This window comes from Callospermophilus lateralis, chromosome X, assembly GCF_048772815.1.
Source record: "Callospermophilus lateralis isolate mCalLat2 chromosome X, mCalLat2.hap1, whole genome shotgun sequence".
Classification (NCBI taxonomy): domain Eukaryota; kingdom Metazoa; phylum Chordata; class Mammalia; order Rodentia; family Sciuridae; genus Callospermophilus; species Callospermophilus lateralis.
In genome coordinates, this window is record NC_135325.1 from 85561564 (window position 1) to 85705742 (window position 144179).

Sequence of the window (144179 nt, forward strand, 5' to 3'; positions counted from 1 at the left end):
GGTGATGGGTGTAATAGGCCATGGAGTTCCTGGGAAACTGGTGGTAGGGCCAAGGCCAGGTCTGGGACAGGCACCACAGCAGCAGGAGCAGCAGGGTCCATCCTTAGGACACCAAGGTCAGGCAGACAGTGGGCTCTCCTACTTCTCAGAACTTTCTACACACTATTGGTCTTTCTCTAGAGACCCTTTTATAAGCCCTGCCTAGACTTATAAATTATTCAGGGAGTGCAGGGCTGGGGGCTTGGGAGGGGGATGAAGATTTGGGAAAGGAGCTCAGAGAGGGGAACTGGGTTCCTGGGTGTTAAATCTCTCCCAGTTGAATAAACAATATGTCAGTGGGGGTTGAGGGGTTTGCTTTAGCTCCAAGTCAGAAAGGAAAACCCAGAAGGGACAAATTGCACACCATTTGTGTGAATTCCCCAGCCCATAGCAAGGCCCAAGCAGGGAGGGAGGAGAGCTCATTAGCAACCAAAACCACAGAGAGCTGTTGGGGACAGAGGGCAGGATAGACAGGCCTTTTTAGCAAAGCTGGTTCCCAGTACAAACAGCTGACCCTCTAAGGAAAGGGAGGGACTCACCTGCTATTTCAGCTTAAACCCCAAATAGATTTGCCAGATGGACCTTACATAGGATGACTGCCACTAAGCCTATCACCTGGGTTAGAGAAAAAAAGGGGGGATTCTGGGTGGAGCAGGCCCAGTTGCCTGTGGGGTAGCCCTCCAATCTTCTTTCAACACCCTCCACCCCCTTGCTGCTCAGTTCATTTGCAAAAGTGCCTGAGTCCTCTCGCTCCAGCCTTAGCAGTAAATGGTCCAGTGAAGGACAGCAGGCAGGAGTTCCTGGGGCCTCTGGGGCAGATTCCAAATCTGAAAGCAGATCACAGCTTTCCATTCAGGAGCCAGGGGCTGGGGTGAAGCAGAGTTCTGCCCAGTGCTAAGCTGTCAAAGGACCAGCCCAGGCCTCCGTTCTCTCACGTGTGAGATAAGGCTGCCAGCCCAGTGGTCCCCAAGGTCCCTGCCAACATGAACACTATGTGATGGGAGCTGGGTAATGGGTACTGACCTCAGGCAAGCCCAGAGGCTTGACCATAGTCCTTGGCCTTAGCCAGCCTTCTGGGTCTTGCCAAAAAGCTTCCAGTTACAACTACTGGCAGGCACCTTATTCTTTAGAGGTCTTGAAAATATCCCTACTGACCTCAGTGTCCAGCACCAGCACAGATTTAGCTTCTTGGATATTCATCACAGCCTGGTTTGTAATCATCAAAAATTAGAAACTGTCTCAGTATCCAATAATAGGAAACCAGTTATATTAATTTGGGTAAATCTTTGCAACCAAATACTAAGCAGGCATTCGTGGTCGTGTTCTAGGAAGTATAATTATAAACATTGAAAATGGAAAAAAATCAGATGCTAAAGTCATATGACTAATTGATTCAAGGGCTCCTCTTTCTGCATTCACCTACTCCCTACCCCATCCCACTTCAAATTCCAGTGTTCTTTGTTGTAAAGAAAAATTGAAAACTACCTAAGTGTCTTGCCTGACAAAGTAAGTTAAATCAACTATTAAACAGTTAAAGAATTTCATATAAAAATTAGCCTAGTAGAAGAATGAGGGAAAAGTTAATACATTCAAGAGTGAAAAACATAATCTTCTAAAATATTATGTAGAAAATGATTCCATTTTGGTTGGAAAACAGTGTAGAATGCACAGTATGCAGAGGAAAAAAGACTGGTTACAAGAAAGAATGTTACAGTTGTTGTTTCTGAGAGGAAGAATATGGAAGATTTCTACTTCCTTATATATGCATTCCTGGATTTTCAAGAAAGATACACAACCAAACTGCTATTAAAAGTAAAGACAGGTGGGCACAGTAGTGTATACCTATAATCCCAGTAGCTCAGAAAGCCTAGGCAGGAGGATTGCAAGTTCAAAGCCAGCCTCAGCCTAAGCAACTTAGGGAGACCCTGTCTCAAAATTTTAAAAAAAGGAGGCGGGGATGTGGCTCAGTGGTTAGGCTTCCCTGGGTTTAGTCCCTGGTATCAAAAAAAAAAAAAAAAAAGTAATGTCAAAAAACAATTGAAAGAAAAAAATGCTTATCTGTGGCAGAAAGAATATTCTTGGGGGAAACAACAGCCATTTTCAAATATTTGAATGAGTTTACATGTGTTCTATGTGAATTAAAAGGACAAGGCTGCGGCCCAAGGATAGAAGCTACAGGGAGACACATTTTGGCTCAACTGAAGGGAAACTTTCTAACAGCTCAGTCACTACCTAACCCAAGGCCCTGGCACTGTACCAGCCCTTAACAATTTTATTCTATGAGATGAAATGAGTGCACTGCCTAGGGCTGGGGGGAGAGCTCTCTATTCCTGAAAGTGTATGCTAGACCCTGGATTCTGAAGAGGGGAATCCTGGAGGGGAAGGAAGGGCTACTGGGGAGCTCCAGCTTCTACTGGTCTCTGAAAATTCTGGCTGAATTAACTTCCGAGAGATGGAAATTTGCTTGTACTGCATCACTGGCTGAAACGAGAAGTGAGGCCTAAAGAAGTGACACTAAAGAGATTGAGCACTGTGAAGATAGCATGTGCAGGAGAAAGAAGCTCAAGAAATATTGTAACACCCTAGAATTTTTTTGACCTCTAGGTGGCCTCTGACAACAGGCAGGAGGAACACATAAACATTTCTCCTGAGCCCTGTAATACTGATGAACTAGACTTAGTTGTGCAACACATGCCACCTTCCACCTTGAACTTGTGTTCCTTCCGCCACTCCTTTCACTTCCCTGAGCAGGAGGCCTCAGGGTTCCCTTTACGTCTTACTCCCAGCATGCTCTCCCAGAGTCCAGGGAACCTTCAGTTCTGTTTTCATGGCTGTTTATTCTCCTTACACAACTGCTATGTCTCGCTGCCTCCTAAGAATTGCCATAGTCTCATTCAGGTGTGGGACATGAAGCCACTGAACCCTCTTATTGGCTTCTCCCCAGCTTGTAGGATTAAAGGTCTGTTGCTAGGCAAAAATGGGAGCCAGGCCATTCTCTTTCACATTTAGCAGAGAACAAAATTAAGGTGGTCAGCAGGGTAGCAGGAAATAACTTCCTATCAGGGCAATTAAGATCTTGCTTCTTGTTTTCTCTAACAGCCTTATAGTTATTCTGGGCTTTGTCAGGCCTTTCTGAGAGGACTGGGTGCCTCCTTGGGGCCACTTTGCTGGATATTGCTTAACAAGGGGATGGACTGGAAAGAGAAAGGTGCTGTGTACCCTGCCTCACAGCCTAGAGAGGTAGACCAATGCAGCTTGGAGAAGACAAAACGTGGCCTGCCTATGCATGGCTGATACCTCTCAGCCAATCCTCAAGCATGTTCCCTTGTCAACTCCCCTGCTCCACCCTCCACATTTCCCTGGGCCACATTCCAAACTTTTTCAGTTCCCTACCATGTTCTTACCCCACACCTCTCCCTGCTAGGAACAACCTCTGCTCATACTTCCCTGAGAAAACAGAGCCCTTCAAGCATGAATCACCTCAGTGCCCTGCCCCCCCCCAACCTGCAATTGGCCTGTCTCTCCAACTTCCTTCCCCTCCAGCCCTCTCTTCTTAGAGGACAAGGTGCCCCTTTCGTTAAAGGCTAATCCCTTCACCTGGGCCTTGGCTCATCCACCCTCCTTTTCTGGGCCCTTCCTCAGACATTATGCTCTTTCCCTTCAGGAAAGTTCAGCTGCCCTATACCACCACTTTCTCTTCTGAGTATAAAATACCTGACTCTCTTACCTCCAAAATCAAGCGCCCTCCTCTCCCCACATGTGTTCTCTTGCTTCCCTAAATTTCTTTTTCTCTCAAACTTTGTTTTTCTCTCCCTCCTGCCTTCTCTCTCTTACCTTTCCTTCACCCTCAAGTTTGTTTAAAGTAGACTGTACAGCCTAGACTTCAACATTCTCCAGCTTCCCATTCACACTTCAACCAGTTTGGCCCCAGTCCCATCATCCCAGTGAAAGAGCACTGCCAAAGGTCACCAATAGCCTCCTAATTGCCAAATCCAATGACCTTTTTGAACTCTGGATAGCAAAAGACATTGTTGGTCGAGCACTCTCATTTCTGAAATTCTCCTTCCTCTTTTGGCTTCCATGATCACACTCTGCTTGTTTTCCTCCTATCTCTGGAACCATTCCTTGAACTAAATATTCTTTCATTCTCAGTCATATTCTCTCCCCCCCCTCTCTCTCCCTCCCCCTCCTCCTCCCCTCCCCTTCTCCCTCCCCCTTTCTCTCCCTCCCACCTCTCTTCCCCCTTCTGTCCCCTGCTTTTGGTGCTGGAGATTGAACCTTATAGTCTTGACCTCTCTTTCTCTGCTCATTTCTCAAATCAGTGTTTCTGAAATGGCTGTTTCCAGATCAGATTGAAACACAGTGACACTTTAAATGGGTCATAGTGAAATGAGAAAAGTTTGCCTAAGAGGGTGTTTCAACAATCTAAATCTATTCAATTATAAACAACTGTCCTTCATTCTGAGATTATGCCCTTCCTATTTTTTCTTTCCTCTCTCTCTTTCTCTCTCTGTCTCTCTCTCTCTCTCTCTCTCTCTCTCTTGTTTTTGGTACTGGGGGTTGAACCCAGGCGTGTTCTACCACTGAGCTATATCCCTAACCACCACCCTCACTTTTTGGTACTGAGGATTTAACCCCAAGCATGCTTAACCAGTGAGCCACATCCCCAGCCCTTTTTATATTTCAATTAGAGACAGGGTTTCCCTAAGTTGCTTAGGGCCTCAGTAAATTGCACCCTACACCATCCCCAATACTTGTTATTTTTTTAAAATTTTAAGACAGGGTCTTGCTGAGTTGCCCAGGCTAGTCTCAAACTTGCCATACTCTTGCCTCAGACTCCTGAGTAACTGGGATTACAGGCATGCACCACTATACCTAGCTGCCCTTCCAACTTTTGGTGATAAAATTTATCTTTTTCAAAATTTTAGTGATAGTGAATGTTAGTTTATTTCTCTAATGTTTCCATTTGGCAAAATGTTTCTCTATGTCAGTCTCACAAATATTTATTGAATAAATGAAAGAATGACAGTTACATTTCCAGCCTGAAATTTTCCACATAGCCATCTCAAATTCATTCCAAAGGCGAACAATTTTTCCCCAACAAACCTCTTCTGTACTTACCTCGGTAACCAGCATCATATTGACCTAGTCACTTGAGCTAAAAACCTGAGCCCGTGAGTCCTATTGATTTATTCTTCAATGTTCCTTGTGTTTGTCTTCTCTATGCCCCCTACTCTCTTGGTTATTTCTTTAATGATGGCTTCCTTTATCGTCTCTCACCCAGTATGCCCCAAACAGCTTCCTGATTCTCCTTAACTTAGCCTTGCCTATGTATTCTCACTGGTGCCCCAGATATCTTTATAAAACACCACTGAGTGTGCTCTTCCTCATCTTAAAAACATCCAGTGAGCTGGGTGAGGTGATACACACCTATAATCCAAGACTCAGAAGGCTGAGGCAAGAGGATTTCAAGTTTGAGGTCATCCTCAGCAACTTAGCAAGACTTTGTCTCAAAATTAAAAATAAAAAGGCTGTGGTTGTAGCTCAGTGGTAAAGTGCCCCTGGGTTCAATTCCCTTGCCCAAACACACACACAAAAACCACATTCCAGTGATTCTGGATACCTATAAGAATAATCCAACTCCTCTGTGTGGCAGCCCTCCATCATTTCAACCCATCCTGCCTCTCCAGGCTTCTGCTTCCCCTGGTCCTTCACACACTGTCCACAGCAGCTTCCTATTGACTCTATTTCCATTCTATAAGCAGGCCATTTATCTGTTATCTTTTCAGGGTTTAAGGTCTCTGAACATCTTAATCCCACCCTGAATAGAGTTTATCACAGAGGAGGGGAGATTCAGGGTCAATATTGAGGCAGTGTTTTACAAACTGTGTCACAATCAATCTAGTGGTTGAAACCAGAATTTAACAAAATGAATAGAAAATATAAGAGTGGTAATGGTATATATTATTCTGTGAAACTTTTGTTTCGCTCCTGAATATATCTCTATGTATAGATATGCAAATACACTAGATCCTGCTGTAAAATATATTTCTTAACTCTGGGTCACAGTTAAAAAACCTGACAGCACTAAAGGGCTTCATGTGAATATTATTCTGTGATTCATTTGTTGGTGGCTTTCATGTCATAGTCTTTCACTTCCATAAAGGTCCTGGTCTCCTTGGGGAGTATAACAGACTTAAGTAGAATTGATGAGGGAGAAATTGAGTTGAGCTGGGTTTAAGGAGGCAGAAAGAAGGGAGAAATGTAATCTTGGCAGAGAGAACTGGCACAGAAGCAGATAGTAAGAGTAAAGAACATTTGTTAAACATTTATGTGCAGGCATTGTTCTCAGCACTTTGCATGGGTTAATTTTAGCCTCACAAACAACCTTATGAGAAAGATACTACTAAAATCTTCATTCTATTGATTAGATTAATGAACTTGCCCAAGGTCACTGAGCTTAACTGACAAAACTGGGATTTGGGTTCAGCTAGTGGCTGTGCTCTTAACCACTGCACCACACTGCTGTCACTGGAGATCATTGAGGAGAGTGAACTGCCCAGGGAACAGGGAGAGCTTAGGCCCGCGGACTCTGGTGAAGTAGAATCTTGCAGGCTGGGCAGAAAGTACCAGAAACAGGCTCTTTTCTCCCTTCAGAAGATCTTCCTCTTTCCCTCTAATCTCTGCATTTTGAGCCAGGGCCTTGGGTTGGTGGCAGAAGGCCTAAACACCCAATGAGGGTGCCAACTGGAGACAAGGCATGAGGTAGCAGCTGCTCAGAGCAAGAAGGAAAGGAGAAAGTCCTCTCTCCCAAACCAAATATAGCAAATGGTGCCTGGGGCCTCTGTCCTCAAGTCCAAATGTCCCAAATGTGCCAAGTTTTGAAACCAGCCCCTCGGGTCCTGGGATAGGCAGTCCCCTCTGGAGAGCAGTTTGTTGCTAGATCAGCTCTCCGTCTGCACCCTCTGCCTCTTGTCCCGCCATTTGAGTCAGGGCTGGGCCATGTGGTGTGGGCTCTCTTGGCAGAGTCTCTCGCAGCTCCCCATTTGCTCCTCATTTGGAGTGCAGAGGCTTAGAAAAACAAAATTCTGAGGAAGGAGGAGGGAGGGAGGGAGGGTGCTCAGAAAGGTCACTCCCAACTTAGCTCCTTCCCTTCACCATTCAGTCAGCCCAGAGCCAGCCCTGGGTCCTCCCACCAACCTCTCCAACCCCTCTTCTCTGAGACTGCCTGCTTTCCCAGTCTCACATTAGCTTTGAGAAGATAGAGAAATACTGAATTCTCAGCAGTGTAGTCCTTTGTCTTTACTGTTGGTGTCTTTATGATCTTGGCTAAAAGCAAAAGGTGGCAGATACTTTCCTGGGAGGTGGACCCTGACTAGCAATAATGACAACAATAACATTAAAATAGCTAACAATTATTTAGCACTTACTATGTGCCTGGTACTGTGTTGAACACTTTATTGCTTTACTTCATTTATTCCTTACAAAAATCCTATAAGGTGTTATTTCTTCCATTTAAAGATGAACAGAATCCGGGCATGGTGGCTCACACCTATATTCCCAGCAGCTTGGGAGGCTGAGGCAGGAGAATCACAAGTTCAAACCCAGCCTCACCAAAAGTGAGGCACTAAACAACTCAGTGAGACCATGTCTCTAAATAAAATAAAAAATAAAGCTGGGGATGTGGCTCAATGGTCAAGTGCCTCTGGGTTCAATTCCCAGTACCCCCCCCCCCCAAAAAAAATAAAAGATGAGCAGAAAAGTGAGACACAGAGAGATTATATGGTTTCAGGAAGAATCAAATTGCTATAAAGTGGCATGGCTGCCTCTCTACCTCAAGCCCTTATTATCTAATGCCTGTGTTTCTGCAGAAGCCCTTAAAGTGGAAAATCCTGGACTCTAGACTGGGCTTTGTGGAATAATAATGGGTTTTACCTAAGAGGGTTGTAGTGAAGATTGGAATGAAATAGTTTTTAGATTTTGATTAAAGCCTAACATATATTTAGCACTCAGTATATGTTGGCTTTTATCATTATTATAGTTATCCCCCCGACTTTTGAGTATGTTGTGCTGATTCAGGGCATAAACTTTGGAAGCAGGCCTAAGTTGAAATCCCTCCTCAGTTGTCATCTACCATCCAGGTGAACTTGAGTATAAGTTTATATAAGTCTCAAATACCTCAGAATGAAAATAGTAGTACCTATCGTGCAGCGCTGAAGTGAGGATGAAATAAAACATTGAAGGTAAATTGGTGTTAGTCCTTTTTGTCATCTATATTAATGGGTTTAAATTATTTAGTTGTAGTTGGACAGAATACCTTTATTTTTATTTATTTTCACGTGGTGCTAAGGATCAAACCCAGTGCCTCACACGTGCTAGGCAAGTGCTCTACCATTGAGTCACATCCCCAGCCTCCTAATGGGTGTTTTCTGCATATTAGACCAGATTTGGCTTCCTAAACAGTTTCCATCCTTCTCAAATCCCTGCATTGGCAACCCGTGATTGATGGAAATCAATCAGACATTCACCTATTTTCCTTATATTTTCAGCCTCACCTCCAACTCCACCCAGTTCTCCTGTCACTTCCAGCAGGCTTGTCACTACACTGTGCCTACATGTGACTGTCTTCACCCCCTGCTCTAGATTGCTTTCTGTCTCTCTTATAGAACACGAATTCTACCCCCCTTTCATGTCCTCTTTGAACCCAAACTAATTCCACAGAGCCTCCAAACAGTGCTAACATTTGCCTCCTACTACACGTCTCTCATCTGAACTCCCCTTCCATGAAGAGATGCTAGCCTTTTTTTTTCCCAGTTACCTTTTCAGATGCCAAACAAGCCTCACCATTGAAGTGATCCAGGAAGGGGTTGGGGTTTTGTCATGTCTCCTTCCTCCCATTAGCACCTGGCACAGTACTGGGTACACAGCAGGTGTTCATTTCATGAATAGAATGAATAGAATTTGACAATTTGACATAGGGTGCTAGGTAGAAGACAAAGAGATTTAGTCTAGCAGGGTAGGGTGTGAGTCTCCAGTGTAGAGTGACAAACAGCCATGACAGGTACCTGGGCCAGGAGAGGATTGTTGATATTTTGGCCTTTTAAGAAAAAAAACATCCTCCAAGATCTCAGAATGAGGGCAGTTTCAGAGGGTACCTCAGTGACAAGGCAGATCAGGAGCCAGATGGGGCTAGCACAGGTCCTTGGGAAAGGATCCTCCACCTTCTCTCCCTTTCTTCATTCCCAGCTGCCTCCACTGCTGACAGGACATATCTAAGCACGATTAAAATTTCATCTCCAGGAGCTCAGGAGGCTGAGGCAGGAGGATTGCAAGTTCAAAGCCAGCCTCAGAACTTAACCAGGCCTTAAGCAATATGAGACAATGTCTGAAACTAAAATATAAAACGGGCTGGGGATAGAACTCAGTGGGTTCCGTCCCTGATACCAAAAATAAAATAAAATAAAATAAAATAAAATCTACACCCTCTTTAAGCCTTTTTCCTACCCTTCCTTAAAAGTGTGACCCAGAGAATTCAGGAGGCTCCTAAGATTCAGGGGGGTTCCATCTATTTTCATAATTTTTTTTGAAAACTTTATCTGCCACTGTGAGCTTTAGAGATTCCCAAACACTTAATGACCTTCTGATAAGATTAGTAATGATATAAATGAACATGATTTTTAAATAGTGTATAATCAGGAAATGAGTCAATAATTGGAAGATCTGCATAACTGGAAGGATTGATATTTTGCACATGACTAATTCATGATGTTTCAAAATCATTTATGGATAATGGATCTATTCAAAGTGCAAGATAAACTGATGGATTTTAACATAACAGAGTACAAAAGGTTCATTGATATGGTGTACTTTCAACACTGCAAATAAATATTAAGAAACTACCACTGTGGAGTTTAGGTATAGTTATCAAGAAGAGTCACACAGTTTATTAGTCTTCTATTGCTGCCATAACAAATTACTGCAAACTTAACAACTTAATCCAATACTCACTATCTTACAGTTGTGTAGGTCAGAAGTCCAGGTGGGTTCACCTGTGTTCTTTGTGTAGGGGCCCACAAGGGTGAAGTAAAGTTGTCAGCTGGGCTGAGCTGTTATCTGGAGGCTCTGAGGAAAAATCCCTTTCTGAGCCTGCTCAAGTTCCTTCTGGTTCTGGGTCCGAGGTCCCCATTTCCTTTCTTCCTCTCTGCTCTGAGGGACTGTCCATATTCCTTCTCACATGGTATCCTCAATTTCCAAACCATTAGTAGCATATCAAGTATTTCTCACTGGGGGGGGTAAAAAGTATTCCTCCCATCTGATTCTGACTTCTACCACTAGAAATCTTCTTTTGAAAGGCTCATGATTATATTAGGCCCACCTGGATAATTTCTAAATAACATAATCATATCTCATTATAAACACTCATTCTCAAAGGGTAGATTTATATACAAGTGAGACTCACTTGGGGGTCAATCTTAGATTTCTGTCCACAAAGGCTACTAACTGCCCCTTTTCTCCAACTATCTTTGTGAGGCTGCAGTTTCTTTATATACTTCAAAATAACATATAGCAACAGCTTACATGCAAGAGTTAATATAAGAATCCATCTGCCTTTTACTCAGCCAGATATTAAAGAGATTTTTTAAAAATGCAGCAATGCCACTTTTCTCGTCATTTTTTCTTTGTTTTGGAAAATATAGTCATTTTAAAAATACATATTATTTATTTTATCATGTAATAGATTTATGATTATGATTTCAAATTAATAAGGTATTAGTTTTAAATGCATTTATTTTAATTTCTACTATGTTAAATATGATATATGCCATACAAATGAAAGCCCTTTGGAGTCATCAATAATTTTTTACTAATGTCTTTTTTTTTCTTTTTAAATTTACATATGTTTTTATATTTGTGTGACAAAATATAGAAGGGTGGGGGCTGAGGTTGTAGCTCAGTGGTAGAGTGCTTGCCTAGCATGTATGAGGCCCTGGGTTCAATCCTTAGCATTGCATAAAAAAAAATAAAGGTAAACATAAAGGTAACATAGGACGTTGTCTCTTCCTCTGGAGATAGCCTGCATTCTAAAAACCAAAAGAACTGTGCAAGAAGTTCAATAATTTTTGTTGTGCAGCTCTATGAATTTGGACAAATACATAATGATTGACCAATGCTAAAAATAATCATTATGGGCAACCTCTTCCCCTACTCCAGCCCCATGCAACCACTAATCTAGTCTCCTTCCCTACAGTTTTGTCATTTTGACAATGTCATATAAATACAATCATATTATAAGTAGCCTTTTAAGTCTGGCTTCTTTTTACTTCTTTCACCCAGCATAATACATTCATTTCACTCATATAGTTGTGAATATGGTTAGTACTTTCCTTTCTATTACCAACCAGTATTCCATTGTACAGATGTAGCACAGCTTGTTTACCCATTCGGGAGCTGAAAAGATATTTGGGTCATTTCCTAATTTTTTGTTTGTTTGTTTTGTTTTTGGTACTAGGAATTGAATTCAGAGGCACTTTACCATTGAGCTATATCCCCAGATTTTTTTTATTTTTAATTTTGAGCAGGGTCTCACTAAAGTTACCCAGGCCAGCCTCAAACTTGCTCTCCTCCTGCCTCAGCCTCCTGAGTCTTTGGGATACAGGCATTTGTCATAATGCCTGGCCATTTCCTAAATGACTTTTTCTTTTGGTACTGGGAATTGAACTCAGGGGGCACTCAACCATTGAGCCACATCCCGAGTCCTGTTATATTTTGAGACAGGACCTTGCTGAATTGCTTAGGGCCTCACTAAGTTGCTGAGGTTGGCTTTGAACTGTTGATCCTCCAGCCTCAGCCTCCTGAGTCAATGGGATTACAGGCATATACTACTGCACCTGGCCTAAATGATTTTAAGATTGCACAGTGGTCCTGAGACCAAAAATTTTGAGACCCATTAACAGAATGTTTTCCTCCCAGAATTTTCCCCTCTTTGGGATTTCATGGTTGGTATAGTCTCAAAATTTTAGAAATGAGGGGGAATTAACAGGTAGTTGCCAACATTCTGATTTTCTAGTTGGGGGCATTATAAAATACTACTACTAACTACTTTTTATTTTCAAAAGAAACTTTTAAAATGCCAACTATTTGAAGAATAAGCATGGAATTACAACTAGTTTTTTTAATTGAATAAGCTTTATATAATTTAAAATCTCTCTGCACTGGCCTTTGTTTTCACCGATTGGTGATTCCTTCACTGCTCTCCTCCTTACTTTTTTTTTTTTTTTTTTTATTTAACCCAATGGGCTTTTTTTTAAAAAAAAAAAAAAAAAAAAACAATTCAGCCACATTCCCAGCCCTTTTAAAATATTTTATTTAGAGACAGGGTCTTGCTGAGTTGCTTAGGGCCTTGCTAAGTTACTGAGGCTGGCTGTGAACTTGTGATCTTCCTGCCTCAGTCTCCCGAATCACTGGGATTACAGGGGTGCACCACCATGCCCAGCTCTTCCTTAGTTCTTAAAAGTCTGTGCATCAGTGCTTAGGAACCACTTACTTCTTACCTTTCCTCCTACTAGATCTTTGCATGTATTTATTTTCTTCTTTCTTTCTTTCTTTCTTTCTTTCTTTCTTTCTTTCTTTCTTTCTTTCTTTTCTTTTCTTTTCTTTTCTTTTTTTTTCTTGGTACCAGGGATTGAACTCAGGGACACTTGACCACTGAACCACATCCCTAGCCCTATAGTGAATTTTATTTAAACAGGGCCTCTCTGAGCTGCTTAGCATCTCGCTTTTGCTGAGTCTGGCCTTGAACTTGCAAGCCTTCCCAGCTGCTGCGATTTACAGGCATAAGCCATTGCACCCCACTTGTATCCATTTCTTCTCAAACCATTAGTCTCTGTCCTCACAGTCTTCATCTTCGAGGTTTCTTCTCTGACCTTCCCTACCAGAACTCCTCTTCTTCACCTACCTTTCCCATATAGAACTATTTTGACTCTCCTTTCTATTCCCCCAGAATCTTCCCTTCTCTAGCTGATCTACTATTTCTCTTCTCACCACATGCTCTTCTCAGTCCATTTCCATCAATCCTCTGGCGCACCTGCCATACGCTAATCACTGTAGTTGCCTAGAATAGAGTGATGGAAATGACAAATAAAAACCAAGCTCTCCAGGCATTCACAGTACAGTGGGGGAAAAGAAACATCAATGACAATCCAGGAGGATTGGTGAGGGGGGCATAACAAAGATAACAAGGTGTTTGGGGATCACAGAGGAGAGATATTCATCTAAGGCTTATCAGGAATCAAGGAAGCAATGCTTAAGCAGAGAGCTGAGTGTTAAGGAAGTTTCTAGCAGAAGGTGGGGCCATGGTGCATAAAGAGTTCAAGGTGAAATGAATCTGACATGTAAAGGTCCAAGGATGAAGGGATGCATGACAAGGTTAAGAAACAGGAAGACAATGAGGAGTATGGATGAGGAGGAGAGTAGTACAAAATCAGTTTGGAAAGCTATATAGGGGTCAGGTCATACATGGCTACTGTGTGGAGAATAAACTACAGAAACCAAGAATAAATGGAAGCAGAAAAATCAGAAGGCTATTAACAGTGTCTGGCTAAGAGATGATGATAATGGAGGTTGCATTTGAGATACCTTTGAGCTATCTAATTGGAGATGTCCAGTACATACAGCCCTGAAGCTCAAAGAAGTCTGGGCCGAAAATGACATCTTGAAAGTGATCAGATTATAGGTAGCAATTGAAACCATGTTGCATACAGGTAAGCAAAGTTAAGGACTGGAGAATGGCCATTGAATTTGGTGATATGGGGTCATTAATGACCAAGACAAGAACTTCTTTTTTTAAAAAAAAAAAAATTGTGGTTGTAGATGGACAGAATGTCTTTATTTTATTTATTTTTATGTGGTACTAAGAATCTAACCCAGTGCCTCACGCATGCTAGGCAAGCGCTCTGCCACTGAGCTACAGCCACAACCCCAAGAACTTCTTCATTTGGTAGAATAGTCAGGCTGAAATTTCCCTCTATCCTAGACCCTAACTCCTTCTTCCAGAGTCCTTTCATCTCTACTCTTTTTTCCCTTCGAATTGCTCTTGTTTCTCCATCTAGACTTTTTTCATAGCACCAACTTATCTCTATCCTTCAAAACTTTACTTCATACAGACCCCTTAGATTTTCTTCCTTAAAGAACCCTCTTCCCATCTCTTCTGCTCTATTCCTTAAACTGTTACTTCCCAGACCCTTATCCCCCTTTTCACTCCCACTATTCACTTCTCTTTTTAACCAGATACTGCTTTTCTGAGACTACTATCCTTTCCCCTCTTCTTCCAGATCCCTCCCCATCCTGCACCTTTCTAGGCTTCCTCCATCTCAGCAGGGGGTCTTAGTAGAATGATTACCCAGGCTCCACACTAAGGACTCATATACTTTGGCATGATTCCACAAGGATCTGACAGTGCCGACCTGTATAAAACAGTGTTAGAACCTAGTCCTTGAGTGCTTGCCAATATGATAACCACATCCTGCCAGCACTGTGCCCTCATCCGCCCTGGCACCTGACCCTGAGATTCTGCATTTTCCTATCCTCAATTACATAGAATCACCGCAGACCGGTAAAGAGCCCCTCAACTACAAATTCTAATATTTTGCATTTAACCATCAATTTCTACTGTCAAAATACTTTCAGACTCATTATTCCAAACCTCGGGAAGTCTCCTGGGCAAAAACTGGATAAAGAAGATGGAAAGACTTGCCTAAGGTCACAAAGCTGGTTACAGGATTAGCCTGGTATTCCTCTAGCCCCTTCAGCCTAGCTTGTTTTCATGCCCAGACACTCCCTGTGCCTAAATTCAGTCCTGGCTGTCCTTTAGGCTGTTCCAGACTGCCAAGGGGGAACATGCCAGAGAGACCCCTGTTCTGGAGCACTGCCAAGGGATCAGTGCCCTATTCATACCTGCAAGACAGGGATGGGCCACCTTAGGAAGGAGAATGATTTCTGATTTGCTTCACTGAATTCACCCTAGGCAACAAATCTGTTTGTTTTAATATTGCTTGAGGAAGGGAAATCCAGCATAATGATTCAAACTCCAGAGTTGGCCAGGTTTAGTGCTCATGTCTGCCTCTGCTCTGCACTAGCTCAGTGAGACAATGTATGTGAAACTCTCTACACAGTGCTTGGCACCGCAAAGTGTTCAATGATTAGCGTCCACTAGCCTTATGATTTTTACATGAGATCCTGTGAAAAGAGTCATTGTGGTTCACTGGAAAGTTTACTGACCTAGACATCTGGATTCCAGGTCTAAATTTTTTTGGGGGGATACCGGGGATTGAACTCAGGAGCACTCATCCATTCAGCCACATCCCCAGCCCTGTTTTGTATTTTATTTAGAGACAGGGTCTCACTGAGTTGCTTAGGGCCTCACTTTTGCTGAGGTTGGATTTGAACTTGCTATCTTCCTGCCTCAGCCTCCCAAGCTGCTGGGATTACAGGCATGTGCCACCTCTCCTGGCCAGATCTAAATATTAATGCTCAACTTGAGATGTTTGGTAAAATATTCTTTCATCTAATTGGGATTTAGATTTCTCACCTGGGAATACTAAAAACTGCCTAATTTTTATAATATATTGTATTAACCTTTAAAGAATGCATACTTTCAGACCTAGCAATTGTATGCCTAGGAATTTGGCAGTATTATGTGTAAAGATGTGAGGTTTTAATGGTAAAAAATGGAAATAACAAAAATGTCTGTTGATGGTTAAAGAAATCATGTTTTTATATAGAATGCAATGAAGCCATAAAAGAATGATGTAGCTCTATTCTTTATTGGCATGGGAACAGGTCCATGATACAAGTTCTAGAAACTATAGAAAGTTACAGAATTGTAGTTACAGCATGACAAAATTTTGTAAAAAGTAATTCTATTAATATTTTGTATAGTACATCAAAATGTTAGCAATGATGATCTCTGGCTCATGGCATTATGAGGACCTCTATTTCTTCTTTCTCTTCTGAATTCTTTTCAATACCATCTAGTAATTTCCTATTCAGAAAAAAAAAAGGAAAACATTTTTTCCACTTGGAAAAGAAACCCAATGTGCACTACGCAGAACTTTTTGAGTAGCTTAAATGGCATAGTGTATGATATTGGTGTGTGTGGTGAAAAATGGTAAGCCTGCCATTATGATAGCCACCTCAGTCCTCACTTGGTAGGTCCTGCTCTTTGAACTTGCAGAAACCGAATCTACAGCACATGTTTGACCTTGAGCCTTGAGGTCAACCTTAGGGGTAGAGTAGAGTTGGGAGCTTGCTGAAGAACCAAAATGGGTAGAAGAATCCGTGGAGCTATAGGCAGCACAGGGCCACAGTGCAGGGCTGCTTGGGCACTAGCTCTCCAGGGCTGTGTTTATGAGGCTTACTTCCTGCTGGGCCTCAGGGCTGCTAGCCAGGGACACCTAATGGGCAACAGAGCCCCCTTTTCTCCCCCCAAAGCTGGAATGTTCTAAATTCTTCCTTGGGCCAAACCCCCCTCCCACAAGGTTTCTTCTGGGCTCACAGAGGTCACCACACAAAGGCCCAGCTGGAGTTTTTGACAGGAAAAACACAAAACCCACCAAACCTTTTTTTTTCTTTTTTAAGTACCTCAATCCTTCCCAGTCTCCAGGGGTTTAATTCTCATCTGTAATAAGGCTCAGATTTGCAGATGGATTTTGCAAAGCTGTGGTTAACAATTAGAAATCCTTTATCACCTCAGCCTGTGGCCCCTTGGACCTTGTTCCCCTTTCTCAGGACCCCTTCCTTCCTCTCCTGGGGTATCTCCTCCTCTGTGGCTCTACAAAAGAATTGTTCTGTAAGTATCTCAATCCTGATTTAGTCACTGCCTTTGCTAATCACCTAAGTGCGTGTTTTTCCTTCCTGGTTGTTGTTAGTTTAACTCCTGGTAGAGTCAGGCTGGGCTACCTTGACTTTCTGAATGAAGGATATGGGAGGAAAAATTCCTCTGGCACTTGGGTTGGTGGTATTTTTTTCTTCAAAGATGTCACAAAGGTTCCAGTCTTTGACGGTACAGAACCAGAAGAAGCACTCTTCAAATCAAATAATTTCTAACTGGAGCTTTGAGGATAAAAGGAGCATGGTAAATACAAGAGGAGAGGAGCTGCGTTTAACCTCTCTGCCTATTTGTGGGGGTGCTGAGGAGGGCTGGAATCTCGGGAGTCCTCCTTAGCATAAAGGCTCAGGGAGGCAGCAGAAGGTAGATTCCTGAGAGAAGTCATAAAGCCTTCCCCTTAAGACCTTAAATAACTCTCCTAGTGGTCTGCATGTCTACCATTAGAAATTCCTTATTTGGAATGAAGCATTATTCTTATCAAGTATCTTCCATGAAAATGAAGTTGTAGCCAAAACATTCACAGCACTTCTAGTTAGGGGATTTTAGGTAGTTTTTGTTTTCTAAATTCTGTCTTTCTGTGTTTTCCAGCACGTTTTGCTTCAATAATAAGGACAAAACTGAACTTATTTTTAAAGCAATTAGAAAGTTTCTCAATCTGTTTGCAGTTCCTTCCTGAACTGTCATCAATCAACTGATGCAGAAGGAAAGATTAACTGATCCAAGGACAAACTTTCCAAAAATATGGCCTTAAGGAATGGCTTTAACACCTACTAGAGCCATTGGAAGCTAGAAGTGAGGTGCAGAGGAGGGAGCAAGTGTCTGCAATTCCTCTGAGGGGCTGTGTGATTAATGGATAGAAAAGTGAGGCTGATTTACAGATGAAGGCAGTGGTGGCTTCTATCAGATGTCAAAGGCTGCTTCAGATCATTTCTTAAGCCCAAGGACACCATGTCACACTCAGTCTTTTGAAAGCACCTTAAAAAGAGGAGTACTGTGCACTAGATCCTTGGAGCAAAAGGTGGGAAAAATATCAGGGCAAGTACCCAGGTGAGAAAGGGTTAAGTCAGGAGCTGCTGTCAGTCTTGACCCTCCTAATCCTCTCCTGCAGTTCCAATCCCTCCCCTAAGGAAGATTAGGTAAGGATCCTAAGTGAAACTTTCTTACACAGCCCTTGGGCCATGGAGTATGTTGGCCTCCTGCCCAGAAGACAAATTCTGCTGGCAGGGCCTAGATTTCTCTGTACCTCCAGAGTAGATGGTGGTTGGCCTCTAGGAGGATCGCTCAAAGGGAGGTATCTTTTAAAGGTACTTGCTTCTAATAGCAGCTCTTCAGTCTTTTGTATTTGTTAAAATGGACTTCCTGTCCCCATTACCTTATTTGAGATGCAAAACCTTAGAGATGAGCAAATAGGGCCTAGAGAAGATAGGGAACTTCCTGGACAGGTTTCAGGCAGAACTGAGACAAAAAAAAAAAAAAAAAACAAAAAAAAAAACAACTAGATCTTTTGACACTCAGGTCAAGACCCTTTATCTAAATCCTATCTGCCCTCACTTCCTACTGCTCATCAAACAAATAAAAGCAGACTGTAGCCTGGATCACCGCCCAACCATTTGTAATTTTTCTACCTTGTCTTCCTGACCCTGACCGAAAAGTGAATCCCCATGGGGCCATTGTGGAATAAGCTCTAATGACTTGTTCTTCCTCTTGCCCAGCTATGCCAAATGGACTCTGGAGATTCTAAACCTCAGTGATGACATTTTCTTTACTTTCCCCCCCAAATACTTTCTTACTTTAACTGAGTCAGGACTGGCTCTGATGAAAAGCACTCCTCATGGGAAATGCTGTTGATTCTCATGGGAAACCCAAGCATGGCTGCTCTTCTGGTGCCATCTCAGGAAGGTTGAGGTGAAAACTACTTCTCTGGGAGGTAGAAGGTCTTCTCCAGCAAAGCATCAAGTTTTTTCACTAACTTTGACTGAAAGCACAGATGTAGATAGAAGGAAGGAGGGAAAAGGATTTAACTCATCCTGGGTGGGAAAGGGAAGAGGACCAGGGACAGTTTCAAGGAGAGGATGAGTCCTGGAGGTTGACTAGCAACTAGCCATACAAGTAGTAGAAGGTAGAACAGCAGGCTTAAGGGTTTGGAGACAAAATAAACGTAAATTCTGAGAAATATAAGTGTTCAAGCATGATTGGGTCATGTGTGTGTGCGCGCATGTGCATGCATGGGAGCATAATCCATGGTATTGGAGGTTAATGGTGAGATATGAGGTTGGGAAGAAAAGCAGGGGCCAGACAATGAAGGGGTTTTCTGATTTCCTGCAATAAGGAGACTGAACTTCATCCTGAATGGAATTAAAGACTTCTGGGTGAGGTGACAGTCCTTATTTCATTTCATTTCCACTTCAGAAAGGTCTTTGACTACTGGATAGATAATTGATTGCAGGGGCAGTTGAGAAGTGGAATTAGACCAATTTGAGGTACCTGTGTGATTTCCAAATGAATAAAAGATGATGGTTGCAAGGCCTAAACTAAGGTATCAGTAGTAGAGATGGAGAGAAGTGAATGGATTCATGATTTATTTGGAAGTAGATCTGATAGGACTTCATAATGATTATATATCAAGGAAAGGTGAGGAAACAAGGGTGACTGGCTTGGATTATTTGATGGCTGATGACTCCATTGAAATAGGAACTGAGATAGGAAATACTCTATGAGGAATAGTTTGAGGGTATGGAGAGAAAAGGGAAAATGATTTCAGGTTTGCAGAAGTTGAATCTGAGGTACTGTTAACACATTCAGGTGGGGCCATTCCAAATGTAGTTGACAACACAAAGAACTCAAGAGAGAGATCTAGGGCTGGGGTTGTATCTCAGTGGGTAGAATGCTTGGCTAGCACATGTGAGGCACTGGGTTTGATCCTCAGAATCACATAAAAATAAATAAAATAAAGGTATTGTGTCCATCAACAACTGATACAAAAAGAAATAGTGTAACTACAGAAACTACAACCTAAAGAGAGAGAGAGAGAGAGATGGTAGTTAGTCATTGGCACAGAGAGAGAGAGAGTAAATGAGATCACCCATGGAGAATGTGAAGAATAAACAGACCATAGGAAATCTAGGGGAATAGTTAGATTTAAATAGTGGGCAACGGAAGAGGAATTTTTTGTTGTACTTGGGATTGAACCCAGGCCCTCATGCATGACAGTCAAGTGTTCTATCACTGAGTACATCCCCAGCCACAAAGAAGAACTTATGAAGAAAACATAGGAGAATCTTTCTTCCTCTTCTCCATACTAGAGATCAAACCTAGGAGTGATTTACCACAGAGCTGTATCCTCAGCCTTTTTATTTTTATTTTTTGTTTGTTTGTTTGTTTTGAGACAGAGTCTCACTAAATTGCCCAGGTTGGCCTCAAACTTGGAAGACTCCCACTTTGGCCTCTTCAGTAGCCAGGATATAGGTATTTACTACCATGCATAGAAGAATCATTTTGAGGGGTGGGGAGATCTGGGAATGGTGCTATAGATGACAAGGGAGAAGGCATTTTATGAAGGAGAGGGAGAAGGAAAGATGATAGAACCATTGGATGTTGGAACAAGGAAGTAATTGATAACCTTGGTGAGAACATAGTCAGTGGATGACTAATGGCAAAAAATCAGACTGCAGAGAACTGAGAAGTGATTGGGAGGGTGAAGAAGTAGGGACATCAGTATTAAATGGCTTGTTCAGGGATCTGGACTGCAAAGAGATTGATCAAGAAAGAAGGTAATAGCTTCATGGGGAGAAGGCAGAGTAGGGAGCCTTAAAAAGAGTGGTAAATATTTGAAGTAGAATGCATACCAGGGAAAATTAGGATCACCAAGCACCACTGAAAGCCTCACTGTTATGCTCATCATGATTGGGATAAATGCAACTCAATGCAAGTTAACAATAACCATGCCAGAGCGCTGGGGATATAGTTCAGTGGTAGAGTACTTGTCCAGCAAGTACAAGGTCCTGGGTTCAATCCCCAGTACAAAAAAACAAAACAAAACAAAAACCACTAATGTCTTCAAGAAAATAAGTGCCAGGAAAGAAATTGCTCAGTGTCACAACCGAAAGTGACAAAGTTCATCAAATTATTGGTTCCTGTTCTGCACTGCTTTGTATCAACACTGGCAACATAATATCGGACACTGATGAATTGTATTGACTATCAACTATGTGGCCAATGCTGCAGAGGCACAAGAGAAGTTTTTTTTTCACCCTCAAATTGTTTATAATTTAATTGAAATAAGATATTCAACAAACGAGTTTGCACATTCATGCATATGTATATAGGTGTGTGTGCATGTGTATATGAAACTGATTTTGCCCCTGTTTCCCCATCTCCCCCTATTGTATTTACTCCTTTCTTCCTTTGATATCCTTAATCTCAATCTTTTTTCCCAACATTGGGGAGCACTTTGTAACCATTATAGTTCAATGTCATTGACTCATTTTGAAAATCTGTCTTTTATAGTCATATGGACCTTCCCAAACCTCTTTACCACTCTTATTCTTTCATTAAGAAGATATTTTTTGGGCCTGGGATTGTAGTTTAATGGTAGAGCACTTGCCTAGCATGCATGAGGTGGTGGATTTGATTCTCAGCACCACATGTAACTAAATAAATAAAATAAAGGTCTAGCAACAACTAAAACAAATTAAAAAAGAAGATATTTTTGAACATCTGCATTAAGTACTGTGTAAGATATATGAGATAGAGATACGTCAAATGTAGTCTCTGCTGTCAAGTTGCTTGCAGACTAGCAAAGAGAATAAGAGTTTAAATACGAAATTACAATATAGTGTGCAAAGTACTATCCTTATTTTGGTTTCCTCAGTAGGTATTATTGGTACCTATCACAAAAAGATTGTGATGATTAAATGAGCTAACACATGTAAAATGTTTATTAATCATTACATGAGAAACACTAAAGTATTATTATTATTGCTATGAGGATGGTGATAATTGAAGTAAAGAAATACAGGATAATATAAGAATATAGAGAAGGAGTACTTGACCAAGCGTAGAATAAGAGACATCTGAGCTAATTCCTAAAGGATGAGAAAGAACTAAACAGAGAAGGAAAATGCATGACATTCTACATACAACAGCCTGTACTAAAACTTTTAAGCTAAAGATCATTTGACATGATTGAGGAGCTGAGAAAAATTTAGTCTAACAAGGTAATAGCAAGAGGTGAAGTTTGGGAGGTCATGGAGTACAAATGACTTTGGACTTCATCTTTTAACCAGTAGGGAGCCATTGGAATGTCTTATGTGGAGTAGTGACTTGATCATATTAATGTGTTGAAAGATCACCTTGGCAACAATGTGGGGAATGAATTGGAAGAGGCAAGATTGTAAGTAAGACCAGTTAGGGAGCTGTTGCTTCCAGGTGAGATAGAATTATGAAACCCTATACTAGGAAGTAGCAGTGAAAATGAAAATAAAGGTGGTGGGGGGAGTCATGGATTCAAGAGATATTCAAGAGAGAGAATTGGTGGACATAGTAACTATTAGATGCAGAGGATAAGAATAAGAAAGTTATCAAGGATCACTTCTAGGATTTTGTTCTGGTATAAGGAGATGGACAGAGGTATTATTCAATGACCACAGGAGATCCAGAGAACTATTTGAAGAAACATGCAACAGGGGAGGTAATGCGTTTTCTTTTGGACATGCCAGATTTGAGGTGCCTATGAAATTCTCCTGTGGAAATTTTGAATAGAGGATTCCTCTGCCAGTTTTGCAGGTCAAGAGTGTCTGTATTAGAAAATCAGATTTGGGAGTCCCAATGGATAGGTAATAGATTGTCATAGGGGTAGATGTGTTTGCTCAGTGGTAGAATGTTGACTGAGAAAAGAATGAACTTCGCAGAAATACACTTAAGAAATGAGTAGGGAAGGAGAAAATTTGAAGAAGGCTAAAATGGAACAGCCATATTGTAGTGAGTTGAAGAATTAGTGCACTGAAGGGTCTTGTAGAGGATGGAAAAGGATGTTCCCTTCATCCTTAGTGTCCTGAACCTTGGAAAGAGTGGGGACTCCCTGAACACTGCAAAATCCTGTGAAGCTCTGAGGGTCCAAAGGATTGGTTCAGATGCCTGCCTCTTAAAAAGCCCTCTATTTTAAAGCAGCTTCCCTTTCCTCTATCCTATAGCCCCTAACAGATAGTTCAGGGAACTTTAGGGATCCACCTAGGATCTGGAACAATCTTTCTCTAGAGTCCTCCCACATCATCTGAGAGACTGATGATGGGGGCGTCTAATAGGAGAACAGACAGGATATATCTGGTGTGTTATACTTGCAGGGGCTTAAGGCCAGCCTCACAGAGAGGACTTTGGGAAAAGCTGGGAAGACCTGAACTCTCAGAGTATAGGCGAAAGCTCTGTTTCCTGTCCCAATCTGCCCTGGAGTAGATTTTTGCTGTGGGCAGGATGATTCAGGCCACTACTCTCTAAATCTTTAGAGATTCAAGCAACCTCTGACAAGCTGGAGTCCAAGGCTACATTTCTAGGACCTCTTCGTCCTGATCCAGTCCCCTGGAATTTGGCCTCAGTCTGTAATTGTGGGGCCGTTTGGCACTGTTGCTTGGCAATGCATTAAACAGCAGTCCTTGGAGACTAGCAGTGGAGTTAATGCAACCACCATAACCGCCACTGCCATCACTACCTTCTCGGAAATAGCCACCTGTCTGGCCCCTGCCTTTGTCCAACTGCCAACCTAAGGCATGTGCCTACGCAGGAGGTGATGACATTTTGGCTCCAGTTTCAAAGTTTTTTTTTTTCCTTTCTCATGTGTTATTTCTAAAGATAACAAAGGTCAAAAGGCATTCAGCATTTTCTGGTTTCTCATAAGCTTCTGGTCAATATTTAATCTGGTTTATGGATTTTTTTTAGGTTTTCTAGATGCCTTCTTGAGCCTGCTTGTGGCCGCCCACAGACACTTGTAAGGAGGAGAGAAGTCAGCCTGAGAGAGACACCTTGAAATGAAGGATTAGAGGCCAGGATTCAAGGATCGAGTTCTGCAGCCAGAAGACGAAGGAATAGGCCCTGAAGACATTTCTGCTGAGAGGTCTGCCATGGCCTCTCTTAGCGTCCAACTTGTGGGCTACGTCCTAGGCCTTCTGGGGCTGCTGGGCACATTAATTGCCATGCTGCTTCCTAGCTGGCGTACAAGTTCTTATGTTGGTGCCAGCATTGTGACAGCAGTCGGCTTCTCCAAGGGTCTCTGGATGGAGTGTGCCACACACAGCACAGGCATTACCCAGTGTGACATCTACAGCACTCTTCTAGGCCTGCCTGCTGACATCCAGGCTGCCCAGGCCATGATGGTGACATCTAGTGCAATCTCTTCATTGGCCTGCATTATCTCTGTGGTGGGCATGAGATGCACAGTCTTCTGCCAGGAATCCCGAGCTAAAGACAGAGTGGCAGTAGTGGGTGGAGTCTTCTTCATTCTTGGAGGCCTCCTGGGTTTCATCCCTGTTGCCTGGAATCTTCATGGGATCCTGCGGGACTTCTACTCACCACTGGTGCCTGACAGCATGAAATTTGAGATTGGAGAGGCCCTTTACTTGGGCATTATTTCCTCCCTGTTCTCCCTGATAGCTGGAATCATCCTCTGCTTTTCCTGCTCATCCCAGGAAAATCATGCCAACTATTATGATGGCTACCAGGCCCAGCCTCTTGCCACAAGGAGCTCCCCAAGGCCTAATCAACCGCCCAAAGCCAAGAGTGAGTTCAACTCCTACAGCCTGACAGGGTATGTCTGAAGAACCTGGGGCCAGGGGGTGGCTGGGTCTGTGAAACCAGGGGACAGTGCCCCTAGGGGCACAGGAGAGGGACATTGCCACTGGATCATGTCAGAAGGTGCTGCTGAGGATAGACTGACTTTGGCTATTGGATGGAGCAAAAGGCAGACATGGGAGCTGGTATGGCAGCATGCAGGTTGAATTGCCAAGTATACTCGCCAAGCCAGCCTATATCCTTCTCCCCCCACCCCAAGTCCTCAACCTCAAACTCCAAATCCCACTCCCTACCTTTGACCAGGCCCCAGAGGCTCCTTCCTACATTTTGGTTTACGTGGAAATCCATCCCCAAACCTACTAATCACATCCCACTGACTGACCCTCTCTGTGATCAAAGATGTCTCTCTGGCTGGCTTTTAGCTCATTGCTGGGGGATAGAGGGAAGAAGGAATGGTGGCTTATATGGGCATCGCTCTAACCTCCTTCTCAAACCTCCTTCCAAAGAAACTGATTGGTCAGCAATGAGCCCTGGAGCCTCCAACCCACTCTTGTTATGACTCCAGAGTATCCAGGCTGGTTTGTGCATGAACTGAAAGAAGGCCATCCTATGGTGTCCAGGGAATGGAAAGCAATTGGGTGCAGGATGGGAGGAAAGGAAAGCAGCCTGGAACCAAAAGCCAGAACCATTTTCCCAGGGTACTTCCCAGAATTCCTTCACATATGTGTGTTAAGGATCAAGCCCATAGCTAGAGGGAAGGACAAGGAAAAAAGATATGGTAGAAAGTTCAAAGCAGCTGCTAACTCTGACTCCACTGAGGAACTGCTTCAGAAACTGCAGTTTCAACTTTCACCAAAGACTCTGCCTCCCTCTGGGGCACCTGACCTGGCTTCCTGTCTAAACCACAAGGCTAAGGGCCATAGACAATGGTTTCCTGAGGAACAATAAACCAGTTTTTCAAGAACTGGTCCTTGGCTGGGAGATGACAACAGGAAAGCTGTGGGAGACTGAGCAAGATACTACTTCTTGACCCTGGCCAAAAAAGAATAAGAATTTTGGTATCTAAGAAATTGGTTTGACATGTGTGGTAACTCCACTGGGTATTTCTACTGTGCCAAAAAGAGGCAGCCTCCCAGAAAGTCTTCAGACCTAACGGAAAATCAGCCCAAAGGGCTGAGACCAGCGCCCTGCATGGGGTCTGCTCACAGAGCACTATAGAGCCTCTGAAAGAACCCAACACTAGGTGGGTCCTTTGTCACCCTTCCTATCCTCCTCACCATCCATCAGAAGATAATCCCAAAAGGAACTCAAACGCTGCAGTGTGGAACATACATGTCCAAGGTGTTGTGACCATGATCTGAATGAGAAATGAGCTGTTGCCTGGGATTGCAGTTGAGTCACAAGTGTAGAAAATGGTTCCCAGGCAGACAATTCCACATCCAAGGTCTGAGAATGCTCCAATTCTCCTGGAGTTGGAGTTGGCGGGGGGTCATAAACTGGAGACATTTTTCCTCACCACTTTGCTATGACCACCTTTGGAAGAAATCCAGTACAACTCCCCAAATCTCAGTGCCAGCAAAAGGAGCCCATTAATGGTCTGTAAAATGCTTTCATGTTTCCACCTTCTTACTATGTTCAAGTTGTTCACTGACCTGGAAGCCCTCTTCTGATAGCCAAGTCCTCCCCATACTTGGAGAACTTGCTCAGCACCACCTCTTTCATTGAGCCTTCTCTGACCACTCCATCCCTCTCTTTCCCCTCCTTCCTTCAACCCCCAATGTACAAATTGCTTTTTGATGCTCATCATTCACAATTTCTGGTTGTTAGTTTCGTGTGTGTGTGTGTGTGTGTGTGTGTGTGTGTGTGTGTGTATCTGATCTCAAAAGCACATTGTAAACACTTGGGGCTATATCTTAGACTTCTTTGTACACCCCAGACTATATGTAACAGTGCTGGGCACACAATAGGTGATCAATAAACACTTTTTGATTGAGTAACTGTTTTATTGATTAAAAGGGATCCAAACTGGGTACATGTGACTAGAAGAAATTGGGGCAAGGGGTGGGGAGGGTGGAAGCTGGACTTTGTCCCTGAGGTTAGATAGAAAATTCCATATTTTTACTGGAAATAATTAGAAAACATGACAATGCCCCTCACCAAGGAAACTAACCATCTTGGCCAGAGCTGCTGCCTTTTTGGAACAGTTATTTCATTTAAATTATCTACTAAATGGCTATGTGCTTATTCCTTTCATTCTTTTTAAAAGTATTATTTAGTTTTTGATGGACTTTTATCTTATTCATTTATTTATATGCAGTGCTGAGAATTGAACCCAGTGTGTCACACATGTGAGGCACGCACTCTACCATTGAGCCATAATCCCAGCCCCTTCCTTTCATTCTTTTAACCACCATTATGAAGAGGATGAAATAGATCTCACAATCTCCATCTGGCAGAGGGGAAAAATAAGGCTGATACAGGTATAAAAATTTTCCCAGGTCCACACAGCTGGTGTTAGTGCCCCAGTCTCCTAATTCCCAAAATAAGACCCTGATGATCCAACAGTATTCAGAGCCAATAGAAAGAGCCTAACAACTGTCTCCAAGGAGCCTGAAGAAAATAACTTAAAGCTAGCAAGGTAACAATGGGGGTATGAATGCTCTCTTAGTCTCCCATGAGGGTGATCTTGAAAAGCAGAACTTCATCAGGTATGGAAATTCCCCTCCTGCCATGCTGGCCAACTGGCCAAGCTGAGCTCAACTAATTGTCCCACCAAGGAAATGCCAGGTTTATGTTTCAATAAGACACAGCATCTCAGTTCCAATTACCCTAAATATGGGAAGTATGGGAATCTAGGAGGCCATTCAGCCTCTTTGGGAATTAACCAAGCCTAATTCATAAGGGTGTTGTTAACTAGGACAACACTGATAATAATGGGGCCCTTGAGATTTAAGCTTAACTAGACCCTGAACCTAGGGGTCCTCAGCTCATAGGAGCCTATTATGGCACTACCCTTGCACTTCTTAAGTGGGCCTTTTTGTTGAAAAGGCTAGAACCACAACATTCAAGCCTATTTAGAGGGAATGGCAGCAAGTGGGAATACGGGAGAGGGAGAGATCTTTGGAGAAAAGCTTAAGAAGTCATGCTTTTGGTCTGGCACCAGGAATCCCAAAGTACATGATTAGGGTTCATAAGAGGTTGAAAGAAGGGGTTGCCTTATTGACTCTGCTGAGCTGTGTGGGCAGCAGTCTGGTAAGGGGCTCTAATGACCCTTCACTGGCAACCAAAGCACCTTCAGAGCTACCAACTTCACTGCATCCTTCAAATACCTCAGCAAAGTAGATCTCTCACAGGAGACAAAATGGAGGTCTAGAGAGTGAATAAAATCCCTCAAGCTACAGAATGGTGTTAGTGCCCCATCTGTATATAAGCTTGGAAACTCCTTCCATGGCATTAGGATCTGAGATTCCAGTCTCAGAAGGTGTTTGAGGGCCTTTTGCTCTTCAAATTCTTGCAGATTTCCAGTACCTGTCCACTTCTGGAATAGAAGGGTTTGTGAGGGAAAAAGGACATAGAGCTTCCCTTTGTCTTAGTGTGGGGTTGGATTGGGGGTTCCTATGACCTTTCTTAATCTGGGAAATTTCAATAGAAGAAAATAGAATTTCATCATCAACTAGAAAAACCAGGGCAGACCTGACAGAGCCACTGATCCCCTTGGCTGGTTGAATAAGAAAAGCCTTGCTCTAAATAGTTTCCTAGAAATCTTCCCAAGTCTGGGCCCAAGTTGACCATCTATCAGCTAACACCATTACCTTTCATCATAAAGTAATTTAGATAAACCATAGACCTAGGGGCATAGTGAAGGTCATTGTGTTTATTCCCCTACCTCATGGCTCAACCCTTGCACAAGGACAGATGTTTCTGCCTTCCATTCCTCTGATAATAGTGTGACTCATTTTTTCTCTCCCTTGGGGCCCTAGTGACCCACAGCTACGTGATCATTAATGGAGCTGGGGAGACTGAAACTGGATTCCTAGTGGAAAGGCAAGCTCCAACTTTTTGAGAGACCTTCGGCCAGCCAAATAGCCACTCAGTCAGCCCTTTAGCCAGACAGTCAGCCAGCCCACACAAACTGAACTCTTCCTTTGTGTTAGGCAATGTGCTAAGAGCTGTGAGGGTAATAAACGATGCAAATTCTGCCTTGTGTACATGTACAAACATATAACAAAAATCTCACCATTATATATAATTATAGTGCACCAATACATAATATGGTAAAAAAAAAAAGTCTGCCTTAGAGGATTTGACAGCTAATCTAGGGGAGAAAAGTCATGCACATCTGACTACTAAAGGCAGAATTAACATACCAATCTGATTTTTGTTGGTGTGTGTGTGTGTGTGTGTGTGTGTGTGTGTGTGTGTGTGTTTTGTGGTGTTGGAGATTGAACCCAGGGCCTCAAGCATGCTAGGCAAGTGTTGTACCACTGAGTTACATCCCCAGTCCTACAAGGCTGGATATAGATGCTCTTAGGAGAGATAGGAACAAAGTGATTCAAAATAGAGGTGTCAGGGGCTAAGAAAAATATTTACGTATGTTTCCTTAAATTCCAATCCATATGAAATGAGTGCCTGGCATTAATTGAGCTTTGGGGGGAAGGCTGATTAGAAGAAACTGCTTCCTGCAGCTGAAGAACTATGGGAAATTGACAAATAGGGTGAATAGGAGTGCTAAGGAGCTAACAGGGATATATCACACAAATAAGCTGTTAATTGCCCTTTTGGAGTTATAAGACCCCTAAAGGACTTTAAGAAAGGGAGTGATTCTGAGGCTCAGCTTCACCTTCCTCATATCCTTTCCATGGGAAGTTCTGTGAAAACTGGTGGGGCAGCAGAAGCAGTGCCCAACCAAGTAGCTTGGGGCCTTTTGGCTCTGAACCAGAGGAGAAACATGGGTATAGGAGAAGGAGGAGAGGAGAGAGTAGGGGCCCAGTGCTAAAGGCAGGCTAACGAGGTCTAACAGGGTCAAATGTTCCTTCCCACTCAGCCCTGGGCCTATGCACAGGGGAGTCTTTCATGCCTGTAGCTGCCCACTCCAGGACACAGAGGCCCCAGGCTGGGAAGTGCATGTGCTCCTCCTCAGGTGGCTGAAGCCTGGCCTTGGCCCAGCCTGATCTCCCTGCCTAAGCGGCTACTGGCTTTGATGAGACATTCTGTTATCTCAACAGCAGAAAGGAACCACAAACAGGAAGTCCAGCAGTTATCACTCTCTTCTTCCCTATGTAGAGGCTCACTGTATGTGATATGATCAGTGATACAAGATTAACAAGCTGTTATCAGGTACAGTGATATAGAGACTGTAATCTGACCACCCACCTCCTACCCACAACCCACCACTTTCCTGGGAATTGTACTTAGGAATTCCTAGCTAACTCTCACCTATAATTCTATTCTATAGACTTCATTGCTCCAGAAGACAAGCAACAGTGTCTTAGGGCTTGACAAAACTGGAGGCCAACATGTAAGGGCACATCATCAGGTCCCTTTTAGGAGAAAGCTACTGATTTCCTGTCATTCCTTAAGTCTTATTCCTCCAAAAAGACACCCATTTCACAAGTCATGTCCTAGGAGGGCTTTGAAAACTTTCAGTTTGCAAACACTCATATGGACTGTGTGGAGATAACACTGAGAATACTCACATGCTTTAAAAAAGATAATAAGGAGTATGATGTGATGTGAAATTAGATGTCAGATGAGTACTGATATTATGGTAGGCAATCCCGCATTTCAGTGGTAGCTCCTGTTGTCCAATAGCACTTTCAGACTTTTTCCAGACTTTGTGGTGGTTGTTTGGGAGAAAGGCTAGTCACACAAAAAGAACAAAGAGAAGATGCTCATTGCAGCTTCCTCTAAGCCTGTTTATTCTGGAATTACCCAGTGGGATGCAAGAGAATTGATCTACATCCCCACATGGGATGATACTGTGAAGACTTCCTTGGTTTAAAAGCACTAAAGGACTCAGTTTAAACTCAAGTGTATTTACTGGGAAAAGAAAAACAATCAGCCACATACCTGAATTTGTATTAGTTTATCATTTTAGCCTTAAAAGGAATCAGAAAAGATGAGTCTAGTGAGTTTAAAAACTAGAACAGCAATTCAGCTACAACACACACTGGAATTTGGAGAAGGAGGGAATTTTTCTAAGTTACATATGCATCCTTCAACTAAATAATTCAACAGTTTCAAAGATGGGGGAAGTAAAAATCAAGAAAAAGGCAGACAGGATGAGAAGATGGTGACATCCTCCTGTTTGCAATTCCAGAGGCATCTCATGGTTAATTTTACTCCTCTGTGTGTAATAATAAACCAATATGTTCTCAAGTGTCACTTTCTCACTCCCCAAGAGACTTACCCAACTCAGCACTGTCTGGGGAGGGGGGTTCAAAGGAGCCAGTGAGAACACCCACAGGCAGAGGCCAACAAGTCCAAGACCTCCTGGAGTGTAAGAATAGGATCTTGATGACTGTTTTGATATCAGGAAAGCTGCCAAGCAACGGCCCAGAGTGAAAAACCCAGTCAAGAGGAAATGAATTTCCACGTTGTTTGGAGGAATATTCGTTACATAAGTGAACAATTTCCTGATCATGAGGGCAGTTAAACATTGTGTGGGATTATGGAATGCTCTTCCTTGGAAATTCCTATCAGTGTGGGCTGGCTTTAGCATTTTCCTATCAAAAAGAATAGGAGACTCATTGTATGGTGTAATTGGCAAAGAGCTTGGACTCTGGAATCAGACAAACCTGGATTTTACCTTAACACTATGGGAAAGCTACTTCAATTCTCTACACTTCAGTTTCCTCATCTGTAAAATGGGAATAATACCTGCCTCTTGATATGGTAATGGGAAATGGTTAACTGTTATTATCTAAGCATACTGGGAACCTAAAGGGGATAGTGCCAATCATATCAAATTGCGTTTATCTTGGATGTGGGGGCAGATGGTAAAGTGTATTTTTTACCATGGTTCTGAATCTACATTTAGTATGGAAAGTCTTTCCCAGGCCAAAATGTCTCAAGATTCTTCTCTGAAGTCTGAATACCCTAAAGACCTTGGATAGGTTTCTACTGTTAAGATTCTATTAACAGAAGCCAGGGGGAAAAGCAGACTTGAGAAGTTGGAGGGAAAACAGCCTGTGATGGCTCTTTTACCCTCATCAAAATCTATTAAGAATCTGGGGTGGAACAGAATCATGATTCACCATACCTTAGAGCTAGAGAAAACTTCAGTTCAAAGGAACTGCAGAGTGGGGTTAATTTTCTAAACTTAAGGACAACTGGAGAGATTCCAACAGTCACTTTCTTAATTTTTAGCCTCCAAAACATCCATTATTAGGCAGATTCAGCATACCCTACCTCTTGCCAGCATTGCCAAGTCCTTGGTTCATTCCGTTACTTATCCTCTAAATTGGATAATTCACTCTTTCTCAACTACTTATGAGGGCTCCCTGTGTTTACCTGTCATCTCGTGACTTTGTTTATACTTTTCTTATCCCTTATGGGGATAACTGGGAAACCCTCACCCAATGCCACTACCTTCCCAATTCTTCTGGATTTTCTGGGCCCATCTTGAAGACCAAACCTTTAGAGAACACTTTCCTCAGCTCCTGCCTAAAGTTATCTTGTCTGCCCCTAAGAACACAGTGGGCAGATGTATGGAAGGCATTTGGCATGTAGAAAGCATCCAAAATATTTGTCCTATTTTATCTGAAAGTAGTTTGGGAATTTCTGGTGATTCACATAAAAACTTTGGGTTTATGGATGGAGGCAAGGAACAAAACGAATTTCATCTGCAGATGTTATTTTCCATTAGAAAATGGGGTTGGGGTCAGGCACGGTGGTGCATGCCTGTAATCCCAGTGACTCAGGAGGCTAATACAGGAGGATTGCAAATTCAAGGCCACTCTCAGCAACTTAGTGAGGCCCTGAGCAACTTAGTGAGACCCTTTCTCAAAATAAAAAATAAAAGGTGCTAGGGATGTAGCTTGGTGGCAATGCACCCTTGGGTTCAATCACCAGTGCCAAAAAAATAAAAATAAAATAAAATAAAATAAAAAAATGGGGCTGGAGGCATAGCTCAGTGATACCACATGTATTTAGCATTTACAAGGCCTGTTCAATCTCTGGCACTGAAAAAGAAAATGAATAATATTTATGTCTTACTTAATGACTGAAGTTTTCCTATGCCTAAGACTATCTCAGTTCTTCTTTCAATTACCTTGTTTATTATCCAAGCATGTGCTCTCACTTTTGATTCAGAATGTATGGTTCTCAAATATCCTGTCAGCCTAATATAAATCATGATTTAGGGATGTCCTTGTCATGAAACATAAGTCGTTTTTTGAGGCAATCACTTTTGGCTTAGCCTGAGCTCATATCCAGCATTCCTGAGCAGACCTCCATGCTTCACTCCTAATATAGTATTACAGAAAGGGGTTTTAATTCATAGTATGGAATCCTGAAAGACATTTTGTCTTGATATTGCCCTTGGGACTAAGAACCTGACAATTATGCCTCAGCCTCTAAATTGTTAGCCCAGATAATTTACAATTACTGACCATGGGCAGCAAATCTTGCTGCCTCCTTGTGCCACAAAGTCTCTGGTCTAGGTCCCTTTCATCCAAAAAATATATACTGACCTCTTAACATGTCCCTGGAACTTGTTTCCTTGAGACCTCTTCTGTCTGTTCTTTGCTTTTGTATAGCTCTTCTTTCTTCACTTGAAATAAACTAAGACAACTCTTGAAAATACTGAAGCCTCAGATTTTTTTTTTTTTTTTTCTCTTTTCGGTTCTTAGTCTCAAGATCTGGTCTCTATAGCCTTCTCCAGGGTTTATTCTATAATCCTTAGCATTAAAAAATTGCCCAACAGAGAACATCTTTTAGATAATATTCAGAATGTTTGTAGTAAAGAACACCCATATTCCTTTCCTCCTTTGGCAGCCTTTCTAATTATTCACGTCATAGATTAGCTAAAGAGAAACACTAGGCCACTCTGATCACTGCCCGCCCCAATAACCTGAGCAATGCATTGTCTCAGTCTTTCAGAGTTTATTGCCCAGGATTGTTATCTACCTCACTCATGCTGTATTTATCCAACCCTGTCTATGAATGGGACACTGTTTTACATCCTTGGGGGACAGGGAGATATGAACAAAACACAGTTCCAATCAAAAACTCATTTGTTAGCAATCATTTATTGATTACTATATCCCAGGTACTAAGATAAGAAGTAGAATACAGTGGTTGACAAAAACAGGCATAGCCCTGCCCATCATGCAACTTATCATTGAGGGAGTCATATAGGGATCATGTGTGTTGTGTTCACCACTGCATATCTTGCAGCACACAGTGGGTACTCAATAAATATTTGTTGAATCAAGGTATGTGACCAGATATATAATTATAAATTGTGAGCAATGATATGAGTTGGGGGAAAAAAACAGGAAAAAAATGAGAGAATAATAGAGAAAAAGGAAGGCCTGTCTGAGGAAGTGACATATCAAGACCTGAAGGATAAGGAATAGATAGCCTTGCCATGAATGGAGATACAAGTATTCTAGAAGGAACAGTAGGGGTAAAACATGTCTCAGGAGATGGAACAGTAAGGGTACAAGCTCTAAGGTATGAAAGAGCTTGACATGCTTCAGTGGAAAGACCACAGTGAGCCAGGGTAAAAGTGGTGTAGGATAAAAGGATTCATGAAACAAAGTAAAAGAAGCAGACAATGGTCTTAAAGGATGTTGTAAGGGGTTTGGATTTTATTCTAAGTGCAATGAGAAGTTGTTTAATGGTTTTAAACATGGAAGTCATAAGATTTAATTTGCATTTTTTTAAAATCACATCTCTAGTGAAAATACAATTGTGGGAATAAGAGTGGACATAAGAACTCCTGTTATGAGCTGTTATAATCCATTGGAGATGGACTAAGTTAGCTATGGTAAAATGAATAGTCAATATATACTTTGGAATAGAACTGACAGACTTGACAGACTGGATGTAGAGGATGAGAGAAGAAAACTAAGGATGACTTCCAGTTTTCCAGTTTAAGCAACTGGGTGGGAGGAGGTGCCATTTTCTAAGACAAAAACTGTGGAGGAAAGAACAGTCCTGGGGTATATCACTGTTCATTTTTAACATGTTTTATTTGAAGTGTCTATGAGATATGTAAGTATAAATGTCAAATAGGCAGTTTAATATTTGAATCTGGAGCTATCTAATATGAAGACTAGACAAGGAAATTTGTGGTAAGAGCCTAATAAGTGACATAAAACTTAAATATTCAAAGAGAAATGTCATGTCTAACTTGGTTAATCAAAGCAATTTGTAGAAAAATATGGCATTTGAGCCAAAATAAAGATGATGAGGAAGAACACTCTAGGTAAAAGGGAATGGAATAGCAAAGGTAGAAAAGGAGAGAATCTTAAGGCATGTTTAGAAACTGAAAGAGTTCAGTTTGGATGGAATATAGTGTGTGTTCGGAATGTTGGAAAATAAGTCTAGAGAGAGTGGTTGAAGCCAGGTCACAAATGGTTTTGAGCACCATGCTAAGGAATTGGTATTGCATTCAGTGGGCAACTGTCAGCACTAGCAAATCTTTGAACAGAGGCATGACATGATAAAATTGTTAAAAGCCATTTAGTAATATTGAATAGGATGGACTAAGTGAGAACAGGAAGCAAGGTAGGCCAGTTAAGAATCTATTTAAATTATCAAGGCATGAGATAATAAAGGCCTAAATGTTAACATGGAAATGGAAAGTTCAAAGGCAAATGTGAGAGATATTTGAAAGAAAGATTATGATCATGTTAACCTAACCTTTTCAATGTCTTTGCTTCCACACTAGATAATGGACTCTAGAGTAAGTTTGTAAAACAAGTTTCAATTTCTCCACAGTGGTATTTAGAACTCATACTGGTATGGTTTCATAGTAAACAGGAAACACTTCATATTGTTGAAGTGAATGGACTCACACAGATAACTGTTGCCAGGAAAAAAAAAAACAATGTTGTGGGGTCAAGACCATGGGCTTTCAGGGAATGGGCCAGGGAGTAAACTGAAAGCAAGTACTAGTAAAGATGAGTTAAATTTTCCATCATTTTCCTTTTAAAGCTCAATTGCCGGTCCTCCTTCCTACTCTGCCCCTCACTTGTCCAATGAACACAAAGTCTGAACCTTCAACAATCTGAACTTCTCCTTCTACCAGATTCCCATTCATATTATTCATATCTGTACAAAGTCTTATGCCCTCTCAGCCCCCAAATGACAAGCAAATATCACTGAAAAAATGGCTTAATATGCTCCCTATCCCCTCAGTAATATTTACACTTAGATAAAATGAGACCTTGACTATCATGATCCAAATATCCAACATGAAAACTAATCATGTGGCAAGCTAAGGTGAGGTGAGGTGATGTGGCAGTGGCCAGGGATATCTTTAAGTACTTGTTCTAATGGTGAAGCCTGGTTCTGGCCTCCTCCTTTCCCCTGCAATCTCACAGGACTATCTATGATGGGCTTCCTTTCAAATGAGGTAAAATATGTTTGTAAAAGTCTTCTGAAGTAACTCTGCAGAAGAGAAACAGAATGAGTATCCAAAGCATTTTGTCTAGCTAATCCTTTTTGCCACTGCTTGAGCCTACCTTGCTTTTATATTTCTATACTTCCTATTTTTCACTGTTGATATATATTTTTGATGCTGGGGATCAAACCCAGGGCCTCAAGCATGCTAGGCAAGCACTCTACCACTGAGCCACAACCCTACTCCTTGATGTTTTTATATGTTCTTTGTTCAATGTCTTTTGATGAGCACCTGGAACTCTTTGGAGAGTATGCACTATATAAATATAATAAAGCAATGAATGAATAAAACATTTCAATTTACATGAGTATAAGCTTTACTATTTCTGATACTATGAGGTCTATCCCTCACTCAGGATACCCTGAAGGATATATAGGTATATTCTGAGAGACATCAGATAGATCTCCCTACTGTAAAATACTTCTCCCTATAACTGAAAATCTTCAAGTTGGTGATATATATTTAAAATTGATGAATGTTGAAGATTTGTTTTTTAATATTCCTAATTAAAAAGCAAATACCATAGTGGATGGGAAAATAGGTAGGTAGATAGGTCATGATTTAATCTCAGTTCCCTTTACATTAACCTACCACTCCTACCTAAAACACTTTTCCCATTCTGAATTTTCTGTGTCTTTGTTCATGCATGCTGTTCTTCCAAAGGTAATGCTAAATTTAACCTAAGTAATAAATGGAATATTACATATAGTTTCACAGTCTCTCATTTGATACCCAAATCCAAGTCTAATTATTCTTTAAAAAATAATTCATTTTTTCAAATGTAAGAATATCAAGTTTATTATAGAAAATTTGAAAAAGGAAGATAGGAAGAAGAAAAAATTATCAACCATAATCCTACCACCTAAAGAACAACACATGTTAACAGTATGGCCATGCTCATTCTTTAAACCTTAGTTTAGGTCCCATTTCTGGTGTGATGCTTTTCTTGAGCTCCCTTCCTCTATTTCTATGTTATTTTTTTACCACTAACTTATATAAACCATATAATTCTGTGGATAATTAGGTAACTTGGTATCTTGTATTTTCAACTAGATTGTTAGAACCTTAGTAGGCTGAAACCATGAGTACTTCATAATTCATCAAGAAACACCAGGTATGTTGGACCTAGTATTTACTGACTGACCAAAACAAGTATGAACCATTTCAGAAAGGGTATAAAATAGGCCAAGTAAAAAAGCTTTTTGATCACCTAACTTGGTGACTCTTGCTTTTCTGTTCCTGGAATCTTGAAAGTCTATTTAATTGGTTTCTCTGTCTACACCATAACTGAGTAAGCAGCAGACTGATTAAGATCCAGGATTTACTCAAAGATTCTCTGCATATGGCATAAAAGAGACAGAGAGAGAGAGAGAGAGAAGTTTTCTGTGTGTGTGTTTGGGAGGAAGGGAAAAAGAGAAGAGAGGAAAGGCAAGAGAAGAATAGAGAAGTATAGAAAAGAGTATATATAGTACACAGGCTGAAAAGAAAAGAATATATATAGTCTGGTGCTCAATCCAGTATGTGATTTGCCTCCAGCACTGTGTACAGGATCCCATCCACTTGTTCTGAGTCATACCCGATCTCACGAAGCTCCAAGTGAGGGAGGACAGAAGTAAGAAGATAGCTGACGTGGATACGCAGTCGCGTAAGCTTTGCCAAAGCCCTGTATGATAGAGTGAGGGGGCAGGAGAAGAGATGACATGAAGTCATTAGCCAACATAATAAAATGAAGTCCCTTCAAAATGGGCCTACATTCTCAACAATTTATGTTTCCACTAGCTAAAAAGAAAGAAGAAAGCACAATGCCACCAAACACATGGAAATTGGGGCTGAGGCTTTCTAAGAAGTAATTATCCAATCCTTGGTGGCCTATGAATTAAGGCTTCCTCCCTTGTCTATGACCATTAACTGGGGGTCCTAAGAGATGCTTCCCATTAGCACTCACAAGCTCATAACTAAACCCTAGTAATTAACCTTTCTAGGTCATCTCCCTCTGGGGTCCGGTAGGAGACCTGAGCCTTCCGTAGCACTTCCAGGTGTGTCTCTGTCTCCTTCAATTTCTCTTGTAATTCTTGCTTTTCCTCTTTGGTTCTTTCTAGTTCAGCTTTCAGAATCTGGAATTCAGCTTGGCGATAACCCATGTGTTTCTTGCTCCAGTATAACCCTTCTGTCTCCTGGGTACTATAGGTCACCAATTCATGTTGAACTTTCTTGAATTCAGAATGCCAGTGATTCCTCTCCTGTTCCAGCTCCTCCACCTGAAGTCCAAGAAAAAAAATTCAATGAGCCCACATACTACTGAAACCTTAATAGAGTGCCCAAAATTGTTCTTACTATCTTTACCCTGTGATTCCATTATACATATTCCTCTAATTATAGAAATTTCTTTTCAACCCTAAAATATGGAAGGGAAGCCCATTAGGGCTCACTCAATCTGAAACATACCACAGAATGGTTCATTGACATATTTTGTTTAAAGGCCTCAGAATGTGAAACCATCAGAGCACCAACACCCCATACCCTTGATTACAATGAGTTCTAATTCCTAGTGGTAAGATGTTGCCCAAACCTTTTGCTGGAACAAATTTCTTTCAGCCAAAACACGTTCCAATTTTTCTGTGGTTCTTTTCAATTCTTCCAGTTCTCTCTGGTTCTTCATCTTTGGTGTATTACGACCTCCACTCTCCTCATAGCCTCTTCCTTTCTCCCCAATGGCTGCAGCAGAGGCCACAGAAGAATACGGCACTGGGTTCCAGGATTCAACAGTTTTTCTTCTCTCAGCAAGCTCCTCTCTGTTAAAAGGGATTAGCTGAATGGGGGCCCCTGAATCTCTAACACCTTTTGCAACACCAACAACAGCTACAAAAGGTCCCTTGTTCACTTCTTCTTTGTTTATGTTTGTGCTACCTCTATTGGATTCTCCTCTATTGGATTCTTCTGCTACCAATCTTGGCATCTGATCTTCTAATTCTTCAGGAAGCAGGGACTCTTGGCGTTGGTCTTGGGCCCCTGGATATAGAACTGATGCTTCCCTATTCTGTCCTGTATTCTTGTTTGCTTCTGGGTATTCTGGGAAAAGGCACGGTGGTGTACTTCTCTCAGAACTTGATTTATCATGGCTGTTCTCCCCTTCTGCGTAGGCAACAGCTGCCTCTACCCTCCTATAAGATCCAGGCATGGAATAATCAAGAGGAGATGTTGGCATCTCATTCTGGAGCCTTCTTCGTTTTTCCACAGGTTCCTCACCTAGAATCCATTTGTACTTACTGCAAGAAGAGAAAATTAAATTGTAAGTGGTCACAATATATGTTAAGTATATTCTTATGCTATGGAGCCCCTCCTCAAATTTTCCATATTAAAACTGCCTTTAGATGTCACTCACTGATTCTTTCATAAGAGAAATATATCTGGTAAACTATGGTTAAATCATTAAACTATGGGTTAGCAGTTATATTCCCCTTTTCTTTATAAAATCACCCAGCCTCATGTATGTCATTAGAGTAACAAAAAAACAAAAACAGACCAGTATAGCAACTTCACCTACAAGCCTCAATCCCTTCATTCATGCAAACAGCTGAGTTAGTAACTGGTTTTAAGGGAGAGGTGAAGTTGAAAGGTTTAAAAGGTTAGCATCTGAATAAAACAGGACTAGGATGAACTTGGTAAAAATTCTAAAAATTGATTTGAAACCAGTCTGACTTAGAAGTTTCCTAAATGCAAGTAAAGGAAGACAAACAAAAAATATACACACAAGATACCCTAACAGAAGAATGGACTGAAAAGGTCATAAAAATCTACTGGTATATGCAGAGAATAAAACAAGCTTGTTAATTTTAAAGTGCCACAAAACCTTCCAGTATCAAAGACTTACGCACATTTTTTATATTGCAATAGAACACTATACGATTGTTTTGCTAGCCAAGGGAATTGTGGCTATTGCCCATTATTCACTTGTAAAAGTTAATTAAAACACAAGGCATTAGTCAGAAACAAAGAAAGTGAATTATCCAGTTCTAGTCATTTCCCCATTGTGACAAAAAAAATCCCCTTGGTCAGGCACAAACAGGCACTCCCTTAGTTTTTCAGAGAAGCCCAGGATGACAGCCTCAAATCGCCTTTCATTTTTGACTGCCATAAGCACTATTGGTTGAAGCAAAACAACTGGTGCTAGAGAAATCCACAGGCAATTTTATATCATTCAGCAGGATGGGAACCCCATTGTCGTCCTTATAATTATCTTCTTTCCAATAAACAAAAAAAATTCAAGGTAAAATCAACTTTCAAACTTCTTTTTTTTTTTAAATTTTTTGGTACCAGGAATTGAACTCAGGGGCACTCAACCACTGAGTCATCCATCCCCAGCCCTATTTTGTATTTTATTTAGAGACAGGTCTCACTGAGTTGCTTAGCACCTCGCTGTTGCTGAGGCTGGCTTTAAACTTGTGATCCTCCTGTCTCAGCCTCCCAAGCCACTGGGATTACAGGAGTGTGCCACTGCACCTGGCCTTCAATTTTCAAACTTCTAATGAGAAAGAATCAGGCATATTATTTGCCACATCATAGTACTTCAAGTTTGCCCACATATCTGTAATTTCTTAGAACATTTGTAAGACATCCTAAATCTTAGCTTCTTTTGATGCCCTGTATGTTCTTCAGAAATAAAAACTGGCTTGCCATCTCAATAGACCTGTGTTGGTCTTAAAGGAAGAGCAAAAAATTTAGGGGCTATGTAAGAACAAATGCACCCATATTTAAATATGTATAAGGGCCACTAGAGATGGTCCATTTAGCTCTGGTACTGAGTAAGACAATAAAACGATCAGTTGGCATGAAAGAAGGAAATGCATATATAATAGCAGATAGCATTAACTAAGTTTTATGAAAGGCAATAAAAGTCATATTATTTGCCTTATCTTCATTTTTCCACCTTTAAGGGTTCTGTCCTTAACTATCGTTTCTTCTGACCCTATATTCCTTCTTGGTAACCCCATACAACCCCTGGGCAATAACTTCAACCTTCTCTCAAGTTTTGAGATCTAGTATTGGATTTTCAACTGCCCATCCCATATTTTTTTTTTCCTGGATGTTCCATAGGTATCTTAGTATATATAAAATTGACTTTTCATGTTCACCTTCAAATCTGCTCCTTCTCCTGTTTCCTATTTGTGTTACCACCATCAGATTGTAATTTTTACAGAATTTTATAGTCATTTATTTATTTATTAGAGAGAGAGAGAGAGAGAGAGAGAGAGAGAGAGAGAGAGAATGAATTTTTCAACATTTATTTTTTAGTTTTCGGCGGACACAACATCTTTGTTTGTATGTGGTGCTGAGGATCGAACCTGGGCCGCATGCATGCCATGCCAGCGCGCCACCGCTTGAGCCACATCCCCAGCCCCTTTATAGTCATGTATAAACTATCAAGCTCTCATTGCTTCTCCTGGTCTATTGCAATAACTTCCTCTGGTCTTGGTTTCCCTTTCTTTCACTTCTAGATCACCTACTGCCATGTTAATCTTCCTAAAGCATTGCTCTGATTATGTCACCTCTCTATTTAAAACCCTTATTTTTGGCTTTCTACAACATAAATGCTCTAAAGTCTTAGCTTGGCATTGGCCTCTGTGACAAATAATAGGAAACATTATTCAGCACTTTGTGCCAGACAGCGTGATAACTGTTCAACTTGTATATTCTCATCTAAATCATCTCCCAATAACCTTGAGGTAAATGGTATTACTATCTCAATTGTTTTTTTTTTAAGCAAATCTATTGGAAGAGGTCAAATAATTTTCTGAAGTTAGCTAGTAAGTAATAGAGCTAGAACACAATTTGGCCCTAACTTCATCTCCAATTACCCACTTTACAAACACCTGCCAAAATGAAAGCCCATGGTTTTTCTTAAGCTGCTCCTTTTGATAAGAATGCCTTTGTCCTTCCTAACAGTGCATATCTAAAAGCAGTTCAAATGCTACTTCTGAATTCCTATAAAACTTTTTAGTGCTCTCTTATAATATGTATTGATCACTGTATAATGTGTATGTGTGCATGTATGTATGTCTTTTAGGTACCCTACTAAAATATCAAAGCATAACACCCTTGACTAAGGGAAATTAACGAAGTATGCCAGACACAGACAAGGAGAATAAAACATTTCATGTAAGTGGCCAACAAGAAAGAACTGTTACATAAATTAAAGAAAAATAATTGGATTTTACTTATTGCTTCTATACTTGTCTGGAAAGTCTGGCTCTTCCCACTAAGAATTTATTCTCATTCTAGACTTATATTCACTCATTTAGGAAAGATTAATTAGAGGTTTTATATCCTAGGAATTCTTCTGCAACTGTGTGGTTTCTTCTCATTTTATTTCTTATTTTTGTCATATTCAACAATGTCACTTCATATATACATTTTAGTAATTTACTCTTTGAAGCATTTTACATTTTTTGACAAAAATATACATATACTATGCTTCTACTCCTTTAAAATGTTTTCTGAGAGGTTTCTATATTTGACCACTATCATTTTAGTATTTCACTAACCAAGAGAGAGTTGATAAATTCACATTAGGATATTTTATTTTTAAAATTCACTCATTCCACATTTCCTACTATGCTTAAGGCACAATGATAGTTAAGAATAAGGACCAAAAACATGTCTCCTTTATAGTGCATATACTTATACTCAAGATTAAACATTTTTAACCTCTTTATTGAGATATAAAGGCCATAAATCCACCCATTTAAAGTGTACAATTCAATGGCTTTAGTATATTCAGAGTTGTATAATCATCATACAATCTAAGTTTAGAAAATTTATATCATCCCAAGAGAAACCTCCATGCATTAGCAGTCACTCTCCATACTTCCACCTACTTCTCAGCAACCACTAATCTAATTTCGGTCTCTATATATCTGGAATAGAAAACTGATTCTAGGGCACTTCATATAAATATTGTTTTGAGATTGGCTATTTCTATATTGCCCAGGTTGGCCTTGAAATTGTGAGCTCAACTGATCCTACTGTATCAGCTTCCCGAGTAGTTGAGACTACGATTATGCATCACCATACCCAGCTTCTTGTGGTCTTTGGTTCATTTTTATTTTCATTTTTTTTATAATGCTGGGATTCAAACCTAGGGCCTTGCATGTTAGGCAAACACTCATACTGAGCTACATCTCCAGCCCCTTTTATGGTTTTTGCAATTGTCTTCTTTCACTTGTGTTTTCAAGGTTCATATATGTTGCAGCTAGTATCAATATTTCATTGCTGCTATGTTGTGGATAACGTTTGAATGGGTCTCCTAAAGGTACACATGCTGAAATTTAATCTCCACTGTGAGATATTAAGAGGATGAAAACATAATTCAACTATAGTATTTAGAGGTAGAGTTTTAGGGAGCTGATTAGGATTAGAAAAGATAATTAGGGCCAAGCCCCCAGGATTAAATACAAGTGGTACACAAGAGAGAGAGAGATCAGAGAATACAGATGTAGACAGACATGGGCACTAACCTGTCTCTTGCCATGTGAGAGCTTATAACACATCAGGACTCTGTCAGAAAGATGGCCTTTACTAGAGCTGGTGTCATACTATTTCAATTTACAGCCTCTAAAACTGAGTTAAATAAATCCATTTTCTTTATAAAGTTACCCAGCCTCAGGTGTTTCATTCATTATAATAACCAAAAAACTATTATAATTCTTTTTATGGCTGAGTGATATTCTATTGTTTGGATATTAATCAATTCATCAGTTGATAGACATTTAAGTGGCTTCCTTTTTTTTTTTTTTTTTTGGTACTGGGGACTGAACCCAGGTGAGGGTCTCATGGTAGAAAGTGGAAGATCAAGCAGGCAAGGGCAAAGGGATTACATGGGTAAGAACTATATCCCCAGTCCTATTTAAAAAAAAATATTTATTTTTTAGTTATAGGTGGGGACAATATTTTATTATTTTATTTCTGTGTAGTGCTGAGGATTGAATCCAGTGCCTCACACATGCTAGGTGAATGCTCTACCACTGAGCCACAGACAGCCCCAGCCCACATGCCCAGTCCTTTTTATTATTATTATTATTTTTTATTTTGAGACATGGTCTCACCAAGTTTCCCAGGTTGGCCTTGAACTTCTGATCTTCCTGGCTCAACCTCCAACAGGGTCTCACTGAGTTGCACAGTGCCTCACTTCTGCTGAAGCTAGTTTTGAACTCATGATCCTCCTGCCTCAGCCTCCCAAGCCATTCAGATTATAGGCGTGAGTCACTATATCCAGCTTAGCTTTTTGTTTTCTATGTGTCATGTCTTCTTTGTTCTTCTGATCCTCCTTTATTGGTTCTCTTTTTATATTTTATGGATGTTTTCTACTATAATATTTATAAATCCAACAATAGTATATTATTATTATTTTAGACAATGTTATATTTTTTGGAGAAAACCCAAAGAAGTAAGCAGAGCAAGTATATTAGCCTTCTTTTTTTTTAGGTTCTAGGAATTAAACCCAGGAATGTTCTACCATGAGCTATATTCCCAGCCATTTTTATTTCATTTCATTTTTATTTTGAGACAGGGTCTTGCTAAATTGCTATGCTGGGCTTTAACTTATTATCCTCTTGCCTTGGTCTCCCATGTTGCTGAGATTACAGGCATGTGTCCCCACAGCTGGCTGTACCAGCATTTTTATTTATCACTTTTTTGTTCTTTGATTTCTGACTATGGATATGAATCAATATTTCATATTATTTTCTTATTCCAGTATAGCTTTGTTCCCATCCAACTCCTTCATATTGTCATGGTCAAATATATTATATTTGTGTACCTTATAAGCCCAATGACAAAATGATACCTGCAATTATATAAAAACATGTATTGTTTAATATAGTTATTCTTTAAACTAGTTAAGAATAGAAAGAGGAGAAATATGCCATTATAATGCCCTTTATAATTAATAATTTATAAATAACTTTTTTAAAAAAGTTACCTTTACCAGTACTCTTTGCTTTTTCATATGAATTCAGATTACAGTCTGGCATCAGTTTGCTTTCACCTTGGATAACTTCCTTTAGTATTTCTTATAAGAAAAGTCTTCTAGTAACAAATTTCTTTCAGTTTTTGTTTACCTTGGACTACATTTATTTTATCTTCATTTCCTAATGCAAATTTTACTGGAATAAAAATTCTTGGTTGACAAGTCTTTTTTTTTAGTACTTGAATATGTCATCTTTCTTAGTCTGTTTTTTGTTGTTATAACAGAATACCTGATATTGGATGACTTATAAATAAAAGGTTTATTTTTGTTCAGTTCTGAAGGTTGCCAAGTGGTGGCCACATTTGGCTAGCTTCTGGGGAGGGTCTCATGGTAAAAAGTGGAAGAGCAAGCAGGCAAGGGCAAAGAGATTACAGGGGTAAGATAGAAAGCAAGAAAAAACTTGAGGAAGCTGAACTCACTTTATAAATATCCACTTTGGTGGCAGCCAAACCATTCTCAAAAGAACTACATTAGGGCTGGGGCTGTAGCTCAATCTTGCCTAGCATGTGTGAGGCACTGGGTTCAATCTTTAGCACCACATAAAAATAAACAAATAAAATAAAGGTATTCTGTCCATCTACAACTACAAAAAATATTTTAAAAAACCCATTAAGTTGTAAGAATTATATATTTTAAAAAAGAGAACTACATTAATCCCTTCATGAATGCATTAACCCCATGACCACAAACATCTCTTAAAGGCTCCCAACCTCTAAATACCGTTACATTGGCAATTAAATATCAACATGAGTTTAGATGGGGATGAACAATTTCCAAACTATAGCAGCAACTCACTGCTTTCTCTCCATTGTTTCTGATGAGAAGTCAGCTCTTATTAAGGTTCTCTTGTATATGATGAATCATTTCATCTTTCTACTTTAGAGATTGTTTTTGCCTTTGCCTTTCAATATACTATGATGTGTCTATCTGTTAATCTCTTTGCACTTATCCTGTTTCAAATTTGTTGACCTTATATGTTATAGGTTAATGTTATTCATAAAATTTGGGGAGTTTTCAGCACTTTTGAAATGTTTTTCAACTTCTTTTCTCTTTGTACTATTATGCACCTTTGATGCACATTTCTCTGAGGCTTTCTTCATTTTTTTCCTCTGTGTTCTTTAGATTGCATAGTTTATAACTGATCTCTTTAAACGTATTGATTCTGTCTTCTTCCTACTCTAATGTACTTTGGAGAATTTTTCATTTCAGTTATTGTACTTTCCATTTCCATGTCCAGAATTTTCATTTGGTTCTTTAAAAATAATTTCTGTCCCTTTACTGATATTATTTGATGAGACACTGCCATTATACCCTCATTGTTTAGATACTGTCTCCCTTAGTTCTTTGAACATATTTTAATGGCTGCTTTGAAGTGTTTGTCTGCTAAATTCAACATCTGGGTCTCTTCAAGAGCAGTTTTTATTGCCTGCTTTTCTTCCTATGTTCAGGTTATACTTTCCTGTTTCTTTGCATGTTTCATAAGTTTTGTTGATAACTGGACATTTTAGATAATATATCATAGCAATTGTGGACTCTGATTCCTCCCTCCCACGGGGATTTCCATTGTTGCTGTTTGCCTGGTTTTTAATTTGGTAACTTGGTAGAACTGACTCCAAGAATTCTATCCTTTCAGTATAAAACCTCTGATATCCTTGATTTTATTCTTTAAAAAATACATTTATTTATTTCTATGTGGTGCTGAGGATCGAACCCAGCACCTCATATATGCTAGGCAAGTGCTCTACCACTGAGCCCCAGCCCCAGCACCTTGGTTTTATTCTTTTATCTGGAAATCTAGGGTTCATCCCTGGTCCTGCATAGGCTACTTATTGATCAAATGCTGTGTTTTTGTCCCCTTAACCAGTTAGATTTTTACCCTTTGCTATTGAATATGTGTGTGACTTGGAAGCTGCTATCAAAGTTCAATGAGTTCATGTTTCTGCACCACATTCACACAGATACTAGTAGTTTAGATTTTCCTTGTTCAGTCACACCTGAGAGAATATCGCCTTGAGCATATATAGTCTTTCAGGTTACCAGGGATGTATGTGATTTTATTTTTAAGCTTGGCTTCCTAGAAGTTGCCTCTGGGTCAGAGTTATTATTTTAATCATTGGTTGGTCCCAGGTAGTACTTAAGCTCCTATGCCAGTGAGGTTGTTTGATCTGTACACAGCTTGGGGACTAGTTTCAAGTCCACCTTATGTCCTGCTCTGATTGCTATCTTAGTGGATGCCAACTTGTGCTTATGAACAGCTTTCCTGACGTATAGGATTGACTATGATCCCAGGAGAGCTCTTCTTGACTATCTTTCCCTGATTTTCTGTTACCTATTTTCTGATTATTTGGCCACTTTTTGTTTTTAACTTGTATCATGGACTTATGTGTGCCCACTTAATTGTTCTGAACCATGGTTTTTCAGTTTTGACAATACTGTCGTAAAATTACAAAGTCAAATCCTTCAGGTAGAATTGTGGAGTTCATCCTGAAGGCCTGTTTCTCTTTAAGCAGAACCCCTGCAACACTATATAAGAGCTTGAGGCAGGCAGTGGCTTTTCCAGAGTGCAATTCCTTCTTTATGAATGGGCATTGGGTGGTGTTTTTGCTAGCTCTTAACAGTATGAACCTCTGATCAAAGAGTAAGCTTGTGCTTGAGCTGTGGGGGGCCTAATATTATCATCCTTTTGTTCCCCTGTGACTGTCTTCACCCTACCAATGGGGGCTGAGTGAGGAAGAAAACGCTGAGTGGGAAAAGAAAGGTTAGTACTTCAGGTCTACCTGTAATAGAGATTTTATAATACAGAACTGAGGAAGATGAAAAAAGTAAGAGGCCTGCCCCTCCCAGTTTAAACCATAGATTTAAACAGGGAGCTAAGGAAAGAGGGAGTCCCCATCTTTTATATCACACCCACCTGGATTAAAGCTCCCTTGAGTAGTTTCCATAAAGCTGAACTTGAAGGGGTTGGGGATGGGAGCAGGTCGTGGTTCAAATGCCATTGAATCTTGCTGTTCTTCCTGAGATTTGGTAGATTTTCTTGAATTAACATTTCTCTATTTGCTGTGTACCCCTGAACAATTTCCAGGAACTCTGAATTTTTGAAATAATTTTTACAAGTTAAAAAACTATTTGTTGGTGAGAGGATTCATTGTGCTCCTTACTTCTCCATTCTAGAAGTTGTTCTCCCAGATTATATTTTATATGGCCTTTGAATCTTATTCATTTGACAAATTGTTCTTCTATTTATTTTTAAACCTTGTTATTTTTTCAAATATTTCTTTAAACATATTAGAATGCCTTTCCTCCTTTCCCTCCACCATTAATTGCAGTATAACTGAGATACTTTTTGGTTATCCTTTAAAAATAAGAGCTAAATTTTGGTTATTCTTTAAAAATATAAACTAGCTTTTGACATAGTTTACCCAAAATGACTACAAAAGTTACAGCCATTAATTCTTATCCTGTATATAAATGTAGGGACAAAAACTATTTTAGACATTAGTTTGTTCCACTCATAACGAAACTAGCATGTATTAGGAATATTTACATATAAAACTTACTACTGTAAGCTCCCTCATCTTGGATCCCATCATTATCCTAGAACAATTCCTTTCATATAGATAACGCTCAAATATATGAAGAATATATTTATTTAATATATTAATATAAATTAATATATTAATATATAATATATTTATTCAAACAGGAGGGGATTACTTCTTTTAACAGAAATAAACTGTCATCCACCAAAAGATTATGCTGGCTGGCATAATAGCTGAACCTATTCCTTATTGCAGATCCTCTCCTTCTTTTGTTAGATTTTTGAGACTCATGAAGTTATTTCCAATTATACCTCTAGAGACCCTACTAACATATCCCATTACAACTTTTTAAAGTTCTCTTGGACAGTGTAGGCTTTATTTTTATCTAGAGTGAGTAAGCTAAACTACATGACTCAAGAACTCATCAATTTTAGGTTTTGATAACAAAGATGACCTTTGTAACTCTTGATTAAATCTATTATCCCCTGGACACTGTTATATCAGAAACCCTGTGTATTTTATTAAACTTGTGAGAGTTTCCATTTCCCCCCTAAAATGGCAGACTCTCCCTCAATTTTTTGAGACAGGGTCTCCCTATATTGTCTAGGCGTCTCGAACTCCTGGCTCAAGAAATCCTCCTACCTCAGTCTGCCAAGAAGCTGAGATTAGAGCATGTCCCTGTGCCTGGCTTCCCAGTCAATTTAAATCTCCCTACACATGTAGCTTGAAATGGCACAATTATCATTAACTAACCTTATATAACACCTGTATTAGGGGAATCAGGTTTCACGTATCTCTTTCTTACAGCCCATACACACACACACACACACACACACACACACACACACCACATATATATCTCATTCTATAAAAATTCATACAAAAATCCCAATAAAAACTGATTAAGTATGCCACCCAATGGATGTACTATAGTACTGCACTCATAAAATATATAATACAGTGCACGCTTTGCATTTGTAATCTCTTGAAGTTACAAAAACTGCTACAGTTACAAAAGAGATAATGAGAAAAAAAGGAGAAGTGACCATAGTAGGGAAAGAATTCAAAAGCAATGATGGGTATCTCCAGAAGACCAAGATGGGGATGTAAAAATGTGCTTCAAAAAACACAGTACTTTTGTACATCCCTCCAAACCTACAATGAGAGTTGAGAAGTATAGAGGGGAAGAGGGAATAATTATGTTCTGAAACTAAAGCTGGATTGTATTATTTACTTCCTTGCTACAAAATTCAGTCTTAGAAATTGTTCCTCCAGTATCACTCAGATTTAACCATTACTTATTGAGAACCTACTTATAGTAGGTTCTAAGGCACTGTTTAGATTTTTATTCATACAGATTCTCCTCTAAATTTTTTAAAAGAGTTTTATTATTATCATTATTTTTATTATTATTTTGTTTTTGTGGTTCTGGGTATCAAATCCAGGGCCTTGAACATGCTAGGCACTTGCCACACCATCAGCCCAGGTGTTTTATTATTTTTAAATACTGATGTCCATAAATTACTCCAAAATAAAGTACATACTCAATAAATGAAATAAAAAGTGTTTTATTAGTTTTGCTCCTAAAAGTTTATTTTCTCTTGAGACTGTTTGCCCCCGTTCAAGGGGTCTTGAGTTTCCTCCATTATCTATAGGGTTGAGTTTGGAAGAATCACTGATAGGGGACTTGCACACCTGTATACTTGTACATATTTTTATCTAGATGAGAGGCTGAAAAGGCCTACCCAAGAAGCAATGAATAGGGAAAGATTCAGTAACATTGGTGGAAAAAAATCACAAACCAGAATTCATCATACCCTATGATATATTCTATTGTCTCTATTCCAATATGTTAAGAAGATACCTGAACTGAAAAGGAACAATAACAAGTTCACATCCATTATATAAAAGTCGTATTATTGATGACTATAGAAAAGTCTACCATCAGAGAGCAACTTGGTGTCTGCCCTATGACTTGGCTCTATGAGAGTGAGAAGCATAGTAGAGAGGAGAAAGCAAGGAGTCATAATTAGGAGTACGAGTTCATTCTTGCAGCAATATGGGGACATTCATATCCTTTAGTGCTTCAAATATTCCTAATATTTAAGAAAATTAATAGTTATGCTCCTTCCTATTATAAGAACTAATAAAATAACTTGAAGATGAACAAGGCCCAAGATGTAACTTTTACTAATGAACCCCCAAAGGACTTCAGTATCCAAAAACGTACGGAAAGGAACAATGTTTATGTGATATTATCCTATTTTTATAGCACTTAATGCTTTTGATAGATTTATGTCCATATTTCACTTGCATGATCCCCAACATAATATGAACACATAATACATAAAAAAGCATCAGCAAATGATCACCTTGAAAGTATGTAGAGTTGATCTGGCAGTTGTAAGGTGGAAAAACTGGGAGTGTATGAAAGACATTCCTATCAAACCCAAATTGTGTTTCTTCTTATTAATTCTATACAAAGATTTATGAAAAACATTGATACAGTAAGACATACCAACTTACTATATAGGAAAACAGACCCTGAGGATTACTATTGACAATATAGTATGTGTATTAGTCACCTGGAAAACTGAAAAACACTGGAATCCAGAGGTTTAAGTTGAAGAGAAGGTGATCTGCTTTCTTCTCCAGACGGAAGCAGGGTAGGACTATCAATTCTCTCATATCCGATTGTCTTGTCATTCAGTTCAGTCATATCTTGAACAGAAGGAATCTTTGGTGGATTACTGAATGCCTAGCAAAGAAAGAAATGATTCATAAAAATCCCAAATTAAAACCAAACTTTAAAGATGAGTCAATCCTTCTGATGCTAGGAAAGAACGCTTGGCCAAATAAAAAGAAACTGTTTCCTACACAAAATAAACAGCGCGCAGAAATGTACACTAGAACAATGAACCCAGGCACATTCAGTTATTAACCTTATTAGCTAGACACCAAAAGACCTCCCCCAAATTACTTATTGGCTCCTAGAATTATCCTACCCACAACATAAATCAAGGCCCCTAATCACTGTCTATTTCTATCTTGTGACCCAGTTGAAGGCTGGGTTTTCATTCTTCTGATATCTGTGATGAGAGTAGGAGTGGAGGGAAAAAGCATTGCAGCAAGTGTCTGTGCTGGTTTGGGAGAAATGCATGCAGGAGATGACACATGTTCACAGTGCACACACACAGAGACATGCATTTGGGATATTGTGGGAGAGCCAGCTTATGAAAATAGTATGAATGATTAAGGTAAAGGAATATAAAGGGGAGGTAAACTGAATGAGGACAGAGCAGTCCTAGGAAATCTCCTGATCTCTATATCAGACTATTAATTCAAGACACTAGTATACAAAAACCTGGTTACTCATATGCCTGGGTTTTGGAAGGATATCAGAAGAAGAATTCATATTAAATTGTCTCTATCCTCACCAGTCTGACCTACCCTGATCGAGTGGGTGAAAGGTGAATCTAACATGCGACTAGCAGGTCTCTCTGGGAAATAGGGTCAAGAGGGAAATCATGCAGAATGACAAGGTTGGGTGGGGAAGATATATGGGTGCTATGGTGGCTGTCAGGAGAGGAGGGTCCCTGAAAGGACGGCCAACCTTATTGCACCCTTCAGCGTCCGGAGCTGGGCAACCATGTCCGAGAGACAGTGCTCCTGAAAATTCAAAACAGCAGAGTCTTTATAAAGCCAGCCAGCCTGAAAGCAGGGATTGGGGAGAGGCACAAAGAACCACCCTTTCTTCCCAAGAGGAAGGAGGAAGGAATCATCCCTGAATCCTGGAAGAAAGGAGACAGGAAAACCAGACACTCAACAGGAGCAGCCTGTAAGAAGATGGGACACAACCCTGAATATTCTGGGATGTCAAAAGTGACAGTATTGTCCACAATCAGTACTGAACCCAAATCTGGGAAATAAATTATTTGACTCTTCTATTTTAGGTGGTCTGAGCATCAGTAACAGCAGATCAGCACAAAACCCAAAGTTCCAATAAAAAGAAAAGACCACAAGAAGTAATGGTTATTTTTATGTAGATTTCAAGATTGCTGCTTTCTTCAACCTATACCTTCTGTTGGGGAAAATTGTGTGTGAGAAAAGGAATAGAGTGGACTATCTCTCACCTGGAGGTTCTCATTTTCCATAGATATCTTCTTCTTCTCAACAGATTGATCTCTAGAAGATAAAAGTGCTATTTAGTTCACTCATGAAATGTCTCAACTATAAATGGATTACCATTACAGATTTAGATTATAATGTTCATTTCAAGTTAGAAATAGTGTGTTCATTGAGTAACTAAAGGTGCCTTCCTGAACTATACTAATGAAGGAAGTTTTCAAATGCTATCTCTCTCTGAGAGATGGGCTGAGGGAGAGGGAGAGGGAGAGGGAGAGGGGGAGAGAGAGGGGGAGAGGGAGAGAGAGAGGGAGAGGGGGAGAGAGAGAGAAATGGGGTGGGGAGAGACAGACAAACTCTAAAGATAATCAAAGTTGAGACATTCAGGAGATGGTAAGAAGGAATAAAAAACTGGCAGAACAGAGAGATAAGGAGGAAAACCTTAAGAACACCAAAAATTATCCTTCTTCTCAAAACTCTGGGTTAATACAAAGGGCCAGAATCCTCTACTTTATGATGCAGAACACCACCTCAAGCATACTCAACTGTTTCTTAGTTTTGCTCAAATATAAGTCTTCATCAATGAGTTCTTGTTCCTCTGGAACAGAGCATCTCCTGCAAAACAGAGAGTAAATCATCTTTTGGATGATTTTTTACCATGTACTTTCCTTAGTACTATTACTGGGTAGTTTGACAATCCTCTAATATTACAGAGTTCAGATCTCACAGTAAAAACAAACAAACAAAAAAACTTCACTAATACGTAAAGCATGAGGAAGAATATTTTATGAGTAAAAACTGAAAGAGTGCCGAAAATTTATTCAATGGTCAAAAACTATTCTAAAAACAAATAAAACCTAATAATTAGAAACTGTTATATCCATTTTATAAGAGAGTGAAGTACCCTGGAAGCCTGTCTCCTGAACTAAGTGTTAACAGATAAAAAATAAAGTATTAAAAACGAAGCTTCTAAGAACTCAGTCCCGAATTCTAATCACATGATCTCATTATTCACCATGAAAAGGTACTTAGGCACATCTGGAGACTATTAGATTTCATTTAATTAATTTTCTCCATTTTAGACATTTTCCCCTAAAAAGCAGACTCTTGTAGAATATTTTTTTCTATTAGCATTTATCCTGCAAAAAAGAATCTTAAGAAAGTCACAACTGGATTGAAGCAAACTGACTTATTACAGACATATGCGACTACTGAATCAAATTAAAAGTTGTTAAATTAAAGTTAGCACAAATGGATATGCTAGGCAATATTTAGAGGTTGAATGCTGAAAGGAACACATGGTATATTAGGAAGACAAACATTTAAACAAATAGCACTGAATGTACAATAGGTACTGTTTACATTGATTCTCGATAAGAAACATAAAAATCAATTTAACCTGGAATGTAAAGACTTTATTCTTTAAGAATTTAAAATTAAGGGAAAGGGCATAGGGTCAGAAATGATGGTGGAATGTGATGATCATTATTATCCAAAGTACATGTATGAAGACACAAATTGGTGTGAATGTACTTTGTATACAACCAGAGATACGAAAAACTGTGCTCTATATGTTTAATAAGAATTGTAATGCATTCTGCTGTCATATATAAGTTAAAAAAATAAAAGTCAATACATGTAAAGTGAACAAAAAAGAATTTAAAATCTCTTGAAGAACAAAAGCATATACATATAAAAAACACCCCACAACACAAAACAGTATTTGAACAAATGTCATGAATCAAAACATGCAGGAAGTCACTGTAAACTACTGTCAATGGGAAAAGTGTCCCACAAGATATAGATAAGATTTGGATAGGCAGATGGAATGCAGAAGATCACTGCAAGCAACAGAAAGATGATCATGGAGGAAAAAGTAAGCATGACACATGTAGGGAATAGTGAAGTCACAAATTTGGCCAAAGTACAAGGTTTGTGTTAAGATATAATGAAAAATAAGACTGGGTAAGTAAGGTGGGGAAAGTCAGCATAAGGATTTGAATGCTAGCTGAAGAGTGTATAATTGAGATGAAGTATTTAGAATATAAAGACACATCAAGAGTTGTCTCAGGTATAATACTGAGACCTGGAACCTTACCTGTATTTTGGATGGGAATTATAGTAACAAAACCATCTTGCAGGTAATGTAGATGGATCCACCTTGCCAGGAAGTTTCCTCCATTTAAGACATTCATCACACTGTACCCATGTCTGGTCAGGAATCTTCCTGAATGAGGGAAAACAGAAGTGTGACTGTGTATATCCTAGCTTTGTGCTCTGCCTTACATTATAAAGGCACAAAAAAGTGAAAATAATTAATTTTATATATGAGTTATGTTGGAAATGTTATAGATGTATGAGATGTGTTTATTTTTAATTTCATAGATAACACTAACATTATTTATGGAGGTCAATAATATTTATCTTGGCAAATTTTATTCTAAGCTAATAACAGGATAATTTTAACTCTAAAAGTTTATTAGGAAAAGGCATCGTGTATGTGTGTATGTGTGTGTGTGTGTGTGTGTGTGTGTGTGTGTGTGTGTAATGTGTATCTGTATTACATTATTACCAAGAAATAAAACCACTGAATCATTTTATTTACTTCTGTCCAACTACATAACAGATTTAAAATACACTTATGGGAATACAGTCATCAAACCATCTTGCTCATTTCCCTGCAGATATTCCCCATCCCTTTTCTGTTTTTTTTTCAAAAAAAACCCCTTTGTTTATAATGCTTCAATCCAAAATTTTTTAGGTTGATACCCCCAAAATTATTCTTTAAAAGTGCTATGAATTTTGCTTAAATATCCTGACCAGAAATGGTGGCTTTAGACCAACAACTGAATTAAATTAAGATAAAGTCTTCCAGAGTTCAACTCTTGAAATACACACCCATTCCCATCCACTATTAGAAATAGAATCCAGTAATCAAAGCCCCAAAGACAATTTGTTTCTCTGTGAAAAGAGATGGCCCATATATGATAGTACTCAGTACCTAGGGTGTGAAGAGTGGATTGGAGCTAAAAGAGGGAAGACTAGAGAAAAGACAGAAAGAGGGGAGAGGGGCACCTTGGGCCAATTTAACCACTAGGGTGAGTTTTGTGTATGTTATATTTACACTGCTCTAATACTAAATATTTTATTAGAGTGGTGTGTTTCTTTTAAGCCTAGGTTTAGTATTTTTCTTTATTGCTTCAAACATGCTTTTTTTAGTTACATAAGTAATATAATAAACTTCTTAGGAAGAACTAGAAGATACAGAAAGATATAAAGAAGAAAATAAAAAGCACTCATAATTCTACCATTCAAATACAATGTCTCTTCTTTTTTAAAACTCTGTTTTAACACTGTGTATACACATTTTTGGACCTAGAGCTTCCTATCTCTTAGCTGCAAGATGTTCCAGACTTGTAACCTTTAAGCTCTAAGCTCAGGCCTGACCTCTGGTGTCTATATATTTCTACACAGACACTGATTCATTTAAAGCCAGACCTTGCAAAAGGTTTCAGCAGTAGTGTTGAGGTGAGGGAGGAAAGAAAAAGTTCATATTAGCCTATACACATATATACAGAATAGTCTGTTGTAGAAAGATGACAGTATAATTCTTTCAGGCACACTTAGAGGCAGTAACTCTCTGTTTTGGGTTATATGCAATCACGGTGGATCTTTCAATCCAGGCAGGTAGGAGAGGCTTTTAGCTCATGCTTGCATTAAACAGGAAGTTAAGGAAGCTATAGTATATTCCCTCGCTTTGTAGTGCCTAAAAACTTAGGTTGAGAGATTTAGTTGCCTATATTTGAATCTCGGCTCTAACATTTTCTACTTGTCTTACCTTGGTCACTCTAACCTGAGTGTGGGGGGAGCTTCCACGGCACTCAGGGTAGAGGGGGACTCCCTATTCTAGGAGGAGAAGGTCCCTCTAACCTGTAGGCTTTCAGTCTGTCAGTCTCTACATCTATAAATAATGTCTGTCTATTTCAGAGTTACAGTGATTAAATTACTGCATGTAAAAATTTAGAAATGCTGGTAACAGTGGCACAACCTATAATTCCAGTGATTTGGGAGGCTGAGACAGGAGCAGGGGGATCATAAGTTTGAAGCCAGCCTTACAACTTAGAGAGACCCTGTCACAAAATAAAAAATAAAAATGGCTGGAGGTGTAGCTCAGTGGTAGATTGTCCCTGGGTTCAAAAGTCAGTTTAAAAAAACATTAGGGTCTGAGGTTGTGGCTCAGTGGTAGAGCGCTTGCCTACCATGTATAAGGTATTAGGTTCGATTCTCAGGACCACATAGTATTGTGACCATCTACAACTAAAAAAAATATACAAAAAAATTAGAACTATGTGAGGCTTATATGTAATCAATAAACAATTAGCATTATTACAATTCTGCTTCTAGCACATACACTCTCTAGCAGTATATGAATATCTGTGTTTCACTGCATTAATCATTGCTAATTTGAAAGGTAAAAAGGCATCTCATCTTAACATGCATTTCTTCGAAAAAATATAGAAGATGGACATGAACTGATATCTTTAGAATAAGGTGGAAACATACATATAGCCATAGTTGCATATGAAACACATTTTTAAACATACATTGGTGTGGTAGCTTCTATTTAAAAAAAGGAACATCCCCAAATGAACTTTAACATGTTAATCTTTGTCTTAATGGTAGTATAAATGTGTTATTATACAGTCTATCCTCTATATTATGCTCCTTTCCTGACTTTCAGAAGCATTTCAACCTCTTCGTTGTGTGATTTCCTGACTTAGATCCAATAAACTCTCTCTTATTTCTATTCTACTTTTTCTCTAATGCTGGGTTTCCAGTATTTTGATACTAGTTTAGTGTCAATAATATTGACTAGGAATAAAGAGAAAGCGAAGTGTGCTAAAATGAATGAATACCTACTCTATGCCAGGTACTGTGCTAAAAACGTTATGCCACTTACTTCAATACATTCAGAGAAATGAAATAACCATCCCAAGCCCACCCAAATATTAAGAAGCAAATCCAGACATTTAGCCCCAAAATGTCTAATTAAATGGCCATCATTTTCCACTATATTACACTGCCTCTATGAAACAAGAAATACTAAACTCCTGACATATTTATGATTGAAACCACCTAAGTGTTAAACCAGACTGAAGAAGTTTAAAAAATGATACAATTAGTAACTGTGCTTTCTCAATTTGTGAATTAAACTTCCTGATGTGAAAAACATTTTACCCTTGTTCCTTCAATTTAATCTATGAACATTACCCATAATCCTTCCCATATTCTTTATTTTATTACTCATGTTACTGGCCTGGCTGTAGCAGAGATCTCAAAATTCTCTTGAGATATCTTTTCCTTCCAATAAGCATTAAGCTTCTGGGCAAGGGCATTTATTGTCAACCTGAAAGAAAATGCAAAAAGTATGTAAAGGTTTAGCACTTGTTAAACAATCCATAATGACTAATCATGTTGAATAGTCATGTTGTGTAAAATAGACACAAAACCTAAAAAGTAGAGATCTATAAAATTTTCAGGGTTTGTAGAATCATGGAGAAGGCAAGTTGACCCTGGAGACTATGACAGAGGACCAAACTGCAAAGCTAGGACAGAGTCAAATACTGGTAATTTGATAGGAAGTTATTTAATTGTCAGATAATGACAAGTAATTGAGAATCAAGTTGAAAGTGGATCAAACACTATACCCTATCTCTTATGAATTAATCAAATATTAACTTAAAAATGTCTATATAGTTCCTCTGCATCAAAATGCTGATCATATTAGTAAAGCCCTAATAGATAAAAACCGCTTTGACATTCTACTATATAGCTGTTATTGGAGGCTGTGTGTGAGTTCTGGTTTGTGCTCTTTTTTCTTTTCTCTCTCTTCCCATGTAAACAAGGGTAGATTTAGGGTCACCAAAATGTGATTTTTAGAAGTCAGAGACATGAAAATTTGCTCTATATGTGTACTATGAAATGAAATGCATTCTGCTGTCTTATATAACAAATTAGAATAAATAAGTACATTTAAAATAAAAAAGTCAGAGCATGCATTTTAATTGTAAAAACTTGTAACTTCCTGGGCTTGGGTTGTGGCTCAGTAGTAAAGTGCTTGTCTCACATGTGTAAGATACTGGGTTTGATCCTCAGCACCACATAAAATAAATAAAATAAAGGTATTGTGTCCATCTACAACTAAAAATATATTTAAAAACTTGTAACTTCCTAATTAATAACTCCTACTTAATTATACATCCCAAGAATATAACTCATTGCAGACCTATACAGAACACTACAGTCCAAGAATACAACCCAATGCAGACCTATACACACCTAGAACACCACAAATTTAGAATTTTTAAGAATGTCTGGGCCCTGGCTGGGGTTGTAGCTCAGTAGTAGAGCACTTGCCTAGCACATGTGAGGCACTGGGTTCCATCCTTATCACCACATGAAAATAAATAAAATAAAATAAAATAAAATAAAATAAAGGTATTGTGTCCATATACAATGAAAAATATACTTTTAAAAAATGTCTGGGCCCTGTGGATCACTCCTCAAGGTTTCTGCAGACCTTTTCTCTTCTTAAGAAGAAATCTATCTTATGTCCAATTACTCATATTAAATTAGATTCTCACTATGGAGAAGAATAAAATAATCATGAAATCCCCTATAACTCTTATTCCCCTCTAACCTACTAGTGTTCCTACCTCCATATTTATATCTTTCCCTCAACACAGAACATAAAACATACATTATGTCCCCCTTAAAATCTGCTTTTAAAAGAAGTATAGCAGCATGTGATGGTGTGTGCATATAATTCCAATGACTTAGAAGGCTGAGGCAGGAGGATCAAAAGTTTGAGGCTACCCTGGGAAACTTACTGAGACCTGTCTTAATATCAGAAATAAAAAGAGCTGGGAATGAAGCTCAGTGCTTCTGAAAAGAAATATATCAGATGGGCTTCTGGGAAGATGGAAGAGTAGTATGCATGAAATCTATCTCATCTAGATAATAACCACATTAGCTGAATTTGTCTGATGTAAGTATTTTTGAACTCAGGAATCTGTTGAAGGCTTGTAACTTCTAGAAGAGAGCTTAGATGGTAAATTGTAGTTAATTTTGGTTAATTTCATTTTTTAGGACAGTAGCAGCTACACATCCCCCACCTTCAACTCCATGGCTGACAATCCTGTGTGCATTCTAAGAGCAATTTGTAGAACATAGCACAGGCAAAAAGGATGATTTCCTCCAAATACTGGCGATCTCTGCTTCCATCCCTGATAGCTCTTTCTGAACACAGAAGTACAGACAAAAAAGACAGGTAGCCATTTCTGTTGTACCTTTTATTGGTATGAACCCTTTACCCTCTAGCTAAAGAGGGGACTCAAAAGTCTGGCACCTCTTTATTCCCTTCATTTTTCTCTTTTTCTGTTTTGGGAGCCAGACATTAAAAGGTAAGATATTCAAAAGAAAATGCATATATGAGGAAAATAAGAAAGTCACTGTGAATTCCCAGGAAAAGACAGGATTAGAAAACAAGTAAGAAGACCTTAAGTTTATACTTCAGGCTGATCCTTAGAACAGAGACAACATACTACAATAAAAACAAAAACAAAAACTACAGCAAATCCTGGGAAACGGGGAGAATGTGATTTCCAGAGTTACTAGGTAATTAGATTCAAATGTCCAGTTTTCAATAATAACAACAAAAATCGCAAGGCATACAAAAAAAAAAAAAAAAAACAAAACAGGAAAACATGACCCATTCAAAGGAAAAATAAAACCAACAAAAACCAACCATGAAAAGATATGATGATGAATCTACCAAAAGCTTTAAAACAACTCTCATAAAGATATAAAGATGTCCAAAGAACCAAAGGAAGATGAAGAGAAAGTCATGAAGAAAATGGAAATTGCAATAAAGAGACAGAAAACCTAAAAAGAATCCAAAAAGGAAAGCCTGGCATTGAAAAGTACAAAAGTTGCAATCAATAATTCACTAGAGGGATTCAAAGGCAGGTTTGAACAGACAGAAGAAGAATCTGTAAACTCCAAGATAAGATATTACCCAAGCCCAAGGATCAGAAAGAATAAAAAGTGAATAAAAGTGAGCACAACCTAAGGCACCAGTGGAACACCATTAGTAATCTAACATACACATTGTGGAGTTCAAGAAAGAGAAGAGAGAAAGGGACAGAGAATATTTGAAGAAATAATGGCTGAAACTTCCCAAATTTGAAGAAAGACATGACTATATGCATGTAAGAAACTTAACAAATTCCAAATAGAATGAACTCAGAGTGGCTCACACTGAGGCACAACTATAATCAAGCCACTGAAAGACAAAAACAGAGAACCTTGAAAGTAGCAAGAGAGTAGTAACTTGTCATATTCAAGAGATACTTGGAATATTTAACTCTACATTTTTTTTTCTACAGGATTTAAGAGAATACATTTAAAAGAAAAAAATTAAAAGATACATTTAAAAGAAAAGAGTCTAAAAGATAGTACTATCATGACTTTGGTTTGTAAGTCCAAATTTTGTAATTAAATTGCATTATGTAATTTAAGAAACTAATACATTAAATCTATTTGCTTATGGTTTTGGACACGTGATGAATGAACAAAGATGTAATTTAGTGAGATCAATAACTGAAAGTGGTAGTAGCAGAGTTAAAGGAGAACTTTCATACATAATTGAAGTTAAATTGGCATAAATTCAAATTAGTGTCATAACTTAAGGATATTAAATGTAATCCCCATGATAACCACAAGGTAAACAGCTATGTAGAATACAGAAAAGTATCAGCTAAACAAAAAAGAAGACAGTAGGCTGGGGTTGTGGCTCAGTGGTAGAGCACTTGTCTCGCATGTGTAAGGCAGTGGGTTCAATCCTCAGCAACACATAAAGATAAATAAATAAAATAAAGATAATGTGTCCATCTACAACTTAAAATTTTTTTTTAATTTTTTTTAATATTTATTTTTTAGTTCTTGGCGGACACAACATCTTTGTTGGTATGTGGTGCTGAGAATCGAACCCGGGCCGCACGCATGCCAGGCGAGTGCGCTACCACTTGAGCCACATCCCCAGCCCTTAAAATTTTTTAATAAGACAGTAATAGAGAAAATGAGGGACAAAAGCATATAAGACATATTAAAAATAAATAGCAAAATGATAGAATTAACTCTCTTCTTACCAGTGATTACTTTGAAAGTAAGTAGATTAAATTCAGATTCATAGAGATATGATAGAACAAAAAGAATACAACAGATTTGGGTACCTAGAAATGGGGCAATACTGTTGACAAATACCTAAAAATGTAGGACTAAGTTTCAGAATTGAGAATTGGCAGAGGTTAGAAAAATTTTAAGGAGTATGACAGAAAAAATTAAATTTCCTTGAACAGATTATTAATAGAAATATGGATTTTAAACACTTCACTGGTGAGGGCTCAGAGGAAGTGGAGAAGCATGGTAGAGAAAATATAAAGTGCCTTAGAGAATACTTAAATCATTTTAAACAGACTGTTAATAGACATGTGGATGTTAAAGGCATTACTAAAGAACACTCAGAAGGAAATGAGGAGCACCTTACTGGAAAACTTGAGGGTGGTGCTTGTTAAATAGTGGTAGAAAACTAAGCAGAACAGTGTCCCCCAGTTATGTGGAAAGCACAACTTGTAAATGATGGAATTGGACATTTAGTTGAGGAGATCTCCATGAAAAGTGCTGAAAGTATAGCTTGTGGCCTTTGGTTGCTCATGTAAAATGCAAGGGCAAAGAGAAAAATTGAGGGAAGAACTGTTAAGTTAAAAGGAGCCATAATTTGATGATTTGGAAAACTCTCAGTCTATCCAAATTGCAGAAGACATTGAAACTTAGATTTCCCCATCAGGAAAGTGTGCTTTAGAAAAAAAACAACAACCTAAAGGTAGGGCTGAATAACTTTTTGGTAATATTGCAATAAGATCAAAAGGTCACAGTCTTCAGTCAGTCACACAAAAGGCTCTTTAAAATGATTAGGCACATGACTCAGATCTCTCCAGCAATCTCAGCTGAAGACAGAAAAGAAATAGGATTATCTAGCAAAGACCTGTCAAGGGTCTCTTGTTGAATAGAGTGAATATCCATGATATTCATGGGAGATTCACAAGGTTCTTTTTTTTCCCCCACAAGGTTCTTGAGAATGCCACAAGCAAAAATTTTTAGCTTGGACTGAAAGGGATAGAGAAAATGTAAAATGAATGTAGTCTGTTGTACCTTAAAACTTCAAATTTCTACCACCAGGAAACTAGCTGATGAAACTACTCAGCTGCAAACACATGCTACCCTTCATCAACAAGGAAAGATGATTTCAAGGGTGGAACCATAAAACCAGAGGCCCCAAACTCAAAGACTAGAGGGTAGAGATGCAAGCCCTAGAAAACTATTCCCAGTCTTTTAAATTTAATAAAATTTGTTTAGCTGGATTTCAGATATTACCTGGTATTTGTGACTCCTTTTTTTCCTTCCTTTTTTTCTCCCACATGGCTCAGATTATTTAAAACTAGTGTCCTGTGACTACCCCACTATGGTATTTTAGGTGTAAAATGCAAGGTGAGGAGAGGGAGAGGGAGAGGAAAAAGGAGAGGGAGAGGAGAAAGGAAGAAAGGAAGAAGGGAAGAAGAGAGGAAGAGACAAAGACATGCAATGATGGAGAGGAATTTTGTCCCAAGATGAATCATACTCAGAGTTATCATCTATATGTGATTTAAACCATGAGATTTGAGACTCTTGAGCTGATTTTTTTGTGGGGGGTACTAGGACTTGAACCCAGGGGTGCTTAACCACTGATCCATATCCCAGCCGTTTCTATTTTTTATTTTGGGACAGGGTCTCACTAAGTTGCTTGGGCCTTGCCAAGTTGCTGAGGCTGGCTTTGAACATGTGATCTTCCTGCCTCATCCTTCCAAGCCTCTGGAATAACAGATAAGTACCATGTGCCTGGCTGAACTGATGATATTTAACTGAGATTTTACTTTTGGGAATTCCAGGATGGAGTTGTAGCATGAGTGAAATGTGTTGGGATGAACACATTTTGCATGTGAGAAATAAGTGAATTTCAGAAGATCAAGAGACAGACTCCTGTAAATAAAATAATGGTTCTCCAAAGATGCCTATGTCCTAATTCCCACAACCTATGAACACACTAGATTACATAGCAAGAGGGAATTAAAATTGCAGATGAAATTAAGGTCATTCATCAACTGACCTCAAGATAGGATTATTAGCCTTTAAAAACAGAAGAATGAGGGAGATGAGTCAGAATCAGAGAAGTAGATGTGATGACAGAAACAAGGCCACTGGAATGATGCAACATGAGGAGGACTCAACCCATCATTGCTGACTCTGAAGTTGGAGGAAGACGGCCTTGGGCCAAGGAATGCTGGCAGCCTCTAGAAGTTGGAAAAAGCAAGGTAATGAATTTTCCCCTAGAGCCTCAAGAAAGGAATGCAGTCTGATTTTAAATCCTTGATTTTAATCTAACGAGATCTTGGTGAGATTTTTAACTTATAGAATTCTAAGATAGTTAAATTAGTATTGTTTTAAGCCACCAAGTTTCTGGTAGCTTCTTAAAACAATTAAAGACACTTTCTATTGTTTATAGACAGACATCAAGTACTGCTATTTCCCTTAAAATTTAAAATATTTCATGGCTCTCCTATGAGTTCATTATGTGTAATTTGGTACACATAGTTCAGGAATGGTGGTTCTAGTACAGGGGTCAGCAAACTGTAGCCCAGAAGGCAAACCCCACCCACTGCCTATTTTTGTGAACAAACTTGTACTGAACACAGCCATGCTTGTTTCTTTGCTTAATGTCGATATATGCTTTCATACTATGGTAGAATTAAGTAGTTGTAAAAGAAGACAATATGGCCATCAAAGCCCCAAATAATTACTTTCTGGAACTTCTCAGAATATGTTTGCCAATCCCTGTCTAGGACCTGACCCTACTCTATCCATCTAACTTGATTTCCCTTCACTCCACTTACAATCCTATATCCCTACTCTCTACACTTACCATTCTGAATTCCTGTCACTACATCAGTTCATAATACAACTTCCTCTTGGAATTCTATTCCTTTTCCCCCTAAATCTTGTATCCTTTAAGGCACACCTCAAGTCATACTCTCTACATAGAACTTTCCCTATTTACTTTATCAGGCATTTTTCCTATACCGTACTAATTAGATTTTGATTAATCAAATAGCCATGTTACCGCTGTCCAATTTATTTCATACATGTGACAAGCTATTATTATAAATAGACTGTAAGGTTCTTAAAGAAAGCAACTATGTCTTGAATTTTTCTGGAAAATTCCACAAAACCTACCCACTATGTTTATGTACCAGTGGAGTGCTCAGTGCATTGATTGCATCTTTTAAAGTGAAGTTCACTCTAAAAATGTTTTAAGTTTGATCCCTGATAGTTGCAGATGAAATCTGATATCCACAACTGTTAAGTGATATTACAGGTGATTTATTTGTAGACATTCCAGCAGTATGATTGCCGGTATCTCTTTTATCATTTACAGTTTTGATATCTTTAATACACATAGGACAAGTTTATGCTAGCATATAACCTTCTCTAATCCCTTTCTCAAATTCCTGAATTTTTACCTAAATGCTACTCTACAGTGCATGCTCAGCCATGTGCAACACCATGGATTCAACTCTCAGGCTCAAAAAGGATGGGACAATAATGCCAGAATTGGATAAAATTATGCAAATTTACTATCATCAGAAGCCTGTATGCAGGATAATGTACTAGTTTTCTGCTTCTAATAAAATATAGAGTACATATTAAGCTACTTAAGCCAGAAATCCTATATGTTTAACTAAATTAATCTGCTATTTACAGAATATCTCTATTTAGATCTTCTGTAATCATCTCAAACTCATCCTACCAAAATTAGACATCAAAAATGAAAAATCTAATGTGTCCAAAATCCAAAACATAGATTTTGGTGGGAAGATGGCAAAGGTGACATAGAAAGGTATTAAGTAATTTTTAATATCTAATATTTGCATTCCACATATTTTAATTATTTAGATAATCATTGGAAGTCATTTATTCCTTTGGCTCAAGAGAACCCAAATGACTTAGCTTTCAGACTTTTGTTAAGCCAATGTCATTTATAGATTTTCACCCTTAAGAGTCAAGTGCTGGCCAAAGATCTCCATTATGGGTCAGACTTATATTTAAATTATCAATTTATTTTGATTGAGGGAACATAGTTGCCATAACCACTGAGTAGCCTGAGTAACCCAAATCCAACTATGCTGAAATTAACTTGGGACTGCCATTCAAACAGCTGTCTCTTTGTGAAACACTAAACCTGAAGTTTTTATGGTTCCAGGTAAATTAAGGTAAATTTTTAATTAACTATAATGTTTTGAACACAATAAGAGATATGGGGAATTATTTTTCTTTCACTCTAAGAAAAATTGCTATAAGAACTTCAGGAGAAATGAAACCAAATGCCCTCTTGCTTTGTCTTTCTTCATACTTGCAGAACACTCATTTCCTTTCTGTGCCCTTACATATACTTCCCTCTGCTTAGAATGTCTACCTATGTCTATCTAGAAAACTTCAAGTTTTCCTTCAAGTTTAATCTAAAATATAATCTGATTTACAAAGCCATCCTTGATTCCTTTAGGCATATTTAAAGGTTCTTCTCATTTTTATATGTACCCCCATTAAAACAATTATTTTATGTATATTTAAGTTTCTTATTTGCATATGTCTTATCACAATTGTTCATAGGCATCAAGGACTCTAATTTTTCATTCTTATGCCCTTTGTACATGACACATAGAAGGCATTTGAAAGAAGGAATAGAAGACTTCTCTTTTCCCAAAAGTTAAGAAAAAATCTCATCTGGCTTTACCAACTTCTTTCTTCATCTCCTAAAAATGTACCTACTGCTTCAGACTCAGTGTCAAGTTCCTTTCTGTTTCTTATGTGTTTGTCTTTACTAGCAAGTCTAGATGCTTCTATGAAAGCACACATCTTTCTTGTCATTCAACATTTTCTTCTAAGACTATTTACTGGCTTCAAGAAAATATTTTGGAACAAATTTCAAATTCCACCCCTTCCAAAGTATTCAACAACTTTACATGGACTCATATTTTCAAAGATCAATAACAAGGCTTTTCATTTCATAGAAATATTTTACTAAATAACTCCTATGTTCTTTTCATAGTTTTTTAAAGGTAAGAATATCTCTGAACTCCATATATCAAGTATACCAGTAAGCTTTGTTTTAAAATAAAATCATTTTATCTTTAATCACAGAAAACAGATTTGAGGTAATTCTAAGTTAACTTATCTGGCTGGTTTTTACAGACTGCAGAGAATACAATTGTATCTGAACAAATTATCAGAAGCACCTCAGGTTGGGGATGACTCACCGGTATTCCTTGGTGTACTCAAAGTCTTGTTTGTTATAGGCAGGTTTTAGGAAATTGCACTCAATGACTCCAATTACTCCCACACCTTCTCCATGAGTTGGCTTAAAAGAAAAATATTAATTTCAATACTTACATTACTGTTGACTTCCTAGAAGCATTTCCTTTTGATTCTAGAAAGATTATATAATGTTCATGGGCAAGGAAAGACCATTAACATATAGAGAAACACTTAGAATGTACTTCAGTATACTGCAAGTATATTGAAACTTGCAATATATAGAGAACTATAAACTGAAAAATTTTAGAACAGAGATTTTCAATGATTCACAGATCCATAGGATTTTTCAAGAAATAATAACTCTTCTTTACTTACAAACCTACAATTTTATCAGTTTCACATTCCAGCATTGCCATAAGATTTCATTTGAATAAAAAAGTACACTGCTGGGGCTGGGGTTGTGGCTCAGTGGTGCAGCACCTGCCTACCATGTGTGAGGCACTGAGTTTGATTCTCAGCACTGCATATAAATAAATTATAAAATAAAGGCTCATCAACATCTAAAAAATATTTTTTATAAAGTACACTGCTAAAAAAGCAAGATTATATACTACTATTTGAGGGAACTGTAAGGAAACTTCATCACTACCCCCAAATTTTAGGGATGTTATGTGATAGTTACACCTTATCTATTCAAGTAAGTATTTTCCCCACATATATAGACTACCAAAGAAAGTCAGACTGGCTGTGTTTATTAATTATAAGTTGATGTAAAATGTTTTGTGAATTAAAATAGTTCTTTGTTATTTTTAGTGGAAGAAACTAAGTCAAAGTGTAATTAGACCAGCAAATAAACATAAGTTGTCTAAAAATGACATAATAAGAACAAATATGATTGGCTGAAAATAGCTATCCTGGGCCCTATGTAATTGTGTACTGCATGATATAAAGCAGTCTATAATTCACTGTGCTTTAACCACCTAATTTATAAATTAAGAAATTAAGAGGATACTCATGGGGATTACTACTTTAAATTATCCTTAAAACATTATGGCAAACCAACATAAGAATGCTTACTGATAACACAGAATTCCAGTATGGGAATAGAACCATTAATCAATCTATGCCCTTTGCAAATTTTAAATTCTCTCCCTACTCTTTTTAGTCTTCTATGCCAAAGAAACATTAACCACTCAACTTTACCTGGCATCCCACCTTCTCAAAGAACTTTATGAGCCGGTTGTTATGATACATCATTACTCCAAACTGGTTAGTTTTCTTGCAGGAGAATCCAAAAGTGATTCTCACCTGCTTATTCTGAGAAGAAAATTATTAAGGAGACAAACACCAGGGGATCTGGCAAACAAAATTTTGCACCATATTATAGATTACACCGTTGGATGTAGATTGATACCTTTTTAGAGGGCATTTAAAAATCTATAGTAATAATTTAACTATATTTTTAAGCTATGACCAAGGAATTGTCTTCTTAGAAGTTTATCCAAAAGAATTAGTTGAGGAAGCCCACAAAAGATGAGTTAAGAGATTTTTTTCAATTAATCACAACAGCAGAAAAACAGATAATTTAAATATCCATCAATAAAGTAATATTAGATAAATATGGTCTATTATACAGCTCTTAAAATTGTGTCCCTGAATAATATTTTGGAATATTAGGAAATATTCAGAATAATAACAAGCATTGTTATATAACACATATATGTATAATAGTAATATGTGATGTAATAATACATCACATATAACAAAATATAATCTATATACATGCTTAGAAAAGACTAAGAAAAATACCAAAATTCCACCAGTGATTAAATAATTCATGAATAATAAAAAAGAATTCTTAATCCTTCCTAGTTGCTCATTTTACTGCTAAGATTCACAGGTTCTGATAAGAGTTATAAATGATTCAATACAAATACATTCAATTACAGACAATATTTGTAAGTCCAGTTAACCATATAAAATACAATGGAAGCAAAAACAATAAGAACAAAACAACTTTGAAAGGTAAAAGACAATGAATAGTCTTGTAGTAATATTTCATAGGAAGAGGTTAGCAAATTTGGGTAGATCAAATTATGAGAATCGTTATATGTAAAACATATGTAATGATGAATTTTTTTATATCAGGGATTGAACTCAGGGGCACTCAACCACTGAGCCACATCCCCAGCCCTATTTTGTATTTTATTTAGAGACAGGGTCTCACTAGTTGTTTAGCGCCTCCCTATTGCTGAGGCTGGCTTTGCACTCATGATTCTCCTATCTCAGGCTCCAAAGGCACTGGGAAGTAAATTTTTAAAAATTTCTACTTGATTTAAAAACCAAGTTAAGCTAGTTACAGTTGTGCATGCCTGTAATCACAGCTCCTCTGGATACTAAGGTGGGAAGACTGAGGCTAACCTCAGTAACTTAGCAAGACCTTGTCTCAAAATAAAAACTAAAAAGGGCTGATGTAACTCAGTAGCAAAGTACTTCTGAGTTCAATCCCCAGGACCACAAAATAAATAACATACATATATACATAAAATAAAATAAATAAAACAAAAAGCAGTCCAATGTAAGAGAATGACAATGATAAAGAGGAGATAGAGAAACTGATATTTTCATTAAAACAAATAGTGAGAATTCTTAATATTCAAATGGATTGAATGAAAATTTATTTTTTAAAATGATCTCTTTTACCCCTTCTAAATGACAAACTACATGCATAAAAACCATATAAAATGTCTCTGTCAGATATGATACAAACACAAGTGGGTATTCAGCAGTAATATTTAACTCAGAACACAATTTTCTGAGCTCAAATGGAACCTCAAGTAAGGCCTTATTACAATGCAAAAATGAAACAAGATAAAACTCCCCAAACAAACAAAAACTCCCACATTATAAAACTAACATCTTAAAGATTACCAAATATTTTCTTTCTCTTGTACACTTAAAATTTTTATTGGTGTATTATGATTATACATAATAGTGAGGCTCATTAGGGGCTGGAGTTGTAGCTCAGTGGTAGAGTGATTGCTTAGCATGTGTGAGACACTGGGTTCAATCCTCAGCACCTCATATAAATAAATAAATTAAATAAAGGCCCATAATAGTGGGATTCATTATGCCATTTTTGTGCATGCACATAACATACTTTGATCAATCTCATTTCTCAGTACCTTCCCTTTCCCTCTTTTCCTCCCTTCCCCTCATCTGCTTGCTCTACTCTATTGACCTTTTATTATTATTTTAATTAGTGCATTATAATTATATATGTAAGTGGGATTCATTGTGCAGTATATTGGTACATGGGCATAGCACAATTTGGTAAATTTTGCTCCCCAGTATTTCCCTATGCTCTCCCTCCCTCTTGATCTCCTTTCTCTGTTGTATATTTTTAAAATTCTAAATTATGAAATGGGGTCACAATGGGGTAAAAAGCTCCCCAAATTAGTATGCCAAGAAAGAAAAAAGAAAAGAAGCCTTTGAAAACTGAGGAGGAAATCAAATAAGCCAGCATTAATGATCTTGTTCCTTAGTAACCTTGGGGAAATTCTATTAGCAGTTTCATTTTACTGATGCCTATAGTGAATCCATTTAACCCAAATTCTAATATAAGAAGGTAACTGGTTTAATGGGAAGGGAGGGTGAGAAGAATTTGGGTACATATAAAATGCATGCATAGAAGTTGGCCTTATTATAGAAACCCATGAAAAAAAAGAACCTATAGGGGCTGGGGTTGTGGCTGGGGCTGGAGTTGTGGCTCAGTGGTAGAGCACTTGCCTAGCACATACGAGGTGCTGGGTTCGATCCTCAGCACCACATAACAATAAATAAAATAAAGGCACTGTGTCCAACTACAACTAAAAAAATATTAAAAAAAAAGAACCTACAGACAGAAATGTGGTATATTCTAATATAGTAATTGGGAAAGCACTTCTTTATATCAGCTCTGTTGAACCTATAGCACTAAGATCCTAGCTCATATAAGGTGCTATTATAACTAATATGCTCAGAGTTCAGGCTTTGTTCAGTTTCTTTAGGGCTTTAAAAAAAGTTTCCTAGTGGAGAAGGTATGTATTCCCCAAAAGGATAAAATCAATGTGCTTATGAATAAAAACTACATGGACTTTTATAAAAAGGAAAAACAATTTCTAATTTTTGATCAGGTGAAGAAAGAGAAAGAGTATATCTTTGATAAAGCAAATATGGATCAAGAGTTATGCATGGTTACTAGAAAATAAATTAAAAGATCAATTCTTCCTGTTTATGAGTTCTCAGCCTTTCAAAGACTTCCCTTTTTGCTAAAAAAGCCATCAATGAAGACTGACCTCATTTCCATAGTTTATTTTAACATTTTTCTCTAGAATCTAAAATTTATTCCAAAGGAGTATAGAAGTGAAAATGAGTTACTGCTCCTCTGTTAAAAGCTAAGTATCTTAAAATAGACAAGTATTTCTTATTAAAAAAAGATTTCAGAATCTACTGAACCAGAATCTAAAATCTCAAGATTCTTATTTAAGAGTTTCCCTATGAGTTCTGATAAAACTGGTGTATAGTCTGACATATAAGAAATACTTCCTTAGAGTATAGTGTAACAGGATTTGTGTGTATGACACAATTTTGATCTGGGAAAGACAAGTTTTTGTTTTTCTGTGCCAATCTAGAAAACTTAATCCCAAAATGCAGAGGTTAACTACATGTAGCTGAAAGGATACTGTAAAGGTAGGTTTATATATATCATATCCTACATTGGCCAGACTTTTGGCAATCATCTGGGTGGTCACCTTCTTTTGACGCAGAAAAATTTTCATCCGTGGCTTCATATATAGAATACTACAATATGCCTATGGAACAGTAAAGGGAAAATTTATATGCAATATTGACAATTCTACTGAAATACCCATTAACCACTTTTAGCCAAGTGAGTCTATTTTAGGCAAATATCTACCTTACTTTCTATACCTTGTAGCACATCAACCACAACATTAAAATGCTGCTATTTTAGCTAAATTGTTTTAGTGGATATGGTGAAAAGAATCCTAGTACAGAGCTAAAAGGTTGTCATCTTTACATAAGTAAACTTTGGTCTTATTCTATAATATTTTCATATTATAGGAAATCTTACCTCTTAATGTTGAATAAAACCATTCTTACTCACCCGTAAAGAATACTCTGTTTCTGGCAGCTCAGAACCACTAATCTCTTTTTCTTCTGCATCAAAATCTGACACCAGGATATCATATTGATCTGTATCAAAGTCCAACTCAGACTTCCCATCTTTGTTTCTGGGTAAAAGAGACAAGTATCAATCTAACAAAAACTGGCTCCAAAGGACAAAATTGCACTAGGAACCCAAGAGAAAAAAAACAATGTGAACAACACTCAGGTACCTGGTTCTTACACTGACCACCAATGCAAGGGAACTGCAAACTACTAATTTGAAATCACAATATTTAAGGGTATTTCTAGTCTATAGAAATCTATGTTTCACACTGGTGGTGATACCAAGTTCATAAGAAAAGGAATATTGAATGTCTGTGATCTGATAAATCAAATGAGTATCAGCTATCCTCAAAGAGGAATCCTAAAATAGATCCCACTTTTCTGGTGTTGCTGGATAAGTCACCCAATATCACTTTACCCTACTGAATAGATGAATCAAAATATATTTCCACTAACTTCTGTAATCATATAAATATTAATGAGATACTAAGATTTCCCCCAGATCCAACTCTATATCTTAGAAGGAAAAAAGATTATTATACAAACAACATATACTTACTAGTCCTCTAGAATACTATTTATGGAATTATCACTTAAATATAATAGTACTGATGTTCTTTTCATAAGAACCTGTCTTATTGCCATAATGTTTTCAGGTCACTTAACTTTGCTCCATTCTAAGACCCTGGGTTATATCATAGGGAAAAAAGGTTAAGACCCATCTGTCCCCAGAAAAAAAAAATGAAAACAAATGATGGGTTATATGGAAAATGTATAGTTCATTCAGAATGATAGTTTCCAAAATTTGTTTTGTGGAACAACAGTCCCTAGAAATATTATTTAATAAGAATTAAAAAATAAAAGTAAAATTGAGGAACAATTCTCAGCAACATCAGATTCACATCAAGGTCTAATGCTACTTGCTTTATAATTCAGGTTCCACAAGCTCACAGAGCTACTGTATGGAAAATTTAGCCCTATTCTTAGAACCAAATCAGGGCCACTGTGACATGCCACCTGTATAAAGTCCATGCCTCTGTAATAGTATAATTCTGAATTTTTTAAGATAATATTGATCCTCACTATCCCACCCAACTCTAACAAATACATCCTGAGAGTTGCCTGTCCTCCCTGCCTCTAACATCCCTACCCAAGAAAAAGAGGCTTGAAGAAACATTTCTAAAAACTGAGCAACATATTATATTGCTCCCTTAAGTATTTTCTTTTCTTTTTGCCTTTTGGTACCAGGGATTGAGCCCAGGAGTGCTCAAGCACTGAACCACATCCCCAAACCTTTTATGTTTTATTTTGAGACAGGGTCCTGCTGAAGCTGACTTTTAACTTGCCATCCTCCTGCCTCAGCTTCCTAAGCCACTGGTATTACACACCTGCATCACCACACCACAGTGTAAGTATTTTCAATGCACATTAGCATATGAATGCCTCTGAGAAGTCCTGGGCCAAAACAACAAAGTAGGCTTCATTTAATCCAGTTTTCCCCAAATTTATTTGACCATGCAATTCTTTACTTATATAACACTTTACATAAGTGTTTATATGTTTCTTTACTTATATAACATATAACTTGTGCAAAGAAATAAGTCTGCTTAATATGTGTAAGTCATTGGATATTCCTCAGGAAAATGATTCTGAATAATACATATGATATTATTGAAATTTTTCCCAGTAGGACAAATGGAAGGCCTGTGTGAGTCCTTATTTTTTCTTTTTAATTATTAAGTACTCTCTGTATATAAACCAGTATTGTTTTTAAATAAGTTTTACCCAGCTAAGAAATGAAACAAAACACTTGATGTAAGTTGAAAAGAAAGAATGAATATAACTGATACTCTGTTCTATTAAACACACCAGTAATGCATCTGTTTTATATTAATATTTCTAGGTTTTTAATTTTTAGGTTTTAATATTTATTGCATTTTACATGCCATGATTAAACAAATAAGTATCACAGAGTATTTCTTTATTGTTTTATTAGTTCTAAAGACATGATCTTAAGACACACATTATAGTTAAAATTGATCTGCTTCAAATAATTTTGCAATGCTGTGCTATTCTAAAAGCACTAATATAGAGGTTCTTATTTTTAAAAAAAATTGATCTGCTTCAAATAATTTTGCAATGCTGTGCTATTCTAAAAGCACTAATATAGAGGTTCTTATTTTTAAAAGATCATGTTGTGTTTTGTTACTCTAATTTCTCTTTCTTATGCTTCATTTTAATTGTCAAATATATAAAATAACTTTCTTTACCAATCTCAATAAAAGGTCCATGAGTATGAAATTGATATTTATAAAGGATTCTGAGGATGTTAGAATACTATTTGTGGCAACAGTCTCAGGATATGCATGGTTTTACTTTAAATACATAGCATATTAACAACAAGAACCACTACCTCAAGTGAAAGATATAGAAAGGTAAGCAATAATATATATATATATCATTATATATGTACACATATATATAAATGTATAAATTTATCAACTCTGCTTCTGTAGAAAGACTTATTAAAATGTGCTTCATAATACTACCTTTGCTTATTAGAATCTGTCACCTTCAAGATACTATACCTGCGGATGTTCCAAATGAGAACACGAGTGCCTTTTTTGCCTGGGATGGCATCAAACTGGGACAGCAGGTCATTTTCACTGTTGAAAATTGAATAGTTCAAGATGGCTTCCAGGCTGGGCAAGGAATCCTCTGTAATAATCATTTTTTGTAAAACCAAATATAGTCAAAGAAAAATTAATATCTTAAGAATATGCTATCAAGGGGCTGGGGTTGTAGCTCAGTGGTATAGTACTTGCCTTGCACATGTGAGGCACTGGGTTTGATCCTCAGCACCACATTAAAAAAAATAAATAAAATAAAGGTACTGTGTCCATCTATAACTAAAAATATTCTTAAAAAGAATATGCTATAAAGAAGGAAGAGTACCTTTTGGGTTGCATGTTTAGATAAAAAATAAAGACATAAAGCATGAGAACTACTGCTACAGAAGGAAGGAAAGAGGAAAGGTTGTGGAGATAAACATCAAATTCAGTTTCATCTGCAGGATATAGCCTCAAAGATGCAGTGTAAACAAAGATAGTATTATATTTATGGAGATGATCAAAGGCTAATTTTTAAACTATTTGGAAGCAGTAAGTTCAAATCTTACTGCTATATTGCTCCCATGAAAACAACCTGGTATCTAACAGAAATAATAGCTTGTCCAGGTATTGGGAAATGCTATCAGATAAGCTGGAAAACAATTTGTTTCTAAAAGTATAAACACAAATGTATCTAGCCTTAGGGAAAAAAAGCCCTGGGAACTATAGTGGTGGTGGTAGTTGGGAAAAGACATTCTATACAAATCAAGCTGCATAATATAAAAATTTCAACATAGCAAAAATATCTTTATGCTTCTGTCAATGGTTCATTTATTTTAAAAATATTTAATAGAAATGGTAGTAAATTTAAGACATTTCAATACTTTAAAAACATGAACACTTTTTTGAAATATGAAAAAAATATGGATTTGACCTGAAGGAAAAAGTTTCTGTTAAAATAGTCAAATTAAACTAATTTTTAACCAACATTCTCCGTTTGCAAAAAGGATATTGTTTTGCTGGCTGAATGGAACAATTGGTACAATAACTGCCTGGGCCTGGACACATTCCAGATAGGTCTGTGATAGGAGTCCAACAGTAAGAGTACCCCCATTCTTGGTGAAGACAAGAGCGTCCTTTCCTAGCCGCATGGAGCCTGACTTGAAACCATTACCAAAGACCCCGATGGGACACTGGCTCTTCTTTATTACTTTATCTGTAAAGCCAAAGCTGTAATTACACAAGAAAAAAAAGAAATTAGAAAGGTAGAAAGCATACTAAGATAGGTGAGAAGCAGAATGTTTGGCTGACACATGAATAACACATATAAAAAGTCCCTCCTTTTTTTTTTTTTTTTTTAACTTTGTCTTGGTATTTCCCGGCAAAGCTATTAAGTTAAAAACATAGGACACTACTATGGGGTGATGGCACTGATATTCCTGTGTGGATGGTGTGTACTTAAATAGTACTACTGTGTAAGAGTCACACTTTGGAAATGCAAAGAAGGCGCCCTTTCACTGGTTAACAGAGAAAGCTGGAGAAGGCCTTGTGCTATTGCCTTTCTTATCTAGATAAAACAGCCCTGACATCTAAAAGTTAGGATAATGTACAAAGGATAGTTGCCTAGAAAGGGCAACAAAAAGTCCCAAATAGTGGCACTGATCAAAGGCACTAGACTAGGCATCTCCTAACTTTGTTATGTCATCCTTTAGAAATCTGAAAGTCAGAGATCATATATCTTGACAATTTCGACTCTCCACCCAAAGGATGACCATTCCAATTCTTACTCTCTGCTCCATCTGCTGGGACAGTCCACTGGAATATGGCCAAGAGATAAAAATAGGTAGTTCTGCCTCTGAATATCTGCAAACAGCTGCAGTATAAAGTCTGTCTTGTTCTATTAAGGGCTTTTCAATGAGTCACCTCAGCAAACTCCGTAGCCCTTCATGATCAGTTTGATCTGGGAACCAGAACCTTTACCTTCCTTATATTTTCTATCCAGATATAAACCAAAATGATATAAATTCTAGAAAATGATGATCATCTTCTTATATTTTCCCTCACTACAAATAAAACTAATTTTAAGGATTATTTCTCTCCAGATTGACTAATTTTACTATGGTCTACACTAGCATTCATTCAACACATAATAATGGAGCACCTACTATGTGCTGTACATTATGCTAAGCACTGGAGATACAGTTGTTAATAAAACAGGTATGATTCTTGCTCTCATAGCTTGTAGTCTAAGAAAGGATTTCATATATTACAGATTAGACGCTACTTAGCAGCTTGGTCTTGGCTTTACTCCTTTGAGCATGGAGGGATAAGGTGCCTGTTTTCCATTTGCTGAAGGTTGTGGTTTTGTGTTTATTCCCCAAGAAAGTGGACTACATTTCAATTTTCTATCTCAAAGTGTAATACTAAAGTACCATATGTCCTTCTGGAATAGAGACATTTTAAAGCCTTCTATGAATAAATCTAGTGACATAGAAATGTAATCTCTAGGGAACTGGTCCTTTGGGAAAAAAAAGAAAGCCCTGAGTTAATGCTGTTTGTGGGTATTCCAGGAAAACAGATGTATAAGTTGGTAAAATTCAGACATTCTTATTCCTCTTATGGAAGAATTGGTTAGGAAAGATGGGGTCATTATAAGAATTAAATTATATACTATATGCACAGTAGATTAATTATAAAGTAGTACTCAAACTTCAATTTTTTAAAAATTTTAAGTCAACTCTAGAAGTCATTCTAAGAACTGTTATACGCTATTCTATACCCTTACTTCTGGTCTAATATCACCTCTAAACTCAAGACTTTTCATAAACAGAAATCTTATTTACCATGTGAAATGAATTTGTATTGTTATTTGGATTTAAAATTACTTTAATACCACAAAGTTTAAATTAGGTGGCCAAAGAAAGGGATAAAAATAGGGGGACTATATTACTACATTAATTTCCTACTATCTTCTGCCACCTATCACCTCTTTTTCCCTTTGTAGGTATAAATCCTCATGTTACTTATTTTGGGGAGGCCAGATGACTATATAAGCTTGAAAAGATAAGTAGTAGGGTGGGGCCAGAACCAGAATGGAAAAGGATAAAAGTGAGATGAGAGGAGCTAGAAGTTTTAGATTTTATTTTTGCTGTTATGTTTCACTTAATGCTTCCCATGTGCTATTATTCCACCTAATTTTCCATGTTAGTTATTCTATTTGACTGCAAATTTGCAAAATGAATGCCTGATACCAATCAAATACTGATATAAAAGCCTTTACCATACATAATGATAATATTATAGGAATAAATTTTACATAGTTTGGTATAGCTCAGTAATTTTCTACAGAGCAATCTTGGCTTAGGCAGGTGGTTTCTCTTCTCTAAGTCAGTCCTATCCTCTCATGTAAGAGACAGCACTGTTTACACACCAACAGGGCTTAGATACTAGTTCATTGAATGGAATCCAATAATAAGCAACTTCCTCTTGAGTACCTTAATATGTTGAGAATCTAGACTCTAGAGAGATAAATTTAAATTTGGAATGCTGATCACTGAAACAAATCTTAATAAAATCCATGAACATACAAAGGGATGCACTATTGTTTTCTAGATATATTGGTGATATAATATGTAATATAAATGAATGAAAGAATGATAAGTTTTCTGTTATTGTCTAGCTGTTGCTTTAGAATAGACCTATATATACTTCTGTGCAGAGGTAGCAAATACCTTGAATCTGTGGTTCTATAGCTGTTTTTAATTCTTGACCTTTGAAAGAGGTTTTCCACTTTGCTAAAAAAGGCAGCTGAATATATAAACTACTTGATTCACACACTATCCTTAGAAGCTAAAGAGAATAAAAAGTTAATCTTTAAGGAATTTAATGATAGGATTTTCCTTTTTAATTTGATTTTCATGTTGATTCTGTGTTTATGGAAGAAACTACTGCTGCAGTTACCCACCTATTTTATCAGCCTGAAAATAGGAAGAGTTAAAGAGCTGGAAAATGTGGATAGGATAACCAATATTATAAGTCAACAGAATTTCTGTAGGCTTAATAATTTTTCTGAATTACTTTCATTATTTTTCCCAATACAAAAGGTACCTCTAAAATTCTATTATTTAAAAAGAAATTGTGGAAAGTGGACTCCTTGGTTAAAATTTAGGATCTGATTAAAAATAATCTCTTTTAAATAAATGATATCTTCTGGCTGATTCAAGTTTGTTTTAAGACACAATAGCAAAATCAGTACACATATTACATTGAGAATTCATTAAAATAGTTCTCCAAAATTAATTTTTAAATAAGTGGAACAATTTCCAGAGCAAACTATTGGGGAGCACATTTAGTATGCTATGGAAAATGTTATGGCTAAAGAAGTTTCTACCTACTTTGATCCCTGGGAAGGGAACAGATTTTTTAATGGATGACACTGTTCCTCCATATTTCATTTCAAATGTCATTTCTTCAGGGTAGCCTTTTTTGATTCCCTAGGCTAGATTAGATCTTTGTGCTATATAATCTCAAAGGAATTGTACTCTTCTTTTATATAATTTACCACTGGTAGAATAGCCTATTTAGTCAAAAGTTGACTATTGTTAGTCAACTTTTATTTCTCACTAATTTAAGAGCAAGGATCATATCTGTCTAGTTCACCACTTTATTTCCAATACCGTATGCACAGGTACTTAGTAAGAATTTGTTACTCAGCAATAAAAAAGAAAGATCATGGCATTTGCAGGGAAATGGATGGCATTAGAGAAGATTATGCTAAGTGAAGTTAGCCAATCCCAAAAACAAATGCCGAATGTCTTCTCTGATATAAGGGGGGTGACTCAAAATGGGGTTGGGAGGGAGAGCAAGGGAGGAAGATTACCTCCAGATAGGGAATAGGGGTGAGAGGGGAAAGGGAGGGAGAAGGGGAATAGCATGGATGGTGAAAGGAAGACCTTCATCATTATACAAAATACGTGTATGAAGATGTGAATTTGATGTCAACAAACCTTATATATAATCAGAAATATGATAAATTATGGTATAATGGTGTATTAAGAATTGTAATGCAAAAATAGATAAATAAATTTTTAAAAATAAAAACAAATATGGAGCAAAAATTACTACAATTATTCTGAAATAATCCTCTTTTTCCCTCCTATCTTATAATTATACCAACTTTCATATGTATTTCCATTGACAAATGGAAAGTGATCAGATTTGCTGGGCCTAATGTTTGACACCCATGTCACTGGATAAAGTGTGGTAGGGAGGAGTAATTAAGAAGATAAGTGGACTGGGGCTGGGGCTCAGTGGTAGTGCACTTTCCTGACATGTGTGAGATTCTGGATTCAAGTCTCAACACCACATATAAATAAATAATATAAAGGTCTATCAAAAATTAAAAAGAAATTTTAAAAAAAGAAGATAAGTGATTTTAGGGGGAAAACTAGTATGTACAGAATTCAACATATTTTGGTTCTCTCCCATCTAAAATTAAGTTTAGGAAATGAAACTGGTGGAATAAGTTAAAGGATACAGTCAACTCTCTACTTTCACAAATATACTAGTCATATTTTTGTATCATGTCTAGAGATTTTCCTCAAATATTCTTCTATGTAGAAGGGTCTAATACACAAGGTATATAGACTACTGAATAGTAAATTATAACCACTTACTTACTTACTTTGACTAAATTTCATTTTTATTTATTTAATGGATCAAAGGGATTTCCCTACCAACAAGGTTATTGATTTAGAAAACATTCAAAGACAACTACAACCAAATGAATTTGTTTTTCATTTTTAGGGTCCTGAGCCCTTTCCCTCCTCCTCAGCACCCCTCCATTTTTGCTCATGCTTCACACACTCTAGTTCAGGGAGACACATAGAAGAATAATCAATCTCATCTGCTAAGAAAGAAGAGAGAAGAAAGAAGTGAAGGAAACATCTTGAATTAAGTGATGTGTGAAGGTAATGAAGAACAAACATTTTCTTAACCATCAACCAGTGAACTGAGAGTTGCAACAGAAATTTATCACCAGTTTTAATATTTAAAAAAGAGAATTTTATAACTTTGCAATTCTACTGCAAAATCTCCAGATTATATGTGTGGTTGCCTTCTATTTATTTTAATGGGGCTTGTTTATGTCCAGATACCTTCAGGGTTCTAATCCACAAATTATTCCAACTCTAATACTTCTGATTTAAAAGTGATTTTAGGTTAATTAGGAATTGGAGAAGGTCTTAGATCAGGAAAGCCTCCAGGTCCTTATACTTGCTGATCTCTTTGCTTGAACTCGCATTCCTTACTTTCTGCACGTTTTCACCTAGTTAAATTCTACCCACCCTTAGATCTCGGCTTAAATATAACTTCATCTAGGAGGCTTTTCCTAACCTCTGGTATCAGATTGGGTTACCCTGTTGATTCATCCCATGTATCCTGTGTTTTCCTACCATTATGCTTATTGCATTTTCTTGTGATTATTTGCTTAACCGAGTTGCCAGCTAGACTGTATGCTCTGTGACAGCAGGAACAGTGTCTGTTTCATAACCAGTGCCCTGGCACTAACAGATGCTTAATAAATATTTGTTGAATTAATAAAGTAAAAGTAAAAATATTAAAGAAAATTATAAAAACTTAAATAGAGCTTGTGAACTCAAGAGGAGAATAAAAGCATTTTTTACCTGAGCATTCGGTGGAGTTTGTGAGGTGTCATTCCACATCCATCATCAGTAAAGGTCAAACAAGATTTATTCTTGACCTCCTCAACATCTATAAAGACCGTCCTGGCAGATACATCTGGATCTACAGCATTATCTGCAAAAGGTAGAAATCTGTGATCTTAGATCCCCTTTTCCAATATTCTATCAAAATTTCTAATTTAGTGTCCCCAGTACATGGAAAACTGTCCTACAGTACCCTCATATGGATGTCTCAGAAGTTAAACAGGGTACATTAATGTAATATAACTACTGAGTTATAGATAAAAACACATGTGATGCCAGTTTGAGTTATAAAGCTGATTTTTTTTTTTTTTTTTTGGCACTAGAGACTTAACCTAGGGGTGCTTAACCACCGGACAACATCCCCAGCTATTTTTTATTTGACACAGGGTCCTGCTAAATTGCTCATTAAGTTGCTGAGGCTAGTCTCAACCTTCCAATCCTCCTGTCTCAGCCTCTTGAGTTGCTGGGATTACAGGAATGTGCCACCATGCCCAGTTGATTTCTAGATTTCATGGTTGATCTGTAGTCTGCCTTTCTCCCTATTAACTTCAGGGTCTAAAAGAAAAGTAACTACTCCAATTTTATTCTGATTTCACTGTATTATTCCCTGTCTTTTAGCTACTTTACTGCTTATGAATGCATACAGTAAAGGTTGGCTACAGAGAAAAACTGAACCAACAATTTGGTAAAAATAAATACATATCACACATACTACAGTTTATATATGACAATTTTATTTTCTACTTTTTAAAATATTACTTCATCTGTTAAAGAACATAGATATTATCACCATCCCTGTTTATAGTACAAGGGCTACTGAAAGAATTACAGGTTAAAATCCTGCCTAAATCCCAGTGATGGTAGCAAGCATGCTTAGAGCAAAAAAGCAATTTGGCTGCCTTTCTCTATACTAGTCTTCAAGGTGAGGCTGTCTATTCTCTCATGAAAGGGAGAGCAAATAAAATTGGAAAAACAGGGCTAGGGTTGTAGCTAGGTTGGTAGAGTGTTTGCCTTGCATGTGTGAGGCACTGGGTTCGATACTCAGCACCTCATAAAAATAAATAAAATAAAGGTGTTGTGTCCAACTACAACTAAAAAAAGTGGAAAATGTGCATATAAAGTTCAACAATTTGTCCTGAGGTAATCTTTTTGATGAGTTAATTATTTAAAACTCCAAAGACATCAAATTTATCCATATTCTAAAATATGCACCATGTTCCCCACTCCAGAGGGTGCTACTGTCTAGTTGCCACATTTCTTTATTTTCTTTTCTTCTTTTTTTTTTTTTTTTTTTTGTCACAAGTACCAGTCCAGTTTCTACTATTGTCAGCTTGGGGATATAGCTCAGTTGGTAGAGTGCTTGCCTTGGATGCATAAGGCCCTGGATTCAATCTCCAGCACCATCAAAAAAAAAATTAGTATCTACTATTGTCAATCACTGATATAAGTGGCTCAATACAAGGACAGTCTGTAAAATCTGTTGGATAGTGCTATTGTTTAGATATAGTTTGTCTCCCAAATTTTCATATGCTGGAAGCTTGGTCCCCATTGTGGTGGTGTTGAAGTGGTGGAACCTTTAAGAGGTGGGGCCTAGTGCAAGGTAATTGTGTCATTGGGGATGCTATCCTTGGAAGGGATTCATGCTGTCAGGTCTGACAGAACTGGATTAGCTCCTGCTAGTGTAGGTTGTTCTAAAGTGAGGTCACCCCACATGCTTGGCCTCTTCTGCACATGGCTAGTTCCCTTTTGGCTTCTCCACCATGTTGTGATGTAGCCTGAGGACCCTTGCCAGGATGCCAACACCATGCCATTTGAACCTTTTAGCCAGTGGAATTGTGAATCAAATAAACATCTTTATTGACAAACACCCAGCCTTGGGTATTTTGTTATAGCAACATGAAATGGACTAGTACAGATAAAGTCCTTAATCATTCCTATCTCTACTAGCTCTTCTTTAAGCAAGATAAAGATATTTCCTTCAAACCACTTCCTTTGCCCTGACATCTTATATTGCTTTACTGATGATACAAGGCTGCACTCAGAGAGTCAGATAGGGTCTTGGTTGTATACTTTCCCATTATCACTGATAAATCATATTTCTCCACTGTGAGCATCTCTTATAATCAAGAAAATTATTCCACATATTCCAGATTTTTATAATACGATTGAAAGTATCAGTTACAATCACTTTGATTATGGAATGTCCTCCAAATAAAACAAGACATAGATTAATTTAAAAAACTACAATAGTATTTCCAGAGTCACTGATAAAATTTTCACTGACTGAAAACATCTGAACAGCAGTAAGTCATCATCAATAATCCCAAAAGTTGGTTAAGAGGTTTGATACAGTCGATTTTTAAAGCCCAGGTAGCAAAAAAAAAAAAAAGAAAGAAAAAAAAGCCCAGGTAGCACCTAAGTTCCATATAATGTGGCCAACATCAAGCAAGAGTTACAAATTGGCATGCAATGGAACCTTTCTCAGAAATATTGTTCTTTACTTTTAAGAGGCAGCAGTATTTTTTTCTTTATCTGACAGAAGGATTCAGCCCTGCATAGTTGCATAGCTGCCTACATTCTTTAAAGAAATTTTACTTGGCATGCAGGCTCTTATCAGTCACTCCTATTGATGGATACCCAAAGACACTGAGACTGATAACTTGTTGATCAACCAGACGTCATTTACACATAGAAAACTTCAGACATTGTGAAATTATTTTCTAACAGTTTATGAATATTTACAATTCAAACATACAGCATATGGATCCAATTACACATTTTTACAACAGTGTATTGAATAAAACAGGGTCTCTAGAAAAATCATGTCAGCCTCTTTTTTCCCTCTCTACTGTAAGGTTTTTTGTTGTTGTTGTTTTGGTTTGGTTTTTCTACTGGAAATTGAACCCAAGGGCACTTTACCACAGAGTTACATACTCAGCCCTTTTTATATTTTGTTTTGAAACAGGGTCTCACTAAATTCTTGAGGCTAGCCTCAAACTTGCCATCCTCCTGCCTCAGCCTCCCAAGTTGCTGGGATTATGGGCATCAGAACCATGCCTAGCTCTCTACTGTAAAATTTTCCCAAATTTTACTAGGTTTTTTCAATAGGAATATACCAAAGAATTTTAACATAGGCACTTGAAGAGTTCACGGTAGCTGCTAAGTGCAGGTAGACATTTTACCTCCTTGGTTAGAAGCTTGTGGAATATGGGGCGGGGGGGGAGAACACGAGAGGCCAGGGTCAGTTGGAGCAACAGGGAAAGTGTGATCAATGGGTGGCAACCCACAAGCACAGTTTTGCACTTACTTTCCATTTTATGTGGCATTTTGCTTGGCTTCAACAAATAAAATTATAATAACAAGGTTAGCCTCAACAGATGAAATTATACTAATAAGGCACAAGCTAGCAACTGGTTTCAATTCTATTTCTTGCTGCTTAACCTTCTAAAAACTGTTCAACATGTAGCATATGCTATCAAATTCCAGGAGATCTATCTTCTCCCACAGCCCAGCCCACTTAGCCTATGAACAGGTAGAATAATGAGAGATCCCTTACTTCTCTTTCCACAACTAATACTCAGGTAAGAAGAGATGCACTATCAGATCCTGGAGTGTCTTCATCCCCTATCCTGGCTGCACAACCCTATCTGCTTCCAGATTCCATGGAGTCTCACCTGGCCTGTGTTATCTCTTATAAGGAAAACCCTATCGATATTCCCCCTTCATGCACCCCTTCAGCAAGAGCATGAGGATCATGAGGAATCTATCTTACACCCTAATCTGGTCCACTCAATCATTTGTCTTCTAAAAAGGCATTGCAACTGAAGCCTCATGCCTCACCAGAATCTGGAAGGCAATGAAAAACTGTTCAATGACAGCCCCTCAGGAGAGAGAAGATGGTGGGTAAGAGATAGCTTTAAGGTAGCACTTCACATGCCTGCTATCCTTTCCTGTTCAGGTACATGTAAGGTCACCAGGGCAGGGTTGTTGCTCTACAGACACTCTGCAAGTAGGTAAAATTTTCTTGCCTGAAAGTAACATCATTACCTTCTGTCACAAGCCTATTCTTTATCTCTCTCTGTCTCTCTCTTTCTCTCTCTCTCTCTCTCTCTCTCTCTCTCTCTCTCACACACACACACACACACACAACAGGGGGGGGGGAGATGGAGGGAAGAAAGGAGGGGGAGGGGAGAGAGAATGAAAGAGACAGAAAAAGAGAGAGGGAATATCAGCATTCAAATGACCACAAATTTGAAACTCAAAAGTAATTTTTTGGGCTGGGGCAGAAGTTCATGCCAGGAAGTGGGGAAACATTTCCTATCATGCTCAAGACCCTTAGTTCAATTCCTAGCATAGCAAAAACAAAAATCATTTTTAAAATCTCTCCCTCTTGCTGCTCAACACAACCCTAGATTCTCTTACATCTTGCTTTTTCTATTCCCATTGTCCTTTTATTTTCAGAGTTTGATCCCTCTCATCTGAATTATTGAAACAGGTTCCTGACTTGTCTTTCAAATCCATATCTCTCTTCTTTAATATATCTTATATGCTGCTGCAGTGTTAACTTTCTTGAAGCACAACTCTGATCATGACATTATCCTGGTCAGAAAACTTCAGATAAAGAGGCCAAATACCAGAGCCTCCAGGTCTGAATCCTGGTCCCAGTTCACATTTCTATCCTCACTTGCTACTTGGTACTTGGAGTAAAAAGACCTGTGGTTGAGTCCTGGATTTGCCACTTACTAGACATGAAACCTTTGAAAAGTAAATTAATTCTCTGATCTTCTGTTTCTTCATCTGCAGGATGAAAAAATTAATATTGCTTACCTCAAAGGGTGAAGTTAAGAAGGTATTTGTGAAAGCTCTTTGTAAACACTCTAGGGACCTATAGTTTTTACTATACATGAACTCCATGCTCTAATTAAATGCAGCAACTCAATATTCTTCATGCTTTTGTTCATCCAGTTGTTTATTTTGCCTGGAATGCCCTCCATGTTACCATGTCCATATGTCCCAATCCTTCAAATCTCAGCTCAAATGTCACCTCCTCCACAAAGCCTTTCCTAACTCTCCTCTTCCTGATAAGTTGGAAGTCATTTCTCCTTCCTCTGAACTCCCACAGCACTTGTGCGTATCTTTGCTGATATATTATTTTCTATGTTGTTGTACAAAGATTAAGCCTGCAGTATATTTCTTATCTTCCCTATTTGAAGGGTGAATCTGTATTGTTCGTTTCTGTACATACCACAGTGGTCTTATACACAATAGATGCTCAATATTTACTGAATATATGATTCACTAGCAAATTAATGCATAATAGAATTAACTACTGAAGGAAAACCCAAAATGAAAACTTCGGACAAACCATTAATATTTTGATCTCCCTTTTCTCTATTTTCAAAAACATTTGTTACTTACTTTTTAAATATGTTTTTATATATCTGGATGCATGCATATATGTGTGTATAATATTCATACATATCCACACCCATGTTAGACATCTTAGGCCAAGATATGGTTCTTTAGGTTAATGCTTAAGACAATAATTGAAAACTCATTAAGTCACCTTTAAAGTACAGTACACACAATACAACACAGGTACAACAGGGTGCAACTGTGAAAGAACATGACATTTCTCACATTTCTCCCACCTCCCACTATGTTATTTGTTAATTTTACCTTTTTTGTCTTGTGTTAGTAAGTTACTGCCATTCACTGGAGGCATAGTGTAAAACCTAAAGGATACAGGCCCTGTTATCTAGGATTCCAAATGTGTCAATGCCGCTTTTTTCCTCTGAATATTCTAATAAAGTCGTATTTTATACACACACACACACACACATGAGAGAGAGAACGCGCATGAAAGTATTCAGTGTTGTAGTCAAATTAATCATAAAAATTTTCCATCATCTTCCAAGACACTTCTCCTGCGGCCCACCAACTTCTAGACCAAGACATCTTGCATGGCATAGCCACAGTAAGAGCTTAAATGAGGACTAGTGCTCATTCACAGAGCTTTGAAATCATGTTCGATTTTGTCCTGTGTTACCTAGCCCCATAAATCTCTCAAACTTCTTTCAGTTTTTGAAGCGTTTATAATGTGCTCTGTATGTTGTTGCATTTTACGCAGGACTGCTTTTCTTCTTTGCCTTCCACACAGTATTTAGCATACTACTGCAAAAGCTGATGTACTTGGCTTCAAGGATCAACTGAAAACGCTTTAAAAGCAAACACCGGTGGAGCGAGAGGTTAAGTCCTCAATATTCATTCCAGCGGTGTGAGGGCGCTCGTGGACCATGGACCCAGCCCTCTTGCAGCCTCAGGGAGCCAAATGCACTCGTGTCATCTCTTAAGAGATGTCCCATCATTCCTAGACTTTCTAAGCCCAAAAGTTAAAGAATTCTGTTTTCCAGACCTTTCCTAACGACCCTACCAAGTCCTGTACCAGGCCCCTTTGCTAACTTGGAGCCCTCCGTGGGTCGCCAGGCGCTGTTGAGCCCAGCTGCCTTGGGGCCCGATATTTTTATGTATCTCCTTTTGATTATTAACTAAGCTACCCTAAAGTGCCTGGAACATCACGAACCAAAGAGAAAAACCACACGTGAGTCCTGACTCTTTGGATACACCTCGTTTCCTCGGCTTTTGCTTTATTCACGCAACCTGGTCCCTGGTGAGGGAGCCACCCTCCTCCGCCAGCGGAGCCGGGGCGGTCCAGAGGCCCCCACTCCAGCCCCGGCCCACCCCGTGCAGCTCCGCGCATTCCTCTCGAGTCCGCAGCACCACGCTGGCACCACTGCCTCGGGCTATCGCGGCCAGGCCCGCCCTCGCCACTCACCTAGCAGCTCCGCGATGGCACTGAAGGGTCGCGTGTGGCTGCTGGAGTTGCTCTGTAGATAGCGGGGGCTCATCTGGGGGCGAGAGAAGGTCCCGTCCCGCGTGAGGCCTCGGCCCGCCAGGCCCTCCCCGCGCGCCCCCCTCAGCCCTGGGGCTCGCGCACGCGTCCGCCCCCTCGGGCCCCTGACCTACCGTGCTCAGGCGGATCCCGAAGGCCTGCGGGCCACTGCCCTGCCGGGCCAGCCCGCCGACTGGCGCGCCAGGGCCCGCGGGGGCCCCTCGGTACAGGAGCATTTTTTTGGCCGCCACGATATTCGTTTGCTGCCGCCGGACTCCTCGCCCCGGCCGTCCCGGACTAGCCCTCACTCACTCCCAGTCGCAGCTGGCGGCGGCCGTCCGGGACTGGCTCTCCTCCGCTCCCAACTCGCAGCTGGCGGAGGCGGGGCGCACTCCAGCCACCTGTCCCCAGCGGGAGGGGTGAGGCCGGCTGAGCCGAGCCACGGCCCCGCCCTGTCAGCACCTCTACCGATCCACGGACTGCCAGAGCTGCCTCAGGGCCGTACAGAAATATGGCGACCTCCTGACAGCCGCTCCTTGATCCCCGCCCCTAATTAATTCTTGGCGTTTGCCATAGGCCAGGCCGCCGAGCGGGAAAGCGCGAGGTGGGGGGGCGGCGGAGGGGATGGCGCGTGAGGAGGGGCGGGAATGAGGCTAGAGGAGGGAAGAGCGTGCATGGGATTTCTGGAACCGAGTCCCTCTAAGGCTGAATGACTAACGGGCAGGATAAGACAAGTTTTTCAAGTTCTGAAGAGTACAGTTTTGCTATAACTGGGAAGATAGGAGGCTTGCGTGAAGGAAAAAACATTTGGACTAGCTACCTCAAATGCCTCTGGAAGTGCCCAGAACTTTCTAGAATATGATTGGCAAACTGTGTAGAGAGACTGTAGGCCTGTAGGGAGGCTGTTTATGAAAGGAGAAATTGGACTTACTTAAATATGTTCCTGCCAAACAGTGGATTAGTTAAGTTATGGAGTATCCATGAAATAAAATGGTAGCAGTTTTTAAAGCCATGTTTGTAGATTAATCTTTATTTTATTGACACTTATAATTTTATGTATTTATGGGGCACATTTTTTTTAAAAATTTTTTTAGTTATAGTTTGGCACAATATCCTTACTCCATTTGTTTATTTTTATGTGGTGCTGAGGATCAAACCCAGCACCTCACACGTTAGGTGAGCACTCTTAAGATGAGCTACAACCCCAGCCCCTATGGGGCACATTTTGTTGTTTGCATACTATAAAGTATTGATTAATATTCAAGCAGCCATCTTAAATGTTAACCACCTTCTTATGAGATAAGTTTCCCTTTCCTGTACTTCTTCTTACTGAACTCCCCCAATCCCCATTAGTGACTTACCCCATGGTACCATAACCCTAAGCCAATCCCAGAAGGACAGGACCCCTTGGCTCTGGAAAACCCCATGGTACCATGACCTAACTCGATCCCGTGCTATTCCACACTGGCCTAGCTCTGACACAAACACCACCCCACCCCCAGCCTATCCCATAGCACCACAACTACAACTCCAAACCCCTACCCCACAAAAGCTGAACACCCAAACATCTTAGGGCTTCTATCCTCTCTATAGAGACATGGCCTTTATTTGTCAGCTTTGACAAGTAAACTTTCGTGTGGGTCTCTTCCTGGTCTCTGACCTTCATTTCTCGCTTGCCTCTCTTTTTCACTTTCCCTTCACATACATGTATGCATTGTATATTGATGAAGTGACAATAGTTAGCGTATCCATCACCTCATGCATTTATCTTTCTTTAAAATGAAAACGTTCAAAAACCTCTCTTACAGCTATTTCAAAATGTACAGGACCATCCAGTAGTACTTAATTCTGTATCCATTGATTACCTGCTCCTGACCCTTAGCTTTCCAAAGCTCTTCTCGCCTCTGGTAAACATTGTTCTACTCTCTGCTTCTATCAGATAACTCTTAGTTTAGACTACAAATATGAGTAGAATCATGTGGTGTTTTTTTTTTCTGCATCTGCCTTATTTCACTCAACATAATGTCCTTCAGTTTCATCCATGTCATGTCTCAAATGATGGAATTTTATTACTTTTTTATGGCTGAATAGTATTCCCGTTCTTTATGTAGTCATCCATTGTTGGGTATTTAGGCTGATTTAAAGTCTTCAAGATTGTGAATTGTGCTGGGATAAACATGGGAGTGCAGATGTCTCTTCATTGTACTGATTTGATTTCCTTTGGATATAAACTCCATACAAGAATTACTGGATCATATGATCATTCTATTTTTAACTTTTTTGGGAACCTCCAACTGTTTTCCATAAAGGCCATACTAATTCACATCCCCACCAACAATGTGTGGTGGGTGTTCCTTTCCTCCACATCCACACCAGTACTGGTTTTCTTTGTCTTTTTTATAATCATCATTCTAACAGGAGTGAGGGGATATTTCATTGTGGTTTTTATTTGCATTCCCCTGATAACAAATGATTTTGAGCATTTTCATATACTTGTTGGTATTTTGTATGTCTTCTTTTGAGAAATGTCTAAGGTCTTTTGCCCATTTTAATTTGGTTATTTTATGTATTAATTTTTTGCTGTTGCATTACATGTCTCATGTATTTTGAATGTTAGTTCTAGGTGACTGTTTATTGATGTAAAATGAATTTATGAGGGAGTTAAGAAAACAAGAGGTTGTAACATACATTGTAATGCGCCATGCATGGTGGCACTCATCCATAATCCCAGTGACTCAGGAGGCTGAAGCATGAAAATGGCAAGTTCAAAGCCAGCCTCACAACTTAGTGGGGCCCTGAACAACTTAGAAATATCCTGTCTCAAAATAAAAAATAAAAGGGGTGAGGATGTGTCTCAGTGATTAAGAGGTCCTAGATTCAATCCCTGGTACCAAAATGAAATAAAACAAATTACATGATGTGTAATGTGATGTATTTTTATTGGAAGACCAAATATATGTATGTATATGTTACAGTGTTTCTGGAATGTCCCCTAAAAGCTCACATGTTGAAGTCTTGTTCTGCAGTGCAGCAATATTCAGACATGACTTTGGGGAAATGATTGGATTATGAGGCTTTGGCCTTATCCGTGACTTGATAGCTGAATGGACTATTGGAGATGGTGGAAACTATAGGCTAGGTGGGGTTTGGTTGGAGGAAGTAAGCCACTGGTGATGTGCCCTTGGGGATTATGTTGTCCTTGGCTACTTCCTCCCTGTCTCCGCTCCTCCCCATTGTCTGCTTTCTGGCTGACATAAGCTGATCGGCTTTCCTCTGCCACACCATTCCATCTTGATGTTCAGCCTCACTCAGGCCCAAACGAATGGAGCCAGCCAACCATGGACCTCTAAAACTGTGAGCCAAAATAGACTTTTACTCTTCCAAGTTGTTTGTGCTAGATGGTCTCAGCACTAGATGGTCTCAGTATTTTGATCACAGTGATGAAAACCTAACACAGTGTGTGTGTGTGTGTGTGTGTACACATACACACGTATTTATACACACATACAAATATATTCATACAGATACAGTCATCATTCAGTATCCATAGGAGATTGGTTTCATCACCCTTGAAGATATCAAATTCTATTGATGCTTCATTCCATAAAATGTTGTAGTATTTGCATATAACCTACCCACATCTTTTCATATATTCAAATTGTCTCTAGATTACTTATAATACCTAATAAGTGTAAATGCTGTATAAATCATTGTTATATTATATCATTTAGGGAATAATGACTAGAAGGTTGTACATATTTAGTATAGACACAGTTTTTTTCTGAATACTTTCAGCCTGCAGTTGATTGAATGTGTGGATGCAGAATTCACAGATACAGAAAGCCAACTGTATACACACACAATGAAAAACATTTAATATAAATCAAGTTGATATCTTTGAGTCTAGAATTATGCATTTTCCCATTTTATCTGTATTTTGTACTATTATTCATGTATTTTGTTTTCTTCTAAATATTTATTTGTAGTTGGACACAATACCTTTATTTTATTTATTTATCTTTATGTGGCACTGAGGATAGAACCCAGGGCCTTGCATGTGCTAGGCACTCTACTGCTGAGCCACAACCCAGCCCCTATTATTCATGTATTTTGTAAAAATATAATATTCCATGGCATGAGTGGATCATAAATTTGTTTAACCATCCCTCTATAATAATTTAGGTTGTCTTCAACTTTTTTTTTGACAGTTCAAAAAGTGCTGCCTCAGACACTCTCATGCACAGGTCACTAATTTCTGGTACTATTATTTCTTCAGAATAAATTCCAGAAAGTGAGATGGGTGCTTCTAAAAATATGCATGTGGTTTAATCTTTATAAATACTGTAAGGTGGAGGCAATTGCCTTCCCAGTAACAACCAGCTGTTTGGCTATGTTCATGGAATTAATCTTTTAACTTTTTGTCAGTCTTTTGGATAGAAAATAGTATCCTCTTATTGTTTTAATTTGCATTTCCCTGATTAACAGTGAGACTGAATATCTTTTCAAATTTTATTGCCTGTTTATATCTCTTTTTTTGTGGTGCTGGGCATAAGAACCCAGGGCCTTATGCATGTGAGCTATATCCCCAGCCCACCTATTTGTATCTTTTGAGCACCATTTTCCCACTACGGGGTCATTTGATTTTGTGTGTGTGTGTGTGTGTGTGTGTGTGTGTGTGTGTACTGGGTATTGAACCCAGAGGCACTTTGCAACTGAGCTATATCCCAAGCCCTTTTATTTTTTTATTTTGAGTCAAGTTCTCACTAAGCTGCTTAGGGCCTCAACTTAGTTGCAGAGGCTGGCCTTAAACTTGCAATCCTCCTGCCTCAGCCTCCTGAGTCACTGGGAATATGTGTAGACCACCACACCTGGCTGCATTTATCTTTTTAAGTTATCTTTTTTTTAATTTTCAAAAATATACAAAAGTACATAGAACAACATAATAAATCTTATATACTTATTGCTCTGATGCAGGAATTATCAAGACTACCATGCTTGATGCAATATATTGAACATTTGCGTTCCTTCAAAATTCATATGTTGAAATCCTAACCCCAATGTGATGGTATTAGCAGGTGGAGCCTTTGAGAGGTAATTAGATCATAAGGGAGGTGGCTAATGAATGAGATTAGTGCCTTTATAAATAGGACTGCAGAGAGCTCTCGCACCCTCTTTCCTCCACATGAAGACAGAAGGAGAAGTCTTCCATCTATGCCTCATCAGAACCCAGCCATGTTAGCACTCTGATGTCTGACTCCCAGCCTCCAGAACTGTGAGAAATAAATTTCTATTTTCTGGAAGCCACCTAGTCTATGGCACTTTGTTACAGCAGCCTGAACTACAGACACCTGCTTTATATATTAATTTTATTTCATTTCTGTAAGCATTATAGGGCAAATCTCAAACAGCATGCCATTTTACCCTATATATGTTCATTTCTGTTCTATAAAAACCAGACATTTTTCTGACAAATGTAACTATCACTCCACTTTCATACTAAACAAAGTTTATGTTAATCCTCTAATACCTAGATCATATTCTGATTTCCCCAATTGTATCAAAAAATGTCCTCTACATTTAGTTTGCTTAAATCCAGATTCAAACAACATGCAGACATTGCATTTGGTTATGTATCTTAAATCTGTTTTAATTTAAAACATCCCCCCTTTTCTTCATGCTATTGAGTTGTTGAAGAAACCAAGTCAGTTGTATGGATGAATGCCCTACATTCCCATTTTTTCTTTTTGTTTATTTATGTTGTCACTTACGTTGTTCTTCTCTGGTTAGAGAGTAAGTGTAACTTAACTATAAATTATAAATTGGCTCTAAAGGTCTAAATAGATTCCAGAACAATGACTTTTTAAGCAGGGATTTTCATAGATGATGTTGTACATGTCCTGTTGCATAACATCAGGAGGTACATACAATACTTAGAAATGTTCAGGTTCAACAATGGGTTCAGATGGGGACAACCCATCCCATTCCACTACCATTCCACTATAAATTTTCACATAACATTTTATCTTATGATTCCATCAATTGATAATCATTGTTTTTTTTAAACATTTATTCTCTAGTTGTAGGTAGACACAATACCTTTATTTAATTTTTATGTGGTACTGGGGATCAAATTCAGTGCCTCACACATGCTAAGTGAGCGCTTTTCCTCTGAGCCACAACCCCAGCCCAAATACTAATTATTTGAAAAAAAAAATGTGTTAGGCTCACAAAATTGATAGTCTCACATTTTTTTCTAATTTATTAGCTGGATTCTCTGTATAGAATCTAAACCCATAAACCATGCCTATTTAGTTTCTCTGTAATACAATTCAAATAGGACCCTCTTTTTTTGGTGCTGGGAATGGGTCTTAGGGCCTCATATTTGCTAGGTAAACATTCTACCACTGCTCTACACCTCCAGCCCAACTCTTTACTCAGGAGATCACTACCACTGAGCTACATCTCCAATCCATTTAAAATTTTTATTTTGAGACAGAGTCCAACTCCATTGTTGAGGCTGGCCTTGTGATTCTCTTGTGTCAGCCACCCAAGCTGCTAGGATTATAGGTACTCAGCTAACTCTTTATTATTAATCAACAATATTTAGAGGAAAGAGTTAGTATATGTGATAGATATTGTAATATCTATCATATCACCTCTCCCATTTCAATAAAGGACTTGTTGGCTAAGCTCCTTAGAAACCTGTCAACAAGCTACCTTCAGCTATTAGTTCCTTCAGGTCTCTCTGTCTCTTCCAAGTTTGTAAATTTTTCTGCAATAGCTCAACAGTGACTGACCAAAGCAGGAATATAAAGGCCAGGCCATCTCAGCCCAACCTAGGACAATTCAAAAGGGTCATATCCCCCTGTGAGGTTGGTAGAGACTGTTGTTGGGTCTATATTGCAGCTGAACTTCCCCCTATGACCATACCCACTTCTTTCCACAGCTGTTAATCCCATGAATATCTCTGCACACTGTGTCTTGGAGTTCGCCTCCTGGGAAACTCAAACTATGCCACTTGAAATTGATAGTAATCCAAGAAATCTGGCATGAAGGTGATTATTTGGGAGCTAGATCACTCACTGCCCAATTGACAGGAACACATCACAGGGCAGTAGGTGAGGCATAGGTTGCCCCCTGCCATGAGATATCAGTTCTTTTATTGTTAAGATTTCTACCAGGTGGTAAATTGAAATTGTATACTGGTACAAGGGAATATATTATCTGGTGTGATATAGCAACTGTTTGAGAAATATGGAGGAAGTAGTAGATATAAGATCCATGAAATGCGGTAGTTAAAAAAGGTCAATCTTGGGGCTGGGGTTGTGACTAAGAGGAAGAGCGCTTACCTAGCATTTGTGAGGCACTGGGTTCAATCCTCAGTACCACATAAATATAAGTAAATTAAGGTATTGTGTCCACCTACAACTAAAAAATATTTTTCTTTTTTTAAAAAAGTCAATCTCCCAATGAAAAACAGGTGGGAAAAAAGACCCTCCCAGTTGAAGAGAGTTTTGCTATGTGAAAAATTGAATGCTGCTTGGGAAAGAATAGGACACTATTACATTGTTTGGGAGTATCTAAATTGATGCCACCAAAAATCTTTGAATCCTCAGATTTCTCTGAGCCTGTAGAACTGGCTGAACTACCCTGTTGATAGTCTCTGACCCACCCCCCCCCTTGCTTAGAGACACAGAGAGCTTCTCCCTCAAAAGAACACATGCACTCCTCTCCCCTCCTGGAACTAGGCCTGTAACAAGAGCTGAGGTACAGCATGGACATGATAGGCTGGATAAGGGAGGGAAGTGATTATTCTCCAAGGAACTACAAATGTAACCACCATGGATTGATAGAAACTAGAATGGTTCACGTGTTACTGGATTCTGAGTGTGCTTCATTAAGGGAGCTAGAGTATAGGATTGGATAATGGAGAGTTTATTTTTTGTTGTTATTTTATTTATTTGTATATGGTGCTGAGGATCAAACCCAGGGCCTCACACATGCTAAGCAAGTGCCCTACTGCTGAGCCACAACCCCAGGCCAAGGAGAGTTTATTAATGTGGGAGTACTCTCCTGGAATATATAATACCCTAACAAGGTCCACAGGAGATGGTGTGAACTCATACTAGATGGCTCCTATAAGTATTGAAAAAGTCATGTTCTGTGCTAAGTGAGGTTGAAAGGACAACGTTGCTGTAGAAATAGAAGAATAAGGTATGGAAAGACTCAAAAGTGTGCATACTGGAGTGGATATATCAAACAAGCCTGGAAAACTCAAAGAGAGGTTCACAAAGATATCCTCTGTAGTTTAGGCATGATGGTGGAAGATACACAACTAGGTTCACTATAGCAGTGGGGTTTGCAGAACTCTGCAGTGATAGAGACATCATGCCTGAGTTAAAGTCAGGTAGGTTTAATTATCATAATGAGTAGCAAGATTGAAAGAGCAGCCAGAGAGACTTGAAAACACTCATGGAAATAGTAAATAGAACATGGCTTCCCTAGGGAAAATCTATATAGGCAGATATAATAAATGCCTATTTTAGAGACATTTTAACCAGAACCCTTATGCCTAGATGGAACATTCAGTCTTCTTTGCAGAGTGACCCACTGCTATTTCTTCCTCCTGAGCACAAAGCAGCATTTTGAAATCCTTGCTTGCCTCTTGATCTTGAGGCTCAAAACTTGGGAACTTTAAAAGGACCATTTACTACCTTCTTCTAAGATGTGCTTGTGTGGTCCATCTGTCTTGCTTGCTGCTGGGCATTATGAATGCCACACTAAATATTGGCCTGTTTACTACTTGTGGGATTTGATGTTTAAACAAAAGCTTGGTGCTTTTCCAAGCAATTTAGTCTTCTGATTGGCAGCTGGGGTCAGAGGCCCCCTCTCAGCCCCTTTCCAGCTCCCCACAACACAGGCAATCCTGAGCAGCCAAAGGAGATGTTCAAAGTCTAGAGCTTGGCCTTCTCTATCCTTACTGCCACTGGGCAGCAATAAACAAAAGCAGTAAATGAATCCATACAAATCCCATCACTGTGGCTCCCTGAGGCTATATAAAGGCCATAACGTGAGGTTTCACACTCTTCACAACCAAGCAGGATCCTGCAGTGGCTGGCATGTTTTTGAAGGAGGATTTCAGTGAACATATCCTGTCAGTTGGTGCTCCATGGGTGCCAGTTGTGAAACCTTGGTTTTGCAGCATGGTACTGGTACCAAAACAGACGGGTGGATCAATGGTATAGAATAGAGGACACAGAGACTAATCCACAAAGTTACAACTATCTTATATTTGATAAAGGGGCTAAAAGCATGCAATGGAGGAAGGATAGCATCTTCAACAAATGGTGTTGGGAAAACTGGAAACTCATATGCAACAAAATGAAACTGAATCCCCTCCTCTCGCCATGCACAAAAGTTAACTCAAAGTGGATCAAGGAGCTTGATATCAAATCAGAGACTCTGCGTCTGATAGAAGAAAAAGTTGGCTCTGATCTATATATTGTGGGGTTGGGCTCCAAATTCCTTAATAGGACACCCATAGCAGAAGAGTTAATAACAAGAATCAACAAATGGGACTTACTTAAACTTACAAGTTTTTTCTCAGCAAGAGAAACAATAAGAGAGGTAAATAGGGAGCCTACATCATGGGAACAAATTTTTACCCCTCACACCTCAGATAGAGCCCTAATATCCAGAGTATACAAAGAACTCAAAAAATTAGACAATAAGATAACAAATAACCCAATCAACAAATGGGCCAAGGACCTGAACAGACACTTCTCAGAGGAGGACATACAATCAATCAACAAGTACATGAAAAAATGCTCACCATCTCTAGCAGTCAGAGAAATGCAAATCAAAACCACCCTAAGATATCATCTCACTCCAGTAAGATTAGCAGCTATTATGAAGTCAAACAATAAGTGCTGGCGAGGATGTGGGGAAAAGGGTACTCTTGTACATTGCTGGTGGGACTGCAAATTGGTGCAGCCAATTTGGAAAGCAGTATGGAGATTCCTGGGAAAGCTGGGAATGGAACCACCATTTGACCCAGCTATTGCCCTTCTCGGACTATTCCCTGAAGACCTTAAAAGAGCGTACTACAGGGATACTGCCACATCGATGTTCATAGCAGCACAATTCACAATAGCTAGACTGTGGAACCAACCCAGGTGCCCTTCAATAGATGAATGGATAAAAAAATGTGGCATTTATACACCATGGAGTATTATGCAGCACTAAAAAATGACAAAATCATGGAATTTGCAGGGAAATGGATGGCATTAGAGCAGATTATGCTTAGTGAAGCTAGCCAATCCCTAAAAAACAAATACCAAATGTCTTATTTGATATAACATTAAACAGGATCGAGAGGTGCGAGGGAAAGGGAGAGAGAAGGGAAATTGCATGGAAATGGAAGGAGACCCTCATTGTTATACAAAATTACATATAAGAGGTTGTGAGGGGAATGGGAAAAAAAACAAGGAGAGAAATGAATTACAGTAGATGGGGTAGAGAGAGAAGATGGGAGGGGAGGGGAGGGAGGATAGTAGAGGATAGGAAAGGTAGCAGAATACAACAGTTACTAATAGGGCATTATGTAAAAATGTGGATGTGTAACCGATGTGATTCTGCAATCTGTATTTGGGGTAAAAATGGGAGTTCATAACCCACTTGAATCTAATGTATGAAATATGATATGTCAAGAGCTTTGTAATGTTTTGAACAACCAATAAAAAAAAAGTGAAAAAAAAGAAACCTTGGTTTTGCTGCAAAATGAGGAGCAGGAAGTACTTCAACAGGGCGTGGTGAAACACCAGAGGATTCTTACTAGCCTAATGGCAGAGCTTTAGATCTCAAAGCCAGCCTTGGTCCAGGGCCTTAGGTCTGAATCTCTGAAGTGTCTACATTATCTAATATATATATATTTATTTATTTAGTAGTAGGTGGACACAATTCCTTTATTTTATTTTTATGTGGTGCTGAGGACCAAACCCAATGCCTCACACATGCTAGGTGTGTTAGACAGTTCAGAATTTGCAGTAATTTATAGTAAAGCCCAAATTAGCTTTTCATGTCTTTGTGGTGAGATGGCTCCCAATTTTAAGAGGGAATCAGACTGGGTCTATTAGGTGAGTTCTCTACCACTAAGTCACAATCCCAGCCCCTATGTTGTTTTTTTTTCCCTTTTTTTTTATTGTAGGTTGTTCAAAACATTACATAGTTCTTGATATATCATATTTCACACTTTGATTCAAGTGGGTTATGAACTCCCATTTTTACCCCGTATATAAATTGCAGAATCACATCAGTTACACTTCCATTGATTATATATTGCCATACTAGTGTCTGTTGTATTCTGCTGCCTTTCCTATCCTCTACTATCCCCCCTCCCCCCCTCCCCTCCCCTCTTCTCTCTCTACCCCCTCTACTGCAGTTCATATCTCCCCCTTGTATTATTTTTCCCTTTCCCCTCGCTTCCTCTTGTATGTAATTTTGTATAACCCTGAGGGTCTCCTTCCATTTCCATGCAATTTCCCTTCTCCCTCCCTTTCCCTCCCACCTCTCATCCCTGTTTAATGTTAATCTTCTTCTCATGCTCTTTGTCCCTACTCTGTTCTTAGTTACTCTCCTTATATCAAAGAAGACATTTGGCATTTGTTTTTAAGGGATTGGCTAGCTTCACTTAGCATAATCTGCTCTAATGCCATCCATTTCCCTCCAAATTCTATGATTTTGTCATTTTTTAATGCAGAGTAATACTCCATTGTGTATAAATGCCACATTTTTTTTATCCATTCGTCTATTGAAGGGCATCTGGGTTGGTTCCACAGTCTTGCTATTGTGAATTGTGCTGCTATGAACATCGATGTAGCAGTGTCCCTGTAGCATGTTCTATTTAGGTCTTTAGGGAATACACCGAGAAGGGGAATAGCTGGGTCAAATGGTGGTTCCATTCCAAGCTTTCCAAGAAATCTCCATACTGCTTTCCAGATTGCCCAGCCCCTATGTTATCTTTTTTATGTAGAGTCTTCCCTTCTCCTGGTCCACGCTGTTTCCTGCCCTGGAAAACTCAGAGAGGTACTTGGCATTTCCTCCTGGTAAATTGACCTGTAATAGAGATATCTAATTGTTTGCCACAAGCATATAACCATTAATATGCCAGGCAACCAGGGTGTGTGTATATTTCTGTGTGTGTCTTTCTCCTAACATGTTCTGACCCATTCTCTAAGGTCACATGTCTTTAGTTTCTGGATGAATATGATGAACCCTAGAGGTATCAGGGTGGGAGGTCAGCCAGGTATGTTAGAAAGTTAGAAAGGCCCAGGATGCTTTCCAAACTCCTTCTCTGAATTGGCCTATAACCTTGGAGCAGCATCACAGGGCATGTTCCCAGGGAAACAGACTGAGCCAGAGTTTTGTAGGCAGAAGGATTTGGGAGCATTCTCAGGATCAACACCTGCAGTGGTGTGACAAACTAAGACTGGGCAGAGTAGGAAGTGGAACTTTGATGCAGCCACAGGTAAGACCTCAGCTGATCCCATGGAGCTCAGAGAGGTCCTGAATTGCAGCCAAGTGTCAGATATTTATGCTCTCGCATGGAGCAGTCATGGTACACAGACCATTACCTGGGAAGTGTTCAAGGCAAGGCCTTAGGTATGGTGGCTCTCTTCAGCCAAGGCCATTCCTAGAGAGGGACTTCACTGTATGCCATTAGCCACCAGCACTCCCTACAGCTGGGAAAATGAGTGCTTTGGTATTAAAGAGGAGGGGCAGGGCCCAGGGGCACCCTCCAGTATCCAATTCAAAAAATTACTTCCCTTGGGTCTCTGTTTTCTCACCTATAAGATGAATAACTAGGATGAGCTCTAGGGGCCCTTCAGACCTCAGGGCTTTTGATTCCAACAGCCATTCCCTCTGCTATCACTCCCCTTCCTCTTAAGCTACACTGGATTTAACATCCCAGCTCTTCCTATTTGCAGTGACTCTTCATTGGCTGTGGCACAGTACACATTCCATAGGTAACTTTGACAGCCCTTTACAATCTACCACCAAACTATTCCTTCAGCCTCCTTCCTCATTATGTACTCTCCATGTTGAACATTTTGTTTCTATCATGTTTTCCTGAAAACACTCTCTTCTCTTTCTTCTGTTCTTTTAATAATAATGCACCTTTTATGCATTCCCTAGCTAGGTATAGCAGAATCCAGGTGCAGCTCTCATAAGATGTGTGACATTAGGCAGGTCACTTAAGCTGTCTGAAGTTGCTTTTTTATCTACAAAAAAAAAAAAAAGATTATTGATGCTTTCTTTGTCTGGTTGTTATGAGAAGCAAATTAGATAACATAGGTAGTTCCTAGTTCAAAGCTTATTAGAGCTCAGTAAATGTTAGTTTTCTCCCTTTGTGAAAATAACTGAATGTAAATAATATCCAATGATGTGTTTCAAAAATATTTTAGAATTAATAAATGCTTTATATAATTTGGTAACTTTGTTGCTAATCTTTAATTTATGAAAAATCAAGTCACTTAGGATTTTGTCTAGGGCCAAATAAATTCCCAAGATATGTTCAAGCTGTTTCCTAGTCTGTTCTCTCTCTGGCCAAGACCCTTCTGCCTCAGTCATGAGAACACAGAAACCTTTTTATTCCCTTTGGCAAGAAGCATCAGTCAGCGTCACCTGGAACCTTTTTAGAAATGTGCATTCTCAGCTACGGCAAATCCAGGCCTCTATCCAGAAACTCCTGGGTGGGGCCTGTGGACTATGTGTTACCCCAGGGAATTCTTAACTGCCACTACTCTAGGGCTCAGGGCTCATCTTGGGCCACCTGATCCAGGGTTTACTGCTGTCTGAGTTTCCTTCACTATCCTCTCTTCACCCAAGAAGAGGGAGGCATGACAGCAGGAGTTAGACAATGCCAAAGGAAATTGAGCTTTGGCCAGGAGGCCTGGATGTAACCTGTGCTTTCCTGGTGACTATAGGAGGCCAGGGGCAGATTATTGAGCTCTTCCCACTGCTTGCCTCACAGAACTTGTCCAGGTCATCTGGTACAGCCCCTGCTTCTGCACATGTCCTCCCAGGACCAAAGACCCATAAGCTTCAAGCCTACTCAGCACAACTCCTAAAGCTGTGATTCTCAAATTGTGGTCCCCAGACCAACAGCACCAGCACCACCTGGGAACATGTTTGAAACACAAATTCTCGGGCCCCACCCCAGACTTCCCAGGTGATTCTGACACAGGCTTAAGTTTGAGAAATGTCACTGTCTGTACTGTGCAAACTAGATTAACAATATAGGGTGAATGTCATTTGCTTTTTCAGACTCTGTATTCTCTGGCTATTTCCTCCATGTTACACAGAAGATATAAATGAAGACAAAACATTGATGGAGAGGATATCTAAAGCCATGTTTACTAACTAGAGGAACTCCCTTTCACTTTTCTCTGGATTTATCTGACTTAATTGGTGATTTTGAATGGTGCCTGTGGCTGGTCTAACTTGATTGCACTTAATACTTATTTTCTTCACTAGGTTTTTGCTACTGGTAAAAGCTTTGACACCAAAACAGAACATTTGGGATATAATGTAAATAAGCAATTTGAACAGATTTCAACCAGTTTCATTACAACCACTGGCATGGTGTGTTTTACAACTGATTTTAGTTGCAGTCATGAACACTCAGGGAGGGCAAACGGATCTCAGAAAAAATAGAAAATAAAGTGCAGAGGTAAAGGAAATATACTCCCCAAATGACAGATCAATTACAGATCTAAATAGATCTAGGGAACTACATTAGCCAGGCTGTTTTATAGCAAGAGGAGCAGGGGACTGCCTCACTTGGGCATGATTAAGCTATGTATCCTTCCCTGGGGAAGGAGTGGGGGCTGGAGTGCAGCAGGGCTGGCTGAGAGCCTGGGAAGGAAACACCAAGGACTCAAGGGAGCTCTGTGGGAGAAGCTCAGTAGAGCATATCAGGGCCTGGAAGGGAGCTCAGCTTAAAGGCTGGGGGTGTTAACTGAAAGAACTTCCCTTCCCAGCTTGAGTGATGGCTGTGGGGGAGGTGCATAAATGCCTGCACCCCATAAAAGAGAGGCAAAAGGCTTGTGGTGGGGGAGTGCACACTCACATGCACCTGCCTGTCAGAAGCAGACGACAGAGCAAAGTATTAAATGAGCCTCCTCTTTCTCCCTCCCAGTTCCCCCCAAACCCCAAACAGGCCCAGGAGGGGCTTCTTGCCTTTTCCCAGTTGGCAAGAAACTCTAGCAGGGCCAGGCTGAGCACCAGGAGCACTACACCACTTTCTCCCAGCTCAGTGCCAAACACAGGCCGCCTTCTGCCTGGGTTGTGTTTTTTTTAATGGAATTCTTTCTTTCTCTTCCTGGGGTCTTCTTAGGCCTCAGTGAACCTGTCCTAGGACTTGGGCCTTGGCTTAACTGAGAACAGGTGTTCTCAGTGGTTTTGTTTTCCTATCACGATACATCTGAGGAGCCTGTCCTCCTGGGTCCTACAGGACGAGGATCTCAGAGCATCCTGGGGGAAGGAAAGAGAATCTCTAGCTACCTGAGGAACATAGGAATGGGTACCTATGGTGAGGAGGTGTGTTCCAGGCCCGGAAAAATTGTACTGTTAGCACACCAAAAGTTGACCTCCCTGCGGGTTTTTCCTCTTGGTGCCAGCTGGCCATGGGCACCACTCTTCAGTGGTGAGTCAAGGATATGTGTTCCCTGAGCATGTGGTGGTCAGAGAAAAGAAGGTACTAGTCTATGCATAAAGTACCAAATGAGTAACTTGTTGGCTCACATAGGTGGAACCTACCATGTGTTTTTGTGTGTTTGGGGAGGAGTGCTTAAATGGTATGGTACATGGACTATATGTATTTGTCAAAGTCATCAAATGGTATGGTTAAGATATCATTCTTGAAAATCTCACCTAAAAAGGAATTGTAGACAAACACTGATCCCTAAAGATATGCATGCTATAGTGTTTCAAGGGAAGTGTCCTGATATCTGCAACTTACTTTGAAATACATACAAAAGTTAGATGGGTTGATGGGTGGATAGAAGAATGGAAAAATGTATGATAAAGAAAATATAATAAAATGTAAATTTTAGAATCTATTTGGTGTCTATATGGATGTTTGTGGTATGGTACTTCCAACTTTTGGTTAAGTCTGAAAATTTTCCAAAATGAAGTATTTGGAAAATTAATATTGTATTTGGCAGGGAGATGTGGAAATTAGTGTCACTCCTAAACATCTAACTATGTGAGGGTGTTAGAACTTGTCATATCTATATTTAATGCACAAATCTAAGGGGAAAAGATCTTGGAAAATGACAGACCAGACCACTATAAGCGCAACAGAGTGGTACCCTAATTTCTACACTGTTACATGAAATATATTTACTACAGCAGATTAACACAGCCTCATGTTTATGCTATGCAGCTATTAACTCAGTGAATGTGATCTTTTCCATACTGTTCAGAAAAGAAGATCAGAAAAAATTAAAACTACACTGATATTTATCTCACTCCAGTCAGAATGGCAATTGTCAAGAATACAAACAACAATAAATGTTGGTGAGGATGTGTGTGGGGGGAAGGCACACTCATACATTGCTGGTGAGACTGCAAATTGGTGCAACTGTTCTGGAAAGCAATATGGAGATTCCTCAGAAAACTTGAAATGGAATCACCATTTGACCCAGTTATCCCACTCCTCGGCATATACCCAAAAGACTTAAAATCAGCATACTATAGTGATACACAATGTTTACATCAGCTGACTTCACAATTACTAAGCTATGGAACCAACCTAGGCACCCCTCAACAGATGAATAGATAAAGAAAATGTGGTACATATACATAATTGAGTATTATTCAGCCATAAAGAAGAATGAAATTATGGCATTTGCCAATAAATGGATGGAACTGGAGACTATCATGCTAAGTGAAATAAGCCAATCCCCCCCCCAAACAAAGGCCATATGTTCTCTCTGATATACAGAGCTAATTCACAGATGAGATTCACTGGGTTGGGTAGCGGGTTGTGGGGAGATGGGGAGGATGGGAATGGGAAAGATAGTAGAATGAATTGGTTATAACTTTCCTGCGTTCATATATGAATATACAACCAGTATAACTCCACATCATTTACAACCACAAAAATGGGAAGTTATACTTCATGTTTGTATGATATGTCAAAATACATTCTACTGTCATGTATAACTAAAAAGAAATATAAAAAATTAAAAAAGAAAACAGATTCATACAGGACAGTCAAGAATATACACTTGTGGAATTTTTATTTATTAATAATATTTTGCAGTTCTGGGAATCAAACCCAGGGCTTTGCATGTTCTAGCCAATCATTTTACCAGTGAATTATACCAGCCCAAGAATATACATTTGTAATTTTGCTCAATGTCTATGATAACTCTCTTGCCCTCTACCATGCTAAAGAGTCTATAATCTGAAGAGATCTTGATATTCCACAGAACATCAAATTGACCCACTTTATCAAAGAAATCATGCTCTTTGGACCTGATGTACATAAAATGGTCTGCATATTGATGCCTTTGCCAATACACAACCATTCACACCATAGGAGATAAACCCTAAGAAAATTAAGGGAACTATAATATAAACATTTTTAAGGGGTCCATTGGTTAGAGATAGACCAAGTAATTGCCATCCCAGGTAAAAGACAAAATTATTGCACCTTGCACCTCTCTCCACAAAGATGGAAATTGCAACATCTGGTAGACCGTCTCAGATTATTGAGGCAGTACCTTCCTCATTGGAAATATTGCCTTGATCTATGTACTAGATGATGCAAACTACTGAAAGCATTGAGTGGGGCTCAAAGCAGAAAGCACTATATATACGGTACGTTATTACTACTGTGTCCTGAGGAGTGGACAAAGCAAATCATTCATTTTCTATCATCGATTTTTTAAAAATGTTCTCTATATCTACCAAAAGATTATGACTTTTATGTTTAGGCATTAACCTGAAAGGAAACATGATATATTATTAAGAAGTGAAAGCCAGCTATGTAGAGCAGAACTTATCCAACTCTACTGATTATAGGACTTACTTAACTTCTTTTTGAAAACTCAGATTCAAAAAGCCTATGATGGGGGGTCATGGTTGTGGCTCAGTGTTAGAGCACTTGCCTAGCATGCATGAGGCACTGGGTTCCATCTCTGGCATCACATAAAAATAAACAAATAAAATAAAGGTATTGTGTCCATCTACAACTAAAAAAAAAAAAAAAAAAAAAAAACAACAACAACAAAAAAAAAACAATGAAACAATGATGGCCTAGCTGGAGCTACCACCCTGGGAGACATAATATGTGTTTTTCGAGTCTTTGATGAAATCCAGCATCATGCCAATAGGGAGTAATATGAACCAAACATTGACCAGTAAAGCATAACAGTGGATTTGCAGACAGCCCAAGAGAGAGCTGGATTAGCAGTTTCCAGTGAAATATTCCACTGTTTAAGAGGATATGATAGCATGAATATCTTAAGTTCTGTTGAGAACTATGACCCCCTACAGGACACTGAACTAATGTTAGAAAAATGGCTACCAAGTGTTCTGGTGCTGGAGTAGCCCAACTGAATGAACATATTTATGTGGTGGGGGTTTTGAATGGTATAGGCCACATTTCCTCTGTGGAAACATACAACATTTACACTGATTCCTGGAAAACTTCACTAGTATGATGATTCCACAATGCCACAGTACCTCAGGGGAGACACTATGCAATTGCAGAACATGATGGGAAAATCCTTGCTGAATAGCATTAGATGCTATGAACCTACATCAACAGCTGAGAAATTTTGATACCTATGGGAACCCAGCACTTTGATGTTAGTGTGTGTTCTCTAAGAGAAATGACCATTGTTGGAGTGCCATCCAAAGCTAGTGAACAGAATGTTGGAGAATTAAGGATCTTTTCCAGAATGTCTATTTCTCATTGTGTGTGCAAGTTAATTACAAGCACCAGTGCAGTGGGGAGAGAGGTGGCTTATGATACAGCCCAAGAATCTATATTTTAACAAATACTCAAGGCAATGCTATGAGCAGATATGCTTGGGTGTAAAATATTACTCTAAGACAAGTGTGGTGACACGTAACTGTAATCCAGTGACTTGGCCACTGGATTCAAGGCCAACCTTGCCAACTTAGAGAGACCCTGTCTCCAAATAAATAAAAAATAAAAAGGGCTGGGAATGTAACTCAGTGGTAGAGCAACCCAGGTTCAATACCTGGTAGCATAAAATAAAGTAAAATAAAATAAAACAACTCCATTTTTGTAAAGAAAATAATGTGAAGAGGAACTCTCTATTGATTGTGTGTATGTGCTTGTACATACTATATGATCATCTACAAAAAAACATTGGTTCCTCCAAATTAATGAAACCAGAAGAAATGAGACTTTTTATCTGAATATACTTTTGTTCTCATGGCATTTCAAATTGCCTTTTTTCTTTACAAGAATAAGATAAAGAATAAAAAAATCACTCAGGAAAACTGTATTAATTCTTGGCTAAGACTTCCTTGTTTGTTCCACCATAGCATCAGGCATTTCCCCATATTAAGGCAGCTAAACCTGACCAGTGATTGATGAGGTTTATACCTATGGGAACATGAAATAGTTAACAGAGTTTCTATGTTGTTAAAATTTTGGTTCACACCAAAAATAGTTTATACAGGTTGTGTAACAGCTGCTGCTGAAATTATGTCTAATGGAAGGTTTTGATTCACACCAAAAACACTTACATGTGTTTTGAGTGGCTAAAACTTCTGGTTTCCTAGGAACTAACTACACAAGTCTCCCCTGGGGACTCTGAAATCATCCTTCTTACTTTTGCCTGGTTCACTGCCTTGGAAACATTCAAAACAGATTGCTGATCTGGTTCTAGGCATTGGGATTATGAGACTTGCTTGTCCCTTTTATTTAGAAAAAATGTTTTTCTGATTATACAAGTAATTACATGCTCACTGTAGAAAATTTGAAAAAGACAGAAAAGTATAAAAAGAAACAGAAGTAGAATCACTTGTAATGCTACCACTTAGAAGCAACTCCTGTTAACATTTTGTCATATTACCTTCTGATTTTTCTTTCCATGCCCTTCCTTCATAGTTAGACATGTAATTTTGTATATTGCTTTTATTTGAAATGTGATAAAATAAACAATTACCAATAAATCATGATTTTATAACATTTCAATTTATTTAGATGAACTCTGATTTATTTTACTATTTTCTTTTTATTTGCATTTAAGTTGTTTCTTTTTAAAAGTAATTTTGAAGCATATATCCTTGGGGGGAAAAATCTGTATTTGAAACCCTTGCACATTTCTAATGCTAGTAATAATGTTGCCTAATAGCTGTACTCTAGTAAGTTATTTATAACTTTTTGCCTTGTAATCATAGTGAATTTTACGATATCTTAAGCCTCCAACTAAGAGGCAGCTTTCCTGAAAATAGAGGACAAGGAAACAAATGAAATCATAGTTCCAATGACAGAAAGGACAAATGTGTTATCCTAAAACCCAGATACACAGAACTCCCAGAACAGTAACAACAATGATATCTTTATATTTAGCCCCAACTCTTATGTATTTATTTCTGCATTGTGCATTGTTTTTATATGAAGTGTTCAGTCAAAAAACTTTTCCATCTTGTTTGTCTTGGCAAAAGTCTTTTAAAAGAAGAGCCAAAAACACCTTGTTCAGCTGAGCTATGTGCTGCTAGATGATCTAATGCCATAAGAGAGATTTCACCAAAACTAAAGTAGGGTTATTTTTAAAAATTATGCTGGCGATTTAATTAGGGTTAAAGACTCCTGCGGTTTGGAAGGACATGCACTTTCTTATTCTACTTTCACACTCCTTCAAGTCATTCTCAAAACTTAAGATTGCTGTTGCTTTAAAATGCTCCAGAAGAAAAGGGTGGCTATATAAAGAAATAGATGAAACAAGGTTAGTAAAATGTCGATAACTATTAAAAGTAAATACTAGACGTAGACTATAGTATTCTTTCTACTCTTGGTATGTTTGAAATTTTCAATAATAATGAGAGAAAGCTACAAATTACAAGTAAGAAGCAAAACAAAACATAAGATCCTCATAGAAAAGATAACATTTAATCTTGTTTTGGGCTGGAATTTTCTCACCCATAATGCATTTTCTAAAATAGCTATGGAACTAAACTTCATAACCAATTTAAAGATACACACTCAATTATGTGATTTCTTGCCTATAATAATTTCACTGTCTGTGACAAACAGAAATCCTATTTGCTTTAAATAATTGATGAAATCATACTTCATTGTCTTAGAAACTATATTTCAGCCAGGTACAGGGGTGCACACCTGTAATCCCAGCAGCCTGGGAGGCTATGACAGGAGGATTGGAAGTTTGAGACCAGCCTCAGCAATTTATCGAGGCCTAAGCAACTTAGTGAGACCCTCTCTCAACATAAAACAAGAAAAAGAAAAAGAACTGGGGATGTAGCTCAGTTGTAAAGTGCTCCTAGATTAAACTCCCATTATTGAAGAAAGAAAGCAACTGTATTTCAACTAAAGACTACTGTTTTCACATCTTGCAGAAGGAAAAGGTAGATGAACATGACTAACTTTATAGTTTTTCAGAGGTCAATCAGCCTCACTACCATCTATTGAACATGGAAAGCAGCTAATCCAGCAGCCTGGCCTGCATTTGCTACTGTCTCTCTCAGCAGAACCAGTTATTCTACCCAGTTCTTCCAAGCCTCTGTCCTGGCATCTGACATGTGATATTATGCTGTCACTCTCTATTGTTCTTTTCTCCCTTGAAGTCAAGGCTGTGTTTTATTCAGTTTTTTAAAATTATTTTTTGTAGTTGTAAATGGACAGAATACCTTTATTTTTTTAATGTGGTGTTAAGGATCAAACTCAATGCCTTATACATACTAGGCAAGGGCTCTGCCACTGAGCTATAGCCTTTAGCCCTCAGTTTTTGTTTGTATGATATCTGAGATAGTCTCTAGAAAGTTGAAGGGAACAGAAATGTGTGATAAATGAACAAATAAATATCCACATCCAACAAAATAAATATCCATTCATTATGTCTAAATAACATCAGACCTACAGACAGACTCACTCTGATGAGTATGTATATGGATGGTTAAGATCTGGCTTATATTTTTTAGTCGTCAGAGCATTAAGAAATTTCCTTAACCTACATAAATTTCTGATGCAAAGTGGGAATGACAACTCCAAACTTTCCAATTCCTCAGGGTTATTGTTAGACTCAAAATCAACTTGAAGTAGTGCATACGAAAGTATTTTGTTAACCAAAAGGAGGGAAGGCCGCCTGTGGTGTGTTAAGGAGAGAGGCAGCATACCTTGGTGTTCATGGCCCTTCTAATTGTGTTTTGTGAGAATAAAACAAGGTGATATATGTAAAATTCTTGGCAAGTTAGCAGGGACAAAGTAAAATTTCCATAAATGGTAGCAGACCTGATTATTCTTTTTGTTTTAAAAGGATCCAAGAAGGTAGAAGTATATGGGAGCCGGCACCATGCACAAGATGCCCACTCTGTGATATCATGGTGTAAAATCTGTGTGTGTGTGTGTATGCATAGATGTATGTGTGCATATGTGTGCCTGTACATGGGTGGATGAATGGATGGATAGATGGATAGATAGATAAAATCTAACTTTAGTTGAAAGGTGAGAAACTTTTGTGGCAAGGAACCCTCTAAAGATCTTGTTTAAATTTTTATAATCTCTACTCCTAGATAATTTGTATTGAAAAAAAGTAATTCATATACAAGGTTAGAAAGATAAAAGAATTGAAATTAGGTTATGATAAGTGAAAGTATTACCTACCCTTCCTCCATCCCCTCTTCCTGAGGATAGCTGCTTTTTATTATGTTTTTATGGTTCTTACCAGAAAAGAAATAGGAATAATTTTATTTTTTTAAGGTTTATTATTATTAATAATATATATTAAGTATACAAATTAATAGTCTCCTGTGGTATTCCTATACATGCATATGTCAAACTTTGATCATGTCCGTACTCCCTGACTCCTTTTCCAGACCCAGATAGTCTCTCTTCTACTTTCAGATTGCCTTTAGTTTTGTTTGTTAGTTTCCACATATGAAAGAGAAAAGGGTAATATTTGTCTTTCTGTGTCTAGCTTATTTCTCTTAATATGATATCCTATATTTATATCCCTTTTCCTGAAAATCACAGGATTTCATTCTTCTTTATGGGTAAATAACACTTGAGCGTGTGTGTGTGTGTGTGTGTGTGTGTGCGTGCACGCGCACACAGGTATGCAGGTATCACTTTTGTATGCTGAATTCATTTCCTGTGGAAACATACCTGCAAGTGGTATAGCTGAATCATATGGTGATTCCATTTTCTTGGTGTTTTTTTGTTTTGTTTTGTTTTAAGCTCAATACTTTTTCCTATATTGGCTGTACTAATATACATTCCTATCAACAGGATACAAGATTTTCTTTTTCTCCAGAACTTCACCAGTATTTGCTTGTTTGTTTTATAATAACCATTCTAATTGGGGTGAAATGAAATCTCAATGAAGTTTTGATATACCTGATGGCTAAAGCTATTAGTTTTTTTCTCATATATTTAATGGTCATTTATATTTCCTTTTTTGATGATGTATGCAGATCATTTGCCCATTTATTAACTGGGTTATTTGTTTTTTTCATTATTAAGTGTTTTTGAGTTTTTTTATATATTTTGTTTATTAATCCTCTGGCAAATGAACAGCTGGCAAAGATTTTCTCCCATTCTCTATGCTGTCTCTTCACTGTTGATTATTTCCTTTGCTGTGCAGAAGCTTTTCAATTTAATGTAATCTCATTTGTCAATTCTTGCTTTGGTTTCCTTGATTTCGTTTCTAGTAGAAGTCCTACCCAGGAAATCATTGCTAAGCCAATATCCTGAAGTGTTTTGCCTACGTTTTCTTTTAATAATTTCAAAGATTCAGGTCTTTGATCCATCAAGGCATTTGATCCATTTGGAGATGATTTTTGTACAGGGTGAGAGATAGGGGTCTACTTTTATTCTTCTACATGTGAATATCCAGTTTTCCCAGCACCATTTGTTGAAAAGGCTGTCCTTTCTCCCATGTGTTTTTGGCATCTTCCTTAAGAATCAATTGGCTGAAGATATGTGGATTTATTTCTGGGTCTATTAAATAAATGAGTCTTTTTTTATGCCATTACCATGCTGGTTTTATTACTATGGCTCTGTAGTGTGTTTTGAAATCAGGTATTAGGAAGCTTTCAGCATTTCTTTTTGCTCATGATTGGTTTGATTATCTTGGGTCTTTGGGTTTCCACATGAATTTTATGAATTTTTTTCTAGTTCTGTGAAGAATGTTGTTTACATTTTGAGGGATACTGAATTGACTTTATAGACCGCTTTGGATACTAAGGCCATTTTAACAGTATTAATTCTCCTAACCCCTTAGCATGAGTGTTCTTTCCACTTTCTTTTTTTTATTGGTTGTTCAAAACATTACAAAGCTCTTGACATATCATATTTCATACATTTGATTCAAGTGGGTTATGAACTCCCATTTTTACCCCGTATACAGATTGCAGAATCACATTGGTTACACATCCACGTTTTTACATACTGCCATACTAGTGACTGTTGTATTCTGCTACCTTTCCTATCCTCTACTATCCCCCCTCCCCTCCCCTCCCATCTTCTCTCTCTACCCCATCTACCGTAATTCATTTCTCTCCCTTGATTTTTTTCCCTTTCCCTTCACATCCTCTTATATGTAATTTTGTATAACAATGAGGGTCTCCTTCCATTTCCATGCAGTTTCCCTTCTCTCTCCCTTTCCCTCCCACCTCTCGATCCTGTTTAATGTTAATCTTTTTCTCATGCTCTTCCTCCCTGCTCTGTTCTTAATTACTCTCCTTATATCAAAGAAGACATTTGGCATTTGTTTTTTAGGGATTGGCTAGCTTCACTTAGCATAATCTGCTCTAATGCCATCCATTTCCCTGCAAATTCCATGATTTGTCATTCTTTAGTACTGAGTAATACTCCATTGTGTATAAATGCCACATTTTTTTTATCCATTCATCTATTGAAGGGCATCTAAGTTGGTTTCACAGTCTAGCTATTGTGAATTGTGCTGCTATGAACATCGATGTAGCAGTATCCCTATAGTACGCTCTTTTAAGGTCTTCAGGGAATAGTCCGAGAAGGGCAATAGCTGGGTCAAATGGTGGTTCCATTCCCAGCTTTCCCAGGAATCTCCATACTGCTTTCCAAATTGGCCGCACCAATTTGCAGTCCCACCAGCAATGTACAAGTGTACCCTTTTCTCCACATCCTCGCCAGCACTTGTTGTTGTTTGACTTCATAATGGCTGCCAATCTTACTGGAGTGAGATGGTATCTTAGGGTGGTTTTGATTTGCATTTCTCTGACTGCTAGAGATGGTGTGCATTTTTCATGTACTTGTTGATTGATTGTATGTCCTCCTCTGAGAAGTGTCTGTTCAGGTCCTTGGCCCATTTGTTGATTGGGTTATTTGTTTTCTTATTGCTTAATTTTTTGTGTTCTTTGTATACTCTGGATATTAGGGCTCTATCTGAAGTGTGAGGAGTAAAGATTTGTTCCCAGGATGTAGGCTCCCTGTTTACTTCTCTTATTGTTTCTCTTGCTGAGAAAAATCTTTTTAGTTTGAGTAAGTCCCATTTGTTGATTCTTGTTTTTAACTCTTGTGCTATGGGTGTCCTATTAAGGAATTTGGAGCCTCACCCCACAATATGTAGATCGGAGCCAACTTTTTCTTCTATCAGGTGCAGAGTCTCTGATTTGATATCAAGCTCCTTGATCCATTTTGAGTTAATTTTTGTGCATGGTGAGAGAAAGGGATTCAGTTTCATTTTGTTGCATATGGATTTCCAATTTTCCCAGCACTATTTGTTGAAGATGCTATCCTTCCTCTGTTGCATGCTTTTAGCCCCTTTATCAAATATAAGATAGTTGTAATTTTGTGGATTGGTTTCTGTGTCCTCTATTCTGTACCATTGGTCCATCCGCCTGTTTTGGTACCAGTACCATGCTGTTTTTGTTACTATTGCTCTGTAGTACAGTTTGAAATCTGGTATCGCTATACCTCCTGATTCACACTTCCTGCTTAGAATTGCTTTTGCTATTCTGGGTCTTTTATTTTTCCATATGAATTTCATGATTGCTTTATCTATTTCTACAAGAAATGCCGTTGGGATTTTGATTGGCATTGCATTGAACCTATAGCGAACTTTTGGTAATATCGCCATTTTGATGATGTTAGTTCTGCCTATCCATGAACAGGGTATATTTTTCCATCTTCTAAGATCTTCTTCTATTTCTCTCTTTAGGGTTCTGTAGTTTTCATTGTATAAATCTTTCACCTCTTTTGTTAGGTTAATTCCCAAGTATTTTATTTATTTTTTTTTTTTGAGGATATTGTGAATGGGGTGGTTTTCCTCATTTCCAGTTCAGAAGATTTGTCGCTGATATACAGGAATGCCTTTGATTTATGCGTGTTGATTTTATATCCTGCCACTTTGCTGAATTCATTTATTAGCTCTAGTAGTTTCTTTGTAGGCCCTTTTGGGTCTTCTAGGTATAGGATCATATCATCCGCAAATAGTGATAATTTAAGTTCTTCTTTTCCTATCTTAATGCCTTTAATTTCTTTTGTCTGTCTAATTGCTCTGGCCAGTATTTTGAGAACTATATTGAATAGAAGTGGTGATAGAGGGCATCCCTGTCTTGTTCCTGATTTTAGAGGTAATGCCTTCAGTTTTTCTCCATTTAGAATGATGCTAGCCTGAGGCTTAGCATAGATAGCTTTTACAATGTTGAGGTATGTTCCTGTTATCCCTAGTTTTTCTAGTGTTTTGAACATAAAGGGATGCTGTACTTTGTCGAATGCTTTTTCTGCGTCTATCAAGACGATCATATGGTTCTTATCTTTAAGTCTATTGATGTTGTGATTTATTGATTTCCGTATATTGAACCAGCCTTGCATCCCAGGGATGAATCCTACTTGATCATGGTGCACGATCTTTTTGATATGTTTTTGTATCCGATTTGCCAGAATTTTATTGAGGATTTTTGCATCTAAATTCATTAGGGATATTGGTCTGTAGTTTTCTTTCTTTAAGGTGTCTTTATCTGGTTTGGGAATCAGGGTGATATTGGCCTCATAGAATGAATTTGGAAGTTCTCCCTCTTTTTCTATCTCCTGAAATAGATTGTAGAGTATTGGTGTTAGTTCTTCTTTAAAGTTCTTGTAAAACTCTGCTGTATATCCATCCAGTCCTGGGCTTTTCTTGGTTGGTAGTTCTTTCCACTTTCTAGTGTCTTCCTCAATTTCTTTCTTTACTCTTTTAGTAATCTTCATTGTAGAGGTCATTCTAATCATTAGTTAAGTTTATTCCTAGGCATTTATTTATTTTTATGCCTATTGTGGATGGGATGGTTTTCCTAATTTATTTCTCAGTGAGTAATCTCTCCTAATTTTTGTATGTTGATTTTGTATCACCCTATTTTATTGAAAATTTTTATCAGTTCTAAAAATTTTCAGTGGAGTTTTTAGAATTTTCCACTTAAAGAACCATATCATCTGCAAACAAGGATAAGTTGACTTCCTCCTTTCCTGTTTGTTTGCCTTTTATTTCTTTTTGTGTCTAATTGTTCTGGCTAGAATTTCCAGTGCTATATTGAATATGAGTGATGGGAGTGGATAACCTTGTCTTGATCCTAATCTTAGAGGAAATGTTTACAGTTTTTCCCCATTCAGTATCGTGTTGGCTATGGGTTTGTCACATGTAGCTTTTATTATGCTGGGGTATGATCACTCTCTACATAATTTATACAGGTCTTTTTTCATGAAGTCATATTTAATTTTGTCAAAGGCTTTTTCTGCATGTATTGGGATGATTTTGTGGTTTTATCCTTAAATCTACTTATGTGCTGTATTTTTTATTGATTTATATATGGTGAACATCCTTGCTTCCCTGGAATGAAACCAATTTGATCATGGTGTATGATATTTTTAATGTGCTGCTGAATTTAGTTTTCAAATATTTTGTTGAGGATTTTTGCACCTATATTCTTTAGGGATATTTTTCTCTAATTTTCTTTTTTGTTTTGTCCTTCTTGGGTTTTGGTTGTGGGGTAATACTAGCTTTATAAAATGAGTTCATAAGGTTTCCCTTTCTATTTTATGCAAGAGTTTGAGGAGCTTTGGTGTTTGTTCTTCTTTGAAAGTCTGGTAAATTTCAACAATGAATCCATTTAGCACTGAGTTTTCTTTGTTGGGGGTCTTTTAATTGCTGCTTCAATCTCATTACTTGTTATTGATCTGTTTAGGTTTTTTAATGTCCCTCTTGGTTAAATTTTTGTAGGCTATAGGTTTTCATATATTTGTTCATGTCCTCCAGACTTTCCAATGCATTGGCATAGTTTTTCAAAATATACCCTAATGATCCTTTGAATTTCAGTGGTATCTGTGCTCTTCATTTATTTCTAGGTTTAGTTATTTGGATCTTCTTCTCTTTCTTTTGGTGAGTTTAGCTAAAAGTTTGTTAATTTAATTTATACTTTCAAAGAGCTGACTCTTACTTTCAATGATTCTTGCATTATTATTTTAGGCTTTATTTCATTTACTTCTGTTCTAATCTTTTATTATATCTTTCCTTCTATTGATTTTGGGCTTGGCTTGTTCTTGTTTTTCTAAGTTCTTGTGGGTACATCATTAAGTAAATTATTTGACATTTCTCTATTTTTATGGAGGTACTCATTACTATAAATTTTCCTCTTAGTACCACTTTTTCTATAGCCCACATATTTTGATATGCTGTTTCCATTTTCATTTGGCTTAAGGAATTTTTTAAATTTCCCCAATGATTTGTTCAGACCCACTGTTCATCCAACAGTGTATGTTCAATCTCTATGTTTGTAAAATTTTTGCAATTTCTCTTGTTGATTTCTAGCTTCATTCCATTGAGATCAGATAAAATGCAAGAAATTATTTCAATTTTTTGAATTTGTTAAGACTTGCTTTGTAGCCCAATATAATGTCTATTTTGGACAAAGTTCCATGAGCCAAAGAAAATAATGTGTATTCTGTAGCTGTTGGATGGAGTATTCTGGAGATGTCTGTTAAATCCACTTGATCTATTTTATAATTTAACTGCTATTTCATTGTTGATTCTTTTGGACTGAATGATTTATCTATGGGTGAGAGTGAGGTATTGAAATCATCTACTATTATTTTACTGAGGCTTATCTCACCCTTTTCCCAGAGTATTTGTTTATGAAATTGAGTGCTCTGACATTTGACGCATATATATTCATAAGTGTTTTAACTTTTTGAAGTGTTGTTTCCTTGATCAACATATAGTGACTTTCTTTGTCTCTTCTAATTGATTTTGTCTTAAAATCTAGTTTGTTGGATATAAGTAGAGTCATTCCTGCTCTACTTATTCACACCCCATTTCATTGGAATATCTTTTTCCACCATTTCACTTTCAGTCTGATTATGTCTTTGTAGGTGATTTGAACTTCTTGTATGTAGCATGTTTGGGTATTGTTGTTGAATCTACTGAGCCAACCTGGGTCTTTTAATTAGAGAATTAAGATGATTTACACTCAGAATTATTATTAAAAGGTATTTCTGTTCCTGTCATTTTATTGATTTTCTTCTTGTTGTGAATATTCTATACTCACTTCTTTCTCTCTTATTCATCTTAGGAATTTGATGGCTTATCATATTGATAATGTTTGGTTATTTCCTATTTTTTCTTTTGCATGTCTACTCTTGTAGTGAGATTCGTTCTTTTATGTGCTCTCATGATTGTGTTTGACTTTCTTCCTCTTATGGATATAGAATTCCCTTAAGTGTCTTCTGTTTTTTCTTTTTAATATTTACTTTTTGGTTGTAGTTGGACACAATACCTTTATTTATTTATTTTTATGTGGTGCTGAGTATTGAACCCAGAGCCCCACACATACTAGGTGAGCACTCTACTGCTCAGCCACAACACGCCCCTCTTCTGGTTTTGTTGTTGTGGTGGTGGTGTTTTGTTTTGTTTTGTTTTGGTGGTGGTGCTGGGGATTGAACCCAAGGTCTTATGCATGCTAGACAAGCACTCTACCAACTGAGCTATATCCCCAGTTCCTTAAGTGTCTTCTATAATGCTGGTATAGTGGTTATTAATTCCCTTGTTTGTGATTATCTTGGAAGATATTTCTTTCTCTTTTGATATTGAAGGGTAATCTTGTTGGGTATGGTAATCTTTGCTGGAAATTATTTTCTTTCAGAACTTGAAATACATATTCCATGCCCTCTTGGACTTCAGAATTTCTGCTGTTATTCTTATGGGTTTGTCTTTGAATGTGATTTGGCACTTCTCTCTTACAGCTTTTAAAAATTTCCCTTTATCCTTTTTTTTGGCAATATAACTTTAATATGTTGTGGAGCAGTTCTTTTCTGGCCATATCTATTTGGTTTTCTAAAGGCTTCCTCTATCTGGATGTCCATATCTTTCCTAAGATTTGGGAAGCTTTATAGTCATATTTCCCTGAATGTGTTCTATGCCCTCCACATGATTTTCTCCTTCCAGTATACCAATTATTCAAATATTTGATATGTTAATGTTGTCCCAGAGATTTTTGTATGCTCTTTTCATTCCTTCTATTTTTACTGTATTGCTCTCTGAGTGTAATATTTTGACAGAGTCATCTTTCTTCAACTTGATCTACTTTGCTGACAAGGTTTTCAATTTAGTTTTTTTAAAAAATCTGATTTATAGAGCCTTTCAATTCCAAGTTTCTGTATGGTTCTTTTTCAAAATATCTACCTCTTTATTGAATTGCTCATTCATATTCTGCATTGTTTTCCTTAACCCACTTAGTGTTTTATTTGTATTCACTGGGCTTTCTAAAATTATTCTTTTGAATTTTTTGCCCAGCATTTCATCAAATGTTGAACAAAAAATTCAAAAGAATGATGAAATCTTTGGAATCTGTTGCTATGGGGTTACAAACTTTAGAAGGTAATATATTACCTTGTTTTTTCATATTTCTTTTGTTTTTATGTTGAGGTTTGTGCCTCTGTTGGGGATGGATAATTCTTCCACTTTTGTGTGGTGGTCTTCATGGTATGCAGATTTTTCTGCCAAAGTGATTTGGAATATTAGTTTGTTGTGCAATATTGAGTTCGTTTCCAACTGGACTCTGTAATGTATGTTACATGTAGCTTCTTTGGTTATAATTTAATGATTTGTGCAAAGAGCATACCATACTGGGGTTGGATAGACCCATTGTCTCTGAAAGATTTCTAATGGTGCTAATATTCTGGTACTTCAGGTAGATGTGGTATAGGCAGCAGAATATGTGGAACGATCCTTTTTTGGTTATTCCTATTGTGGGAATGGTAACTCCATTCAGAAGTTGGAGATTTCCACAAGTATGTTCAATAATGTCTCTATTATTTCAAAGTGATTCTGATGCTGGTTGCTTCAGTCATGTTGAAGGGTCTGAAGCTCTTGTCCTTATTGGAGACGTGTGCGAATCTAGGTCCTTCACAGGGAGGGGCAGGGTATGGAATCATAGCTCCTCCTCTCTGGGACTCAACTTCAAACTTATCAGCCCTATGTGATCTGACCTGGTGTGGTTGGGATTGATGTAGAGGGCCTACATAGAATGTGATATCATCAACCATTGGGTTTTTTCTCTCTGCTGCTAATGTGTAGGTATCTGCCCAGAAGCGAGACCTCAACCTTCCCCAACCTATGCCCACCTAGGGATAGGCTGACAGCTGGGAAATCATGTCCCCTCTTTTGAGAAACATCTGCCCAGGTTCAAGTGAGACTGGGTTATGGATGGAGCTGGGCTTAATTCCTCCCAGCTGAGCTGGGAGTAAATTTGCCCTATGCTCCATCTCTAGCACTGGGGGGGGGGGGGGGAGAATAAAGAAAGACAGAAAATCTTAAAAAATATAAAGAATAAAAGTAGATAAAGAAAAAGACCAAAAAAAAACATTAAAAAGAGGTAAAATGAGAAAAATAAAATTAAAAAATAAAATAAAAGTAAGAATTTTTTAAAAAATACATAATTAAATAGAGAAAAACCAAACAATCAAACAAACAAAAACCAACAAAAATTCCTCCTAGCTGAGGCACTTAGAAAAACTTCTTTCTGGGGCTTCTAAGGTTGGAATCTGCCAAGTATTGGGGAAAGAGGTAGTGGGTTGTGACTGCAGCTTTTTGTAATTCTTCTCACCTCTCACCAAACGAGTTAGGACAGTAGGCAGGCTACACCTCGTGTTTCTTGCTCAACAGGTTAAGGTGGAATGTTGACAGCACCAGGGATATATTCTCTCTGGAGGTTTTTAATCTGTGCACCCCCCAGGCATGGTAAATGTCATAGCCACAGTGAACCCTTCTTCCCAACTGCTTTGGCGGAACATGTACAGGTGCTGGGTGTTTATTCATTCCAGAAGATTTTAGTCTGTACACCCAGGGGTGTGGCAAATGTTAAAGCTGCAGTGGTTCCCCAGAATGCTTCTGAGGTGGAGGGTCTAACTGAACCACTGAATTCTGTGCTGCAAGGGGGAACACAGGAACTGAACCATCAGCTAGCCTCAATCCCAACATCTTCAAACCTGGCCCCCTGTGAAATCACATGTGATTCATGATGCTCCATGTCACAGAGTGAAGGATCGTTGAACCACTGTGTTGTCTACTCTCTTTCTTATTGCAGCCTATGCTCTTTGCAGCATAAATCCCTCAGTACTTTTCTAAGCCATGATTGTCTCATGTGGCCACTGCCTATCTAGTTAATGCAGTAGGGTTGTCCAAAGGGACATGAGATATGATTATGCCAAGTTTTCTGACCATCTCTGTCACTCAGCTTAGTCTCAGACAATAGAACTCATCTCAAGATGACTCCTGGCTGTAGAACACAGAGTTTTCTGAAAGATGTAGTGAATTTCTACTCTTAAGCTAACTTGTTGTACAGAGTCCAAGTCACCTATTTATTTAAACTGTTTATCTGCAGGGTACAGCCTTCTGTGCTGTGCTCTCACACTTTCTCTTTCACCTTTACTTCCCTGGAAGGGACAGTCCCTCTTCTTTGACCAGGTGCCAGGGGCTAGATGATTCAGTATTTTGATTTTCCTGCCTTGTTATTCTCCCAAGTCTTTGGAATTCACCAAGTATCATTTTCTGTGCTGTCAGTTTCCAATGTTCATCCATAGGCTCTCATCTCCAGAAGCAATTATGCACCATTTGCTTTGTTTCTATCCTGTGGAGGAATAAACTAGTGATAGCTCATAATTTGTATCTCCATTCCACCATCTGAAACCTCCCAGAAATCACTTTATTCAACTCCTTACCAATGTTTTACTCATAGTTGATCACTCCTCCTTAAAACATGTGTTCACTTAGCTTCCAGGCCCCTGTACTTCTGTGGTTCTTCTACTCCACTGGGAGCCACCTTCTCAGTGCCTTCATCTCTGCTGTGTATCCTTGCCCAAAACAAACTTGGTGATGTTTCTCATATTCATATTTGGGACTCGCATGTGGAGATACAGCCAAATCCAGCTCTAACAGACACAAATGGACTCTGGGTCCAAAGGTTTACAATATATTTATGATGTGTTGTTTACAAAGATGATTATAGCAATCTTTCCCATCCTGCAGGCCTATTTATAATGCAATTTTTTTTGGTGGTGCTTGGGATTGAAACCAGTGCATGCTAGGCAAGCACTCTATCAACTGAGCTATATCCCCAGCCCCAAAAATGCAACTTTACTCTTTCTCTTATTAAGCACAAAGGTGTGTTTTCCTTGTCTTTGAATCTGGATTGGCTCTGGGATTGGCTTTGACAAATAGTATGTAACAGAAGTAGTATAATTTCTGAAACTTGGCCTGACAGGTCTCAGTAGCTTCTAATTTTGCTCTTTGGGTAATGTTTCTGCTGGAAAGAAGCTACATGGAGGAGAACCAAAACAGTCACTCAAGTACCAGAAGCAAGAACCAGAAGCAGACATGTGAGTGGGGCCATCTTGGATTCTCTTCTCTCAGTTGAGCTGCTCCAGATAATACCATGTGAAGCAGAGAGGCTCCTGAGTCCTGCCTGAATTTCGAGCCACAACATGCTGAGGAAATAAATGGTTACTTTTGTCAGCATGTTCTGGGGATATTTGTCATGCAGCAATTGATAAATGAAACAAAAGTGTAAAGAATTTGCATTCAGTTAATGTTATTCCCATTTTACAGATAAGGGAAACCAAGATTTAGGTTAATTAAATTGTGTTAAGTCACATAGCTGGGAAGAAGACAAGTTTCCAATTTCCAGACATTCTACACTTTTAACCAGCATGCACATTATCTATTATACAGTGAGAAGTGGCTAATCCTGGTCCTCAAATTGTCAAGACTGCACTATAGTAAATTGTGGGGCAGAGCAAAGGGAATGGAAGTGTCCTAGCAACCTCGCCTTCTATCCTATTGTTCTCACATCTCAATCCATCATCCCAGGTACCAAATAGAAAATTCCCTCTTTTACCTTCTGAATGTGTTATGGTTTGGATATGAGGTGTCCCCCAAAAGCTCATGTGTGAGACAATGCAAGAAAGTTTGGAGGAGAAATGATTGGGTTATGAGAGACTTAACCCAATCACTGAATTAATCTCCCTGATAGGATTAATTGAGTGATAACTGAAGGTGGGTAGGGTATGGCTAAAGAAATTGGGTCATTGGGGATGTGCCTTTGGGGCATATATTTTGTATCTGGTGAGTAGTCTGCTTTCTGATCATCATGTGAGATGCTTCTCTCCACCACACTCTTCTGCCATGATGTTCTGCCCCACCTTGAGCCCTAAGGAATGGAGCCGGCTTTCTCTAGACTGAGACCTCTGAAATCATGGGCCCCTAAATAAACTTTTCCTCCCCTAAAATTTTTCTGGACATGTCTTTTAGTCACAGTGGTGAAAAAGCTGACTGAAACAGAAAATTGCAGTCCCACCAGCAATGTATGAGTATATGAGTGTACGTTTTCCCCACATCCTCACCAATATTTATTTTTACTTGTATTCTTGATAATTACCATTCTGACTGGAGTGAGGTAGGATCTCAGTGTAATTTTAATTTGCATTTGTCTAATTGCTAGAGATGTTGAACATTTTTTTCATATATTTGTTGACCATTCATATTTCTTTTTCTGTAAAGTGCCTGTTCAGTTCCTTTGCCCATTTATTGGTAAAATTTTAACATGAATATTGTTCGCAGATTTTAGCCAAATTTATTGATAACCAGGAGCAGAGCCATGCAGAAAAATTTGAAAAACTTGGACTTGAAAGGTGAGACTGAAACTAGGATTAAGAAAGTTGCAGTGGTTAAAGACATTACTGCCTCTAAAGAAATGTTAAAGACTTTGCTCAGAGACAATAAGAAAAATGGCTTGAGGGCATCTCAAGAGTTGGCAAGATCATATCCATCTCAGATTCAAGGAAGTAAAAGTAAAAATTCTCTTGAGAAGAGACCAGTGCAGGACCCTTCTTGCACAAGGGGACCTAGGAATTTTTTTCAACTTGCTCAGCTACCCAGGCACTCAAAGGCTGTGCAGCCAGGGTCCCTGGAGGCTTGGCTACTACTCAGATGGCAGCAGACCTTGGCATCAACTATGTGGTGCTGGTTCTGCAGGAACGCGGGATGCTAAAGTTAGGTGTTCATGGAGGTTTCCACCAAGATTTCAAAGGAAGGCCTGGAAGACAAGGCAAAGTGTAGCAGGATTGGAGTCCCTGTGGGCAACCCCTGAGAAGGTGATGCATGGAAATATGAGGAGGAAGCCAAAGGTGCAGTGGAGACCCCAAAGATTATGAAATGCCAGTACCATGCAATGTCCACTGAGAAAGGTTGCAGGTCTCGAGCTAGGACAAGCCAATAGAAAGTCCACTTGGGCTGCAACATAAAAGGCCACAGGGATGGAGCTACACAAGCCCTTTGGATAGAAAATCACCATGCCATCTGCCCCAAGTGTTAGATGTGGAGCTACAGGACTTGTTTGCCCAGCTGGATTTCAGTCTTGCTTTGTTTTTTTTTTTTAATTTTTTTTTATTGGTGTTCAAAACATTACAAAGCTCTTGTCATATCATATTTCATACATTAGACTCAAGTGGGTTATGAACTCCCATTTTTATCCCAAATACATTGCAGAATCACATCGGTTACACATCCACATTTTTACATAATGCCCTATTAGTAACTGTTGTATTCTGCTACCTTTCCCTTTGGTCCCATCCCTTTTTTTCTATGCCTCTATTTTTGTGAATGGAAATGTTTACTCCATACATTTATATATTGGATACTTGTAAATTACTTTGGATTTTTATATGAGCTCATGATGTGAGCTTTCCCTGAGTCTCAGAGAAAACTTTGGACTTGAACTTTTGGGCAATCTTGGAACTGTTGAGACTATGGGGACTCTTGGAAATGAACTAAATGTATTTTACATTGTGAAATGGTCATGAGTTTTACAGGGCCAGGGGCAGAATATTATGGTTTGACTGTGAGGTGTCCCCCAAAAGCTCATGTGTGAGACAATGCAAGAAGGTTTAGAGGAGAAATGATTGGGTTATGAAATTCTTAACCTAATCAGTGAATTAATTTCCCTGATGGAATTAATTGAGTGGTAACTGAAGGTGGGTAGGGTGTGGCTGAAGGTAGGTACCTGGGGGCATGCCTTTGGGGTACATATTTTGTATCTGGTGAGTGGAGTCTCCCTCTGCTTTCTGATCATCATCTGAGCTGCTTCTCTCCACCATATTCTTCCATCAGGATGTTCTGCCTGATCTTGAGCCTTGAGGAATGGAATCATCTATCTATGTACTGAGACCTTCAAAACTGTGAGCCCTCAAATAAACTTTACTCCTCTACAATTGTTCTGGTCGATTCTTGTAGTCACAGCAGTGAAAAAGCTGACTGAAATAGAATATAAAGTTCATAGTAATATCTGCCTCCAGAAAACTGTTGACCTACCATCAATTCAGTCAGAAAACTTTAAGTGCTTATATACACTAGAAGAGATGTACAAGAATATTCATGGTATCACTGTTTTATAACTGTCAAACACTAGACACAGTCAGATTGTCTACTAAATGTCCATCAAATGAATGTCCATAAATGGACACATGGTGGTATATTCATATAATGGAATACCACACAGCAATACACTTTTTTTTGGCAATAGGGATTGAGCACTTAACCACTGAGCCACATCCCCAGCCGTTTTTAATATTTTATTTAGAGACAGGGTCTTGCTAAATTGCTTAGGGCCTCACTAATTTGCTGAAGTTAGCTTTGAACCTGTAATCCTCCTACCTCAGTCTCCCTAGATGCTGGGATTATAGGCATGCACCACCATGCCTGGCATACTGCATAGCAATACAAATGAACTAACTACAGCTGTCTACAAGGATGTGAATAAATCTCTCAAGAAACATGGAATGAAAGAAGATAATCACAATATAAAACACATAGACAATTACAGGTATATGAAGTTCAAATATCTATAAGACATACTTTGTTGTTTAGAGATGCTTATATGGAAAATAAGCCTATAAAGAAAGATAAATAATTGATAGTCAGGAGAGGAGTTACCCCTACATTGGGGGAATGAATGTCATCAATAGGGCAGAGGAATGAGTGGGTGTGGATTATTATGTTGTTTTATTACTTGTCCTAGGTGGTCATTACATAGGGTATAGTTTTATAAATGTTCTTTTAACTGGTTGCTAATGTTTAGATAAAAGGTGTCCCCCCAAAGCCCTGTGTTAATGCAGAAGGTGAAATGATTGGATTGTGAGAGCTAATTAATATAGCCTTGTTTGAATGGGCTAATTGGGTGGTAACTGTAAGCAAGTGTGGTGTGTCTGGAGGGGGTGGGGGGGTCACTGGGGGTATGCCCTAAAATAAGTCAGCTTCTCTGTAGCCCCTTCCCTTTTCTTCTCTCTCTCTCTCTCTCTCCCCCCCCCCTCTCTCTCCTTCCTTGTTGACATGAAGTGAGCAGCTGTCCTCCACCTTGTCCTTTGGCCATGATGCTCTTTCTGCCTCACCTTGGCCCAGAGTGATGGCATTGGACCACCATGAACTAAATCTCTGAAACTGTGAACTCAAAATAAACTTTTCCTCCTCTAGGTTACTCTTGTCAGGTATTTTGGTCACAGCAATGAAAAGCTGACTATCACACTGAGAGCTGTCTTCTGAATGTTTGTTTTCTTAATGAAATAGAAAGCAATGTCAGTAATTGGGATTGAAGATAATGGGATAAGGTAATAAAGATTTGATGAGAAAAAAGATGGTATGAAAGAAACAAAGAAAATTGATTATGAATCAAATAGGGGAAAATAGAATTATTTTTCTTATCTTTTTGAGAAAGCTTTTCAATTTTCCTGATTTATTGTGCTTTTTCTTTCATCTATAACATTTCATTAACTTTAATATTCTACACTATATGTAGATTTTCCTAACACTTAAATGTTAATGTTATTTAATATAAAATAATGTATTTTAAAATTATAGATACTAGTCATAGTCACAATATATTAGCTATTTATTATTTTATTTGGAGCTTTAGAAAAGCTGATTTGGTTTACATTTAGATGAAAATATGTAGAGTTCATACAAGGATTATCCTTTTCTTCAACTTTTTATACCAGGCGTCTTTATTATTAAATACTAAATTTCATTGTTGTTTAAACATATATGGGCATTAATTACATTCTTATTTTATTCCAAGTCCTAAAAATCATTTTTGGATTATTGTGATGTCACAGTGTCAATATTTTTAAACAAAAACAATGACATTACAACATAAAATATTAATATATAAAAGCACTAGAGAACAATTACAATCTTTATCTTAACTTAGAAGATAAGTTAAGATACATGGTAAAAGTTCATAGGTCTATATAATTCTACAATGTTGCCTACTTCTTATAGGAATTAATTTACAAAAAAACAATTATTTCTATTACAACCTATTTTACTTGTAAACCAATGTTTCTATTTTTATTTTTTATTGATTGTTCAAAACATTACAGAGCTCATGATATATCATCTTTCATACATTTGACTCAATTTATGAATTCCCATTTTTTCCCCAAATACAAATTGCAGAATCACATTGGTTACACACTCACATTTTTACATAATGGCATATTAGTGACTGTTGTGTTCTGCTACCATTCCTATCCCCTATTATCCCCCTTCCCTTCCCCTCCCCTCCCATCTTCCCTCTCTACCTCCTCTGCTGGTTTAATTCTCTCCCTTCAATGTTTCTAATTATATAATTTCAAGTACCAATCTGTACAGTGTAAATTTAAAGTTTATATATAGGCAAATATAGCAAATTTGAACAATTACCAGGAACTCCAGCTCAACTTGTGCTGTCTGCTATACCAGTTGTGGGCTTGCTGTTGAGTTGTAAACTGAGTGGTGATCTCAGTGGGAATGGCAGAGTAAGGACCTTTGGAAATTTTTTTCCATAAGTGCAATGAGGACACTATCAAAAAAGGCCAAAATAAACATTTTTCGAACTCTCGAAATTAATCAAAGGTTTGTAATAATCCAGGGAGCATTTATTCACAAAAATAGTTTAATTTCATTAAGAATAGTGAGCTTTGTAACATTTGCACTTGCTTCATTCCCATTCCCCTCTCCTCAGAACCACAGTAAATTAGAAAACTCACAGTTTTGATCTCAATGAAATTTAAAAATTTTCAAGGAAAAGCTGGAGAAGGAGGTGTTCAAAGGGTCCTTTGAAAATGTCAACATATTTCTTAGGACATAGATAGCCATTCACATGTGCGGAATCACGTATATGCCCATGAAACATTTGAGAGAGCCCTAAGTTCTCACCTCCAGTTGATTTTGAAACTCTGTATAAATAGGAAGTGAAACTCAGTACAGAAATGCCAATTGCCTTGCTAAGTGTCAAAGGCATGTTCCTACATCCACACAGAGCCCTTTAGCAGGGCCTAGGGGAATTATTGGTTCTGGGAATTTAAGAAAACCATTCTCTAACAACTACGTGGCTATTGAGTTAACTGAGCATATCCTTCAGTGGCCACACAAAACAGAGTACAGACATAGAATTAGGTCAGAAAAGTCACTCGACAAACAAAAGATAGCAAAAACAACAAACCTATGGAGCTTGCCAGATTATATTATTTCAGAGTTGTTATATTATTAAAAACATTCAGCTTTCAACAAAAAATGTGAGGCATAAAAACATAATCTAAGAAATGATGACCAATACATAGGGTAATAAGCAGTGAAGAGAAGCTATCCTTGAGGGATCTCAAACATCATTGACAAATATTCAAGAAACTCAAGGAAACTATGTTTAAAGAACTACAGAGAAGCTGGTACAGTGGGGCATGTCTGTAATACCAGCAGCCTGGGAGGCTAGGCAGCAAGATTGCAAGTTCAAAGCCAGCCTCAGCAATTTAGTGAGGCCCTAAGCAACTTAGTGAGACCCTGTCTCTAAATAAAATATTATAAAATATTATTTTATTTACAAATTGTATTTTATCCCCACATTGGGCATGTGGCTCAGTAGTTAAGTGCCCCTGGGTTCAATCCCTGGTACCAAAAAAAAGAAAGAAAGAAAGAAAGAAAGAAAGAAAAAGAAAAAGAGAAAGTACGAGAGGGGCTGGGGCTGGGGCTCAGTAGTAGAGCACATGCCTCACATTTTGAGGCACTGGGTTCGATCCTCAGCACCACATAAAAATAAGTAAAGATATTGTGTACATCTACAACTAAAATTTTTTTAAAAAGTACTAGAGAGAATTATAATAATGATGTTTCATTTGATAGAGAATGTCAATAAAGAAATTATAGAAGAAACAAATAAAAATTGCAGAGTTGAAAATTTTTGCTGAATTTTAGAAATCAATAGAAGAACTTGAATTGGATTTGAGCAAACAGAAGAAAGAATTAGTGAACTTAAATATAGATCAGTTGTGAGGATAAGGAATCCTGTGTGAGGATAAGGAATAAAAAGAAAAAAAATGACCAAAGCCTCAAGGAAATGTGGGTGATCATTAAGAACATCAATACATGTACAATGCAAGTCCAAAAAAGAGGAGAGACAGAAAAAAAATAATAGGTGTCAGTCAATATGTATATTTACATCACTTTTATCTAATCTACTTCTTTTAGTTGGAATTACTGAGGGTTTTATATACCAATCAATCAATGCTAAATTTACTGAATTCCTACTCCATAGCAAGAACTCTGCTAGATGATGAGGATGCCACTGTAAAAAAGCCACAGAGGCTTATAATATAGTAAGATATATATATATAATTCAATTACAATTCAGTGTGATCAATATTATGATAAAGATAGTATAAGGTGCCCTTGGCATATACAAGAAGGAAAACTTAATCCATATTACAGATGAGAAAATTGAGAGTTAGATTAATCAATTTATGCTCAGGGTCACATAGTGGGAAGTGTTGGAGAAAGTGATTCTGCTCAAGTTTTGTAACTCCAGCTATTTCACACACTTAATGAGCATGCATATTACCTCCCATTCATTAAAGCCTTCCCTATTTAAAATAAGCCTATTTATAACCTTATTGTTCTCTACACTTATTGAAGTGTGAGTGTGGAGGATTTTTCCCCCTGAAATCTGTTAGCTTGAGGGGTTTTCATTCCTTCTCATTATGAGGAAATTCTCACAAAGGGTTTCCATACTGAGGGGCACAAGATTTAACAATACTATAATCTCTGTTTTGTATTCCAGAAAATTGTTTCATTGTATAATTATTCTATTAAGTGTACATGGTGACCATGGGAAGTATTATAGGAAATATATTTGGGTCTTATTTCTGGGAGCTGACATGGGATTCCTTGGGGAAGAATGGCACTTTTATTTTGAGAAAGTATACTTTCCAACAAAATATGCAGTTTAAGGAGGCACATGTAGGGCTCCTGATGGAGAAATGGGACTCCTTTCTGGCTATCTATTGTAGTCAACCTAACCCTGTTGATCAGTTGGGGGACACTGGTCATCACCAACTCACCTCAGGACTTAAAGTTCTAGTAGCTTTCATTTCTAATCAGCATAACCTAAATATGCTCAGGTGCCAATGATGATATACTTCTATTATTTGTCTGTTCCTTTCACACCAGTTGGACAGTTTTAGCTATTTTGCAAGTTATTCATCCTGATTTCTCCTTCACTTGCCTTTTTAAAAGCACATGAATAAATGGGATGATTTCATTAATTTTAGCTGTTTTTTTTCTGTATGCCATTGATGTCCAAAATTACTGGGTTGAGTACCTACAGCCACTATATTATTGAAACTTGTACTCAAACTTTTTAAAAATATAAAGACTTTATTAAAATATAGTTAAAACACTATACAATTCACCTACTTAAATGTGCTCAAACTTTTATATGGTTAAAATATATAGGTCAGGCATGGTGAAACATGCCTGTAATCACAGTGATTTGGGAGGCTGAGACAAGAAGATTACAAGTTCAAGGCCAGCCCGAGAAAATTATCAAAGCCCTGTCTCAAAACAACAAAATATAAATAAGGGCCACTGGGGATGTATCTCAGTGTCAGAGTACCCCTGGGTTACATCCTTAGTAACAAAAATACAAAAGCAAAAAAACAACGAAAAGATTTAGTCATGCAGAACTCCATCTCATCTGATATGGGAACTACTGAGAAGGTAACAAAAAAGATTGATTCTGTGGCAGGGATTTTCAGCAGCATGTTGAGAGTAGGTGAGCCATAGTGTAGCTGTAGCTGTAACTTCAGGTGAAGGGGGAGATAAAATTTGGAGATTTCATTTCTGAAACTGTTAATTTAGGTGGGTGGCATTTTAAATTCTGTTTACTGGCTTATATTTGCTGAGTGCCTTCAGAAAAAGTAAATTGAAGGGTGAAATAGACTCCTTAGGTTATATGACCAGAAGACTCAATACTTGAAATGTGGAGTACATGGTCTCTTTGAGTATGAATTGATTGTAACCTAAAAACCAAAGTGCGGGCAAACTAGTTGTGGAAGAAAAGTGGCCAGCTTTCAGGATACATGTGGTGTCATGATTCAAATCCTTATCTTTTGGGTTGAGACCTGAAGTATAGAGCTTAGTTATTCTGCTCTTGCATTCCCTATAACTATTTCAGATTCAAATCTGTTCTTTAATTCCAGCATAATACCTTGCCCTACATCACTTCCTTAGCAGTGTATTACTGATCTGACCCGCCATGCCTTTTTTTTTTTTTCCCCAGTGTTGGGCATTGAACCCAGTGCCTCACATATGTTAGGTTGGTGCTTTGTCACTAAGCTAAATCCCCAACCCATTTTCTATTTTACTTTGAGACAGGGTTCTTGCTCAATTGCCCAAACTGGCCTAAACTTGTAATCCTCCTGCCTCATCCTCCTGAGGAACTGGGATTATAGGCATGTGCCGTTGGGCCCTGCTCCACCATGCCTTTGTAAGGCTCTGCCTCCACTTGCCTTCTGCTCACAAAACAAACTGACCTTGACATGGGAATTGGCTCTTCTCTGAAGGCCAGCACAGCTGTGCAACACATCTGAAGGAGTACAGCCAAATTCCTTCCCAGAGGAATTGTCTTCATTCAGTGCCTGAATTCCAACAAATATTAGCAATCCAGTCTAATGTTAATGATAGGTTGATGGAACTCGGTCACCCATGGGGATGGTTTGGGGAAGAGGTTGGGAATGGGGGCTTTGTATTCCAATCCTGGTTCTTCTTGATCTGTTTTAGACAGGGTCTCAAAGTATAAGAACAATAATAATACTTATTCATATGTACTAAAAGGCAAAACACATTTCCTAGAGTCTGAAATGTAAATAATGTTCAGAGCTGATGGTGTATCATATATGCTCATGCATAACTATAACTGCTTAACAAGAACACTTACAGATCAAAACTGTCAACTTCTTCCTTCCCCTGTCCTGTACAGTACCAGAAATCTACTTAGAATTCATTCACTTACATGCATCTAATTATAGGTCATTTTCTATCATTATTGTTTATCAGGGTCTTGTGTTCATAGAATTCAAGATATTAGCTATTCCTTAACAAAGTATAAAACAGACTGGCTTTTTCCCGCTCATTGAATACACATGTTCAATGTTTTTATAATTTCTAAAATTGACCTTGAGTCTCCAGTGAAAACAGCCCATGATGGCAGTAAATCTGTGGCCCAAACAGGCTTTCCTAGACAATGGTCACCCCCTCTTCCACATTCATGTCTTAGTCACTTTCTCTCACAATGTACTTAATTACTACAACTTTAATAGGAATTCTGAAGATCATACCATAAAGCTAAATTTAGAAGGAGCATATAGAAATTGTGGATCTTCTCAAGCTTTTAAATTGAGATTCAAATAACTTAAATCTTACAATCTTAATGCCTATAAAGTTGCTGGTATTCTCACAAGATTGTGTCACCATTGCCACTAATTCCAGAACATTTCCATTACCTCAAAGAGAAACCCCTTACCCATTAGCAGTCACTCCTGATTCCCCCTTCCCTGATTCCTTGGAAACCACTACTCTATTTTCTATCCATCCCTATGGATTTGTCTACTCTTGCCATTTTATATAAATGGAATGATATAATAACTAGCTTTGTGTGTCTGGCTTCTTTCACATAGTATAATATATGAAAAGTTCATCCATGTCATAGCCTATGTCAATACTTCATTCTTTTTTTTGGTACCAGGGATTGAAGCTGAGGCACTTAACCACTGAGCCACATCCCTAGCCCTATTTTGTATTTTATTTAGAGACAGGGTCTCACTGAGTTGCTTAGTGCCTCCATAAATTTCTGAGGCTGGCTTTGAACTCCCAATCCTCCTGTCTCAGCCTCCTGAGCCACTGGGATTACAGGTGTATGCCACTGTGCCTGACCTTCTTTCCTTTTTATATCTGAATAATACTCCATTGGACAGAGGTACCACTTTCATTTTTCCATTTTTTGGTTGATGAATATTTGGATTGTGTCCACTTTTTAGCTACTATAAATAATGCTGTTATTAGCATTTGTTTATAAATTTTTGTAAATGAACACCCATTTTCTGCTTTACTGAATATAAATCTAGGAATGGAATTGCTATGTCACAAAGTAACTATGTTTAAATTTGAGGAATTTACCAAGTGCTTTAAGTAGTGGTTGCACTATTTTACTTTTCTACCACGAATGTATGAGGTTCCCAATTTCTCTGCATACTCACCAACTCTTGTTATTTTCTGATTTTATTTTTTGTTACAGCCATCTAGTATGGCATTGTGGTTTTTATATGCTGTAACTATGCATTCTATGATAGTACAGGAGATTGAACCTAGGGAACCTCAACCACTGAGCCACATCCCCAGCCCTATTTTGTATTTTATTTAGAGACAGGGTCTTGCTGAGTTGCTTAGCATCTCACTATTGCTGAGGCTGGCTTTGAATCCACAATCTTCCTGTCTCAGCCTCCTGAGCTGCTGGGATTACAGGTGTGTAAGGGTGACACCCAGCTTGTTGTTGGCTTTTAAAAGTTATCTATATATTCTAGATAATACACCCTTGTCAGATGTATGACTTCTAAATACTTTATCCTATTATATGGAAATTTAATCCTATTCCATGATTTTAATCATCATGGAAGTGCATATCAAACCACTATGCGATACTACTTCGCATCTAGTAGATGGCTGTAACAAAAAAAAAAATTAAAATCAGAAAATACCAAGTGTTGGTGAGTATGCAGAGAAATTGGGAACCTCATACATTCCTGGCAGAGATGTAAAATAGTGTAGCCACTGCTTAAAGCATTTGGCAATTCCTGTAAATTTAAACAGTTACCTCATGACCCAGATATAGTGTCCTTTGCAGGACAAAAGTTTTAAATTTGGATGAACTCTGATTGACCTATTTTTTTCTTACGTAACTTTTGCTTTTGGCACCATATTTAAGAAACCATTGGCTAATCCAAGATCACAAATACTTACACCAGTCCATTGTCTAATACAATATCTTGAAGACTTACACTTATGTTTTCTTCTAAGAGTTTATTGACTTATCTCTTACGTTTATGTGTTTTGTGCATTTTCACTTAATTTTATAATCTTGTGAAGTAAGAGTCCAAATTCATTTTTTGCCTGTACACTTATCCAAGTGTCAATTGTTGAACAGATTATTCTTTCTCTTATTGAATGGCTTTGGGATTATTAGCAAAAATCAATTAAGCATAGATGCATGGATTTATTTTTAAAATCTCAATTCGATCCTATTTATGTCTATCCTTATGACAGTATCACATTGTTTTGAATACTATACATTCATAATATATTTTGAAACTGGGAAATGGATGTAATCCATCTCTTATGGTTTAGATAGAAGGTGTCCCTCAAAAACTCATGTGTGAGACAATGCAGGTAAAATGATTGGTGACTAGAGTCTTAAACTAATCAGTATAGTGCAGTAATCCCCTGATAGGGATTAACTGAGTGGTAAATATAGGCAGGTAGGGTGTGGCTAGAGGTTTTGTTTCTGGTATGCAGAGTCTCTCTGCTTCCTGGTGTGATGTTCTGAGCTGCTTTCCTCTGTCAGTGATGTTCTTCATCACCTCTGAGAAACCAGAGAAACAGAGTTGGTAATCTATAGACTCTGACCTCTGAAACTATGAGCACCAAACAAACTTTTCCTCTTCTAAAATTATTCTTGTCAGGTCTTTGGTCATAGTAGTGAAAAAGCTGACTAAAATGATACCTTTTTCCTCCCTTTTCAATACTGTTTGCTATTCATGGTCCTTGTATTTAGGATCAGATTTTCCCATTTTGGGAAAAAAAGGTAGTTGGAAACTTGGTAGTGATAGTACTAAATCTTATAGACAATTTGGGAAGCATTGTTTGTTAACAATATTAGGTCTTTTGATCCATGATACCTTTCCATTCATTTAGAGCTTCTTTAATATCTTTCAACAGAGTTCTGTACTTTTCAGTATATAAGTTTCATAATTTCTTGGTTCAGAAAGTCTAATAGTTTTTAGTTTTCAGGATTTTTGTATACAATACCATGATACATGCACTTAGAGATAGTTGTACTCCTTCTTTTCCAATATAAATGTCTTTAATCTCTCTTTATTCTCATATATTTGTCCTGTCTAGAATCTCCAGTACATATTGAATAGAAGTGTTAAGAGCAATACTGACCTTAGGAAGGAGACTTCAGTATTTGGCCATTGAATATGATGTAAGCTATTGGGTTTTCAAAGATGCCTTTCATTAGGTTGAGGAAATTTCCACTATTCTTAATCTGTTGTGTGTTTTTGTCATAAAATGTATTGGATTATGTCAAATGCTTCCTCTGTGTCTTCTGAAATGATCATGTTGGGTTTTTTGTTCTTATATTAACATGGTATATTACATTGATTGGGATTCATATGTTGAACTAACCTTGCATACCTGGGATAAATCCTGCTTGATTGTGGTATATAATCCTTCTATTAAGTACTGGGTTTTGTTTGATAGCATATCATTAAGTATTTTCGCATCTATATTCAGAAGGGATACTGGTATATAGTTTTCCTGTAATGTCATTTTCTGGCTATGGTATTAGGATAATACTAGTCTCATAGAATAGTGATGAAGTGCTCTTTCCTCTTCTATTTTTTTGGAAGATTTTGTGAAAGATTGGTACAGTTATTTTTAAAATTTTTCATTCATCAATGAAGTCATATGGTTGTGTTTCTCAGCTTTTCTTTGAAGATTTGTTATTACTTAATTTAATCTCTTTACTCGTTTCACATCTACTCATATTACCTATTTCTTCCTCAGTTAGTTTTGGTAGTTTATGTTTCCAAATATCTGCCCATTTCATCTAGGTTAACCAGTTTGTTAGCCTACACTTTTTCATAGTATTATTTTATAACACTTTTTATTTCTATAAAGTCATTAGTAAAGTACTCTTTTTCATTAGTGACATTGGTAATTTTAGTTTTTTATTGGCCAGCCTAATTAATAATTTGTCAATTTTGTTGAGTTTTAATAAAACCATTATTAATTTTCTTCCCCCCCCCACTGTTTCTTTTTTCTTCTTATGTTTTATTTGGGTTTCTTTTACTCTTAATTTTGTGGTCTTTAAGATGAAAGATAACCCTATCATTTTGATTTTTTTCTTTTAAAATATAAATTCTATACATTTTCCTCTAAACATCATTTTTTACTACATCCCATAAGTTTGGATATGTTGATATTGGTATCATTCATCTAAAATTATTTCCAATTTTCTTATGATTTCTTTGTCAATCCATTTGTCCTTAGGAGTGTGTTTTTTAGTTTCCACATATTTGTGATTTTCCAAATTTTGTTCTGTTACTGAGGTCCTTTCATTCCATTGTGGTAGGAGAACATACTTTATATAATTTCAAGACTTTTAAATTTACTTAGGCTTGTTTTATGGTCAAGCATATGGACTGTGCTTCAGAATGTTCCATGTGTGCTTGAGAAGAATGTGTATTCTGCTGTTGTTTCATGAAATGTTCTATAGATGTCTCTCAGGTCTAGTTGGTTAAGTGCCATATATTTCCTCGTTGATCTTCTGACTAGCTGTTCAATCCATTATTGAAAGTAAGGTATTGAAATCTTCAGCTGTTATTGCTAAATTGCCTTTTTGTTCCTTCAATTCTGTCAGTTTTTCCTCCAAGTGTTGTTGGTCTCCATTTTTAGGTGTATATATGTTTATAATTGTTATATCTTCTTGATGTATGAACATTTTATCATTATAGATTATCCTTTTTGCTTCTAGTAATAATTGTTGCCCTGAAGTGTATATTGTCATAAATTGTTATGTCTACCCCCACTGTTACATAGAATATCTTTTTTCATATTTTACTTTCAATACTCATGTCTTTGAATATAAAATTAGTATTTTATAAATCACCATATAATTAGATAATGGGCTTAAAAAATTACCCTACTCATCTCTCACTTTTAATTGTAGAGCTTAAATTCCTTTATTTAATGTAACTAGTGATTATATTAACAAGGGACTGACTTCTGCCATTTTGCTATTTGCTTCTTATTATGTCTTGTATGTTTTCTGTTCTTCAATTCTTCCTTTATCACAGCTTTGTTAAAAGTGTATCTTCTAGTGTACTATTTTAATTACCTTGTTTTTATTTTTACTATAAATACTTTAAAGTTAATTTCTTAGTAGTTACCATGGGGATTACAATTAACAATTTATAAAAATGCAGTTCACATTAATAACTTATTTTCAAGACTATAAAAACTTGGATTCTTTATCATTTTGTTTCTCCTTTTATGCTATTATCATTTTATATGAGTATTAGTATCTTGATATATTGTGAGTCTATTGACCTAGATTTATAATTATTGCTTTGTGCAATAATAATTATTACTATTTTTAATTTTATATATTTTTTATTTCTTAGTTGCAGTTGGACACAATATCTTTAATTTATTTATTTGTTTTTATGTGGTGCTGAGGATCAAACCCAGGGTCTTGCATATGCTAGGAGAGTGCTCTGCTGCTGAGCCAAAACCCCCCTGGCCTATGTGCAGTTGTATTTTAATTTGTGTGTGTGTGTGTGTGTGTGGTGCTGGGGATTGAACCCAGGGTCTTGTGCATACAAGGCAAGCACTCGACAACTGAGCTAAAGCCCCTGCCCCAAATTGGATTTTTAAAAAATAGTTTAAAAAATAATTTTTCATAGTGTCTTTTATATTTATTATGTAGTTTGTTTTACCACTGTGCTTTTTCACAAAAATTTGTGCTTAAATTTACAATAGACTCCAAGACAACACTTCATTCTAGCTATAGGTGACAAAAGATGTTATAGCAGGGATCCTGGTGTTTAAATAGGAATGGAATCAAAGTCACCCTCATCTCAGGCACAAGGAACAGCTTGCTTTTTGCCAGATTTCTTAATTCCACCTGTGGCCAGGGGGCCCTTCTGTGCAGCCTTTTCTTTTAGCTCCTCAAGTTTCTTCTGGTCTTCTGTTTCTGCTTAAAAGCCTCATCTTCCTCATCCATATCTCTGGCCTGCTTCTTGAACTGTTTCAGGGATTTTTTCTTGCCACCTTTGAGGTCGAATATTTTACCATTTTTAAAAATTTCATGTGGATTTAAGTTACTCTCTAGTGTCTTTTCATTTCAGTCCAAAGAATTCCTGTTGAAAGACCTGTGATGACTCAATTCTCTCAGTTTCTATTTATTTGGCAATGTCTTAAGTAATACTTTTGCTGGAGATGGAATTCTTGGTTGACATATTTTTCCTTTAGCTCTTTGAATATGTCAGTCCACTGTCTTTCGGCCTCCATGGTTTTTGATGAAAAATGAACCATTAATCTCACTGATGAATGTTTGTACATGATGAGTTACTTATGTCTTGCTAATCTAAAGATTCTTTGCTCTTCACATTTAATCGTTTGATTATAACGTGTTTAGGTGTGTGTCTCTGATTTTTTCCACTCCTGGGTTTTGCTAAACTTCTTAAGTGAATTTTTCAGCATATTTGGGGAATTTTCAGTCACTAGTTTTTCAAATATTTGTTCTTATCTTTTGTCTTTGTACTCTCTTACTGGGACTTCTCCTGCGCATATTTTGATGTTTTTGATGGTTTCCCATATTTCTCCGAGATTCCATTGATTTTTTAAATTTTTTTTTCTCTTTCTAAATCTAGATAATCTCAATTGATCTATCTTCAAGCTTACCAGTTGTTTCTTTTACATGCTTAAATCTGCCATTGAGATCTATGGTCTTTTTTTTTTTTTTTTTTTTTTTTTTGTACTGGGGATTGAACCCAGGGGTGCTTAACCACTGAGCCACATCTCTAGCCATTTTTTTTCTATTTTATTTAAATACAAGGCCTTGCTAAGTTGCTGAGATTGGCTTTGAACTTGCAATCCTCTTGTCTCAGCCTCCCTGTATTGATTTTTCTTTTCTAGTTATTGTTCTTTTCAAATCCAGAATTTCTATGCTGTTCCTTTAAATACTTTCTATTTATTGATATTTTTGGCACAATACCATTTTCATGTTTTCCTTTAGTTCTTTAGACATGGTTTCCATTAACTATTTGGAAATATTTAAAATAGTTTTTTTTAAAGTCCTTATCTAGTAAGCCCAACATCTGGGATTCCTCTGGAATAATTTTTATTGATTTTTTTTCTTGTTGTTCATTGTGTATGGGATATGCTTTCTTATTTCTTTGTATGTTTCATATTTTTTTTGGCAAAAGCTACACATTGCATTGTGTCAACTTTGGGAATCAGATATTCTACCCTCCCCTGGATTTGTTGTTCCTTTGACTTGTGTCTTTTCTGAACTACTTATGTAGTGTCTATATTCACTCTAACATGTGACCACTGAAGCCTCCAATCCATTAACTTAGTAGTCAGCTAATGATTGGACAGAGATTTCGTTAAATGCCTGCAACCAAAAAAATCTTCTAGTATTTGTACAGAAATTCTTTGTGTATGCTGTGACTTTGCATAGCCTCAAGGTCAACCATATGTAAGAGCATAGGACTTTCTCAGGTAGTTCCTGAGCATGCACACAGCCCTGGGTATTGTGTTCATGGTCTTCTAGATGCTGAAGTCTATGTTGAAGCTAATTAAAGACTTAATGTAGGGCTGGGGTTGTGGCCCAGCGGTAGAGTATTTGCTTCGCAAGCACAAGGCCCTGGGTTTGAGCCCCAGCCCCCCCCCCAAAAAAAAAGATGCAGTAATTTGCCTTAAAAAAAAAGACCTAATGTACAGCTAACTTCTCAGCATTTCTTCCCAAGAGTTTTGTTTGTTCTACTGTCTGTTTCAATTATTTTCCATTGCTCCAAGAAATGGTGACTAAAACATTTGCCTATAACTGTGTTTGACAAATTCCTTCTAGTGATTTTAGCACTGGGTTAATTCTAACAGATAAAATAAAGTCTGTTGAATGGGTCTTACAGAGAATCACTAGACAGGTAAAATCAGGATAATTCTTTGTGTATGCAGTCTATTCTGCTTTCTTGTAAACCCAGAATAGAGACTGTTATGTTCAAGTCTATCTTGGCTGAAAGGTGGAAGATGGAACTAGAATATGTTAAAACACCAGGAGCTTGCTGTTCTTACTCAGATTCAGCTATAGTTGTTGAAAAATGCTTTTCATATCACTGAAGGTATTATATTAGATCCCATATTTCCTTAAAAGTTAATTCTACCAGTTTTTTTTCTGTTTTTAAAAATGGAGACACAAACATTTCAGAGTGTCATCCCCTCCCCCCGACTTCTTTCATTAAGTGTTAAATAGAAATAGTCCACATATACCTGGGGAAGATTTTTTTTTGGTTGTTGATGGAACTTTGTTATTTATTTATTTATTTATTGTGCTGAGGATCAAACCCAGTGCCTCACACATGGCAGGCAAGTGCTCCATCACTGAACCACAACCCTAGCCCCTGGGGAAGATCTGATTACTGGACAAGTCTAAGAAATAAAGTTCTTTTGTCTTCAGGATGCAGATGCCCCAGGTATCATACCCATTTTTACTGAGGACACATCATCATGTCAGATGTGCAAAGCCACACAGCAACTCTGTAGACATGACAGGGTATATATTCTAGACCCACCCATATTACCATTCATGTTTATTCTGTGCTTAATTCTTACATTTTTCTCCATTATTTTCCTTCCTGGGATGTTTTGACATGACTGAACTAGTCTCATTTTCCTATCACACTAACTTTTGCTAATTTCCAAGCCTCTGAGCCTTTCTGTTTGGAATTTTTCTCACCTTGCCTTCCCTCTTCCTCATTAAATTAACCTTTCTTCAGCTTGATATTTTTAGTTTAAATACCACTGCCTCTGTGAAGCATTCTGTTATCTCAACAGAGTCAGGCCCTCTTCTACATGTTCCCATAGCATCTGCAAATGTTGTACACAGTGCTCAAGTGGACACTGGGACTATATACACAGTTCTCTTTTCTACTGATATCTTGGGGACAGCTGTACATTGGTTAGATATGGTTGGACACTTAGAGTCTGTGTTCCGGGAGATGGAACTAGATCAATGTTGCTCCCCATTTACATAGAGCAAGTGACAGAGCAACGTTGCCAAATGAGCCCAAGTTTTGACACCATTTATTATGAACGTAATGTCAGTTTTCCTGGGAGTTGCTGGTAATGCCAGTTTCTCAAGTACCAAAAGACCTTGGAAGAAGTTAAGATCAGGTGTAGTCCCTTTCAGTGAGGGGAGATGAATCCCATATAGCTCATCTATAGGCAATCTATAGAAGATTCCCGGTGCCTTTATTCTCATCATTATTTTAGTAATTATCATGCTGCATTAAAACTAGGTGCATACTTTGTCTCTCCAAATAGTCTTAATGACTTGTGAGCCAGGAATTCTGTTTCATTGACCATTACATCTCTATCACCTAGCCATGTTTTAGATACTTCAGTTCCTTTGAATGAATCGCATGCCCTCTGAAATTGTACTTGGAACAAGCTGTTTAACTTACTTAGCAGGACTCTCCAATTTGTATGTATGATTAACATTTGAGCCTTTAAAAGAATACCCTGGTAGTTGAAAAACTTCTCTAAAAACTAGATGAGAAAATCTAAACGCTGGCAGAACTCTTCGGTATTATCAGGGTGGAGACTCACAGTCTCTTGATTCCTTAATTTTCATGCATGACTGTATCCATCATGCTCCACTGGCTTTAGTCATGATCACAGAGAAAGGGGAAAACACTTATATTAGAACTCAAATCATATAAGAAGGCTTACCAACTTTAAGGATAATCTCTAAAAGCATAAAGATAACATAAATCATGGTGTGAGCAATGCAACAAAATCTTTCTTGTGACTAATTTTTTAAAAAAAATTCTAAACATTTTTGTAACATGCTACTGTTTTTCTAGATGTTGTTTGATAAATTATAAAGCCATAGCAACAGAGGAACTGTTTATTTTAGTGTAGCTCACAGTTCTGAGTTTTCCCTCTTTTATTACTGTAAAAGCTCTAGTCTGGTCTATTTTTCCTTCCTTTTGGGTCGAACAACATACAACTGTACAATCTGACTCCCATAGAAATTTCTCCTGATCCTGCTGTAAACCCAAGACTCCCCTATGGTGGTAACAGACAATTCAAGGGCTAAGTTTGATGAAGGAGAGAGCCTAGATCAACAGTAACACTTGGATTTTAATAAATTTCAGTGAGCAGTAGTATGAAATAGCTAAACAGAAAGTAGGTATGTGAATATTAAGACTCATTTAAAAGGACTATTCCATTTGCAAACTGGCTAGTGAGACTGACCCTACTTTATATAAATTCAGGGCTTCAGAAAGACAAGATTGATTTTTTTCTGTCTTGATAAAAGTCATTAGATATATTTAAAATTATGTTTAGTATGGAGAAATGCTAAGTAAAAATTAACAAAATAAACTTCAATTGAATTTAAAATTTTTTTTAAAAAATATTGCTCCATGAACTCAATTTATGAACTTAAAACTCAATTAAATTAATTTCATAAATCTGTTGTCTTCACTTGGAGAGGGTTTGTCTTCACCTGTCAGATGGACACTAAGGTGACTGATTTCTACCATGTGTACTTTAATACGAACCTATCAGTTGACTTACATCTTCTAAATATTTTATTTTGGAAACATGTTACTCAGTGTAAATGTGTGGATGAGATTGAATTACCAAATAATGAATATCCTATAATTAAGTGATTCTAATCACTTTATTATGGCTCAAAGTACTTCTCCTTGGATTGTTATTTATCAATATCTAAATTTGTCATTTACAAACATTCTTTCCATCAGCTTTTATGCTTCTGTGACTAAAATACCCAACAAGAAAAATTTTAGAGGAGCAAAAGCTTATTGGCGGGGGGCTCATGGTTTCAGGAGACTCAGGCAACATAACTGGCTTCATTCATTGGGGCTCAAGGTGATGCTGAACATCATAGCAGAAGAGTGTGGGTGGAGAGAAGCAGCTCCAATGATGATCAGGAAGCAGAGAGAGAGAATTCACTTGCCAGATGCAAAATATAAACCCCAAAGGCATGCCCCCAGGGACCCAACTCCTCCACCCACACCCTACCTACCTTCAGTTACCAC

General features: G+C 38.0%; 3 protein-coding genes and 1 pseudogene across 7 annotated transcripts in view; 1 reads left to right on the forward strand and 3 right to left on the reverse strand.

Moving 5' to 3' along the window:
- Positions 1-957, reverse strand: part of Ripply1 (ripply transcriptional repressor 1) — a 3788-nt gene extending 2831 nt beyond the window's left edge. The window contains exons 1-2 of one of the 2 annotated variants that reach the window (XM_077106816.1): positions 579-957; positions 1-102 (exon numbers count right to left, since the gene is read on the reverse strand). The exon at positions 1-102 is cut by the window's left edge and continues 39 nt beyond it. In XM_077106816.1, coding sequence (XP_076962931.1) covers positions 1-101 — 101 coding nt within the window. In that variant the 5' untranslated portion in view covers position 102; positions 579-957. The other variant, XM_077106817.1, reaches the window with a different exon arrangement.
- Positions 958-15956: 14999 nt separating this feature from the next.
- Morc4 (MORC family CW-type zinc finger 4) lies at positions 15957-89444 on the reverse strand. Of its 4 annotated transcripts, none has more exons than XM_077107757.1 (17): positions 89086-89444; positions 88895-88967; positions 82018-82150; positions 76346-76564; positions 75314-75460; positions 72661-72787; positions 72218-72346; positions 68697-68810; positions 67496-67596; positions 58345-58434; positions 55126-55254; positions 53574-53642; positions 53036-53087; positions 51488-51660; positions 38908-39604; positions 38313-38596; positions 15957-16078 (listed from the first exon to the last, which is right to left on the reverse strand). In XM_077107757.1, exons 1-17 carry the CDS (start codon positions 89185-89187, stop codon positions 16009-16011), a joined length of 2709 nt encoding a protein of 902 aa, XP_076963872.1. In that variant the 5' UTR covers positions 89188-89444; the 3' UTR covers positions 15957-16008. The 4 variants fall into 4 exon arrangements, with proteins under 4 accessions (XP_076963872.1, XP_076963873.1, XP_076963871.1 ...); XM_077107758.1 differs by lacking the exon at positions 15957-16078 and adding an exon at positions 33936-38001 and having other exon boundaries at positions 38351-38596; XM_077107756.1 differs by lacking the exon at positions 15957-16078 and adding an exon at positions 33936-38001.
- On the forward strand, positions 24037-24729 carry Cldn2 (claudin 2). The gene has a single exon (XM_077107469.1). The coding sequence runs from the start codon at positions 24037-24039 to the stop codon at positions 24727-24729; it is 693 nt and encodes a 230-aa protein (XP_076963584.1).
- Positions 89445-138965: 49521 nt separating the features above from the next.
- Positions 138966-140137, reverse strand: LOC143638625 (translation machinery-associated protein 7 pseudogene; annotated as a pseudogene).
- Between the last annotated feature and the right edge of the window lie 4042 nt (positions 140138-144179).

Bases quoted from the DNA above. Each gene is read 5' to 3' on its own strand.
- Cldn2 (XM_077107469.1), top strand. From the start codon at position 24,037: ATGGCCTCTCTTAGCGTCCAACTTGTGGGCTACGTCCTAGGCCTTCTG.
- Morc4 (XM_077107756.1), bottom strand. From the start codon at position 89,187: ATGCTCCTGTACCGAGGGGCCCCCGCGGGCCCTGGCGCGCCAGTCGGC. The intron at 39,605-51,487 runs GTGACTAATACA...CTCTTCTTGCAG, and splicing joins AGTGTTTTTCAGTTTTCCAG to TAAGTACAAATGGATTCTAG. The intron at 38,002-38,312 runs GTTAATTACTAG...TCTATCATACAG, and splicing joins GAGGGAGATGACCTAGAAAG to GGCTTTGGCAAAGCTTACGC.